This window comes from Cyanistes caeruleus, chromosome 2 (assembly GCF_971803275.1).
Source record: "Cyanistes caeruleus chromosome 2, bCyaCae1.hap1.1, whole genome shotgun sequence".
NCBI lineage: Eukaryota > Metazoa > Chordata > Aves > Passeriformes > Paridae > Cyanistes > Cyanistes caeruleus.
The window spans coordinates 33,501,732-33,645,910 of record NC_141702.1 but is presented as its reverse complement, the minus strand read 5'-3'; the positions used below and the strand labels follow the sequence as shown (position 1 = coordinate 33,645,910).

General features: G+C 39.9%; 1 protein-coding gene and 2 long non-coding RNA genes across 5 annotated transcripts; 2 read left to right on the top strand and 1 right to left on the bottom strand.

The window, feature by feature from the left end:
• Window positions 1-62,934: 62,934 nt before the first annotated feature.
• On the top strand, window positions 62,935-67,127 carry TENT5A (terminal nucleotidyltransferase 5A). 2 transcript variants are annotated; one of them, XM_086876376.1, is made up of 3 exons: window positions 62,935-63,020; window positions 63,848-64,355; window positions 65,352-67,127. In XM_086876376.1, the coding sequence occupies exons 2-3, from the start codon at window positions 63,933-63,935 to the stop codon at window positions 66,129-66,131; spliced, it is 1,203 nt and encodes a 400-aa protein (XP_086732502.1). In that variant the 5' UTR covers window positions 62,935-63,020; window positions 63,848-63,932; the 3' UTR covers window positions 66,132-67,127. The 2 variants fall into 2 exon arrangements, with proteins under 2 accessions (XP_086732502.1, XP_086732504.1); XM_086876378.1 differs by lacking the exon at window positions 62,935-63,020 and adding an exon at window positions 63,469-63,632.
• Window positions 67,128-78,231: 11,104 nt separating this feature from the next.
• Window positions 78,232-85,547, bottom strand: LOC147654721 (uncharacterized). Its single transcript, XR_015282987.1, has 4 exons — window positions 85,303-85,547; window positions 81,476-83,852; window positions 79,646-79,822; window positions 78,232-78,334 (listed from the first exon to the last, which is right to left on the bottom strand). It is a non-coding gene; the product is annotated as an uncharacterized LOC147654721 (long non-coding RNA).
• A 7,281-nt stretch (window positions 85,548-92,828) lies between these two features.
• LOC147654720 (uncharacterized) lies at window positions 92,829-126,475 on the top strand. Of its 2 annotated transcripts, none has more exons than XR_015282985.1 (3): window positions 92,829-92,958; window positions 124,221-124,368; window positions 124,585-126,475. It is a non-coding gene; the product is annotated as an uncharacterized LOC147654720 (long non-coding RNA). The 2 variants fall into 2 exon arrangements; XR_015282986.1 differs by lacking the exon at window positions 92,829-92,958 and adding an exon at window positions 123,234-123,382 and having other exon boundaries at window positions 124,585-125,697.
• The last annotated feature ends 17,704 nt before the right edge of the window (window positions 126,476-144,179 follow it).

Genomic DNA, 144,179 nt, shown 5'->3' with positions numbered 1-144,179 from the left:
AGTGGCAATCTAATACGGTACTGGGAGGACCATGAAGGTAGCTGAGAAAAAGTTACATTGTAAGATGTAGTGTTTCTGCATGTGTTCTCTTAACTTATTTGATAAAGAAAATTATTTCAAAATCCATGTATATAGTATATAGGATACAAAAAGAAACCTAGGTCCTCATTTCCACATTGTTGGAAGGAACTACTTAAAAGAAAAACCAATTTTGCAATATTTATGGACAGAGTTGACATAAGAAATACCTTAAATCAATGAGTGAGGGTTTTCCCCTTAATATTTCAACCTTTTATTGAACTAGTCAAATTATTTCCAGAAAAGCTTATTCAAGAATGATCTGACTGATTTTGAAATATGTTTTATTTTAAATGCTATGACTAGATCTTACTTAGATGCTCATAAATTACATTACTTTGAAAAGGGGACATAAAGAGGCAAAAGGTGCTTAATAAAAAGATTATGGTGTCTTGCAAATGAATAGTTGGGTACTTAATGTCAGGATGTAGAATGTAGAAAGTATGATGTAGAAAGTATTGACTATTCATTGAAATTAATGCTCATGGCCAAGTGGGTATTATTAAACTTCAGAAAACCATCTTTATAGTTTTTGGAACGGTTTCATCCTGAAAGATCATAGCATCTTGGTGATTAAATGAAAATGAGATAATAGCTATATAATGGCAAGCACTATTGAATTAACTTCTAAAAGAAATTCACTAAATGCTTAATATTAACACTGGGCTGAGAGAAACACAGCTGCAAAGAATTTCATTGAAATGGCAACCCTTAAACTCTAATTTGATTTTAATGGAAAATTTATGAAAGACTGCTATTAAGACTAGATGGGGAGATGATCACCATCAATCTTTTATTGGTATAACCAAGGGGTTTCATTTTCCTTAGCTCTTTAATTGATCTTTTCATCTTCTCCAGTTCCATGCTCTGCTTCCTAAGAACATATGTTTATCTAAATATGTTTACATGTAAGATACAGGATTTTCAAACCAACAATTTTGTTTTCAAATTAAAGCAGTCCTCATTTTTACATGAAAGGAACAAATCTACTTCTCAGTGGTCATGGTCAAATGTTATTACCCCACTAGAAGTATGTATGCCAATTCTACCAAGAGGGTTATTTGCATTTTGAAGTTATGTCTGTTGTCTAGGATGTGGGGAATTGGCCACTGGCAACCAGTCAGAGCCATTTAAGGGAAGTATTTGCTCATCAGTTTTGAACTTGGAAATTGTGGGTTTTGAACATTTCATTCATTAATTTTATTACTGATGACTCAAGACTCACTAAAACTTTTTATTCCCACACTTACTGAATTGTGCATTGTACCCTTTTTTAATGCCTGTGTCAGGTTTCAGGGAGATGTCTGCATGAAGTGTTCTAGACACTCTTTTTCCATGCTTAAAAATGGTAAAAATTAAAAAAGGCACTTTTGTTCACTGACAAAAAAAAAAAAAAAAAGGTTACAAGAAAAAACATCTATTTGGCATGAGAAATCTGTGGAAAGGTGAAGAACAATATAAGATACAGAGCTGTGTTGACTTTAGTTAAAGAGTAAATCTTAGCCAGCTCGAAGGTGAATTGCAGCCTGGGACTGCAGAACGTCAGGCATAGCATGGAATTGCTGTGAAGTGGATGTGTTTGCCTGAACTGGGGAATGTGGAAAGGACTTTCTGTTAATGTAATTAAGAAGCTTTAAAGAATACAACTGGGACATTTTATAGCACATAATTAACTGAAGCATAGGTGTTCCTCTCTCCATTAATAACAGCTGACATAGCAGGTGTTCCCCACTTCACAGGCTTTGAATGTGCAGAAGTCCTCCTTACTGAAAGAGTTTGAATTCTCTCATGCTCCTCCAGAGCTCACCATAGTCCTTGCTTATTTAAAATAAACCCAGCTAGGCAGGGTTGATGAGTGCTTTTTGACTAGCCTGCATCTTTATGAGAGGGAGAGATGTACTCTTTTGTAGTGACTTGAATTTATACACCTCATAAATTATTGTAACGCTTTGCTTTCTTCTTGTACCTTTGTATTTCTTCTGACACTTCTGCCTTCAACAGTCTGCCTTTTCTAGAAGACCAACCACACTCATGTCACAAAATGCTTCCTCACCGCATAGAGTAGATTTCTACTGCAGAAAAAATGCTCAAAGAACAAATAATGTCTCAAATCAGATAACAATTTATGAGTTTCAGTAGTGTAGACAGGGGAAGTTTTAAGAAAAAAGTTTTAGAAAAATATTTTTCTTTTAGGAAAAATATCTGTTGAAAAGTCCTCTGAAATTACTGTTTAATGCAGTTCTATGCTTAGATACATTTTGTCTGTAAAGTGGCAGACATAACTATGCTAATGAAAAAGGAGAATGACTGCTATAATATGTGTTTCCCTGGCAACTAAACTGTAATTATTCATAGAAATAAATTTAAAGGTCTTAGATAAGCAATATTCAGAGTATTTGCTACAGTTCTACCATAGCCTAAATATAGATAATGAAGTAAAATGGGATTTAGCTGGATGTTGTTCACACCCCTTAAGTATGAACAAAAATGGGTGCAGTTGCATTTATTTGTAAAAATCCTTGCTCTGAATGTAGTTATCTGTGTCAGAAAAAGTGTCAGCTGATATCCTAAAAGAAAGCAGGAGAGCTGAGTGTGTTATTTGGGGCAGACAACAGAACTTCGACTTCTAGAAATTACTCACAACTCACAAAATTCAGACCCTTTAGCTGTAGTTATAAAATCTGCCATTTGAACTTTTGTGTGAAATTTACACTCCAGCTACCAATAAATCAGTCTGCATTTCCATCTTCTTCCAAATAACCTTCGATGAGGTCATCCAAAAAGAGATAAACAACAATGTTTCATGGAAGTATGTGCCTCTGTTGTTGCAATGGGAATTACAAAATGAGGCATCTTTGAGAGATAACTTGAACATGGTATTTCTTTTTTATTTTCCAATAAATGATGACTTGGAAGAAGATTTCTCAGCAGAAGCCAAAAGTGAAGAGTAAATGATATTTTTTCTTTATGTAATGTACATGCTGATTATGAGTTTGGGGAGGACTTGGAGTGTTTAAAAGAACATTTGCAATATCATACTGCAAAGTTTGAGAGACCATTAAGCAAATTGGAAATCTTATACATGGAGGAAATATTATGTTCAAGGCTTCAGTGCTTGCTATGATTAGAGTGCTCTTTGTGGGAGATTTGTTAATATTTCTTCATCCTGGACACCTGCCAACTTAAGACTTTAGTGTTCTGAGTCACGAAAGTGGGGACTGACTGCTCAGAGCTTGTTGACTTGCCAGGAGGTGGGTGTGGGAGGTAGTATGCAAGTAAGAAAGAAGAGGGGCATGAAAAATAATCTTGACATTCTGTGATAATCTTTTGTTTAGAAGAAATAAGCCCATGGCTTCAGGTTTTTTATCTATTTTCTGAACTTTCCAACAAAACTGAGATTTTAGAGATGTGATTTCTTTTCTTGTTTCAGAAAGAAACTCTGGTGAAAAAAACAAAGGGGCTAGAAAAACAAGGATTAACGCATCACTGAATATAGATAACTAAATACAGCATCTGTCCATGATAATTATCAAGTGAAATGAATAATTTTGACATGGATAATAAATTGTTTTGCCTTCTTTCATTTGTTAACCACTAGAAATCTCTAGCGGATCTCTGCAAAAACTGATTTAAGCTTGCTGAAAATAGACTAGATTTTCTAGATCATGTTTTATGGATCTGGACAGTACAACCCCTGAGTGTCTTTGAAGCATATGTTCAAAATCATTAGACAAACAGAAATTGTACAGATAAAAAGAAATAAGAGCATATGTGAGGTTCTTTAGCCAAATTAGAACAGTGTAATTAAGTATTCAACCTTCGTTAGAATATAGGAGGGGGCCAATATGCAGAGCTCAAACACTTTTGAAGGGACAAATAGTAACTTGTGAGTTTGGAAAAAGCTGCTGAAAATGGATATGGCTGCAGGGTTACACACAGAGTACTGGATCCTGAAGTCATTCAAGACAAGAAAAATGTCTGGAATACACCCATCTTTTGTATGTTAACATTCACAAAGCCTGACTAGTGCAGGCTTCACAAATACTGATTTTTCAGCTGGGAAATGAGGACTGAAGCCTGGGGTGGTACTTCATCAGTCTCTCATAATAGAACTTAACACATCTGTGCTTCAAGTGGATTGAGGACAAAGAAGCAGAAGTTATTCTAAATTGCTCTCAGTTCTGGGCTTGCCTTTGCCCTGGTTTACACTGCCTGTGTTTATTCTTCAGCTGTTTTGTCTTGCTCTGAAATTACAGTGGAGAGCACAATCCCTTAGTGAAAGCTCACTGATCTTTGTGTCCTATGCATGTCTGTGTCTGGTGTACCACAGCTAGAGGAGGTTCAAACATAGGTCTGGGAAGCTTGATCAGATTCAACTGTCTATCAGGATTGCATGAAAATTGACTTGCATATGACTTTTTTTGTGTGTTTAGTTCCATGTTCACATTCAGACCTGTGAAGGATGGTTTGATTTATGGCTGCTACTTCTCCTGAGAAAAGCCAGGTAGTGACCCAGGCAAAAGAGATTATGTGTGTAAATTATTATGTGTGTAAATGGATGCAAAAGACTCCCCGTGATCTCTCATGGAGCAAATAATAAACTTTGAGAAGAAATATGACCATTAATATTATAAATTTTTTATAAAACATCCAGAAAGCAGACTGTAGATCTTGTTCATGACCACATCTACTCCATAAATGAATTTTGGTCTGTAAATAAATACCTGGAATATAAAGGCATGAAAATTAATAGCAATAAGGAAAAGAGCTTTTCCCTTCAGCAGAGAGAGGGAACATAATTTTGTATGTCCAAGAAGAGCCAAGTGACAAGCTCAAGAACTAGATCCTAGATCATCAGTTAGCTGTTAATTTGCTTTCTGACAGCACCAACCACTTCTCTCCTAGACAGCACCTAAACATGGTTGATGTCACGTTCCACAGCAGATACTGATCCCAGTCACTGATATGAGTGAAATCGCAACGAAGTTAGCTTCCCTTATCCTATTCAGTGTTCCACTTTTACCCCCAGACCTTGTCACCATCAAACATGTCCTCTTGCTGGAGCCGGGGCATGCAGAACATTGACCACATCCCTCTCATTTCAGAGACTTCAGATGGAAAAAAAAGCAAAAATTATAATTGTCTCTTAATAAGTCACAGTCCCAGCAGAGCCATGAGTACAATGCTGTAACACAACATGTCTGTAAAGCCACACTACAAGACCTCAGCAGCCACAGCAGTCTCTCCCTATCAGCTTTTGCATCTGCCAGCCACCTTCTGGAAATGATTTTGTGCTTCTTTAGTTCCAGATGACACATGGCACAGGACAGATGGAATACTGGGCTAGCTCTTGGACTGCTGTGGCAATTATCTCTCCAGTCACCGAGGGTACAAAAGTGGCTTTGCCACTGATGAAACTCGCAGGTGCTGACATCAGTCACAGCTGCTCTTCTTGACTTCATATTATCCACAGACCACTTGCATGGGAAGTAAACCCCTGGGTTTTTTAACAGAGGATGTGGCAGGGTAGATTGGTGCTCTTCTCTGATGATCTGAAGTTTCTAGAGCCTGTCTCTGCTGGCTGTCTGCCTTCCCAGGTGTTTTGCACTTGAAGGAGAAAAAAAACTCCAAAGAAACCCCTCAAAGTCCAACAGTTATAATCCTTTTAATACTCCTGAATTTGAGTGTTGTGTCCTCTCCCTGCCTGCCTGCCACTATAAAAAACCCCCAAGTGTTTGTAATCCAGACATTATTTCCTGTTGGGCTAGGAGTTTCAAGATAGCCTGACATGAGCCACAATAGCAATAAAGAAAGTTATGGAAGGTTATGGGGTATTTCAGAGGAGCGGAAGGGCAGTGATGTTCACAGATGTTATTCATTGAATTTTATTTATGGATTGTGGAGAATCAAAAAATAATAGAGCAGAAACAACTTTCTAGTAAAGAGAAAATTGTATTTACCTACACATCTGTTTCTATACTGCCCTAACTTACAGTGAATCTGAGGGAATCTCTTCTTCTGTAAAGCAATGCAAGAATTCAGTCTTTTCCATCAGAGACAGGAGAATTGGGGACATGCTGTTTCTGTCCCTTCCGGTGTTAGTCTGCCAGCCTTTACCCCAAGGTAAAGTCTCATTTTTCTCATTTAATATTTGGAGACTTTGCAGTTGAAATGCTGCATTGCCCCTGTCTGAGTCACATGTGATTGCAGCTGCTCATCATATATATGCATGAATTCATTCAATTTCAGTAGGGAATTTTTAGGCTGAACCCTGCATATTATATATTAAAAATCAAACCAAAATGAAAAAAGAAAAAATATGGAAGGAGATAAAGGAGGGAAAAGGAATGGGGAGAGAAGACCTAAAATGTCCCCTGAATGCCATTATAAGATGAAGGTCTGTTTGAAGGTTCTATAGACAATAATGAGGATGTTTATTTCCACTTCACCTTTTATATTTTAATCTAAATAAACACTGCCCTAAAGCAGGAAAGGAAATGATTCTTCCTTTTGATGGTCTCTGAGGTAAATCTTTCACTATGTTGCTCAACTTTCTTTCTTCTCTTGTTGTGAGTTTTTTGTATATATATTTCCAAGGCAAATATTTCTACTTCTCAGGTTAAGGCTTTTGATTTGTTTATTGTGTGACAGTTTCCTGGGTTGGAGAGCATCAATCAGCACTGGGACAAGGGCATTTAAAAGGATTTTTTTTTTTCACTGTAAAATGTGTGGACTCAAATGCTGCATTTTGAACTTAATTTTATGAATGGGATAAACCCTTTAATTTTAGGAATATGAAGAGCAGAAAATATGCTAATATATGTATGTAAATATGTGTGCATATGTATATAAACAGGCACATTATATGTATGTATCTGTACTAATGTAAAGGCTTATTTCCCCCTTTCATAGGAACAAAGGAATTCTCACATGGATTTTATTTTATATAACAGGGACAATGTTATACCAGCCTAAAATAAACATTGAGACCTTGACTGAAGTGTTTAAGCATCTGAGAAGCATATTGAATTCATGGGGCTTCTTCACATACTTAAGGTCTGGAATGTGTGTAAACACTGTAGTAGGGTCACAAGACCTCAATTCAGCTCTTATAAAAATCTCTGCAAAACTTCCTTTTGATGTTACAAGCTGTTGGATGTGTCTGCAGCGTGTGTTTTTGATGCTAATGTGGAATGAGCCAGCCATATTGCAGGAATGAGAAAATTTGATAAAAAGTCTTAGGGTTTGTGAGCAGTAGCAACCTTACACCAAAAATGTTTTACTAGATTGATTAAAAAATGTGAATCAAAAGACATCCCCAGACTGGCAGAAGGCAGTGAGTGCCTTTCAGAAAAGGCAGTGTGGAATGAGCTGTGGCTGGGGAGCCATTGGTGGTGGCCCACAAAGATGACTGAAGATGATAAGCTCATTCCTCCTTCAAGTTGTCACACTCCATGTACACCTGGAAAAGGGGGGATAAGCCCTGCTATAAGGAGCTGACCCCAGTTGGGGAGGAAGAACAACATCCAAGAGACTGGAGCTTGGCACCCAGGCAGGTCCAAATTTCTGGAGAAGAAACCACATGCTGTGAATTGTGCAGCATAACAACAAATGTAAAACTGTTGCTGCTTTGATACCAATCCTGCTACAAAAGGCTTTGTCTATAATTGTGTTAAATTATCCCAAGCACACCAGTTTATCCCAATTTAGACCAATTTATGGTCTAAGTTTCCCTTGCATCAGAGTTGAAGGGGACTGGCTGTGAAGATCCCATGGAGGAGAGTGCAGAGAGGCACCCCTGGGAGATCCACTGCGTGTGCCTTTTCGATAGGAGCTTGGGGAGCTGAGTGGAACCTGGAAAAGTGAGGGGCTGCTGTGCCAGCTCACACTCAGTTGTTCCTGGAATGCTGCTTCTAGGCATTTCTTTAGCAAGAATATTTGCAGAAAACCTGGAGAGGGCAATGCAGTTGTAATGGATATGGTTTGGTAAAAAAATGACAAAAAAACACAGGTAAATAACTCCATAGAGACAACTAATTACATGTGGCATTTGAAGGAAATGGATTGCACAGAGTACCAGATGAGTAATCTAAGGAGATAAAAGGAGGTAATTAGGAATTGGAACTGTCTGAATATTTTCAGAATTTCAATATGGGGAAAGGAAGGGATGAAAAATCATTCTATTTTGACCTGTTCTGTTAGCAAGGACAAATGTAACAGAGAGGAATATTTAAGCTGGCTGACGTAGAAAAAGTATGTTATAATCACAAGACATTTAATAGAAGTAAATGGCAAGCCCTCCACTCTATGGCTTTCAAAGACTCAGAAAAACTGAAAAATAGAATGTAGAGGTAGGCAAAGAATGAGAAATAAACCAAACAATTTTAGAGGTGTTTGAGATATGCATTTGATCAAGGAATCAATTAGGTTTCTGTGCATTAATTTATGTAAATTCTAGATATCTTTCCCTTTATATATGCTAGTTAGTACAGTCAGACTATTTTTGTTTGTTTTCATAGGTTGAAATTCAGACTTATTTAATACTTGACTCTCAGGTGTGTACAGCACTTGTTTGGGCTGAGTATTTCCATCTTATCATATATGACCCCTATTCCTGTTAAGAGGACATCTGCCTAACTCTTCACCTAATAAATAAAGCACCTTTTTCTACTGTCTTTTCATATGTGAAAGTGTTCTTTGTCTTTCATTCTGCCTTTTCTGTAACCTCTGTTGTACTCCAGTTTTTTCTCAGTGCTTTATGACAACCTAGCTCTGGCTGACATAAAACTGAGAGTTAGTTTCCTCAACAATCTTCCTAAACATTTTGCTTCAAAAGATAGAATAACATACAATTTGATTCCTTTTTTGCTCAAGGCTCAAAATTTTTTGCCTGCATAAGGGTGGAACATAGAAAGGTCAAAAGACAAATGGATATTGCTTGCTGGGCAATTTTTTAAACCAGAAAACCTAACCCCAAGGTAGCTCTTGCCAAAATCACAGGAAGATTTGGCAGCAATGATGTGTTCTCTGCCTGTGTGACATCCTCTCCCAGCCTCTCCCACCTATCATTGACATGGACCCACAACATCCACACACACCATCCATCTTTTGTGCCCATCTAGTGCTGCTTCTTACTGGTTCCTTTCTACAGCTCAGCAGTCACTTTCATTCTCTTTCCTAATTATTTCAAATTTCAGTTAGGTTAGCTGGGACAGTATGAGGTATCTGGTAGACTGAAAGCCTCAGGTGGTGATATTGTGCAATGTTTGCTTAATTGCCTTCATATAATTATGCTGTTTATTCTGTTACTCAACTAGAAAGGATATGCTGTTTGAAGTTTAGATATTCGGTTGATAAGTGGAAAGATAAATGTAATAATGTTGCCAACTAGAGAGGGCAATCTAAAACTGCATTGACTAAAGGACAGCTATGTTACATAATCGTGCTGACTGAGAGCAGATGTGTTGAGGTAAGGAGGGCTGGTTTCACTTTGAGAGAGGCTGAGCTGGTTTTGCCATCCTTTCTCTCCTGGGTGCATATGTTACAGGTTCATATAAAGGTCTGTCCTGGTTCCAGCCAGGATAAGGTTAGTTTTTGCAGTTGCCAGGAGCGGACATGGGCAGGACCTGGAAGTTATTCTGTACCACCTCATGACATTTTCTGGGGATGGGGTCCCTTGGCATGAAGAGCCAGTGGGGTAGTGCCAGTTCCCTCTGTTATTGATATTATTGCTGTTTGTTTGTCTTATTCCATTGCTCTTTCCAGTAAATTGTTCTTATCTCAATCTGTGATCTTTACCCTTTGTGCCTCCAATTCTCTTCTCCATCCTGCCGCAGGGGGACTGAAAAGGGGGAGTGAGTGAGCCAGGGGTGTGTGGTTTGGAGTGCTTCAGTGGGAACACTAAAATGGGGAATACTATTCCTAAATCACAGCAGCCTTTTTAAAATCTCTTTCTTGGCTCTTATGCCAGCACACAAAACACTTCTACAGAGATAAATAAATTATTCCCCTTAACTCTGTGAATCTTGGGATAGATTTTGCCTATATCAAACAAAAGAAACAAGTGAGTGGACATGGGATTTTCTCAAGATGAGGCACAGAGGCCATTGTGAAGGTGGGGCTGGAAACCATGAATCTTTAATCCCAGGCATCTGCCTGTGTTTGGCAAGCGGAGATTTTTTGCAGGATGTTGGAAGATTTCTTGTTGGAGGTTGGATGCACGCTCAACAATTCCCAAGTTCTAAACATATTTTCAGGTATTAGTATTTAAGTGATTAACATTTAAGTTTTGTGAACATAAGCTGTTTTGGCAAGGAAAATGCTATACAGCTTCATGGTATCTAAGGGAGTTTTATTCTTCTAGCATGAGGTACTAGTAAATTGGCTGTTGGCCTATCTAGCTTTTTGATAATGACATCATGATTGGTAAATCTGACTACCTTGATAAGAGCAACAAACCTGAGCTCAGAGTTTCTTGTGATATTTCTGAAATCCCCAGGTGGATTAATTTATGCTTAGGATGTTCAGTTCTTTCAAGGGTGTGCCATCAAGTATGCTGTTGCTAACATAATGTCAGAAGCCTTAGAGCCAAGCTGCAACTTTTCAGCAGGCTTAGAACTCCTGCAGCTTTGCTCTGTAGGCAGGTGGAAGGACAGTGCTCAGAGCAGAGAGCCCCAGCCTGCTGCTCCTGTCTTCTCACATCTAGGCAAAATTTCATAGGGGAAATTAAGGAAAAAAAATATTTATATTTAGATATTTTCTATTAGAAATGACAGAAGTCAGAGAGGGAAATTCTTTATGTTGCTTTGTACAGAGCCATCATCCTCTTGGCTAATGCCCTCCCAGCCTGCCCTCAGAACAGCAGTGTAGCTATATACTGGCTGGTGAACTAGTGAAGGCAAACTAATTTACCCTTGCCTGAGAGAACAGACAGCAGAGACCCACAGGAGCCACACGGTGCTTTGTTAAGTGCTGGGTTAACTGGACCTTTTTGGTTTCCTTGCTCTGCAGTTGACTTATTTTAGAATGGGAGATCAGCTTTGTAGGCACTGAGCAAGAAAAGGCAGTACCCAGGAATCAGTAAGACTCCTGGGTGGGGAGGAAGGGGGAAACTAGCAAACAGGGAGGGGAGAAAGTCCATTTCCAGATAAGCATGTTGAAAGGTTGAAAACAGGGAGAAGTGTGCTTTTCTGCTCAAAGTTTGCTTATTGATAGGGACTTGGTTCTTGGCTGCTTCTGCTTCTTGGTGCATATGTTTAGAATTTGCAGAGCTTTATGTTATGCTTTAGCAAATTATGGTGTCAAGGGAGGAAAATGGTAAACTGTCAGGGTATTCACAGGGGATGACATCTGTTACCAGTATTTTCTATGGGCTTTTATTTCATTTTTCATGATTTCATGATTGCTTCAGTGTTGCCAGTATGTGAGTGCATGCACACACACACACACACACACACACACACACACTGTACTTGATTACAGATTTAGCTATCTGTCTTTATATACTAATTTCCTGCATTGGTAGGATCATGGAACTGATGTGACTTCTTATAAATAACTAAAATGAAATCTCAATTTACAAGAAGAAGCTCCATGCTGAAGACCCTCCTGATCTGCAGTATTGGAATTTTTTATCTTGTGCTTGTGAGATACTTTCCTTTTCAAAATATTCTTCATTTCTGTCAAAAAGTTTTCCTTCCTCTGTTGCAATTAACTACACACACTTACAAAACAGCAGTGAATACATATTTCCACTTTTTTTTTCTCTCTCTTGTTTTTGCTTCATGATGCTGTAGTGCCTTGTACAGTTAGTTTATTGTTTTTCCTGGATATTGAATTCCTTGTTTGTACTGCTTTTTATTATAGTAGCAAGAAGAAAGTATGTTTTATAATAATGAGATGAGAATATGATTACTAAGTCACAAAAACTATATAATACAGAGAGAGGTGTTGTATATGAAATTGTTTAATTTCTAAATGTTTTAATTACTAAACTAGGGTTTAGTAACACCTTGATTCCTATAGATTGTGATTTCAGTTCTTGTTATTAGAGAAAAAGAATATGCAAAATAATGTCAATGGAAAATAGTAACCTTTCTTTCTCAGACTTACATTTTCCTAGATGAAAAGTACTGAATTTTAAGTTGTATATCATTGTACACCATGATGCTTGTGCCTTCCTGGATCAACAATTTTGGTCATAAATTCAGTAAATATTAAGATGACTAGCAAAAACCATATACATTAAAAAAAAAAAGTCTTTGAACATAGCAGGTTTGACTGATTATACTTTAACAAACATCACTGTGAGAGTATTGTTTAGCTTTAATCAGGTTAACCTTCCTTTTAGAATTAAGTAGTATTTGTCAGGAAATTCATACAAGTTTCTCTTATAGAAATTTCCTAAGGTTAATAAGATGATCATAATTCTTGTTTTATCTCTCCTCCTCTGTAAGGCTTCAAAGCACTAGAAGTATCCTTTTGCTGATAAACTGCATAAGATAATCTTGCAGAACCAAGGCTAAAGTCACATCCCAGAATGGCATTAGCAAAACATCCAAGACTGGTGTTCATACTTCTCTACCTGTTTGATAACAGATAAGTTTTAATTATGCTGTGACAGAGTTTTGGATCACACTTTCAGCTACATTTTCAGACATGATGAATTAATTATGAATTATGAATTAACCAGTGAAGCTGTATGTCCTGGGGGCCAGATTAAGTCACCCACATACATTTGGAGCCATATGAGGTACCCCTCAAGGAGCCTGCCTGGCCTCTGACTGCCCTTGCAGATGGGTGTCTGCTTTCCTCCCATGGATCCTGTGTTATATCTACCAGCTCAAATGGCACCTCAGAGGACACTCGACTCCTATGATCAGCCAACATACCAGTCCTGCCTCCCATGAGCTTTCTTCTTAACTTTTTGAGATTGGAGAGAAGGAATGAATAGATTAAAATTCATATCTTCTTGGAGGGCTGTTCTTGCAGAGATTTTTATTTAAAGCTAGCCGTCTCTCCAATTTATATCCCTGTTGACCTGACAGCCATTTCTTACTTTTCTTACTCTTCTGAAATGCATTTAGTAGGTAAGTGCTGGTAAAAAAACCTGACCTACTATCACAAAGTACTGCCATCAATTACATCACTGATGTATTAACTGTCTTGGTAAACCTGCAAGGTTAATAGGGAGATGCTCGCAGCTGTGTGTGTCATATCCTCATTAATCCATAATGCTGGAACACAGAAAAGGCTTGAAAATATTTCTCAGTAGAGTGCATAGTAAGAATTTTCTTGCTTTCAGTGGAGCAAGAAAAATTAGTAAGCTTTAAAAATACTACTCATCTTCTCTTCCTCTAACATATTTCCGTGTCACCTCCTCCTACTCTCTGTGAAAGTTTTAATGTTGAAATTGCCAATGTAAGAGAATAGCTTTCTGTGCCTTTTCTGAAGATGGGTAGAATCAGATAATGAAAAGAAAGTATTAATAATTAAAAGATGTAATAACCTCATTTGATTGATGGGAGTTCCTTTCTTCCCTAGGAAATGTGGATGATGGGAATAAACTATGAAGAATTACTTCATACCCCTTTGTATACTTTTGTAATACTAACATTGATTGCTACAACACCGGATATTTTTCCCCTTTCTGAAAATATATTTACTATTTCAGTTTACCTAGATATTTGTCATCACTGACATCCTGGAGCAATAAATTCCAAGATCAAATTGCATAACAAGATTTATATCTGCTACTTCCTGATACAGGTAAATCTCTTGTTGCTCTTATTCTTCTGGCAAGGAATAGAAACATAACTTCTCCGAAGCTTTGCAAAGACATATGGTCCCATGCTTTGTAGGTCTTCCAGGTTTAACAGTTTTGATATTCCAGTGACTATTTTCTGTCATCTTTCTCCAAGTCTCCTCTAACTGCAGAATCCATACTGTAAGACCCATTAATGCTAAATATTTCACTGTTAGATATTTCACTGTTATTTTTTTCTGGATTTCACTCCACTATGGTTTTTCATTCACTAGTAGCATGGTTTATACATTACTATGTAACCTGGGCTTTGTATTTGAACTAATCAGGATCTTGGCAGGGGTGTAAAAACAGCTTATTGAATAATTGTTGGAAAGTTGTCACTAGAAGTTCCCATATGTTTTCTGAGTCCTCCAGTTGATTTAGTAAGATCCTTGAACGTGTTCTGACAACTATTTATCTGGTTATGTTTCAGAATTATAACTCTGGAATGTGTATTAATAATTTAGCATTAGTCAAAGAAAATTGATTATGAAAGAGTTAATAGATGGTGCACGGGTAAAATTCTGGTTTTTACTTACAATATTTGAAATTCAGTGGTCCTAAATGGCTTTAAGCACTTAAAGTCATGCAGCCTTGCAGAGTTCTGCCATCTCTGCTAACAAAATGAACATGGGTATCTTTGCCAACTTGATTACGAACACTTTCTTCTCAACCATAAATCAATATTAACAAATCCCTGCATTCATCCACAGTTTAAAGAGTCAGGCACCCAGTGGTTGCAGGAGGGTGCCTGCTCCTGCTGGGAAGCAGCCTAAGGTCATGTGGCTGGTGGAAGGGGCTGAAGGTGGAAGAATGGTGGCTGTGTGTGACCACCAGACACATCTCTGGGTTACCCCGCTTAGCAGAACCAGCAGGCATCCACGAACAACAAAGAGCTATTTCAGAATCACACAACTCTGAGAGCAACCCTGGCTTCCAGTATGGGTCCAACTGGCTGTATTTAAACACTTGTCTAAGTCACAGGAACTGCACTAGAATGATTCCTTTATTTTCACTGTATCCCGCTGACATTCTTTACAGGTTTGCAACAGATATTAAATAAGACAACTATGGGAGAACTTCTGAATTTTCAAGGTCTGTTTTCTACTATCACAATAAACACATTTTTACCTCACTGATTAATGGCTCAAGACTGAAACCAAATTGTTTTTCTGCTATTATTAATTCTATAGAGTATCAGCCTTTAGGTAAAAACTTTTATCTGATTCCTTACAATGCTTCCTTCATGGCTAGTTTTGAGGAGGTGAGATTACTTCTGTGACTCCCCTGTTTACCTCCTGGCACTGTCAGGCAGCAGTCCCTATCTTGCTAGTCAACCTCCTGCAAACAGGTACAATAATTTCTATGGCCTTCCCTCTTTGGATTGACTCTTCACTTTTCAGACAACTCAGCAGCCTTCTCTGCATCTACCCCAGCTGGTATCCTTCTTTTCATAATCAAGGTATTTCAGATGAGAGCCGAATGAATTTTATTAGATATTCAGTAATGGAAATGGCTCTTTTGTTGCATTCTGGGGTTTTATTTGATAGGGTCTTGGTTTTTTTTATTTGTTTTGCTTTGTGGTTTTCTGTTGGTTTGTTTTGTTGGTGTGTTTTTTTTAATGTTGTTCACACAACTACCTTAAATCGACAACATAAATCTGGCCTGAGATCAAGCAATGTATTCTTTCTCACCATTCATTTCAGGGTATAATTTGTTCTTTTTTTCTTTCTGCTTAAATTATTTTCCCTTTCAAAACAAGAGATCTAATTGCTTCTGTAGGGAATCTGTTCAGATCCTTTCCTGACAATGTATCCCCAGTTTGTGTAATTTATCTTAGAATCATTTAGCATGGAAAAGATATTTAAGGTCCAACATTTAGCCCAGCACTGCCAAAACCTGAATGTCATATCTGCACATCTTTTAAATACACCCAAGGATGGTCTCCACCACTTTTGTGGGCAGACTGTTCCAATGCTTCAGCCTTTCGGTGAAGATTTTTTTCCTAAAATCTTCATGCCTGCTATCAGTAAAAAAGGCCTATGCAGAAGGGCCTATGCAGTCTGTGAACATGAAGCCATAAATATTCAAGGAATTATCTAGAGAGCTTCTAAAGAACATATTCTGCTCCTCCATCAAACCACCCACGCATCTAATAGTCAAGGATAAACTGTTTATTGTGAATATTTGTTAGTCTTAGCTATTTCCCCCTTCTTTGCAAATTATCCAGAAAAGAATGATGATTCTTATGACATAAGGTGCATACATTTTACTTAGAATGAAGGTTAGGATGTGGCTGGATGCATGGCTTCTTTCTAACTATATTCCACTAGCCCTGATTTCTAAGGAAAGAGTGAATTAAGAAAATGAGAATTTGGTTGCTTGCTGTGGTGGCAATTCCTTGGAAGGTGAAAGCACAAAGAACAATGAAAAATTATTATTTTCAGAAAAAAAAATGGGATCCTAGAAGATACAGGAATGGACTCATAAGACTGAAGGGAGTAGCTGAAGTGCTAGGAAGGATAAGAGAGATGTTGTTAAGGAAAAAAATAACTTTGGAAATCCCAGGGATCTTGTGATGGAGAGTTTAAGAGACAATATTGGAAGTAAGGGGAAAAAATCTGACTTTGACGCCTAACTGCCCCAGTATATTACTAGACTTGGTCTCAAAAATGTCATGGTGTATGTATAGAGAATAGCTGGTTAATGGATATTCTAGGATGTCCAATAGGTTTGTAGGCAAACAATTCCTCTTCACAGCAGTAGCAAGCTGTGTTTATTTCTGCTTCCTTTGCTGCACTCACAGTTGTCCTTGCAAGCCACTGGAACCCTGCATGTGTTCCCAGTCATGATGGGGAGCCCTGCACAGCCTCATTTTCACTAGTCCAAGGGCTCAGCAATGTCTTGATGCCTTTTCTCTTGAAATGAACTGCTTTCTCTCCTCACCCTGTGTGTGTCAGGATGTGTAAGTGTACATTCTGACGACACCCACGCAGCTGCATGCTCGGATAGTAAATGCGAGACTCTTATTTAAATGTTGCGAACCCTTCAGGAGTGTGGCTTTTGCTTTGTTTGCTGGGCCATATTTAAGAACACTTTCCAAGACCTTGAGGAACAAGTGAAATTGGCAACCCTTTCTGCAAGTTCTCCTTGCCTGTGGCATGCCTCGGTTGCCACAGCTTTGCAGACTTGCAGGGTGCCCAGGGAGCCCAGCAGCAGTGAGGTAGAGGGGTGGACAAAGGCCAGTGCAGCTTTTGATTTTCTGTGCTCAGCACTATAGTCACAGGTTCAACAGCACGGCATTACAAATGGAAAAATTGAATATAGCTTTTCTGTCTCTAAATGTCTTTTTTTATATGTTTAAAATAACTTTCTGCCTGGCTACGACTTTGCGACAGGCAGGTGATACGTCAGAGCACCAGAAGCTATTGTCCTGTAGTGAACTCTCTCTATCGCTTACTCGAGCTAACAGTACATACTGCATGACATCAGCAGCCCAATGACTCATGCACCAAGATTCCATAGGTGTGTTCCTATATCCTGGAGATCAGAAAAATCCCACGCAGAAGACATGGCTTGTTTTTCCTATCTTGTTATGGAAACTGCGTGCATAGGCTCTAATAGCATTAAACAACTGCGAATGAAGTCCTTCTGTTTCTTATCAGAAGATAAACTGCCTGTTTAAAAAAGGTGTTGCCAAGCCCAGGAGAGCCTCTTAGAAGGCTACAGGCTGCTGATTGTGGCTCTGTAGGGGGAAATGTTGTAGGTAAAATATTTAATATTTCCACAATGAACACTTGTAATCCTGTTTTGGGGGACAGTCCAACTAGTCTGAAGCACTGGACACATCTGAACATTGAACAAGATCAGAAGTTTGATATATAGAAAAAAATGTATAAAAAAAGGATACAAATTGCCTGCTTGCAGGGTGACACTACAGCTCCTCCTCCTTCTGCAAAAATAAAAATATAGATAAAGAGAATTTATAGGCAGTTTAGAACTTTTGTCTCTAAAAAACAGGTGCAGGTAGTTTCACTGAAGGCATTTAACAAAGCACTGTTTTCCTCATTTTTCATTTACTTTAACAACTTCTTACACATCCCATTCCAATTAATTTGTAGGGTAATGATTTTTACCTGCTTGTCTCTTTGATCTCACTAATAACTTTTCCATGGAATATTTAGTTCAGTTCCTCTTCATGGAATATAGATATGAAGGAGGCTTAAGGGTGCCTGCTGAAACAGGCTGGAATGATTCCACAAAACTTCAGAAGAAAAAACAGGGTGAAGAAAACGTGAAGATTGAGTGTTCTGGATCACTGACCACCCTTCAAAAGACTTGGTGGCTTAATGAAGGAAAGACTTACTTTGTTATCCAAGAAACAGGCTAAGAACCTTATAAAAACAGGCTCACTCAAGAAGTTTCTGGAATTTTCTATTTCTCATAAAAAAAAAAAGGGGGAAACAGCACATAGACTTTTATATGGCATTTCAGTATTCCTGCTTCTATTCCCAGCTGAAACAGAGAAGGGTAGAGTCACAAACAAATTCAAAATAAAGACAGCCATGCAGTGAGAGTATGCTGAATCTCACATAAATGATCCACACTTCAGGAAAAGTTTCAGAAAGGGAGCAGCAACAGAATTCTGCTGCTACCTGGGTCTGCTACGTCTCGTGCTCTGTGGTGCTTTTGAGCTGTGAATGACTGGAGCCTGTGGAAGCAGGAGGTGTTCTGTTTGTATTTCCATGGCAATGAAACAAAGGAGTTGTTTGGTCTCCTTTCCTCAAGAGACCTGCAAAATCGCTTTTCTTTATAGAGCAAGCTGGAAGAAGGATTATAGCCAGTATTCTTGTGGAAAATGTAACCTTGTTTCAGCTTCATGCAAGTTGTAGATATCGTTCAAGTTTTTTCATGAATATTTTTAATTACCAAGAATTTAGGATAACTTTGTACTGATGCTTTAAATAACTTTGTACTGATGCTGTCTGAGCTGATTCTTGCTTCCTTATGCACTTTCTCATTTTTGTGATATAGAAAAGATTGTGTTGGAAGGGACATTAAAAATCTTTTAATTCCATCACCTTGTCACGAGCAGGGACACTTTTCATTAGACTAGATTGCTCAGAACTCAATCTAGTCTTACTTTGAACATTTCCAGGGATGTGTTTGAGTATAATTCTGAAGGTTTATTAATTTGATATTTTCTAACACTGAGATTTCTGGATGTGAAAGCCCTCTATTAGCCCTGCTATAAACTTAGATAGGACTTAGACTGGGAAACTGAAGCACCAGAGAGGTAAAGAAGATGTTTGCAAGTCTCTAATATTCTGAAGCCTGCTAATGATAACTGTGTTGGGAGAGGTTTTACTGGGCCCCACAGACCTGTACACTTCCTGCCCCCTAAAAGCAGATCTGAGGGATGAAGAGGGGTAGTGTTATCCATAGATTTGACCTTATCTCTCAATAACAGAATTCTGAAGAGCTAAAGAAAGCCAGGGAAAAAAAAATCTACTGGCTTCCTCTCTCATCCCCCAGCTGCAGAATATGTTCCATAAGTATGGTGATCATATAGGGAGCACAGTGAACTTGCAGAAAGGGAGGTCACACCAGGGTGTGGATAAATGCCTGGATAAAGCACACCATTTGTGCTTTATCCAGGCATTGAACCAGCACAGCCAACTGAGCAAGGCTGCATCCTCAGCTGGCTCAGTGCAGCTACACTCTCCTTGTGACCTGTCCTGTTTTCCTTCCTGGGCTGCTGCTGAGGTTTTCTAGGATCCTGAGTCAGGTGTGTGTCTGCTCTGACACTTCAGCTCTCGTACAGTAATTGCTGTCTGCATATGCCAAAGACAGAATTGCAGCATGATGAATAGCTGTGATTAATTTGGCATATTAACGTAGGAGCACACTGGCTTTGGAGCTGGCTTATTTAACTGAGAATCTCCTGGTGTAATTCTGGTTTGATATTGAAAGTGATTTGGGCTTGACTGAAAGCCTAGTGAAACAAGCTGAAGTATTTTTCTGGGTTTCCATGTATGTGAAGGTCTATATGAGAATGAAAGAAATGAATTTAAAATAATGTATGGTATTTATCTGAGAGAGTTTAAGTGCCTGAAACTCAGAAGTTGAGGGTGTGAGTCATTTAAGGGATAATAAGCAACTCCTCCTTGTGCCTTGAATGATGGTGTTACACTTTATGATGGCAGGAACAACATGAGAAATGAGAAAAGCAAAATTTTATCTGATGTGTGAAATGTCATGAGGGCGAACATCACATACATGTGATATGTGTATGAGCAATAAAATGGATTGGCTAACAGAAACTCTCCATTTCTAGAATAAAAAGGCTCACATTTTTGTACAAAACAAATATGAAGTAACTTTTGCTTTAGAAATATCCATGACTGGTCTAATCTCAGGGGAAGTGTTGTATCCTTTATTTTCCTGCAATCCAAGTTTAAATAAAAAATTATGAAAATTTATTCCTCTTTGTCTGACACTAAATAATTCAACAAAATACTGTGGCTGCCATGAGAGCAGTTCTTGTGAACTATTCACTTATAAAACCAGACTGATTAGCTAGCAACTAACTGCTTACAGGAAAACATTGTTTTTTCAGCATTCTGATGCATGTTGTGGGTGCTCACTGAGACAACACATAATTATCAGTATTTTTCCCCATGACATGCTTTTTAGTAGAATTTTTTAAAATTGTAACACAAAATTCCCCATGAAAGCTGTGAGAGCACAGTTACAGAGAAAGATTAGTCAGGGTCATGGCTATTACATTTAGATGATTACATCTAATTTTTAATGGTGTTTTTATACCACCATTATCTTGCATTTTTGTTCACCTCAATCACATTTCCACACTTGAATTCTTAATAATTAAGGTGAGAGGGAATCCTAAGTAATTTGAGTGTGATTTTTGCTAGACTTTCCTTCAGACTTTCTGCCTTGTGCCATTATGCATAATATTACTGCTATGGAATAGCATTTCTGTGTGGAAATGGAATATGGAAGAAACTTCATAGCCTCAGCAAGTGATCAGGGACTGTGTAGCAAAATTGCCATCCCACTCCTGAGTGGATTTCAGCTAAAGGTAACAAACACTTGCACAAGCTGTAACTTTCCTACAGCACATAGCCCTGATGACATCATTGGGTCACTGGTGTGATGTCCACATGTAAAGTTATGTAAATGTCTAGAACCTGCAGGCTCACAACAGGGCTTGTTCTAAACCACTGCCAGTATTAAGTGGAGCATGCTGAGTTTGGCTGAGTTTGTCCAAAGGTGATGTTGATTATCCATTTGCTTTTTTCCTCTGGAGATCCAAAGAGATGAACCAGTTTTTTTCCTGTTGGGATCTCATCCCTGAATTTTCAAAACTCTGGTGCTTGCTCATACCAGGCTTCAGCCTGGCCAGTTGTGAGATTCACTTAATGAATTACCAGCTTTTTATCAGCCTGGATCAGCATAAGAACAAATTGCATTAGTCTTCCAAGGATCCTAGAGAGAAGTTAAGTTGGGCCTTATGCACCAATATTGGTGGTAATATAAGATAGCCAAGAAAGTAAAAGTACAAAATTAGATGCCTATAAAGGCAAAATTAATAACATATCTTGCAAGCAGAAGTTTCTTCTTACTAGAGAAATGACATAGCTCTGCCTAAAGATTTTTCTCAAAACAGAATTTTTCTATTTAATTTAATAGCAGGTATTACATACATACACAATAGTTATTGTGGATATGTTCATGCATAGTATATATTTCAAAGCCTAAAATAATATCTCATATCTTGCCCTAGAGTTGATTCAGAAACAGCAGATTTATTTGATCAAATTATGTTAAATTATATTGTTCATTTTGGTGAAAATATTTCATGCTTATTTTGGGGAAATATTATCATATAATTTCCTGGATGTATTTAGTTCATACATAGCAGATATTTCAAAAATAAATTTTGAAGTTGTTTGTTTTGCTTGTAAGCAGTTCCCACTAAATCAGATCCAAACCAAATCTACTCTTTCCCAAGAAATGGTTCTCTGGATAACAATATATTTTGAATTTGGAGCTTAGGCTTAAGATTTGATTGCAGGAGTTGAAATATTGCTGTTAATGCAATTTGGCATTTTAGACTATTTTTTAAGTCGTGAAAAATTGAATTATTGGAATCAACTAGGATACAATATAACAAATAGCATCACATGGACTTACAGAAAATAAATGGATGAATTTCATTAAATATAATAGGAGGAAAATCTGTATTTTTAAAATGGTCTTTGAACAGAGATCTGAGCTAGCTTTTAATGCATTCAAGTTAAGAAAGATAACTAGGAAAAAAAAGAATATTTTTCCTCTCTCTTAATAACCTTGCTTCTATTGATGCCCATGCGTGACATCCTATTTTTAGCTGTCAGGGGAGCAGTGAAGCATATGCAGCAGAGTGGAATGCCCTGTTCCCATCCCTGACACTCCATATATAGCTACTGCACTGCACTGTTCTTCCCTGACACCCTCTTTGAGGGCTTAACTTGAATTTTCTTGTCAGAATTGCCTCATCTGAGAGCTGTCCTCATAATAAACACTCAGGCAGCTGCTCCTTCGTGGCATCCACCTTCCCATGAGAACCCACAAAGGCTGAACATTGACTAAACACAGTACCAGTGAAAAGATGTACAAAAATCATGTGCAATTGATCTTCAGCCATCTTTCCTCTTCCCCCTGCCCTGTTTCATCTTGGTGTTGGTACTAAGTATGTCTAATTTTCTTTTCTTTTCTTGTTATTTTTGGAACCAAGTTTCAGACTTGAGAGACTGCCATGCACAGGGGATGTGTTTTTGCTCTTCTGCCAGTTGTGTTCTGTGGATGATTAGATCAAATCCAGGGGCTGCCAGATGACTAATCAACTTATTACAGAATAACAGGGCTCACTGGAGAATTAACAATGTCTTTACAGTCTCCCCTCAATGAATTGTCTGGAATTTTCTTAGCTTACAGGACAGATCAGTTTAAAATTTTCCAATGTTACTTGGAAATGGTTATTAAGAGAGTTTTAAAACCAACCCACAACAAAAAACAGCCTCCCCCAACCTCCAGCATTTAGATCTTTTAATTTTACTTCACAGATAAATGCCATCATTTAAAGAACATTTTGCCCTGCATTATGTGGTATTTTATGCTTCTCTGTATTAGTGGAACAGGGAGTGCCAATAAAGAAAGACTTTGAACCATAAGCAGCAGTGGAAGCATGATTCAGATGGTTAGAACTGTACTACCTAGAGCACTGTGGCAGTACAGTCTGAGACCTGTAGAAGTCTGTATTTTTCTCTCCTGAGCAGGCCCAAAACTTATGTAACACTATGTATGTTAATGCAAAAGAAGGACTTTGATGCAGAGGTCACATGTTGAAACCAGTGGCTCGGTTGGCTGCTCCCAGCGAGTTATTGCAGCTACGCCCTTACCTTACTCCAGCCCAAAACTGGGTGATGCAGTTTGCATTTTTATTTTTTTTTTCCCCCTGTGCTGACTTCAGACTGGCTTCATCACACCTAACTTCAGAAGTTAAAAATTAACTGTCTAAATCCAACCTAGTCATGCAGGTTTCCCCTGCACAGATAACGCAGAGAAACAAGAGGTTACTGGTTTCGATTCCGGATGCAGGCACAGGCACAAGTTTCACTGCCCTGAATGGTCTCATTTTCAGAAGCACCTGGTTTTACAGGATTTTTGTGCTGCAGTGGGGCAGCTGGTTAGACATGATTAACCTTATCATGCCACTCCAAGTGTCCTCCTGTGCATGAGCCAATCTTTCCCCTGTACCAGGGCTGGAGCTACTGTTTCTAGTGACAATTTATGCTCCCTGCATGCTTTGTCTGCAAAAAGGGAGGCTAGGCAAGTAAAGGAAGTATGGAAAGACCCTTGAATGTTAGGAACATATAAAAGGCAAAGGCTGACTTGTTCACTCACAAATCCAGAAAATAGCTGCATGGCTTTAGCTGCACTTGTTTTCATATTTGGATCAGTTCCAGTCATCGTCTTGGCCAGGAACTGTGTCTGATTTAGATATATTTGTCGCACCTCTGGAGTGTAAAATAAATATTTAAAATAATATTTATCTCCGTGTTACAGCTCTATGACCAGAATGATACCCACAAAATACTACTTTCTGAAAACATAGCTTAGTAGCAATTAGATTTAAGCACTTTCAACAGCTACACTAATGACCTATTTTAAATAAAGCCCATTATTGCACACAGCAGATATCAATCTCTAGCTATGCCAAATGCAAGTCACTTTGCATGCACAATTTTTCTCTGTTTGTTTATTTTTTTTTTTTTAATCTGAGAAGGCTGTGAGAGCAAATAAATGTATTTTGAGGTTTTCTTATTAATAACTGTTATTGTCATCTACAGGGCACTGTCTGTTAGCAATTTCTTCCTGATCACTTAGTGTATTTATATAATATCAATATTAGCATGAGATCATGTTGAAAACAATTGTTGTGGAGTGACTGTCAGTACAAATTGAATTGTTTATATTAGAACAGCATGAATAGTGTATTTGGTGCATTGTTAAATTGGACTGAGATTAGTTAAATTGCTGAGCTTAGAGGGATCTGCATGAGAAATTACACCAGAGTCTCCATTTGCAAAGGTCTTTAACTCATGCTGAGCACAAACTTGACTGTGCTTTCCACGTGAGTGTTAGAAAAGCTCCAGACATTACTGCATGGCAGTAATATTACAAATTTAGATCCTAAAAATATATTTAAGCATGCTCATCAAACCAAATCAAACCATGCAATGTAGCAGACCCCATACTCTGGACCTCAGTAATGAGGATGTGTTTCACATCAGAACCCACACCCTGACTTTAGAACCCACAGAGATGCTGACTGCCACTTAAGAGTTTGCTTATCCTTTTTCAACCTAAAGCTGCACTGTTGTGGCTTTGTCATGTACTTTGTCATGTTTTTCATTTAATCGGGCGTTAGTGAATGTGAAATTGAATCGGTGGTTTGTTTTTTTTAACTCAGTTACTAGATCCAGATAATCTTTTCACCACAAAAGAAACGCTAACACCAATAGGCTACACAGCAGGGGTTCAAGGCATTCTAGGAAGAGCAGCTAATTATCACTTTCTGGGTATTATCTGAAACAATGCCCTGTGTATTGGATGCTGTCTGGATTCTGGTTGGTTGGCTGGTTTGGGCTTCAATTTCAATAACTGAGAGCCCAGTTCTCATTTCATGCTACCATTCACTTTCAGGTGAGTTGCTTTGCAGAGTAATGAAGCTGTGATTTATAGTTAATGAGAGTCAGAGTCACCATAGCATATGCCTTGTATTCATCCTACTTTAAAACACCTGATTACAAAAGACACCTTCCCTTTCAGCTGGTGTCATGGGTAGTAACTACAGGCTTCCTCAGCTTATGGTTCTGCTGATATTCAGTGTAATTCTATCATTTTGCATGTCTCCCAAAAGAAAAAGGAAAGAAAACAAAATAGGGAGATTGTAATTTTCAAGTAGTCCACTTGATTTGATGCTACAAATGTTGAATTGAACTATAAGACATGGCAACAGCTTGTTCTGTAATATTTTAAGTGAGTGGGATTTTTTTTTCAGTATTTTCAGGGTCAAGTGATAAAACCTAATATTTTAATGCTGATTTTGAATGTTTGACAGGAAATTAAGTGTTTGTTGGAAGCAAGGGAACAAGGGCTTTGAAGAATTTCTGTAAAAAATACAAGGGTAAATAAAAGTGGTGGTCAAGTCAATACTCCCTTTTATTTTTCTAATTAATTCAGTCTATAAACATAATCCATTAAAAGCAGACAAAAAAATTGTTTTCTTCTCACACAAGAGTTGCAGTTCATAGTTGTGATTGTTTTGTATCATCAGGAAGTTAGGATGAGAGAGCTGAAGCTAATCACACAGATAAAATTTGATCCTCTCCTTGCTAGTGTATCATTAAATAGGAGGCAGGCGGAGATGATGAGATCTTAAATTCCTTTGAAAATAATTCATTTCTAGTGACAAAGAAGCAGAGTTGCAGTACATGTGCTCACACTTAGTTTCCTAATTTGCAATAATATTCTGGAAGAATTCTGTGGCATTACTGAAATCTTCATTTTGCATATCTTTTGCATTTCCTAGTTTCTAATAAAATTTGTTTGGTTGTTTCTCTCACTTTTGAACTCTAATATTTGTGAGGGAAAATTTTCCTCAATGTTTCTAGAGCCATACACCAAAGCCTTCCATGGCAGCGTCCTTGGACAGTACCTTCACCTGTTGATGACACTACTTATTGAGGAATATGTATTTACAGCCTCAGATATAACAAGGAAAATTGCCTATTATGCATATCCTCTGCACAGAGAAGAGAGGGAGTGAAAAATGATCTGCCTAAAAACCTTAAGGTGCAAGTACAAGGACTAAGAATGAGGACTAGATGGAGTGTGTACATCTGGCCAGAAAAGGCAAAGAATACATTGCTCCAAACTGACTGTATGGCTCAAGGAGCTTGGATTTAAGGTGCAGCTGGGTTTTGAAAGAACTGTCTAAAAAACCCATGGGCTGTACAAGGAGGAAGGACAAGCTTTTCTCCGTCCTCTCCAACCGAGTTAGGTGACATGCCCTGGTCAAAAATCACTCTACAGAAGCTGGTCTGGACCACTGTCTTCCAGGCAACCAGGATTTCTCTTCCTGAGCTTCTGTTTCTCTGCTCACATTTCTTTTCTTTTCTTGCCTGTGGTTTTCAGCCTGACCAGGGAACCTACATGAGGTGGTGCTGCACAGTGGGGACAGCATTTTCTGGCTCTTTCTTTCCTTGTGCTCTGGGGTGTGCTGGCTGCCTACCAAGTGCTTGCAGTGAAATGATCTAACACAACAAGGACCTCTAAACAGAGCCCTGAGGTTTTCCTGTGAAATGGATCCTAAAACCAGTTCATATGTGGATAAACTTTAAAAACACACAAACAAACAAAAAAGCCATTTCCTTGGTTCGGCATAAATCCTACTCCCCAAAGGTGACAGAACACGTAAAAGAGCCAGCAACACATGAGAAAAATGTCCTGAGGAGGAAAAGAAATCTTCTGTAAAAGCTTCACATTCAGCAAGTTGCTGTTTAGTTCCTGTGTGAACAATTAATCTTAAAACAAATATTTGGGCAAGGGGGGGAATTGAGCTCTGGGAGGTTTCATAGCTAACTAAGGTTGAATGAAAACACACGCTGCCTGACTTCTTCAGGCCAGTATCTCTTTCTCCCCCCTTTCCATAAAAATAACTAAGAAAAAGTATCTGTTGCAATGTCCCAGGTTTTGCCATTCAAACCTCCCTAAATTACAGGCTTTTCCTCTGAGACCATTTACAATGGGGTATATAATGCATGGCTGTGTTACACCCTACTGCTCTTTGAGTCCAGTGTAACTGGTTATTACTACGTTAAAATGTAGTGGTCTGGTTCAAAGGCTTTTCTATAAATAAAGATCTTCCTTGCTGAGCAGATGACAGTCCCTACCAGTAGCTCCTGTGTTAAGAGATCCCTAGTTTTTAGCTCCTCAGCTGAGCATGGCTTGGAGCTGCTTTGAGAAGTCTGTGAATGGCTGGCAGCTGCAAGGTCTTGCAAAACCTGACTAGGATCAGGCTAGAAATTAATAACTTTATTACACTGCTGGTTCTTATTCTGGTTAGTATTTCAGTGGGGGTATTTTTTAATTTCCTGTTATCTAAACTTCCTGAGTTATATTTAGTTTTAGAGAGGGGAAGAGAGAGGGCACAACTGTTCTGCTTGGGACTCAAGTGCTGCATGCTGTGTTTGTTCTGTCATGAGTGCCCCTATCCAAACCAACAGAGAAGCCCTCTGGCTGTAGGAAGCCCAAGGAACTGCCTCAAAAGCAGGTAGATGCCATTGTACCTTGGTTCTGTTCTGGGTTATGCTGTATGTATGTGTATCTAGTCTCTGGAGGATGCTATTAAGCATAACCAGGGAGTACATAAAGCACCTGTACATGCTGCTGTGCTTTGCTGTGTCCCAGCAGTCAGCAGAGCCCACTGCTTTTCCCTGCTTGTTGGTGGCTCCACCTGGAATAAGAACTCAGCCACTTCTGAGAACCTCTTCCAGTGAGGGACGAGTGCTGCCTCTCTTTACCTGCTTGAAGTCATGCCCCCTCTCAGCCTCCTGGGCCATTTTTGAACAAAACGAAATTGGCATCCCTACACTATCAAAAATAGGTGAAATAAAAATCCCCCTATTTGAACAAGTTGACTGTGACATTCTATTGTAAATGTGGTCTTTAGGGAAGAGGCTTGCACGTGCTGTGTAGTAACTAATGGACTTCTGATTGCTGCAGGCTTTCTGACTCTACAGTAACACAAAAAATAAAGGGATATAAAAGTATAAACAATATGTGGCACTGTTTTAAAACAGTGCTCTCCATTTTCAAGCACTGCAAAAGAAAAAAATACAATGTAATTCCTCTTTTGGGTGCTAACTTGCAGTAGTACTCACCTCATGTGTCAAAAAAACATAATCTGGATTTTCACAAGGCTAAATTACAAGCATTGAGAAATTATTTAAAAAGAAAAAGGCAGCAAATTATTTGGTGTTGGTATGGGATTTTTTCTGTTCATACCTTAATTTTTAGGCTTTATACTTTCAAGATTTTGTCTGCAGTGTTGGGGAGAGGGAAGAGGGATCCAACATTTTTTCTTATAATTGCGTAACTCAAAAGGCTGGCTCTTTATTGAAGCATGAAATATTTCATTTAAATAAGGATAAAAGAAGCCACAGCATAGTTAGGGAAAGAGCACTGTACTGCGAGCTGTGTGAGAACAAAACTCATGAAGCATATCCTAAGAAATCACAGGATTGCTTTAACATTTCATGAGAATCAAAACATTTTTTTTCTTTTTTAATTGCTTAAAGGTTTCTGAAGTCACTTCACACTCTCAAGTGCTCTTTCAAAACTGTGAAAGCTGGCAATTTACCTCATTTTAATGAAAGGCACTTTCAGCAGAGGGTGATTCTTGAAAACATTGCAAATCAGAAAAATTAATGATAAGGAGATCACTATGATCTTGTTGCTTCAAGCTGCTCAGTCCAGACCTTTTTTTTTGCCATAAATCATACCATCTTTCAAATTGTTATGAAAGAATATCATAGCAAAGAACCTTAAAAAAACAAGTTATAGCTTCAAAGGGTACTAAGAAATATCATGTATCACAAGTCTTCAGTGGGCTAAACACAAGCTGTTGAATTGACACGAGAGTTCAATGAGAGAGAGAAAACCAGTGGTTTGTTTGTTTTTTTCTTCTAATTGTACTTTGAGTACAGTCCTGCATATTACTTTTTTGAATTTTAACAGGGTTTTTTTCAATGCCAGCTAGGAGCTTCTAACTAGTGACATCAACTTCTAACATAGTAGCTACTGTACTTCTCTCCAGTTTGTACTGCTCCGCATATGCTGTGTGAATTACTACAGGGAAAGCAGCTTCCAAGGAACAGGAGATTTTAGCTGCCTCTAAATTACTGGAAATGTTCTGCTTATATGCCATAATGAAAGGGTACACATACAGGAGATGCTTCAGCAACTACAATCTGCTGCAATTATAGCAGATACAGCTACACCAGGAGACCAATTTAAGTGAACAGCTTTCAAAACACAAAGCCAGACAGTCCTTGGGGAATTTCAGCTCTTTTCTTCTTTAAGGACTAGTTTTCCCAGACATCCATGGCCCTCTCCCTCCTCTTTCTTTTTGATCTTAGTGAACCTGTCCCAACTTATAGATGAAATTTAAAACTAAGATCTTCATCACTTGCGGTCACTGAAAATCACAGGGCATTTACAGTAAGAGCAGGGTTCCAGCTCCAGCATCACAGACACATTTCAATGGGAATAAAAGCATTTTGGGGCTCTTTTGGGACACCCCTTGTGCCAGGGCTCTCCAGGCTGCCTCTGCCCCACACTACAGCCTCACAGACACAGCAAGCAGGGAACGAGTCTCAGCCACCCATCCACCAGCCTGGGGATGCTCCACTGAGCATGGGCCTTGTGAATTTGACACAATTAGTGAAAAAAAGGTTATTTCTATGTAGATGTACATTGTGTACTCATAGCCACTAAAATTTATGGTTCTGAAGGAAGGAAAATATTTCCAGTGTTCCCAAGCTCCTTAAAGAAACTTTAATTTCAATTAAAAAATTATTTCACTGTGTCCCCTCTGAACTGGTGAATATCTAGAAAAGTGGACTTTGACACAGAAGACTTCTACAACTTCTAACTTCATAGGGCAATCACAGCCATCTTTAGTTTTTGGCATTTTTAATATACTGTTCTGCTACATATAAACAAAAATTATTTTCAAATCACTCACAAAGAGATGTTTTTTTGTCCATGAAAATACATAGGCATAGATGAGAAATTTCATGCTAAAAATTGCCTTGTTATAAATTATAAATGAGGGCAAAAGGAAAGAAAGAAATATATATTTAAGTAATATATGTTTTGACAAGCAATTACACATAATTCAGAAACAACTGACAACATCTTGATTGATATTTTAGAAGTGTCTCTGGGCTGGGACCAGATTTAAAGCATTTTTAGTCCCCAAAGTGAGTTGTTTTCCAGAATGTTAGGAGGATGTGAACAAAGGAGTTATTATAACAGTCACTGTTATAAAAAAACTAAAATATATTTAGTCCCTTCAGGGGAAGAAAGTCATATACTACAATATTTTTCTACTGCATTTAACAGGTGCAAGAAAGGTGTTTCAATTCTACATAATTCTCCTTCCTTCCTCAGAACTGAAAATATGCTTTTCTTATTTTGTCTGTCTGTTCTTTTATTGCAGGATTATATTTTCATTACTGGTATTTCCTGCTTATATGGTGACGTGCAAGCCAGGATTTTCTTGGCTGTTACCAAACTATTTCATTTCTTGTTGAAGAAGTGCAGAACAAATAGTGGTTAGAGGTTGGTGTTGGGCTGCTCATTCCTTCACATTACTTCTCTTGTGAATTTGTCTCACTTCAATACCACAATGTCTGAAGAATGTCAGGCGTTTCCCACTTTGAATTATATGGTTGTCTTCTTATGAGATGCAGAGTTTCTAGGTAAACTTGGACATATTGCTCTGCATTTGAGTCTTCTTTTTGTCTTCTGAATGAAGATAAGCTCCAGTAAGATCAAAGGCAACTTTGGCAGCTCAGGAAAAAAAACAGCACTGCCTTTTTATTCTTTTCCATTTTTATTTTGCTGCCAGTTCTCTTTGAAAATGGCCCTTTTTGCCAAGGCTACAATTTTGCTAAATGAATTAGTATTAATACTATGCCTTATTTGCACGAGTGGAAAATGAAAGATTGGAAACACAGAAGTGAAAAGACAGTGAGAGATAAAAAAAAATATGAGAGTATCAAGAGAAACGTGAAGTGTAGCCAAAACATGTACCACACATGATTATTCAGCATTTTGGCAGCAGGTTGGCCCTTGAAAATCCCACCAGACAGAACCACTGAGGTGCAAAACTTTTGGGGTCCCTGAAAGAGAGCTGACCCTTGCAGTCCTGCAGCTTGATGTGGGGTATCTTGAGGAATGAGTTTCACTGACTGCAGTGTTGAAAAGGTGTTGTGTCAGGCTGGACAGGGGGGAGTGGGGCCTTGCAAGTGCCACCCAGAGCTCTGTGAGACCAGAACAGGGACCAAGTGGCACAGTTGTTCCTGACTGTTCCTGAGCAGGATACTGAAACAGCTGAATTTGCTTCTGAGGGGCTTGTTGCCAACTCCCACTTCATGTGCCTCAGTTAGATTCTGAGAACTACAAAAGTCTGGACCACTTCGGTCAGGTCCTCATCCTTCAGCACGCTGCTAGCCAGGAAATAATAAATTAGAGATGGCTCAATATGGGATTCTCTGACAACTGAGGGTAGGAATCTGTCAGGATGCTTTGCAAGCTTAACAATATGCTAGTCACTACTGAGGGCTGCAGAAAGAGCTCTTCAGTTTTTAAAACCCAAAAGCCTACCATATGGCCAGCATAAATTGCATGCTTCCTCCGTGTGGTAACTAGCTGAAAATCACAGACTTGTACAAAAAATGCAAGGTGGGGTAGTCCAGCCTCCTGCTCCAGGCAGGAAATTATTCAGGGCCATGCTGAGTCCAGTTTTGAAAACTCTTGGGGATGGAGACAGCCTATCTGGGCAGCCTGCCACATTCTTTGACCACCCTCGTGGTGAGGAGTATGTTGTCAGGATTGCTTAATAACTGAAAAATGTATCTCTTAACTAGATAATTTTCTGTAAAATGCCTTCTTCAGAGTGAGATATTTTCTGAGACAATGACAGTTTCGGAAAGCAATGGTATTTAAAGAGTTTTAACCTGTGGAAGTTTCCTAAACATGAATGTTAAATGGCTTTACACTTCCATTTTCTTCTAGGCATCAAGTTTTCTGGTCATGTCACGTCACCTAAGATGCAATTCTTATTATACATACATTTCCTTTATTTTAGGGGAAGAAAACAGTTTATGACACCAGAGGAGTGGTCTGTAGATGGAAATAGGACTGCAAAAACCACGTTGTAACAAATCTTGTAAGAATTTCTGGCACCACTGTGAATTCAAGTACTTTGGTAATTGACATCTATGTGAATGCATGTGTGTGTATAAATGCACACACACACATCCATATATATATATGGATGTACATATCTACATCCACATCCAAATATCTGTGGATTCACATGCTCATATTCATTTACACGCATATAAACATACACACACACACATATATAGATATATGTATATTCAATGCTTGTAGAGATATATATATGTACACACACACACACCAGGTTTGCCAGCACACATTACAGCTTTTTCTGTGCAGTAAAGGCACCATGGGAAGACTCAAAGACTATCAAGGTTGCAGCCAGTGTCACCTGCCTGCAAAGACAGGGCAGGAAGGGATGCCAGGCAAGGGATGAAGCAGTGCCTGGACAGCTCTGTGCTCCATAAATGGAAGTAGGCAGCTTCCTTCTTATCTTGCATGAGAGCTGTGGGAGATGCTTTAGAGATCAATCACCTTGGCAGGAAAATTGTCAGCCAAATGGGATGTACTCATAGATACTCTAGGTGACCCAAAAGGCCAATGAGTCAGAAATACCTGTATCAGAAATAATGCCACCAGCAGGGCCAGGACAATGATCTTCCCTCCACACTTGGCACTGGTGAGCCCACACCTCAAATCCTGTATTCAGTTTTAGGCCCCTGGCTTCAAGAAGGACATTGAGGTGCTGGAGCATGTCCAGAGAAGGAAAACAGAGCTGGTAGAGGGTCTAGAGTGTAAGTCCTGTGGGGAGCAGCTGAGGGAGATGAGAAGACTCAGGGCAGATTTATTGCTCTCTACAACAGCCTGAAAGGAGCCAGCTGAGGGTCAGCCTTTCCCCCCAGGCAACTAATGACAGGACAAGAGGAAATGGCCTCAAGATGTGTTAGGGGAAATTCAGCTTGGACATCAGGAAAAATTTCTTCACTGGTTAAGCAATAGAATGGTCTGCCCAGGGTAGTGGTGTCACCATCACTGAAAATGTTCACAAAATGACTGGATGAGGCATTTAATGCTGTGGTTTAGTTGATGTAATAATGTTCAACCAAAGGCTGGACTTGATGATCTCAGAAGTTTTTTCCAATGCTAATGATTCTATGATAGACGAGCCACATGATAACTACAGGTGTGAGTGTGATGACTTTCTGCAAATTCATATGGCCAATAAATCCATCTCTGGTGTCATGCCAAGCTTGGAACTTAGTGGTGGCATAAGGGATTATAAATAGGAGCACTGAGATGCAAACAGAATGACAATGGGCTGAAAAGTCTCCTCCTATGCAGCTGCCATCAACTTCTGCCACCTCTCCTCCTCTCTCTTCCATTGGCCCACAGTGCCAGTAGCATGGGTTCAGATTTTTCTACTGCAGACTGAGGAACAGACTGGCCTGAGAAATAAAACACTCTATTTTTTTTTGGCTGATTTGTCCTTATTGGTTTGCCCACCTGGCCCATGTGGGTGCTGCACAAGCTGTTGTGCTGGCAGTGGTGGGGGCAAAGTCTATGTGAGCCACTCCTGCAGGCACAAACATGCACATTTGGATCTCCATCTGGCCCATCAGGAAAGGAGAAAGGTATCCTGCACAGTGGTCTGGGAGAGCAGTTCTGTGCTGGAAGGATTGAGATGAGCATGTAGGTGCTTCTTCCATGCTTTCTCTTCTCTTGGTTGTGCATGAGCTCTTTTGAGCTCTCTGATCACCATCCTGAAACTACAATATATTCTGGACCGAAGAGCAATCAAAACAACATCACCATTTCCCAAGAAGACTCACGGCAATTGTATGTACATCAGATAAGCAAATGTGTATACGTAATTTCTCTCCTTCTCTTTTCATTGTTTCAGCCAGAAAGCATGCAGCTAAAAAGTGGATCTAAAGCACTGTCTGCCTATAACTTGATCTCAAACACTGTCTCTCTCTTTAAGCTTTGCAGAAGGCAAACAAGTTTGTATTTATCATCAGTTGAAAGCTCAGCTGGAAGTGAAACAAATTAAATTTAATGAGGACTGCTTTAACTCTCATCATTACTGTCTGCTCACTGTTGTAAAAAAGTTTTACTAGGCCACTTAAAATGCTTAGATTAACTGTCTTTATTCTTTTCATCCAGGCAAATCCTTTTATAAGGCTAATGAAACTGCATCCCTTGGTATAAATGTAGTCATGACTTTATTTCATATGATATCTAGCCCTACAATATTGCAGTATCCACAGCAGATAGTTGATATTTATTTTCATGCAGTTATTACATAATTCTGATATACTAGAATGTTAAAAAAGTTCCTCAACTCTGCCTAAAAGGATAAACAGTAACTTTCTATAAAACTTGTCTTTGATGACATGAAATAGAATTGCTGCTTGTCAGAAAAGCGGCCGTAGTTCAATTTCTGCAGTTGAACATTGCAATCCAGAAAAAAATTCTGTTTCTAATGGGAATTAAAGCTGTGTGACTAAGGGGACCAGGTGGTCCTTCAAAATAGAATCTGGACTATTGTTTTTTGGATTTATGTAGGTTTCATGCCTATCCCAAATGTTGCCTGATAGTGATTTCTTCTGCTATTGTTGCTTAAGGTCATCTATAAATGCAAAATGTTTCTCAGCGGGTACTTAACAGCAGTAACCTAGATAAATATTTTCATTTACATAAACATTGTCTGAACAATTCAGAAAGTGTAGTAAACAGTCTCAAATCCCAGAAGCAATCTAGACATTGCAAGAATTACATTGTTTTTTGAAAAAAGATTGATGTTCTACGTTATTTCATTGGTCATAGTCCAACACAAGAGGGTGGACTGATGAAAGAGATGCTTAACACGTCCAGGGTTTGTGTTGCTTTCTTTTTTCTAACTGTGCTAATAGCTGAATTTCCATTTGTTTTTCAAATTTTTATGTGCCCTTATGCAATAAAAGATAATCTAACTGGACAGGCGCAAACAGTGCAGGACCAAATGGCTTTTAAAAGCAAATCCTGAACCAAAAAGCCTCTCTAGAATTGTAACAAAGCACTAAAAAGGAATGGAATTAGTTTCTGCCTACTGAGAGCACAAACACTGTTATTTGATTGGGAATAGATGCCCCTTCAGACCTCGGTAAGTTTGCACGTGAGTAGCTGCAATCTTCTCTATTTTGTTGTATATGCTCTTGGTGGAGGAAATTTACTCCTCTGAGACCTATTGGACTCAGGCCCCTCACCCGTGCAATGCTGCACCACAGGTCTGTGCCAAACACAGCCGGGCTCCAGGCATTTCAGACAGGCTAAAGCTAACAAAAAATACACTAAATATTGGGTGTGGGTTGTTTGCATTTGTTAACAGTAACATCTTGTAACATCAAACAAGAAAGGAACCCTTTCTGTACATAGACACTTTGTCTCCAGGGATTTAGCTTTGTTTGAAAAAAGCACATGTACGTGAATAGATCCAGAGAGGCCTTAGCTCACCTCCGAGGCAATCCCTGCTTGCTGAGTGCTCCTCTTTGCAGCTGGACATGGCTGCCTCCCCATCACTGTCCAGCCTGAAGCCTTGCTATAAGGATAATGAGAATTAAGTGGCGAAGGTATGACTGAATATATCTCTGGCACAGGTTCACTGACGCGCTGTCTTCTAGGGCTGCCATACCAGCCTGAGAATAAATGAAATAAACGTGAAGAGGTGAATATCCATTACTCAGAATACTGCTGTTCTGTTAGAAGAGAAATCCAGCTCTTGATTGCCATTGTCTCTGCTTGTGTATTCCATGCCTTATGCTCTGTGTATGTCTTACAGCCACGGCATGTGTGTTGAAGCAAAGCCCTCTGAGCAATTGCACTGTTTGCTGTGATCTGTTTATACTGAATCTCAACAACTAATCCTTCTAATCCTCCAACAATTATTTTAGCCAATACTGTAGCTGTTCAGAATTAGTTGACAGAGTTTGTGTAGCTCGCACTTGATTTAAATAATAATTGTCTTATTTTAACTCTCCCATATGAATGCATTGCAAATTCACTCCAAGGATGGGACTGCTAGCACATGCCCAAATACATGTAGCCATTTGTGTGCATGTGTGTTTTACATGTTTGCCTTATAATTTAGGACTGACTTATGGTGTTTGGTGTTCATCTCGGGGCATTTGAAAGATACTTCGATTTCAAGAAGCACTGATCACCCTACAAGAACCAAGTCCCTCAAAAAGAGGCTCAGATTTTGCACCTGCTTCCACTAGTACTTTCTAAAAGATGATGGCAGATGATCTTCCTTACAACTGGGGGTTCTTCTGTGCTCTGTCACAGGACACAAAGGGGGATTAATCAGGAACCTTCAGAAGTTGGGGTTGTCTTGGCTTTACATACTGGGTGGTTGGTCATTAGCTGGTGTCTATCAGTTGTGGTGATATATATATATATATATATCATATATATATGATATATATATCTCATATATATCATATATATATATATATATAAACCCACAAAACTATAGGTACATATTTTGTCAACTCAAAGAAGAAACACATTTCCTCCTTTTTTGCTTGCTTATTCTATAAGATTAAGTGGATGATTACTGACCTGAATATCCTCTAGTCCTTCTAGGAGGAAATGTTTTTTTTTTTCCTCTCCCCCTGAGTGGCAATTCCTCCTGCTGAATGCAGTAACTCTTGCCTCCCAATCATTATTTCACTGGTTTGAAACTGCAGCTTGCGAGTTAGCTCCCAGGTTTGTACCCAGGCATGAGCATTTACCTTTCCTCAAAGCTACCTCAAATACTTTCAGATTCCTCAGCTTTAACTGGGTTTTGCCCCCTGACTAAAGAATTCAGGCAGTGTAATTGTGACTTTTTTCAAGTATTCAGTGATTGCTGTAGGTTTTCCAGAGACTGACTGTCCAGATACTGTAAACTTATATCTATACTAAATGCTAGGAAATAGATTAGATGCCATGATGATCTTTAAGTCTGTTTTTGACACTGTCTCCAGCTAGTGAAAGAGCTCAGGCCCAGCTGCAAAATTATGCTAGTACAACTTTCTGATAACAACACTACCAAGTCAACTTCAAGGGGTATAATATATCTTTCCCAGAGTAATTTCTGCTAAATTCAATTTCCTGCATCATCATATTGTAAAGAGACAGGAATCTACTTATTCACAAATTGCTTTGAAGACTCTTAATGCAAAGGCAGTGAATTACACTCATCTTATTGCTCAGGTTCAGCAGAAAGAGAAGGTCTTTAAACACTCTTAAAAAATCTTTTACTGGGTTTAATTGTGTGTATTACTACTTCCAGGTCTCTGACATACTGTTCAATGTCAATCAATAAAATACTTGATGAAATAAATATTTAAACAGAATTAGCGTAGGTGTGGCAAGAAAAACTCCAATTAAATAGAGAGAAAGAACAAAGAGAGGATGAGTTGTTTCAAAAACAGGGGCAAGGATTAAGGCCTAGGAAGTTCCTGCACTGAGTTTTTCAAGTGTAATAATATTCTGCTGCTGTGTTGGGATCTGAGCCTCCATGCTTAGTAAGCAGCAGGGACAATGTGATCAGTTCTGTGTATCTGAAAGGGAACCTAAGCAAAGAACAAAATTTTCTTGCCCATCATATATTTGCACATTGGCAGCTCTACTGAAGGCATCCTCTGTCCATGTCTCTGTGCAGGATGAGACAACAGTCTCCAGTCCTTCTGGCTTTTCCACAGGCAAACTGGGGAGGGGGAAAATAAACTGGCTAGGGCTGCCCCATGCCAGAGCAGAGGAGACTGCTACTCTCTGATTTCATTTCTTGAGGAACTCCCTGAGTGCCACTGGACATGTGCACAAGAAAAGGCAGCTGGTCATTTTCAGATTATTTTCTCTGGCCTGATTCTGTGGCACACTTTAAGTGTCTAACCTGATGAAGGGCAACAAGGCAGGTTTACAGGACACCATACTGAACTCAAGAAATTCATTTGGAAATGGTAAAATACTTTCAAGCTTGAGGCTGTTGTCTTGTGTTATTTCAGAGATGAATTGCTGCCATATATTCCCAGCATTTGTTATCTATCAATGTTGAAAAAGTATTCAGGAAGGCCTTTTGGGTCTGCTGTCTTGCTAGCAACCCCACCCCCCCCAGCTCTAGCAATCAGTAGACTGCTGGAACTTCTTATTTTGGACATTTATGGCACATCTCCTGACCAAAACATTTAAATACTAATTCAGAAATGTCCCAGCTAAACTGTCATGTCACTCAATATGGCTACATTGCCACAGCTTTGTCAGGACTTCTTAGAATTGTTTGTCAAGTGGAATTAACTGTTGGGATTTTAGAATCACACAGATAATATTGTAGTGGAGAAAGGAAAAGAGGAGTTAATTTATGGCAGCAAAGAATCACTTCTGGCAGGTCACTGCTGTTCTGCACACTGGTACGGTTTCAATTTTCTCCAAAAGAAATTATGCCAACTAAAGTCAAAATATTTATGCTCTTACTGAAATGTGTGACTTTTTATTAAGACTGAATTATCTCACAGTTGTCATTTTTACACTGTCAGTATACTTCTGCAATTAAAACAATTTCAGGCACCCAGCCCCTCTGATACTGATTCTAAACTGCCCTGTTATGCCAAGAAGAAAATGCTGGACAAATGCTGCCTTTAATGCACCAAAAAGGCCATTGCAAAAGAAGTTGTTGATCCACCTCAAAATTTTCTTTGCTGCTTTGCTTACACAAGAGGTGACTAAACCATGGACTGAATACATGCTGCCTCCAGTGCATAGCAACACCAGAGGCCCTTTCTACATTAGGATGAAAGTTATATAATCAACTTGTCAAGAAAAAAAACATCAATAGCCAGAGTTTTTGGCTTGCACAAAGTCACACTGAAGTGTGATTGGTGAGCAACAGAAACCAGTTGTCTCTATTAATGAAATCCAGGGTTCCTGTGTCAGTCTAATATCCTGGTCCAGGTGGCTTTGACTCACTTTTCTGATCATAAGTGCCACCCTGGATTTTCCTTTTGTTTTGAAACTCGGGCATTTAGATGATGATGAGACACCCTTCAGTGAGTTCTTTCTCAGCAGGCTCTGTTGGTGACCACCACATATCCTATGAGGACTGATCAGCCCTGTGCCTTGAGGAGATTCTTACACTCTGTTCTCGATCCCTGTTTGGCAAAACTTCCCGTGGAACAGTAGGAGTTTTAACTGAATGAGGTTTCTGGGATCAAACCACAGATAAATTATATTTGTTGCCTTGAAGTCATATGGTGCTTGTCAGATAATTTTAAAATTAAGAGTTGAGACTCAATCTGATAAAGGAGACTAAATTATCAGTGTAGTATATAGAAAAAAGACCAAGTGTTCAGATTTCCAGTGCAAAACTGCACTTATGCTAATGTTTTCAAATGAATCAGCCTGAAACTTGGCTCCAAGTAGTAAAATATGCCACTTTGAGCTAATGAGCTTCTGGTCTTTATGCTTGTTTGCTAAACCTGGCAAGCAGGGCAGCCTAAAGCCTTAATTAATGTCCTTGTGATATTAAGAGGCAAATAATAAGACAGCAAATCAATTTGCAGAAGTGATGAAAAAAGGCGGTGGGGAGCATTGGAACAGTTTTGTACGTTTCTATGGATTTCTGTAAAAGTCACAAGCAATGCTTTGAAAAAGCAGGGAAAGGAGAAAGCAATATTGGCCTTCTTTTAATTTTGTTTGCAGTTTCAGACTAATTGTCCCATGTAAGCAGTTCATTTAATAGAGGAGGAAGTTAGGTCTATTAAGTTGCCCAACTACTTCAGTGTTGAATTTATTGCAATGTTTGTTTTAAAACAGATCTGCATGTTTCATATAAAATACTTCCAGATTTGAGTTTGTTACTTTCCAAACAACCCAAAACTCAGCTGGTTTGTTACATATTTAAAATTTAGTTGGGTTTTGTTGAAAAGTTTATAAGAACTTCTTCTGTACTCTTAATAAAGCTGAGCACACAAGTGAGAACTGTGAGTTTCTGATCTGGCCAGAAGTTACATCTATCTGAGACAACAGAGAACTATGAACTCTGCAATAAAAAACCGATGAGGTTCTCAGGGCACAAGGTGTTTCCTCGTTTCTGACCTTTCTCTCATTGAGTCAGCTACAGTACTTGCCAAACAGGGCTTAATTCAGGTCAAACACAGCCACCATTAACTTTGAGAGAACAGTCATAGTCCAGATTTCCAATATAAAGGCTATTCTCTACCTGATGACCCATATTCCCTAAAAATCCATATGATTTTTCCCCTCTTCCCAAATTGAAAAATGACCACAGGTATAAACATTCTGGCTCTTTGACTATCTGGGAATTTAGATCTTTGGGGAAGTTAATGGAATTACCCAAGGGATGAAGGACTTACCCACGTGATAAGAGGTTTAGGGGAGCTATCTTTTAACTCGGCAGTGATGATCTGCATATGCGTCAGGAACAATTCAGTTTGCATTACCCCTCAGCCACTCTAGACTTTAACAGGCTATTCTGGGAGGAGTGCCTAAAATGGCAGTGGTTTTACTCTCGTTGTTCATGTTTTTTTCGGAGTGCTGGCGTAGCAGAAGGAGTTGTCCTCTTTTTCGTCCCTAGATATCTGGCTGTGCTGTGGCTACAGCTGTAGTTTTGCCACCCACAGCAACTTCTCAGGATAAATGTTTTACTGTCTCTTTTAACATTTCAAAAAGTAAACCTTTCTCTGATAGAACTCTAAAAACAGAAAAATGTGGAGTTTTCTTTGAAAGGCAGTATGAAATGTCTCAGGAAAGAAAGGATGAAAACTCTGTTTCTGTTAATTATATTTTGTGACAACAGAGTAAGAATGAATCAGAATTTTAGCCAGGTCTGAGTATTCCTATATCACGTGAACTCCTTATGCACTGATGTTAAAAAGCAAAACAGAAGACTATCTCTGATTTGGTGTCTGAAAATAGAGGTATTATTTTCTGTAGTACAAGCAGGGCCCTACCATTTTTTTCTCAAACATGTTTTTTTTTCTCAAATCTCCAAGTGTTAGAGTACTATGATGTAAAAGCAAATATTAGTGTTTTCAATAGATAGATCTATCTATTTAATAATCTTCTGCTGTGCAAATATTTGTGTTACATAGGATTTTAATATTTTTGTAAGTTTTATTTTCTTTTCAAAGTAATTTTACAGAACCGACTGATTTGGTAGTCCTAGATAAATGTAAACTAGTGGAAAGACCAAGTGACAAGGTAGAAATGCCAGATACTTGGCTTTTGCCTGGGGAGTACGTGTTTCTGTGCATCTCAGGGTGATGACAGCCAGATGCTGAAGGCAGAGTGCAACCCATTCCATGGAAAAGGTGTGGCCATATGAACATATGAACAACCACGTGAACATGGTTGACCATAGTTCAGAGCCAAGCTGGAAACTCCACTCTGCTCTAAATACCACTCCAGCTCATCTTCCTAGATACAGAGGAGAGAATTCACTGCTTGAGGACTAGACAAAGTCAAGCTCCACACAGGGAGGCTGAGACTTCATTCTCTGAGAGTTTACTCAAATTACCAGTGGATAGCCGTTATGACACAAAAAGCATAATAAATGCTGAAGTCTATGGGGATGCAAGCAGGTCTTTGACCCTACTGTAGGGGTAGAGGATTTTAAACTTCTAACATCCTCCAAATTTGAATCTTGGCTACAATTCAGCCTGAGACAAAGAGATGAATTATCCGTGTGTCAATCCTGTCCCCCTTTGTTACACCATTAGATACCACTGCTGTTGGCTGTGCAGGCAACCTCAGCACAGACAAAGGCAGTAAACAAGGGAAAGAGGTGTGGAGAATGACTAAATACAGCAGTTGTTGCATCAAATGATCCAGCTGCTATGGTTTCCCATGAAGGACAAGGCTGCACCATACCAGGAAGAGGCAAGGGAAAAGAAATAAGGCAGGTTTGGCAAGAACATCCTCTTAAAGCAGTGCTTTTTGCAGAGTTTTTGTAGTAGTTTTTGTTTCTTTAAAGAGTAATGTCCCTTTGGTAGCACTCTGGGAGAGGATGAGGGTACTGAGATGGGCTACCTGAGCTGCGAGTGAAGCCCTGCAGGTGGCCACCCATCCTCAGCTGGGGACTTTCACCTTTAGCCAGGTCCCAAACAGGCATCTGGTTCCAGCACCACACAGTGTGATCCTCACCTCATCTGAAGCCATTTCTGAAGTACTTTGTTTAATCATCTTCCAGCAGCTGCTTTAAAATTGTTTCAGAAAATCAAAGTAAATACCTCTTGGAGTGAGTGGGCTCATTCTCCTGGATCCCAGGGAACACAGGCAGGAAGGAGCTGGCTGCAGCGATGCTGGCAAGGCACTGGACTCGTGTCAGCCCAGCCCTGCTGTGCAGCACCCCTGCACTGCTTTGCAACAGCTTGCCATTCTAAAAGCCAGTCTAAAATGTCCAGTTTTACTGACAAAATTTTGCAGAATTTTAGCTTTTATTTGGTCAAGGACCGAGCATGTTGATTTCTACTTCATATTTCCATTTATATGGAAGGTATAATGCAGACGTGTGATTGTACAGCTTTCATTATGACTGTCCCTGTTTTGGCACACAATTTGATTTATATGTTATCTTTTCCCATCTGTAAACTATGTATTTTTCCTTATATACACACATTCATATTAGAGAAAACACAAGAATGAAGTATGGTTTAATGAGGCAGGATGGGATGTCAAGACACAGTAAAGAAAAAAAGAGAAAACAAAAATGAAAAGACTTGGTAGAATAAAGGCAAGTTTTTCTTTTTCCTTTGGTGACAATAAAGGGTTCTGACATATGGCTTCTATCCATGGGAACAAATATACTTAGCCTGAAAAATCCCAGGGAAGTCTGTGTGACCAATTTCAATTCAGATGAAAAAAAATCTTCCAGAAAATAAGCAAATGTGCTGTTTGCAGTGCAACAAATGCCTACAGTACTAACATGAATTGTGAAATCACTGGCTGTGACTGATCAGAGTTCATTAAAAATAAATCTTGGCCCAGCAGTTTTAATAAACAGAATGAGCAATAAAGGCAGCAATGATTCACTTATTTCCCGTGCAGAAAAACTGCCGGATTTTGCATATTTCACTCAGTCAAAGGATTTCTGCTGAAAAAACCTGATTCTGGCATCCAATGTAAAAATTCAAGTCTCACCTGTCTGAAGGCAAGGAAAAGATGTGAGGCAGCAATTTTCTCAGTCCTTCTGAGCCTTTCAAATTTAACTTTTTCTAGAATTTATATTGTCATTTAAGACTTCGTGGGGAAAACAAACAAAAAACAAAACCCAAAACAAAACAAAAAAAAAATCAAAGTTGCATTTTCTGTTCTGCCTGACGAGGAAAGTTTGAGAACACAGATTCTGTGTTCTTCAAATAAAAAGGCTTTGCTCACTCCCACTGAAGACACTCCCACTGAGGGCAGCTCTGCCTGGTGGCTGAAGGGCTGTTCCAAGGGAACCAAATGCTACCTTGGCCAGAGAGCTCACCAGAGAGAGGAAAGGCAAAGCAGTTTGGGAAATACAGATAGTATTTACAGATGTAATGGAACAGAATTGTACATCCATCTCATTGGGCTAAAGAAGGAATGAATTAACGACCTGTCCTGGAAATCGAGTCTGCGCTTGAATGCTGCATCACACATGTAAACTAAGAAAAATCAATGGAAGAGGCATTAAAGTTAACAGCGCTGTGTTGCTCAGAGGACTGAGCACCAAGGTGCTAATGCTGCCCCAGAAGTTGGCTGGTGAAGTGCTGAAACCTTCACCCAGGATGGAGTGGAACTTATCAATGCTGAGCTCAGCCTGGACACCTGCAGTAGTGCCACAGATCTGATTTGGCACAAACCCCAGAAATCTAGCTTGCTGCTTCCTGGTTCAGGAAAAGGGGAGCAGGTAGCACATAGGAACAGTACCTAGGTGAAAAGGGCACATGATTCTTCTGCATTTTACACTGTTATTTTAACTTTTTACCTCATACAACCGGAACAGCAACTGGACAAAATCAGTTCCAGAGCATGGTAAGGTCTCTGTGTTATTTATGGCACACACGACGCAAAACAGGTACGTCATCTACTAATGCTAGCTTTTATCTGGCACTGGGACACAGAGAAGAGTGCAAGTGGGAGGACCTTGCTGGTATTATGGAAGTCCAGTTACAGTAAAACTATCCAGAAAAACATGAGAAGAGGACATAATACGCTCAGGGATATTCTGTACCTCCCTGCCATGTCTCCTTCCTTCCCTGCCACCTTCCTTCCCCATTGCTGTCTCCACATAGTCCCAAACCTGGTTGCACTCTTGAGGAGCAATAATCCCCACTAGAGCTCCTCTGTGCTGGCATTTCATAGCTCAGGAACCCAGTTCATGAAAATTATGGCGGCAAATGTCTATCAGTAAATACACTATCAACAGCCAGCTCCTCTGTTAAGCTATGCCCACAGAAAAAGCTGAATATTAGCATGGCAAAGACAGCTGCTCTAAGCCAAGAACATGCAATTTCCAGTCAGCCTTTATCAGGCAATTTCCACATTTGGGTAGGGCCAGTGCCAAATTCACTGGGGAGCCAAAGAGACAAAGGTGTAGTCATCCTGGTCTGAAGGCCAGTGAAGTGGGTGGAAAATCACACACTGGTTTCAATGTCCTTTGTAACATACCTATAAGCGGGGAGGAGCAGAGTCCTCTGTGAAGTACTCTGGAGACCTACCACAGTGGCTCTGGATTTGGGGGAAATATATTTTCTAAATCAAAACACTTGCTGTGCAAGTGTGAACTCAGAGTGTGTGCACAAGAAGCAATGCCTGGAGGTTATTGGTCATTTATACCCTAAGACAAATGGTTTTAATAAAGTAACAATGTTTACTTTGCTGCAGCAGAACACAGAGCACCCTCATGAAAGGTCACTGAGGTTAAATAAACTACACTTAGTCACATACCTTAGAGTTAAAACCCAGGGCTGCTCCTGTGCACAAGATGGGGTCGTTGTTATTCTCCTGGGTATAATAACTTGTGCAGCTTATTGCTTTGCACCTTGTATCTCTAATTAAAAAAGGCAAGTAAACAAAAGGCTCATGTAAGACTGATACAGGTCAACAGATATGTTGAGGGGTTTGTATATTCTGGTGACCTTTCACCACTGGGATTTCTCACACACAAGGCTTTGGGCCAGAACAGATCCTACAAGCCAGCATGTGCCCAGGGGGATACCTCACTCACCTGTTTTGAGGACGTCTCTTTTGAAACCTGATTTTGCTTGCTATTTTCATTCATTTTCTCTTAACTGGCAACATGGTGAGTAATAAATGAGGTTATGTCTCGTAGATTTGATTGTAGCAGCATGCCACAATGATTTCTGTCCTTTAAGCTATCCAGAACAGGGTATTTATAGCCTGTAGTCTCTTTAGCTGTATGGCCTACTGCTTACACCCCTCATTCTGATTTGATAAAGAGCTCTGTTTACCCACTTTGTAGGGCTTAGATGAATGGCAGTCCCCATTTATCAAATCCGAGGAAGACTGTGGGGAGATGAGAGAGACATGGTTGTGTTTTTCCACACAACCTGTTATGGTAACAAGCACTTCCCTGTAATGTTTGCTGACAGATGTTCAAGGCTTGGGAAAAAAAATCTGCTTTCAGCTGATGGCTTCACCACCACTTTTGAAATAAGTGTTAGTTCCAGGCTCCTGAGTTCATGAGGGCAGAGAAACAGCAGGAGGAAAACAGATGAACGGGTAACAAGGGGGAAGAACAAAATGGGAAAATAAAACCTTGGTGCTGACAGAGCTGACAAATGTAATATCTCCTGGACAGCAAGGAAGAAAAAAAAAAAAAAAGAGAGTTGGATGTGAAAGAGCTGGAGCAGTGACTCTCTAACAGCTGTGTGTATCTCTGAAGCTAAACCTCTGTGGAAGTCCAAACTCCCCACCAGGCCTTGGACCGAGTATTTAGTTGCTATATATGTGCCCCAACAGTGCCCAGGAGGAGCCTGGAGTGGATATCTCTGAAGCATGGGCCATCCTGGGGGAAGATGGGGACCTGTGCTTTTGTGGAGCCTGTACAACAGATCAAGCACAAAGGGAAGTGTCTGGGGAGTTGCTGACACCAGCAAAAGGTTTCCCATTAGTTGAACCAATTTACCAGTCCTGGCTGTAGCTTGGGGCATGATGCTGCCCTGGATAAGAAGTTCAGTGTGCAAGGCCTGGATAATCATGGATGGCCTTGCTGGGATGAACAAATCCACCAAGCTGTCTGAGTCCTGCTCATAAAAGTGGGAATGAGGCAAATAATCATTTTGAATGTGAAATGCTGCATGAACCAGGCAGACTTTAGTCACTTCTGAATTCCTGGCCCTACCTAGGATTGGTCTTGCATCTGACATAGCCAGGATTTTCTCAAAGGCTACTAAACTTTTCCCAGCTATGGCCTGAGCAACTGGAGCATGGAGGGGAGGACTAATCTCAAGCAATGAGACTTCATGTCATTGACAGTTTGTTTGGGTTGTTTGGTGTTTTTTTTTGTAATTAGGATGATAGAGATATGTGTGTAGGAACTGGAAATCCTGTGAGTGTATCCAATTCAAAACACTTTTGGAAAGGTTTTCTCAGCTCATGGACAGACTGTACAACATGAGGATGATCCCTTTCTGTCTTCACTTCCTTCTTCCCCTATCCCAAGCTGGCAGAGTGACTAGAAAGACTACTCAGAGTCTTTCTCAAAATTTCCATACATGACTTTGTCTTTCCTTCTTCCTTCTCATTTTTCCATCTCAAATACTTAAAAAAGGTAAAATATTTAATCTGAAGTTCAAAGTAAACTAGCTGTGCTATCACCTTGAACATATCCCTATTTTCTCTGGCAGCATGGGAGTATCTGTTTACTCACTGTGAATGTTGCAGTGATTTGTATGTCTACTTTAAAAAAAAAAATCAAATCAAAGGATTAATAATATACCATCAAGTAGCATTCGTTTTTATAAAGTTGCATCCATACCCCAAAACGTTACATGAGTAGCAGATTCTGAAGATATGAACTTCAATATGAGACCAAAAAAAGATGTCAGTTTTCAGCTCTAACAACCCTTGACATTACCTGTTTAAAGGTGTATATATGTTGTTTCTGCACTATTATTCTGAAAGACAGATTAATTCCATAAAAGATAACAGCATATATTTGGTTTTGTTTTTTTCCTGTGTGCAACACTTTTTACAAATAATGTCCAAGACAAGCAAAATTTAAAAGTTTTACTTTTCTGTGGATGAATCATTTGGCCATTTGAACAGACTGAACTAATAGGAATTCCAGTAGCTTGAGCCCTGTATACCAGAGAGAATGACAGCAGTGCATAACGAGAGGGAGTGTATCGTGTGTGTGCATCCCTCCTTTCACAAATCCAGTTCTGGCATATTAATACTAGACAGGAGGGGAAAACTCTACATGAGGAACTATTCATCCCATTGTCTCTGTGGCTGTGGAGGTGACTGTGATGAATTGTGCTAGAATATTTTTTGAGTTTTCCATAAGCACTTTGGCCCTACATTTATTTAATTGAATCTTTAGCATTTTATTAAAGGGTACAATGTTTTCCCAGGGTGTACTGGAAGAAAAATGTCTCAAAATGGAAAAAATAAGTACATTTTCCATGATTTATGCCATTGACTGTGCAAATATAATATGTAGAGCAGAACTTTGGCAGGTGTTAATCAGTATGTTTTCCTTCACACCAGTAGAGCTGCTTCAGTTTACACCAGCTGAGAATCTGGCTCTGTATATTAAATAAAAAAGTGGGTCTGGCTTCCTGATCTTTTGTAGTAGACTCACAAAACTGTTCGTTATTGAGCTGTGGGCTTGAAAAGCAATCTCACTTTTCAGTATTGGCATCAGGCTGAAGAAATGGGAACATGGTGTGCTGAGCTCCTGGGTAGAAGAAATGTTTTCTTCCAAACCATAACAACCTTTTTGGCTATCTGAAGAAATATGTTCAAACTTCCTTGCCAAGGAAAGGTGGGACACTAGCCAGTTACTACATGAAGGCTTTGAAGATGCAGGGAATAATAAAAGGGGGAAAAAAATTGAAGAGGAAAATCTTCTTGTTCCCATATGGGTAGCTAAGGTGTAACCATTCTTCTCTCTGTTTTGGGATCAGAAGCACAAATTGGCCTGATACATGAAAATCAAGATCATTTTTCTTTAGCTCCTTGTCTCAGATGTTGTGTCTGGTTTTCACATGACTGCAAGGCTTTAAAATAGGTCCAGTTAGTTTCCAAGAGTGCCTTCAGGTGGTATTTCTGATCTGTACATGGTTCTGGATGGACCAAGCTCTTTGAAAGTTCATGCACACTACAATTTGCTATATTTGCAAACTACAGTTTGCACACTGTAATATGATTTACTGTAGGTAAATCTATCAGAACCATGCCTGATATTCCTGACTTAATGAGGAGAAGAGGCACAACATAATTTTGGGGAAGAAATCAGGGATTCAGGGGGAAAACAGGAACATTATTTTGGAAGAAATTATACAAATGCACATGTGTATTAGTAATAGAAATTATCATTTGCAAACAATTGCTTTCAGAAAAAAAATAGTGAAAACTTAGGTGGAAGTTGGAGGAAAACTGGGGAGCTGTAGAAATATATGCACACTGTTTATTTTTTTTAATCCTTAGACAAGCTTCTTTTAGTCAAGACAGTAACTCAGGATAAGTTCAGAGGAGCACTGGTTCTTACGCTTTGAAACATGAAACAAGGTTCTCATAATGTGAAGCTCCTTCAAGATCTTAAGGTCACAAAAAATGATCTTTATATAACAAATCTGGGGGGAAAGGATATAAAAGCTTGATGGGTTTGAATGTCAAAGTCTGGTGTCCACTGACTGCACTTAGATGTTACAATTGCTTGTTTTGGAAGGAATGTACTTTTGAGTATACTGAGCACACTATTTTAAAAACTAGATCTCTCTTTAATAAACAGTATTTTGTTACCCCAGAATTTTATTATATCAGACTGATATTTAAATTATGTTTTCTGCTATTAGAGTTTGACCTAAACTCCTAAATAGCTCTATTATGTCCAGTGACCTCATTCTTATCTGGTTTACAGGTCAGTGGTGAATTAAGCAGCTGGCTTCCTGCTAATTAATCCTATTTAGTTAAAGAACTGGTAGACTGAATTATCTTATCTCTGTTAAAAGGAAGTTTTTACACGATTGGCATCAGATTACCGTTATGAATGACAGCCCCTTGCAGCTTTGACATATAATACATAAGCAGAAAGGTAGAAGAACGAAAAAAGAGGAGAGTATACAAATGCCATCTTGTTCTTCAGGATTTCTCTATGACATGAATGATCAGAATTATTAAAGCACTCAGATAGCACTTTGGAATTACACAGTCCCTTCCAGGTGAGTCCAGGTGTCTTGTCAGAAGCCCAAGTCTCCAGCTGGTGTGACTGTAGATGGGAGAGGCAGACAAAGCCAATGGTGTATTTCTGTACACAGTCTTTGTACCACTCCAGAATAGCAGCAGCCGGCAGAATTGAAACCCACTGTTTGTCAGAAAGCCTCTATCAAAATGTCTGATACTGAGACTGCATAGCTTGCTATAACTTTGAAGCCGCAGCAGAGCCTTTTTATGTCGTGTTTTGAAATCAATGGGCTACTATTGAACTAAAATGGAAGGTTCTCACCTTCCATTCCCTTGTGGAAAACACGTGTGTAAACAAAAAGTGTAGGGCATTCAATATCCATACATCAGACAGCAGAAATATATTTGTGGTTCTAGGCCATGTTGGGTGAGCTGTAAATGCACCAGCACGTTTACAGCTGCTTCTCTTTTATTGCTTTTTCCCATTTCTTTTTGCCTTTAACTTTTCACCACCACTATGCCTTTCATGCCTTATTGTTTAGTCTAGAGTGAAGTGGATGAAGTTTGGGACAGGCAGGGTCCATCCTGCCCACAGGCATATCTTAGGAGGGGGACAGAGAGGGAGAGGAAGAAGGAGAAGGCAGTGTTTATAAATGACCTCATTTTTACTGATCTTGATGTATCACACGGAATTTGCAGAATTACGTCTATGAAAACTGCACATTTAATAGGACAGCTGTTGGCACAGGGGAGCAAGATTAGCTGTTGTGGGTACTGCTGAACAATGGATGTATTTTTGCCTGAGCTGCTCAGAATAACCCACCTGTGCAGATCCTGTGTCACCCATCCAGCAGGCTTTACTGCCCCGAGCTGCCAGTGCCCTGGCATCGGCAGCATCTGCACACCCCAGCTGTGGTACACAGCTTTGAACAAAGGCTGGGCAGGTGCCACTGCCAGGATGCTGGCAGGAACAAGCAGGGGCTGTAAAGATGTGTGTTCACTCTGATCAGGATGAGGAGCTGGGGGAAGCCCATAAAAACTAAATAATTAGAAGTCAAATAATCCATGCAGAAAGATTATTAAATCCTGGGTCCTCTCCTAGGACCACTGAGGTGTTTTCCTCTGTTGGACACTAACAACAAACCCAAACACTTGTGGTCTGTGCCACTCCTCTAGGATTAGAATCAGAATAATAAATCCTTGTTGGATATTTCAGATGGAACAGGGCAGAAACTGACAGATGTTTAATGGTGACTGCTGCATTTGTATTATTCAGGGTGAGTAGGAAGTTTAGTTTTAATATTTTGGACATCTTAGACACCAAAAGAAGATGTGTATGAGCTAGCAAGAGGAAAAGAAGGCACAATTATTAAGTAAAAAGGATGAATTTAGGACTTCAGCTCCACTAAAAACTGTTTTAAGAAGCTAAATATCCCTCATTTCTCCTCTAAAGGACCACTGCTGGCTAAAGAGTGACCACAGTGTCCAAGCACATGAGGCCCAGGCCTTAGGGAGACATAAAAACAACAGGTGATGCTCTTTACCTGGGTTGCCAGCAGGCTGACCATAATGTACCAAGTCTTTTAATGTTAAGAAAAGGTATTGATATCTGAATGCAAAATGATTTATTAAATTACACATTTTGTGATGAATTGCTAATGTGTTCTAGTGTCCAAAACTAAAGAACCTCTACTCAACAGCACAAGAGATATGTGAAGTAAATCTCTTCTGCACTAAATTTGCATTGAAAGACCAGAGAAAGTTCCATTTCTTTATATAGGAATACAAACACATACACCAGAAGAAGAGATGATGAATAAGAGTGACTTAGAATACGTGAAAAGCTTTGGCTGCAGGGTGACTGCTCTTTGTCTGGGCTGTGTCTGAGGGCTACAAACATTTTCCTTATTAGTGAGTACAGAAGGTTTATGAACTGCACTTAAATGTAGGGCATTTGTGCAGCAGTAAAAAGCAGGAATTAAAAAATGCTCTCATTTAAAAAAAATAATTTTTGTAAAAGATAAATAAACCAACGGGAAATCAAGATTCTTGAAATTTCATCAGCATCTTTTCTACGTGGCTGGAGTCAGTCACTTCTGCCTTTGAGGACCACACATTCACTGTGTTACACTGTATGATACAGCCTAACACGTGCACAATACAATTAGTTTGAGCTAAGCTGAGCTAAGTATACCCAAGTACACTTCTGGCTTTCATCATGTGTGGTTAAAGCACTGACCTATTCAGTTCTAAAATGAGTGCCTGGGTGTTTTTTCCATGCTTCTATATCCTAAGGTAATCCGTGAAAATCAAAGGAGTCAGTTCTGTACTGCGTGCCTCCCTATCACACAGGCTTACTGAACAATCTATTCCGAAACTCATGTACTTCCAAATGACACATAAACCTCTAAGCCTTAAACCGACTGACTGCACATTTACTGGCACGGTTATTTTTAATTCTCCACCTCATTTTGCACACCAGCAATAATCTCATGCCTCCAAATTGGGATGATCTGGCTTAAAAGTTCAGCTGCAGCCATGTTAAAAAGACCAGAGGAAATGGATAGCTCATCTCTGGAAAATGCAGCCCTTTGGAGTAACGCCAGAACTCCTTAAAAACAAATCAGCTCAGGATCACAGTTTATGAGAGGCAAAATGGCGAAATCATTTCCAGGCTGTTTTTTTGTCCCACTACTCCCATGCTGTCATTAGCAGAGAGCTAGAGTTTTGCCCATCCCTAGTTCTGTGCATTCTCCAGGTGTGCTGGTTTGAAGGGCACATGATAATTTTGTGCCTTTAGTACATAAACCCATAAACAATCAGAGACAGCCACCACTAAGTAGAGTAGCTGCTGGAAGTGCTGCGAGAAGCCTCCTGGCACTTCCATCCCAGTCCCCGGCACACCGCCCATGGGAGAGAAAACGGAGGAGGAGGCAGCCAGAGATGAAAGCTGGCGGAGCAGTTGCAGCTGCTGTCAAAGCAGAAATGGCATCGGTATTTTCCTCAGCTAGATCTGGGTTTCCTCTGTTCCTGGCGACCACCTCTCTGATCAGCCCCCTCTCCTAAGCCTCAGGGCTTCTTCCTCCGTCTACCCACTCACCTGACCTACTTTGGGCTTCTCTTTGACTTGCCACGAGGTCAGTGGAGATGCAATGGGGGATGCCAGTGCCCCTGCCTCTTACAGGACTGGCACAGAATAAAATGGGGCTTCTTTGGCCTCTGGGCACAACCAGGGCAAGTGTGGTTAGTGATTAAGCACTGTAAACTTCTGTAAGACTCAAATTTAGGTGTGGAAGGTGGTGAGTGATGAGAAGCTGCATGCTTTGATTAACAGGAGCACCAAGTCACTTTGCCTGCAGGGCACTGGCTGCTTTTAAGAGGTTGCTGGTTTACATATAAAGATGATGTGATTCAAGACAGATGTTGGAAGGATGTGTGCAACACCAGCTTTTATTGGACATCTGCTGTTTAACAGCAATCAAGGTGTGATTGTTCAGAGCAACAGAGCTGTAAATTATGCTGTAGATATTAACATCATAGACATATAAAAATGTATTATCTGCCTCAATTGGGCACACAATGCGATGTAAGCAGCAGAAAAGGAATAATGCACCTCTGCTTCCTTGCTGTGGATTAAGATGTGGATGGCTGGCAGAGCAACATCTATCACAGCAAGCTTTTTTGTATGAAGCTGCCTCATCAGTGGGCGCACCGGAGACACAAGACTCCTACCAAAAAAATGTCCTGGGATTGTTGGGAAGAGACTGATGGGGAATCAAGCTTCTCACATTGAGAAATTCTGTGCACCACCTCAAGAAATAATCCAGGGTTGTTTGTGAGGCCTTCTGTGTGAAAGCACAGATTGTCTCTTCATAAAATTCTCTGTATGTAGAGCCAAAATCCTTCCCCTATTATTCTAGTAGGAATCATAGCAACATTTGGCATGTGGAATAGAAATCTTTCTCTGAAGCTCTGCATTAGTACAACAGGTCTCCAGGGCAAAGCAATATTTGGAATTCAGTGGCCAGTGAAACAAATGTTATGCTGATAAATAAGAACCTCTGGGGGTTAATTTTGAAAACAAAGACTATTCTTCAGCAGAGGAACAAGAAATAGACTTATAATATTCCCACGCCACTCACTCTGGTTTAATTTACCAGGTCCCTTTGCAGGACTGTAACACTTGACAGCACTTTCAGATGCACAGTGGTACAATCACCAGAAATTCCTTAATGCTGGGGAAAAAGACTTGAAGCAGAGTCTAGACTGCAAGGGAGCTGAGGCTGTTGCTCAGGATAAGTTTAGGTTTGGATATGAGTAGGAGGCAAGCTCAGGGCTCTATTTCAAAAGACCAAAATTTCACAAACTGTTCTCTGTATTTTGGCTCAGATGAGCTTAGAGGATTTTCACTGTGATGGGGAACATTTAAACATCATGGCTGAAAATGAAGATTCCATTCCCAGTTCAGCACCTTTTTACAATCCTAGTAATGGGTTGAGGTTACACACTGTGATGGCTCCTCCTAACTCCTTAGCAGAGCCCACCTGAAAGTTTGCATGTCCAAGGAACCTGTCTAGAAAAAAAGAAGAGATAAAAGGACCATGCAGTGCTGCAACTACGAGAGTTTTTACACTTGGACTTGTAGTTTCTGCCCTTTCATCCTTGTGAGGGCTTCACATTAAAAAAAAAAAGATCATAAATGTGAGAGTTGCCCTTATTTTGGTGTTAATGTTATTTGTGCTGAACTATTTTTATCTGCGCACAAAGCCAGCTTATGGTTCAGAGCTCAGCTGGGCTATTGCTGATCTCAGCACTGCTGAGGAGCTGGAGCTGCTGCTCTGAAGAAGAGGCTGCTCCTGCCTCTTGGGAAGGGGGCAGCAGCGGATCTCCAAATTCAGCAGGAGCTGGAGGTGGGAGGTGGTCTGGTCATTTCCCAGTCAGGGAAATCCTCCTGGGTTCTAAGACTTGCTGATTTCTGAGATCTTCAGAGGCAGTGAGACCCATGTCCCAGTGGCACAGCCCAAGACTTCTGTGCTCTGGCAACTGCTCCACAGGGAAGCAACAACTCTTCCGTCTGCACAGCAAGAATTTGTAGCTCTCTCAGAGCTAAAACTGGGTTGCAGCTGCTGCTGTGCAGCTGCCCATCCCTCCCAGCAGTAAACAGTGCTGGCAATGCTCTGGTGGTGCTCAGGAAGGGCTGGAGCCCCAGGGTCCTTGGCTTGCATTGCACAAAGACTGGTGGTAACTTGCAGCTGTGGTAGGCGAAGGCCCTTGATGAAGCTCATTCCATTTGGGATCCTGCAGGGTCTCAGCAAGAGAGCTGGCAGCACAGATTGGAACCTTCTCTTCATCAGAGGTGGCTCTCTTCCCTTCTACTGAGGTGGTGGTGGGGCATAGAGCTACAAAATAAGCTGCCTAAGTTACTGATCTGTATAATTTTCACATTCCTGGAGGAAAATTCTTTCATGGGAAAAAAGCATCCTTTGTTTTTGGCATCCATGACATGTTTTCTTTTCTAATTAGGAAAAAAAAAATGATTGTTTTGTTTGTTTTTGTTTGGTTGGTTTTTTTTCAATACCCTGCTTTTGCTTTGAAATGTACTTGATAAATTGCCTAGTTCATTTTTTCTCTGCACTCTGACTAAACACTCATCTCTGTCATCATTTTGCTCTTTGAACCTAGCATACCGAAACAGTGCACGGTATGGAGAAGCAGGTTTTCCTGTGAAAGGAAAGGAGACCCATGGAAGAAAAAGGAAGTGTTGTAGTTGGTGCTGTGGCAAAGAACAACAATGTATTCTTGTTTGTGAGGGCAGTACAATTCCAAATCAGCTTGCATTCCTTGCTCCGGCTGCCACCATTAGCATGTAGAGAGCTGAGTATCATCGGTGGTGGAGAAAGAAGAAAGGATGAAGAAAAAAAAAAAAAGAAAAGGGACAAATCTGCATGTTTATTAAGGTTAAGAAAGGATGCCTACTGACATATTGCAATCCTGGAAAAGCCAAGGCAGCACCAGGATTCAGGTACAATGGCAGTGCTCACTGGCCCAGCATGGTGGCACTCCATGGGCTCCAGCAAAGTTATTGCTTGCTAAGGTGTCTGAAACAAGCTGTGATTTTCCAGTGGTAGCAGAGGGGGCCATCAGCTCCCCTCTTTTAAGATGCAGAAACAGACTTGTGGTACTCTTCAGCTCTTTACTTCTTTGGATGAGTGTTCTCACACCCTTTCGGTCCTTTGCTGCACAGAGTTTTGGTTGTGTTCCCACTTGCACAGTCCTAACATGTTGAGTTTCATTCTTTCATCTTCATGGCATTTTGATTCTTTGCCTTTAGGCCAAAGATCCATCCATAGAACTCTAGATAACCAAAATCTGCTCTCTGCTCTAGAGTAATGGTTGGCTCTAAACAAGCACATTTTGCCTCCCTGGGAACAGCTAGAGATCGGCAACCTGATTTAAGAGCAGCCTGCTACCTTACATCTCAGGTGAGATGTAAAGCCGTGTGGGATGATAGCTAAAGAATTCTTATTGTGCCTCCATGCAGGTATTTGCCAGTATTACTTCAACAGGCAGTTTTAACAGGAGGAGTAGCAAATCTGGAGATTATATGTCACTTTTTTATAGGTGCTAAGAATAGCATTCTGGGACTACACATGTCCTTTCAGTGTACAGCAAATTTCAATGCAAACACTCCCATTCTGTGCAAACTTGACTTCTGACTAGGAATATAATGCACATTTTTAGCAGTGAGGTTAATTGGATAATAAAACACGTTTTCAGTAGTAATCCAGTTAACTTCCAGCATTTATGGACTGTAATCTAGACTGAAAGATGCCCTGACTCCATCAGGAGTCATAGTCCTGGCAGTGAAAGCACTTGGTAAAATAGCATTTGTTTTGTAATAGGTGAAACTACATTATGGCTTTGACTCTGTGAAACTGATTCTGTCTGAATGAAAAGTAACCCAATTTCTGTTAGTTCACATCACGTGTTTTCACTCTACAGTTTACTGTTCCAAAAGCAGAACAGCTTGTTTAAATCGGAAATGACGAGTTTTTCCACCTCCCCTGAATAAAGGGTGGAATGCTGAAATCCACTGGAGTATTCCCACGTGAGCTTAATGCATTAATGTAGGGTAAACAAAACATGAAAAACTCAAATCAGCATAAAATCCTACAAATCAGAAGCAAATGGGGTTGCATGAATGCATGAGTCATGAAACATTGCAGGGGTGTTTTTTCCTATGGGGGTAGAAATACTGAAGCTTTAAACTCTCCTACATACCAGTGAAAAATGTGGCTTCTTGATAAAAAAACCACCAAAAACTAAACTAAACAAAACAAAACCTCCAAAAAGTAAAAAAAAGGTCTTATTTGTGACTAAGATCTTGTATAGTTAATTTTTATTGCACTTGGATCCCAAGGGCCAACATGGGCAAAATCACAACAATATTTGCGTGTAAAACATAACAGAACCTGAGAACATGGCTATTTTTTTTTGCAGTGACCTAGAGAAAAAGGGTTTGACAGGACCATACCATCCTGTGTTTTGCAGGCTGGGATGCCTGCCAGCCTGGCATGGAGGAGATGAGAGGTTTGCCATTTCCTGTTCTGTTTCATCACCAGCTCTGAAAAATCCTGCTCAAGAGCAAATGCTGGTGGGTTTGCCTAATGTAAGTTACTGCAATATAGTGGTGCATTCAGTCTGCGAATTTCCTAGATGAGGCAGGAATAGGTTTTTTGATAGATGAGTCTTTTGGTGCCTTGATCTCTTGGCTTGGCCAGTGGCTGTTGCAGCAATGCACAGTGTTGAATACTACTATTTCATTTAACACACTCTCAGCAGCAGTGCAAAAAGCCACTGGCAGGCCCATCAGAAAATTCTGATAATTTGGCCTTCTTCAAACTGCACCTTTTCAAAACATCACAGTATTTAGTCCAAACATTGAAATTTTTCCCAGGATGAGTAAAACATCTTTCCAGTAAAATTTGGCAGAAGGAAAATAAAACTAATAAAAGAGTAATACTTTGAAAGCACAAAGATTTCCTTTATTTATCTTTGAAATATCGTTTTCTAGTATCTCTGATTTTCATTTTAATCAAAGAACCTTAGTATTGACTACTCCAGCAGTTAATGATAATTCTAGTACTGATTCCTAGTATTGATTATTCCATCACAAAATGTCAAGCACGGAAATAAATTTTGTAAATAAATAATTGTGAACTACAGAATATCTAGGTATCAGAAGACTACCTTGTGCATGCAAGCAAGAGAAAGACAAAACCCGTGGAAAAAAATTTAAACCAGATTTGAATACTTTTGTGAGAAAACAAACAAACAAACAAAAACCAACAAGAAAACCCCTATACAAACAGATTTTGAGCTCTGCTTCCACACCCATGCTCAAAGTTTTCCCAGACTAGTTCTGAGAAAAGATATGAATCAAACAAAATTTGCAATGGATTGCAAGCGTGTCTGGTAGAAAGTACTTTATTCTGTGCTATTGTCAATAACAGTATTAGTCCTTTTGATACTCAAAAGTATTTCTACAAAGCCTCCATTTACTGTTTTCATGAAACTAATTTCCAGACTGTGTATGTGTGGTGCATGGGTGAGGCTGGGCTCTGTTCGAATCTGACGACTTTGTGTTAGTTCCCACTCAAGTCAAGCTCTCTGAACTTTTGTCCTGCTGGCTGGGGGCTCCTTGAGCTCTGCCCACTCTCTGGCCTGGGGCAGCAAGCAGCAGAGAAGAGCTGTAGCACACTCATCACTCCGGTGGGTTGCCCAGAAGAGCAGCAGGGGGAGTGGGATAGAGCCGGCAGCTGCCCGGGTCACCTGCCAACAGCTGCACATGGGGGTGATGAGGAGGGAGGGAATAGGGTACAACAGCCTGCATTCTCCATAAATTTGGTATGTGGAGCTGAGTTGATACATTCAGACGCTATCTGTGCGGAGAACAGCTATGAATATTCTTCAGTCCTATAGCTGCTGTTTCCCGCGAGATAATTGTGTAGCAACACAGTGAATAACATAAAGAAGTTTTCCGGTGACTGCTGCCCAGCAATGTCTTTCCATTTCAACAGAGAACAAAATTTAGGTCAAGATCTCATTTTTAGTGTTTTAGTTGCCCTTGGCCTCTGTGTGAGATAGGGCAAGCCAGCTGTGCTAAGGCACTTTTGAGCAGAGGCAGAAGGAGCTGCTGTGCCAGGTCTGGGTGGGAAAGCTGCTGTGTCCCTGTGCAGTCGCCGGCATTCCCACAGCGGCCAGGCTGTCGAGGGCCCCAGGGCTCCCCTTGCACAGCCTCTTCTTCCACACTTGGCACACTGAACATCCAGCAATTTGGAAATTGTGGCTCTCGATGTCCATCTTGATACAGACTTTTTTATTATTCTGAACATCTATTTGCATTTTTAACATTGTCAAAAGGACATAGGGAATATCATCATGATGGCACCTGCTGTTTATCTCTCCAATAGGAATAACTGTTCTTAATAGGATTAGAAAAAATATAAAAGAAAGCAGGAATGACATTACCAAACTTTTCATGACAAAATTGTGATAAAATTGTACTGTATCTTTTTTTCTGAGCTTCTTCTAAGGCTGTTTTTTTGACTTCCTAGACTTTGTTCCTGTCAAACTAATCCAGGCTTCTGCTTTTAATGTGTAACGACAGCAGTATTGATGTTTGTTAGGTTTTTAATAAAAACAAACACCTCTGTCTGAGTCGACACTAGTTTTTGGACTGAAGCAGTGTTCCTGCTCAGAAGTGAATCCCCTCCCTGTCTGTAGGTAACACATATTGGCAGTGCTGGCAGAGCAGCTCTGTCACACAAACTCAACTCCTCTTGGAAAAAACAAAACTAGAAGTTTTGCTCCTGCTGGGCACCAAATGGGAACCAATTCCTAGACTAGGCACAGACGAAGAGTCACAGTTTCTGGCTCTTTTTTTCTGCCAGAAAGAGCATGTTCCTGTTTTAGGCACCACGTCTTGGGTAGAAGGGAGGCAGAGCATTACAGTCACAGTTGATGTAATTCAGTCAATAAAATACTTAAATTCCTAAATTCAGCAGAGCTCACCTGGAGAGTGCACTCTCTGTTACGTGGCCAAGCTGAATGAAGAGCTCACACTGAGGACTTTATTAGGCAAATATACACAAATGCATACACGAGAAACACATTTATTGCTATTCATTTTCATTTGTTCTCGAGCAGGACTGAGAGTACGGCTGAGATGAAGGGACTAATTGAAAAATATTGTGCGAACATACAGAAAGACATGATTCACATCACACATCTTGTGTTCCTACTAATTGCTTGGGCAGCACAAACAACCTGAGTGAGTAATACAATCAAAATTCCGTCAAAGAATTACTGCTCACACTGACAATTTAAAAACCCCCGCCTTTTCCTTCCAAAAGTAAGTTTGTCATTTAAGGGACAGAGTGTGTTCATGAGCTGAATTAATGCTTTTATTAGCAGCAATGTTACCAGTATCAGTCATAATTAGAATAACCTCTGTAACTCATACAAATATTTCTAAATTTTTCATAACGTAATTCACTCTAATTCAATTTCTTGCGACAATTCTTAATGATTTCTACTGATTTAAAGTGATGTGGGCTTTCACACTCAAGTAAGACAGAGGAGCAAAAAATCCATAGTGTATTATACCCTAAGTAAAGTACTACACTGATAAGAGTTCTATTTCTCTTTTATTTACAGTTTACTTAAAATATATATATAAAATACCCTTTATCTGGTGTCCATTAATTAGGGGAAGAGAAGTGAAAAGAACTGCACATCAGTGCAAATAATTCCTAATCTTACAAGGAGTGTAATGATTAATATCCTTTGCACATTTCTGAACGGAAAAAACGTAAATGCAGTGGTTCTGACTGGAAACTATTTTGTCTCTTCTTTCAGGTGAGTGGGAGGAGATTTGCAGGTGCTTACACTGAGAAAGGGAGGGTGAGGCTAGGGCTTGGCTAGCCCCTTTCCTTTGGCAAAGCCTAGCAGTGTAAAGGTTTTCCTTTTGAGACGCATTCACCTTGCCTTTAGCAAATCAGTGTTCTCCACCATGAACTTCTGCCCATTTTTCTTTTTAAGTGGGCAAGCGATAGCAACTCAAGAGAGGTCGAAAGTCACACTTCATGGGGAAATGAAACAAAATCCACATAAAATATCATTAGGTCCTACTGAGCAGTGGAAATGAGCTGGTACATTCTGTAGTATTCAAAATACTGCTAGAATTTCATTGCAACATGCTGAGAAACACAAGTTAAATGAAATGCTGGTTGCCCCCAGACGGGAAGTTGTCTCAGTTTCTTGGATCTGGTCTTGCTTAATATGGGATGAGCCTCCAAGTCTGATCTTTGTCCTTGCTCTAGAAATCAGTAATCCGGCTGATTGCTGATAATGATAACTTGCTTATAAGTAAGGTAGTTACCCCTTTTGAAAGATTAAATTATGTGCCCTAGTGAACTGTGATGAACTGAGTGATGCCAGTCTGGGAACGGGGTTATGTTTTAACCTCTCCGAGCTCCCTAACCACACTGGGAGGGCAGTGATGCCTCAGTGCTGCATGCTGGGACCCCTGTGAGCCCCTGCCCTCGGCTGGGCCTGAGGAGCCCCTGGACGGCTCTCTGCCCTGCAGGGAGCTGGGCAGGGCTTGTCGCTCTCCCCTCGGGATGCATGGGCAGTGTGAGGAGATGCTGGTTCTGCACCCAGGGGAAGAGTGGGGGCTCCCTGTGCCCAGCAGCAGTAGTGAAGGGCCCAGGGTCCCAGCATACAGTCGCAGGCTCCCCTGCAAGCAGGCCGCTTAGTCTGAGTATTTATTATACATAAAGGAGAAAGCTGGCAAAACCTATTCAGTGTGCTGGCAGACGTACAACGTTCTGCTTCTGCTGTTGAGCTGCAGTCACTCGAACACATTCGGATTTTAAAAGCTTTCTATTTTCTTTTCTTTTTTTTTTTTTTTCCCCTCATAACATATTGACACAGAGCAATACAAACACTTTTATCGCGCCGAGAGCGGCACGGGGAGGGGGCGGCGGTGCCGCATGACGCGGTACAGGGTGGGGTCAGCCCCGCTCCTCCGTGTGTGCTCGGCAGCGGGGAGCGGACCGGTGCTGGCCAAGCCGCGGGCAATGCGGGCGATGTGGGCGATGCGGGCGATGGATCAAAGCCCGAGCCGCCCCCGCTCCCCCGCCCCGCCCCGCGGGAGCCGGCAGGGGGCGCCCTTGCCCCGCGCTGCGCGGCCGGGAGCGCCCCGACGGGGCGGGCGCGGGGCCGGGACCCCCGCCCGGTGTGTGGGGTGGGGTGCAGCGTGCCGGGCTCGGGGCTTCCCGAGAGGCCCCTCAGCCCTGACCCCATCCCGAGGCGGGAGAAAACTGGGGAGGGGGGGCGCTGAAGACAGGGGAGAGGACAGTAAACCCCGGCCGGGCTGTGTCGTTCCTCCCCCCCCCTTTCGGCGAAGCGCTCGGCTGAGGGAGCCGCGCGTCACGCCGCCTTTAGCCCCTCCTGCCGCGCGTCACAAAGCTGCGGGCGAGCTGCGAGCGGTGACGCAACACCGTCCATGACCCCCCCCTTCCCCGTGTCCCCCAGCACTGCATCCTTCATCCCTCCGCACAACCCGCTGTCTACAGCGCGCTGGGGCGGTGGCGGCCCCGGGTGCTGCTGTGTGCATCGGGTGCGTGCGCTTAGTCTGTTTTAAACAGTATGCATATGTTCTAAATAGTATCCGTCTTGAAATAGTATCGATATCCATATAGTATCTATGTGTATTTTAAATAAGAACTACGTCCATGTACGTAACAGGTGAAAAACAAGCAGAAGCATTCATCGTTATTTAAAAGAAAATTGAAATATAATATATGGGCATGTTTATATAATGTGCTTGTCTTCCACTTCATTTTTACGGCTCCGCGGTTACCCAAGTTGTATTCTATAGGCATATAGGATATAGGAAATAGGATGCTCCTCTGGAAGGCACCGGCTCCTCCGTGGTCTTCGGGATCTTTTTCCTCCTGTGGCCGGCGAGGAGGGCGGGCGGGCACGGGGGAAGGGGCCGGGCCGGGCCCGGGCAGGCACGGCGTGATGCCGCTGCGCTGCCGCAGGCGGCTCTGGAAATCTCGGTCAGGAGCCGAGCAGCGCAAAGCACACGGCTTGGGATCCTCGGCATCTGCTTGGACAGGGGCCCTTGCCAAATTCCGTCGCTCTGGTATGAAGTTTGGCTGAGCCTGGGATGACCGGGAATGTCGGGGGGGGGGGGGGGGGGGGGAACGACGACGGGCGGGGGCTAAAAAGGCAGAAAAAAAAAAATAAAAAAAAAAATCGGGAATGAATGGCAGCGCGGATCTGGGTGCCCCTGGGCGCGCATCTAGGCACGGCGGGAGCGGGAGGGGCCGCGGCCCGCTCGGGCAGGGAGCGCTGCTGCACTTGTTGCCTGTGCGGAGCCGTGCGGAGGCGGCCGCGCTGCGCTGCGCGGCTCTCCCGGCGCGGGGCGGTGCGGGGCGGCCGCGGCGGGGCCGAGGGGCGGGCGGGAGGGCGGCCCGCGGGTGCGCGGGGTGTGGGCGGGCCGGGGGCACCGCCGAGGCCGGCCATGCAGATAGAGGGGGCGGGACGCGGGCGCCGTGACTCGGAGCCCCGGAAGCACGGAGAAACCCCGTATAAAAACTACTGGGGACCTTTCCCGGCCAGAACTACGAAAGCTCCGGAGACGGCGGCAGCCTGCGGCGGCCTCTTGGGCGGTGCGGGGCGGCCTCTCCGTCGGCGCGGGGCGGCCTCTGCCCCGGCGGGAGCGCGGAGAGCGGCGCAAGCAGCGGCGCTGCAGGTCGGGCACCTTCCCTTATCCTGCAGCACCACCTGGCTCCGGGGGGCTTTTCCTCCCCCCACCCCCCCTATTTTATTTATTTATTTATTTATTAAATCTAATCAGTAGGTGCGTCCCCCCGCTTCCCCACTGAAAGGGACGGCCGCAGGGGAACGGAGCTCGGGCGCCGGGTGCACGCAGCTGCTGACCGCTGGCTTTTCCTCCTCTTTTGCCAGGCGCGGAGAGAGAGAGGCCCCGGGGGGCCGGCGGAGAGCCGGAGCGGTGCCTGGATCCAGCCCGGGCGGGCGGCGGCCGCTCACCATGGCAGACGATGAGAAGGCCGGCGGGAGTTCCGCGGACGGCGGCGAGAGCGCGCACTGCAACGTGCTGAGCTGGGAGCAAGTGCAGCGTCTGGACCGCATCCTCAGCGAAACCATCCCCATCCACGGCCGCGGCAACTTCCCCACGCTGGCCATGCAGCCTCGACAGATCGTCAAAGTGGTGCGGAGCCGGCTGGAAGAGAAGGGCATCGGCCTGCGGGACGTGCGGCTGAACGGCTCGGCCGCCAGCCACGTCCTCCACCAGGACAGCGGCCTGGGCTACAAGGACTTGGACCTCATCTTCTGCGCCGACCTCAAAGGAGAAGCCGAGTTTCAGACTGTGAAGGACGTGGTCTTGGACTGCCTCTTGGATTTCTTACCCGAGGGGGTGAATAAGGAGAAGATCACGCCTCTCACACTCAAGGTAAACCTGCCCGGACGCCCGGAGCGGGCAGGTGTGAGCGCCTGCCTGCGGGGAGCGGGCACCTTCCCCCTGGGGATGGAGCGGTGCGCTCAGGGACGCAGCTCCCCCAACACCCCCGCCACCCACGGGAACCCCCAGCGATTTAAAACCGAGGAGGAGTTTACAGTGAAGCTCCCTGACAGGGGCTCTCCAGGATTAATTAGCTTTTTCTCCCTCCCGGCCGGTTTGCTGGGAGCGTTGTTTTACCTGGGGCGTGTGCCAGAGGCTGCACATCTCTCTCCCTGCCCGGCGGCAGCTGGGCTTGCCGGACCCGGGTCCCGGCTGCACGGGGAGCGTAGATGGATTTAACATCTGCGAGAGGGAAACCCTGTCTGCAAGGCATGATTCCAGGTGTGCTGAGTGCCCCTGTGCGGAGGCATATTCCCTCCTCTAGAAGACACTTTGCTTGAGTTGATTAGGTTGAATCCAAATACTTTCAGATTTTCAGAGGGATATTATTTATTTATTTATTTATTTAATACGGGACTGATTTATGGAACGTGCACTCGTAGGATTGAGGGGAATGAACATTTGCTAACTTGTTTTTTGGGAAGCAGAGAAGGAACTGAAAACCAGTAAATAGGATTTCTTATCAGATTGTAGTAGTGACCTTCTGCGTATGGGTGCAGGCATATTTGGCAGGTGTGTCATGAACTTAGTCTGTAGATGTATTTAGAAGTGACTGAACAAAGTAATGTTGCTGTATGCTTCCCTTGCATGACACAGTCCCAGCAGATCACCCTTCCCTGTCATACCCTTGCAGTGACAGCATTTTGAGCTCTCACGTTAAGCTCTCATTCTCTGGTTTGTATCTGCAGGCTCCATGAAATCTTTTATGAAATGCAGGTATTGGGGGGGAGGGGGGGGGGGGGGCTTGGGAGGGGTGAGCAGACACAGTGAAGGAGAAATTTCTTGGATCTTTGTCTTGATTTGCTCATTTTGTCTTTCTGATTATAGGAGGCTTATGTGCAGAAAATGGTAAAAGTATGCAATGATTCAGACCGATGGAGTCTTATCTCCCTGTCCAACAACAGTGGCAAAAATGTGGAGCTGAAATTCGTGGACTCTCTGAGGCGGCAGTTTGAATTCAGTGTCGATTCCTTTCAAATCAAGCTGGACTCCCTGCTCCTTTTTTATGAGTGCTCAGAGAATCCGATGACTGAAACTTTTCACCCGACTATCATTGGCGAGAGCGTTTATGGGGATTTCCAGGAAGCCTTTGATCACCTCTGCAACAAGATAATTGCCACCAGAAACCCAGAAGAAATCAGAGGAGGTGGTCTGCTGAAGTACTGCAACCTTTTGGTAAGGGGCTTTAGGGCAGCCTCTGAATCTGAGATTAAATCCCTGCAGAGATACATGTGTTCGAGGTTTTTCATTGACTTCTCAGACATTGGCGAACAGCAGAGAAAGCTGGAGTCCTACTTGCAGAACCACTTTGTGGGATTAGAAGACCGCAAGTATGACTATCTCATGACCCTTCACGGTGTGGTGAATGAGAGCACAGTGTGCCTGATGGGACATGAGAGGAGACAGACTCTGAATCTGATCACCATGTTGGCTATCCGGGTCCTAGCCGAGCAGAATATCATTCCCAACGTGGCCAATGTCACCTGCTATTACCAGCCAGCCCCATACGTAGCAGATGCCAACTTCAGCAATTACTATATTGCCCAGGTTCAGACGGTGTTCCCTTGCCAGCAGCACACATACTCTACTTGGCTGCCCTGTAATTAAGAACCAAAATTAGTAGACCCCGTGGAGAGAACTTTCTCTAAGATGTAGGAAGGGGCGACGGGTCCCTCTGAAATGGGGTGTTTCGTGCAATGATGATCTGCTCTAGTTTTCAAGCTTGAGACAAGCTTGTGGTTCTTCTAATAATTAATGGGAGCATGATCAAGAAAGAACCCCAAAATAATTGGATCCTACCCCAGAGCACAAGAGGCCTGTCATTAAAAGCAACCAGCTTCTCCTGAAATAAGTGTGGGAGGAATGCTTGATGACAATATGGGTTGGCAATATCTGCTCCCATAGCTTTGGCATAGAGAAGGTGGGAAAGCCTTATTTTCTTTTATTTTTATTCTTACTCTAGAATGGGATCTGCAAAAGGGAGAATATGAAAGAAACAAAACAAAACAAAAAAAAACAACAAAAGAAAAAAACTTCACAAAAAACAGCTCTATATATATTCAGGAGTTAAAAGTTAGAGGCATAAAGCAGAGATAAGCTGAATAAAGTTGTATATTGGAATTACTGCATTTGGGGCTTGCAGCAAGTGCCGTCTATGGATTGACCGTGTAGAATGTATAGCTTGCTTGACTAGAATGCTTTACCAGAAACAGCTTGCTCCAAATGAACAGTAGTGGATTGGTACAGTTATAAAAACAGAAACACGTACGATGACAAAGTCCATTATTTCCAGCTGTGTGCATGCCTCACATTTTAAAAATGTGAGAATGCTGGAAAACCAGCTGTGGCAAGAAGTATATACTTAAGGACCAAAGATTTCACAAAAAAGTTATCCAAGCAAAGAAGATACAGTAGAGTATATATATATAAATATATATATATGTAAAAGGAGATGTTCCTATATTTGTACACACCAATAGTAATCAAAAGTGCCTGATGCCTTCATAAAATTTGAAGTGAGAAAAAAAAAAATATAGTTTTGTGGTTTAACCATGCATTTTCTTTTATCAGGGACACAAGGATTAAAAAAAAAAAAAACAAAAACAAACAAACCAACCCATAAGCTTGTGAATAAGTGGTGGAGGAAATGCCCTATTTTTTTTCTTGGCAAATACCTGTATAGAGTTAATGTTTTGTCGGTGTGCTATTATCCTAGGTACGTGTGTGTATGTGTGTATATATGTTTGTGTGTGTATATATGTACATGTTATTGGTGTATATCTATATATATACACACACAATATATATTAATGTGGTCTAGGAAAATGTAGCAATTAAGGAATGTTTAAATAAAGTACTACTTGTTTTCCAGTTTGCAACAGGATGTCATAGGACAGTGGGCACCTTGCAGTGAAATTTTAACCCACACCTGAGAAATTTGGAGTAAATGAACCAGTCAGGATTAAGGTGGGATTCAGATAATGTCTTTGGTTGCAAGAACAAGGATTACAGTAATTCAGTGGGTTGCTTGTGAGCCATAATAATTCCACAGACGGAGAAACATATGACTAGCTGATTTTTTTTAAACTGTTTTGTACTGTAATGCCATTTTGACATTTAACCCACTAATGTTGTGACTGCATACCTCCATGATGTGTAATTTCAGTGGAACGTGGATCAAAGATAGGTTTATTTAAACCCCCTGACAGCTAAAGAATATTGTATTAGTTGGTAATTTGAACACTAATTGTTAATATTTAAAGGAGTATTTTTAATAGAATGCATTGTGCATTCCAGGACCACTAGAATTTAGCAAATGTGAAATGAACCCTTTTTAAGAGTGTTGCACGATTGCTTAAAATTATATTTTATATATATATTATATATATATATATATATTTTTATGCAAATATTAAACATCTTTGATCTGGTTGTCACACTGCATTTACAATTTTAGTACTGTACTTTATTTAAATGGAATCACTTTACATTGGAACAATAGCTATTCACTTTCATTTCCTCTCCCGAAAGACCAGCAGGGGGGAAAAAACCAACCTCCGCTGCTGTTTTCACTTCAGTGCCATCTCTGAAGGTGTTAAATTCTTTGTTGTGCTTTGAAAACCTAATGACTAAGTGACACTTGACTCTGATATTTTGCTTATTCTTTCTGAGGGGGGGAAAGAAAAAGGGAATTCAGGCTTTTGAAGGAAATCTGTCTGTGCCCTGCCTGCCTGGTCACAGGCACGGTCTGGCACTGGAGTCAGGGGCAGAGAGAAGGAGAGGACTCGTGTCCTGGCAGTGTATTTTCCCTATGGAGCGAGTAAGGTACATCTATTTTTGTCGCGCTTTGTACTTCTTACTCTGCAGGCACTTTAATAGGAGCCCGATTTGTTTACTGAAGCACCTTCCCTGCGAGTCCTTCAGGAAACTTAAAAGCTGGTCCATTGCCATTCCTGGCGTTGACGTGCAGACCTTGTCCCCACCTTCCCTTCCTTTGGTGCTGGCTGCAGCCTCCCAGGGGCTTCTTGTCCCGGCGAGGTTCCCTCCAGCCCCCCGGAGGGTCCGGGCTGGCTGCTCCTGGCCCACTGGCTCCCCTTACCTCCTGCTCCTGGCTTGCTAGCGGAAGCAAGGGGAGGGCTGGGGAAATAGGATCAGCTGGTAATGTGGTATGTCTTCTCTCCCACAACTATTTACAGCAAATAAATGAGTCATCCTCTCTTTAAAAAAAGGGTTTGAGAATCTGTAGCTGTGCCACAACCACAGAATGCTGATAATACGTGATACAGTGCTGTTTTTCTTTGAAAGACCCTTTATTTTTACCATTGCTTGAAAGAAAATTTTGAATTACTTCTTCTCAGCTCGAATCCTACTGTGGGTTGGGTTTTTTTTTGGTTTTTTTTTTTTGATTGACAGCAGCTAGTTACCTTGTAGTGCGTACAGCAGGGCTCTGAGCTAAACTGCACCTTTTGGCACTTGCATTTTGATACATATATAATATGTTTTTATATATATTATATAGGTATTCCAGACCTGTTTTACATATGTTAATGATCAAGTGGTGGAACTGGTGGAGCTTTGTTTTATTTGTGACTGGTGGCTTAAAATGTGCCTGGTGTTAGAGGTGGGAAGAAGGCATGAGTTCAGGCCAAGAGTAAAATAAGAACCCCTTTTCAAAGCTGGTTTATTTCTGTGGTTTGCACACCTTTCCCTCCATAAAGTCTGACTTCTTTTTAACTGTTTTTTCCCCTACTCTTGGGCACACTGGTACTTCTAAAGTTAATAACCATGTTCTTGCTTTGTAGACCTGATCTATCCCATCCAATCAGCTGTAAGGTTAGAGCTTGTGCTACAGAAGACAGTGCCCCTTTTAAAGAGCTGAACTGATTAAAGACATTGACCTGATTACAGTAAAACTGTTTGTGCCACAGCTGAATTTCCTGCTAACCAGCAGGGCACTAAACTTGGTTAAATGTAACGATCATGAAATAACCAAGAGATTTTAAATGGGATTTTTTTCTTCTTCTTTTTTTTTCTTTCCTTAGATGTAGCTGTCCTATCAAGTACAAGATCATTTCTCCTAAAAATAGAAGGGCAATTAGAAGACAAAAAAAAGATGATATTTTTCTAGTTTCTCGTATTGCACTTAAAATATTTTTTATCTTGCACAAAGGCCTTCACACAAATCCTCTAAACAGCTCTTACTAAATGCTTGGTTTGCATCACATCAGAAGCTCCTACCGGTTCAAAAAAGGCGCTTTTTTCATTGATAAAATGAAGTGTGTTAGATAAAACTGCACAGAAAAGGAAAAATTGTATTTGCATATTCAGCTCCTATTTGAATATATTCTTTTGTATGGTTTTCTTTATGCAGAGAATTTCCCTTGCAAGAAAGAAAATCAGTGTACTGTTTTGCTGTTGTAATAGTGGTTTGCTAACAAAATAAATAGTAAAAAAAAAAAAAAAATAGCCTGCAAATTTCAAGACAGCTTGGCTAAAGGCACTGCAGGCTCCTGCAGTCTGTAGGAGTCTGTGCAGATTTGCTTTCCCTCAAATTTCCTTACAACTGTTGCCTTCTGCAAGGCATCCTGTTGAAGCAAACTGCTCCTTGGATTGCTCTTTTGGAACATTTTGACTATAGGCTTTGTCATAGACAGAAAAAGAGCTGATGGAAAACAGACTCTAGAGGGAACAGATTGTGAATTTTGTTTACAGCATCCAATATTTGGATTTTTTTTGTAAATAAAAAGAAGTTATTTTTTTCTATTGATTTGTGTCTGCTGTCTTCCGTGTCTGAAATAGCTTTGGCCTGCTCCTACTGAATACCAAGTTCGCTTTCATTAAAAGAGGACAAGGGCAGCACTTTTCTGAGAAGAGTAGCATTCGGCTGCTTTCCGATTGGAGCGCAGAACATTTTGAAAAGCCCTGCCTCTTGCCAGCTGAGTTTGGCTGGCTGTACTCGGCTGCAGAGGAACCTCCCCAGCCACTGCCAAAAATACACACTCCAGCACCAGTTGGGCTGTGCAAATGGTCCAAAACATGAAAATGAAACGGCGCCATGGCAACCCCGCGCCCTCGCTGCCCTCCCACTTTAGGTCGAGGGACCGGGGCTTTGTGACAGCTGTGATCAGTGCACCACCAAGCAGGAATCCTGCTGGCAGGAATGGGGGTCCTGGTGTCCTTGAGGTATATTTGGTAGGGCTGACGTCTCCACCTGACCATTTTGGTAGGCCCAGGGGGCAATGGTGTGCTGCTGCCTGGCTGTAAAGGTGGTGCCAGCTGTGGCCCAGGGGTGCTGCAGGTCCGGAAGCTTGGGGTGCTGCTGGAGAGAAGGGATGCACATGCCTGATTGATTCAGCTGCTGAATCAGTCCACTTCTTCCTGCAGATTCAATGTTTACTCTTCTTCCCTGCCCTACAATGCTGCCCTTGTCAGCAGAGGTATTTTCTGTTTTCTGTGTTTACAGGAGAGATGCCTCAGTAATGAAGGCTAATTTCCTCAAAAAGCACTTCAAGGGAAAATAAAATACTAATTTACAATGCTCATGGCAATACTTTTTCAACCACGGTGCCTCAGACTGACCCAAATTTGAAAAATGTTGGCTAAGAGTCTGCAGTACGTAGCTCTTACTAGGCTCATTCATACACCGTGCTGGCCTTGGAAGTCTCAAACTGGCTCAGTGGGAATGTGAATATGCTTATTGTAATGATGAGTGAACCTGTATTCCTCTGTAAAAAAAACCAAACAAACAAGCTGGTGGAATTGCTCTTTTTTTCCAGGCACAGGAGCAGCCCCCTTGCTGAATCCTGGGTGCCTTCTGCACAGTGCCTCTTTCGAAATCGGCCTGGCCAGGAGAGGGGGATGCACTCAGCATCCCTGCCTGTACAGCATCATCTTTCCTCCCATCTTACTGCCAAAAAAGGGAGGGGCACGTGGCCTAACCTTTCCTCCTGCTAACTTGCTCAGTTAGGAAATATTTCAGGCAGTTTGACAAAGGCAACTACCCAAAGACACAGATGGAAACTGGGGGATTTGAAATCATCTAAATCTAAATGCCTTTGCTTGTATCTCAAAATCAAAGCCCAGATGGATGCTCTTATGCTTTGGAGTGAGTTAATTCCCATTTCTCTGCTTAAATTTGGGGGGACTTTTTTGAGAGCCGGTTGAGTGTCTGGAGCATTGCGAGTCCTCTTTCCCAAACTGGGGAGGAGTGTGATGTGGACACTTTAGAATGCTCATTTCAGAATGGTGTGATTCTCAGGAGGGAGGAAGCAGACAAATACTGAAGAGGAGGGACTGAAAAAGCAAAGTGGGACAGTGTAAATCACCTGAACAACAGCACTGTGGAAAGCTGGAGGACACACTGATAGATTACAGTAGGAGAGGAGAAATAGCTCAAGTCTTTAACTTCTGTTCACCCTGCTAAAATAAGTCAGATCAGACAAGCTGTCACTTATCAAGATAAGTTACAGTCTGTGGTTTTCCTTGGCTGCAGCAGCACATATTTATTATATTGCCATAAAAAAAATTACGCAGGAACCCCTTTACTCAGGAATGAAACTGAGGTTCTTGTTTTTATAGAATTATTTAGGTTGGAAAGACTTTTAAGATCATCAAGTCCAACCATTTACCCATCACCACTAAATCATGTCCCTAAGTACTATATCTACTTATCATTAAATACCTCCAGAGATGGTGACTATATCACACTTCCTAGGGCAGCGTGTTCCAATGCTTGACAACTTTTTTGGTGAAGGAATTTCTTCCTAATATCCAACCTAAACCTCCCCTGGTGCAACTTGAGGCCATTTGCTCTTGTCTGTGAAACCTCTTCAGTGAGTTTTGTTGAAGCTGCACACACTTTCTTCCCAGGTGTTTGTGTGGATCTAGTCATGCCTTCCTGAGGCTGCCACCAAGCAGCCTCCTCCCTTTTATTGATGTGTTTTTAGTAGAATTCAGTGCATGTGGCTGTATGTCCTTAGGTAAAGCACAGCTATATGCTGTTGCATTGGAGCTGATGTAGTTTTGCAGCAATGCCCTGAATATCTATAGGTGTGTGTCAGAAGTACCTCTGCAGTGGGGCTCTAGTGTGCATGCAAGGAACAAGAGCACAAAATCAAAATCTGTACATTAGAGAAGAAATATTCACCCTTCAAAAGCCTAATAAGCTATCACAAACAGACTCATCTCCTACATACTTACATAGCCTTAGGCTGTCTAGAGAGTGTGTTTTGTGGATGCAAAATTTCGCTATTTCATGTGGCTGCTGTGACAGAATGTGCAATGACAGTACTTTCCAGAAAACTTTCTTTTTTTCACTGTTTGGGAAAAAAAACCCTATGTCCTAAATACACACCTAAATATTGTGTGCATAACATGGATATTCCCCATGGTGAGAACATTCCTTAGATTTCCATAATGGCTTTGACGGCATAAATTGCTGTTTTTCAAGAGGACATTGTTCTTAAACATACTTTTTCTTCTGTGGGACTTAGGGGTGAAAAAGTTTTATGAGTGAATAACTCTCCTGAGTTAAATTTTTCTTCTTGAAAATGGAGCAATCCAGAACAGGCAGCAGTTTTAAAAAATTAAACTCTCTTATATCAAACCTACCCAGGGTCTCTTCTCTGGAGTTCCTCCCTTGGGGGCTGTAGAACGGTGTCCCTTCTAAAGTCACAGCTAAAGACAGTAGACAATGAATGTGCTTTGGCGACATCCAGCTCATCCTCGCCTGTGTGTGTGTGTGTGGTTGCCTCTCTGCAGTTTGAAGGAAGGTGATGTGGGGTGCCTGGAGCAGGAAGACAGGCATTCCTGAGGGAGATGTACATGGCTCTGAGTTAGTGTTCTCTCAGGGAATGTGTTCCTTAGTGAATGTGTTCTTGAAGAGGATTCACGTCTCTGCAGTGACTGCATGGCCATTGTTTTAACCATGACTCCCTTTCTTGGCTTATTCCCTCAACCCAAGACATCTGTGGAATTCCTGCAGCACATTCTGATGTGGAAGAGTAATTGCAAGGAAACCTTTCTGTAATCACAACCAATCTTAATTTGACAAACGCTATGAGGAAAAGATAAAGCCATAATCCTCTTGTTTTTTTAATATTTTGTCCTTGAGTAATTTCTCAGTTTCACTTCTTCATTACTGTTCTCTGCTTGCTTCTCTGCTGCCTTCTCATCCTGATTCTTGCAGAAGAAGAAGGAGGGACCAGCACCACATGCTTCTCTTCACACTGTCAGTAATTCTGCTGGTCTCTAGTGTTTGAGAGCCATTGATGTAAGTTTGATGCTAGATGGGTCATTAGGTGAGGTTCAGCAAGAGGAGTGGAGCATCTCTGTGCATCCATGTGTCCTGGGTGTCCTGTGAAATGCTCTTCAGAAATATTTCAAACCAGGCTGTCCACTAGCAGTTCTTCAAGACATGGAGTTATTCATACAGCCTTATACAGTTACTTGAACATCTCAGGAAGTGCAGAATAACAGTTAAATTAATTCAAAGTTTATCAAATCAACAATTATGATTAAATCAGGGAGAAAAAGCACTACAAGGCACTTATTAAAATGTCAGCGTGCAAACTAGTAGGAGAAGCTCTTCCTCAGCTTGAAGTATTTTATTTGGGTTTCAGCAAGCTGTTTATACACTTTGCAAACCAGGCACTAGGATCTGGGTTAAATTACCCACTGAAGAAGGATTTGCATTTCTTGTTCCTCACCTCAGTCTTTGTTGTTTAGGAAGCAGCACATGATTGTGGTCTGCTTTGCAATAGTGGTGTAAACTATGACTTGACTGATTTATGTAAGTGTTGCTTATAAGTAAAACCCTATAAATGTCAGCCAGTGGAGGAAGCAAAACCAAGAATTTGGGCTTCCTTCTTACCAGCTGTGAATGGTTCTTTTGCATTTTTTTATGGAACTATGAAACTGAATAGTGCATCTTCTGTAGATTAAGCTTTCTGACATGCTTTTCATTTCTTCCCAACCCTCTGTCACCAGTAATGTTAGCATTTAAGGCAAATAGTCTGGCAAAACCATTCTTGCCTGTTTTTGCTGAAGTCATGGACCCCTGTGGGGTCACACAGAGGCATTTGTGCTGTGTACTAGATGCTTTGGAAGTAGCATCTCCTTTGCTGCAGCCATCATAGCTTTTTACATATGCCACACTTCATAAAGTTATTAAAGTCACAAAAGTTCCAAGAACTTGAAGCTAGTCAGTTTTCCTCCAACCTAAGCCCAGACAGCTGCAGGTTTGTCAGCAGGGTCATACAGACACAGCTTGCCACGTGCCATTCTCTGCCCCCAGGAAGAATATCTGTATCTGATGAGTGCAGCATCTACCTTGGATCAGGCTATTGCTGTTGCTCTTATGAAGACAATGTGTTTGGCAGCAGAGGCTGCAGGGCTGCACTGATGGCCATCCCAAAGGTAATCTACTAAGAGGAGAGAGAAAACAGCTTCTGCTTCTGGTAGGAGCTACTGTCAGTCTTTCTGACAAATGCACACACAGTGTTAGCTCAACGTTGAATAAGATACATTTGTTTTGTGGAGTTTTTTTGGGCAGACATATTTGCCATAGATCACCTGTTTCATCACTTGCATTTTAGTTGTCATGGGTGCACATGACTGACCAATGCACGTGGAAGTGCTCTTTAAACTCTGGTCTTTGACTGCTCAGAGGGTATAGCAGAAAGGAGCCCAGCAGATACTGTTCACTGCTAAAAGTTCCACCTTTGGTGTCAAAATATTTTCATCATAATCTTCCCTGTGAGATACAGATTTTTCATCATCACAGAAATGCCCTCCCACTGCAGTGGGAACATCCATGTTGATGTGACATCACATCATCAGTGACAATAAGCAGCTGATGAAATTGAATTGCATCAGACACTTAAGCAGAAGCTGTGGGGTCAGTATTTTTCTTTTGTTTTTAGCCAGTCTTTGTGTGCAGCAGTAGCAGCTGTCTCAGTGCTTGAGTAGGCATGTGGGGAACATACAATGCAGATTTGGTAGCTGAGCTTGACCTGAGCATTACTTGCTACTTCTTTGTTGTCGAATGTTTGTTCTGCAGCAGCAATCAAAGGGCATGACCAGGTTAGGACCCATTGTACCAGGCACTGTGCAAACACCCCTGTGCAAGTTCTGTCCCTTAGAGGTTCTCCATGTGGAGATTTCAATGAGCTTATTTTTAGTTTTAGCTGTCTCACATCAAGGCAACTCATTTGCTTAAGGCAGGCTCTCGCTTTTATAAGAAATGGAATATAACCTGCAAAAATTGGTCTCAAAGAGGCAATTTGCATGTAATATTATGGAATTCTGTAAATTTGTTTGCCTGCTAAGTCTGTCATGTCATAATCTCAGCTTGCCTTCATGAATAACTGAACCCAGTTGCTCTCTTAAAAAGCTGGGTACTTGATGTGATATTTTTTTGTCAGAGACCTGAAATCAGTTCTATAGTCAATGCAGACACAGGTGCATTTCTCTTCCCTCCATCTTGAATTTCAATCACTTCAGGAGGTGAAATGAAAAAAACCATGGAGTAGTGCGCAGCGACATTAAATGACTGCTGAGCCACAACCAGCAAACCTGTTGAAGAAATTGAGCTTCCCACAAATGAGTGGGTGTCCTGACTGGACTTATTGCTTTTTATTTCTATAAAGGTGATATAATTTTTATTTCTTCTTAGGCTGGCCACCAGAAAAATGCTTTAGGTACAGGAATTTCCTTAACAAGCAAAGACTGATGACTTTGCAAGGCTGCCTGCACCAGTCAACCGGTGAATCCACCTCCCCATAATACTCACTGTCATAAATGTACAATGTCCCAGCCTTAAACTGATAGAAGAAAATCATTATCCTGGGATACACAGTCTCACTGAATGAATATTGCTTCCTGAATATATCAAATTGCAGTGTTTGGAAAATTTTGAAGTGCTAAGCCATTTATAGACAAAAGTTGTTAGAAAGAAGGTTGAATTATGGAAAACCATTGTAAATAATGAGCTGAAGGAAGGGGAGCCTAATAACAGTCCTTTCTGGAATACAATAAAATATTTGTAACTCATCTGTAAGTCTGTGACTGTGGTAGTTCCCACAAGAGCCATGGACTGTGGTTGTGACATAGTCTGTGTTTTCACCATCATTCCCTGTTTTCAGCATTTATATTTGAGCTGTAAAACATCCATCACAAATTAGGTGAGTCCACATATGGCTTAAACCCACAGAAGGCAAGAGATTCAGACTTAGGGCTGGAACTCCCTGTCCTGCCCCCCTGCCAGGCTACTAGTGCAGTGTGTCATGCTGCCAGCTGGGAGAAGTGGTAGCCTGTGGACAATCTCCTCCACTCAGCTCTTCACAGTAACACTGCTGCCTAATAGGAGCTATTTCTAAATACATGATTCCACCCCTTCTGCCCCAAAGTATAATGCTGTGCATTACTAGAAGTTTGGCTCACGCCTCTGATGTTGTGATAAACATTAGTGGGCATTTTCCCTGAAAGCTTGGCATCAAATATAGGAACTTATTCAAATATGAACTGTATTTACTTTCTGAAAGGCATATGGATTTCTAAATGAATCAATTTGTTCATGCCAAGAAAGACCAGAAGATAAACTTTTTTTGAAAAAGTATTTCAAATATTGCTCATTTTGGTTGTGCAATAGTCAGAAACATTCCTCTTTGGAAAGGTTTTTTCAGACCTATTTATTTTGAATAAATTTGTATCCAGCTTTTCCTAAACTTAGTTTAGGAGCAAAAATTGGCAAATCTAAACAAAACCCCACTGATTTTTTGGGAAGCAGCTGCTTCACTAGTCAGAGGTGTGACCAGTTTACTTTAGAGAATGTCCTTCTCATACTGGCCCAAGCTGACTTTCCCAAGGACCAGTGACAGCTTGTGGCTCAGACTGCCTACATTGTAGGAGGCCAATTTCATTTCTACATCCTTCTTTGGACACATGAGGGTACAAATCACATGGGCTGGCAAAGGCCTTCTGCCCTGTTCCCTTGAATTTGAAGGAAGCTTGCAATAGAAAGTACAGCTTGCTACTTTGTTCTTTACTTCTCATCACCCCAAAGCTTTGTGGGCAGAATCCATCTTCAGTTTCTAAAGCTATTGCAGGATTCTGGGAAGAAGGGCTCGGAATGAGTGTGGTCAGTAAAGGGTCACCACTCAGCTGGCCTTGACCTGTGCATTAGCTGTGGTGTGCACCTAATTTGTTGGATGTGAACCAGGGGAAAAGTGACTTATGAAATCCTTTTTCTTTAGATCTGGGTTATGCCAATTTTCCTCTTACAAAGATGAGCTGGATGTTGATGGAGCTGTAGGAAGAAACCATGTGTTACTTGAGGGGAATCCAGGATATGGGATTTCCTTCACTGCTTATAATGGGACCTTGGTTTTCAAGGAGGCCTGCCTGGGCTCTTTTCTTATACTGAATGTACAAGAGGCTCCAGTCCCATTTGTGGCCCACACAGCACTCCAGCACTACCCCCACGTCAGGTCGTGCTGTAAGGCAGAGCTGAGGGTGTCAGACACCATGGGGAGCACCCCTGCTTGTGGCTGACCTGTGTCAGGGGTGGACATGGTGAGTATGTCGACAACTCAATCAGGAAAGCACTTTTTGGCTCTGGGACAAAACCTCAGAAGGCAGATGGGGACAGAAAATGGCTTAGGTTAGCATTGAAATGAAAATGAATAGAAGGGATAGAAGATACAGAAGATGCAGAAGATTCAGTACCAGAAACTGGTACTGAAATGGGATTTAATGATAATTAAGCAATTCATTTTGTCTGTCTTAGCTTCATTCAAGACATTTTATTCCATCTGAAACAGAACAGATAATTTTATTACAATTTATTTTATTATTTTAAAATATGCTTTTAATTCTATTTTTAAAAAACAAAGTCATTGTAAAAATAAAAAAAAAGAAAAAATAAATTCCAAACTATAATTATATTAATTTTTATGACATTTTGTATTCTATATATTTTCGTCAAGTTGTGGGCAAAATTTATTTTGAAATAGCAAATTTTTCTGACAGCAAGTGTATTTGTATGTGCGTGCACACATGTGGCAGTGAGAATATAAAGATTGGATAATGACTTTTATGATTTTTGTTTCTGCTTTTAATTAAGTGATTTAAAAAGCAACTTAACTAAGGCCTATTCAGCTGCAGTTCAGTGACTTCTGTGCAAAACCAAGGCCTTTTCACTGGTTGTCTCGTGCTCAGAAGAAGGAAGCACGTGCTAACAAAGCTTTCTGTAGAGAGACTTCCTCTGCTCATCACCAAAAACTGCAGAGTTAGCATATATAGCCTTTCCCACCTCCAAGGGGAAAAGGTCCCAGGAGGACTGTGAGTGAAAACTCTCTGTAAAGTTCAGTCACTTCCAATTTACCTTGAAAGCCATAAAATACAATTCAGTTCATACATCTGGTGGCAAAGCTAGAGCAAGTGTATGTTCCTCATTAATCTCTTATGGTCTAAACTTCCTCCTTATTTAGTCCTCATATATTATTCCCATTTTCTCCCTCATTAGTCTCCAGTGGCTTTCATTTTTGCAGCAGGATGCCTGCATGAAATACTTTTCTTCCTTCTCTGCTAAATCCCAGGGTTTTGACACTGAAATTTAATTTTATGTGTCAAACTGATGTTTTCCCAATGTGTCTTTCATTCGTGAAGCTTTGGTTATCTATTTTTAAGGGAAAAACCCTCAAACAAACCTCAAAGAGGAAAAATATACTTCCAATAAATAATCTGTCACTGCTGATGTAAGAGAAAGTTAATCCTCACGGTCATTATTATGTCTTCAGAATTTTTCTCTGACATTTATTAACTTCTCATGAAAGGCAGGGGGGATTTCTTTTCCCAGTGGACCCTTCCCAGCTTGCTTTACAGGCCTCTGAGTTTTGGCAATAATCCACAAAAGGATGTCTGCTGTCACAGAAACCACATCAGGATTTTTAGCTTCCTAGTAAGTAATCACTGGGTCTGTGAAAGTGTTACCAAAGAAGTGGCAAAGATTTTGGCCCCCTCCCTCATGATGCTATAGATCTGCCGTGGACCAAGTTTTTTTCCCACTGATGACCCATGTGGTTTGGGGATTGTGCAGAAACCACATTAAACCCTGAAAGTACCTGGAATGACTGTTGGATAGCTCAGCTCCTCCCAGGAGCCACAGCCAGCTGTTGGGAATCTGCTGGAGTGCAGCAGGGTGGTGGGGAAGTAAAGCAGCAAAGGGCCTTTATATAATCTGTTTCTACTCCTGGGGGTGCTCGCTGTGCAACTCTAAAACTGTCAGTCCGTGTGATCCCCTTAGCAGAGAAAATCATAGAGTCAAAGAGTCATGGAATGGCCTGTGTTGGAAAGATCATCTCATTACAACCCCCCTGCCACAGGTGGGGACATTTTTCACTTGACCAGGTGGCTCAATGCTCCATCCAACCTGGTCCTGAACACTTCCAGGGATGGGGCATACACAGCTTCTCTGTGCAACCTGTTCCAGTGCCTCACCAGCCTCAGAATAAAGAATTTCTTCCCAATATACTCTAAACCTACCCTTAGTTTGAAGCTATTCCCCCTTGTCCTATCACTACATGCCGTTGTAAAATATTTGTCTCCATCTTTCTTGTAGACTCCTTTCAGGAACTGGAAGGCTGCAATTAGGTCACTCTAAAGCCTTCTCTTCTCCAGATAAATAACCCAAATTTTCTCAGCCTTTTGTAATAGGAGAAGTGCCCTCTAATCACCTTGGTGGCCCTCCTCTGAACCTTCTCCAGCAGGTCAATGTTCTTCCTGTGCTGGGAACCCCAGAGGCTCCAGGTGGGATCTCACCAGAGCAGGGCAGAGTGGAATGAGGGACAGAATATCCTCCCTCACCCTGCTGCCCATGCTGCTTTTGATGCAGCCCAGGATAAAATTGGCTTTCTGGGCTGCAAGTGCACATTGCTGGCTCATGCCTAGCTTCTCATCCACCAGCTCTCCCAAGTCTTTCTTGGCAGGGCTGCTCTTGATCTGTCCATCCTCCAGCTTGTATTGATACTGGGGATTGCCCTGACCCAGGTGCTGCACCTTGCACTTGTTGAAGAACATGAGATTCTTGTGGGGTGGGAAGAGCCAGCAAGGATGTTCTGCAATGTCTTGCCCAAAGGCAGGATCAGCTGTCCTTAAACCTTTCCTTACTGTGCACTCACAGCCAGAGCAAACAAATATCTAACATATTTCCTCGTAGCAAACCCTTCAAGCTGGATGGTAGAAAATTGGTTCATGTTAGCTCCTTTGCCCTTAGAATCCTCTGCCTTCCCTGGCTGGCAGTTGTAATCAAATGTCACCCACTGCCTTGCCAGGGCTTGGCAGGAGATTGCGCTGGCTTTGGCTGAGATGGAGTTAATTTTCTTCAGAGTAGCCAACATAGGCTATGTTTTGGGCTTGACCTGAAAACAGTATTGATAACTCAGGGATGTTTTTGTTATTGCTGAGCACTGCTTGCACAGAAAGGCCTTTTCTGCTTCTCACCCCACACCATCAGAGAGGATGCTGGGGGTATACAAGAAGTTTGGGTGGCAACACAGCCAGGACAGCTCAAGTGACCAAGGAACATTCATATGGAGTCATGCTCAGCATATAAAGCTGGGGAAAGAAGGAAGGGGGGAAATGTTCAGAATGACAACTTTAGTCTGCCCAAGTCCCTGTTTTGTGTGATGCAGCCCTTGGGATGGCTGAACACCTGCATTCCAATGGGAATGAATTCCTGGGTTTGTTTTTCTTACATGCATGTTTTTTGCTTTCCCTATTAAACTGTCTTCATCTCAACTCATGAGTTTTCTCATTTTTACCCTTTGGATTTTCTCCCTAATCCAGCTAAGGAAAATGAGCGAGCAGCTATGTGGGGCTGAGTTGCTGACCAGGGTTAAACCATGACAGAAATCCACCATGTCCCAAACTCTCAGATAATTAGCATTTCATACCTCAAGTGTTTCCTGCTGGCCCTGCCATGTGGCCCTCGGTCACAGCTGTGTCCCCAGCGTGGCTGTGGCAGTCACTGTCCGGCTGCTGTGGGAGAATGAGCACCTCTGCAGGGCTGCAGCACCTACCACCCTGGGCTCACTCTTCTCCAGGAGAAGACAAAAGAGATGATGTAAAATCTAAAAGGAGACGACTGAGCAAGAGAGATGAGTTCTGGGGAAGACTGCAGGTGTGTGACTTGGACTGATAGCACCAAGGTGAGTCCTTCTCTGGGTTTTTGTTCTTTTGAGCTATGCCAGTTTGAGAATTGGCATATCAGAGGTTAATCCTGCTGAACTGCTTCATGCATACAGTTATTGGAGATGGATACAGAGGATTTGCTGCCTGCATCATATCCTGCAATTGAAATTGCTTTGCAATGGGCTCTACATTGCTTCCCATGTATAATTCTTCTTAAAAGAGTAGCTCCTTAGATACATTCCAGATCCACATTAGCTCCTCCAAAATGGTGCAATAAATTCCCATTCCCCCTCTCCTTTCCAATTATTTGCACTTTTAGTTGCTTTTCTGCCTGAAATAATTTTTTATTGTTTTCCAGCAATAGCTGAATAAGTTCTTTGTCATGTGATGCATAGTGTGTCCTAATGGTTTTGGTGTGCCTGGCAGCTAAATGTTCTTCTCCCATTTATGTTGTGTGGCTACTGTTACCCCAAACAGAATTTGAGGGATTTTTTTGTTTGTTTGGTTTTTTTCTTCCCCTGTTCTGCAGTGTTGTTCTGTGCTTAGGGGTTCTCTTGCAGAAAAAAGACGGTGATGAAAAAAATTATTACTAGCTCATGAACAACAAAGTCCACTGAAGAGTGGGTGCAGTTTATGAGGAGTCACAGACGCTCATCTGTGACATGCTTTTCACATTGCTTTTTAATTTCCGGCTATATTGGCAGCCCCAGACACACAATGGATTTTGTTTGCCTTCTCCTTAGATGCTTGAGTGGAGTTTGGAAGCATTTCTTGGAACAGAATTAGTTCATTTCTGATATGCAAAGTGCACATTTGACCTGTCGTTCCACACACAGACTCTGACCCCAAGAACCAAATAACCAACTGCCTATTGAAAGATAACAGGTCTGTAGAGTCCCATGACCTCACAGAGCAGGACTAAAGGATGGAAGCCGTTGGAAGGACATCTCAGTCTCATAAAATCTCTGTTCTAGATCTGGGTATTTTCTGCAGATGATGCCCTGTCTTTAGCAGGGAGAGTAGAAGACAGGATGAAAGATTAGACAGGTTTTTATTGATACAGATCTAATTTTGAGAGTGTGTTCTGCTCACATGGCATCTGTAGTCTTGTTCCTTTTTAAAAAAGGCTTGAGGGAGACTGTTTCCAGTGTCCCCATTTCTTTTGCATGGTTAATGGGTGACAGTGCAGATTTTACCTGAACCAGCCCTGTTCCCAGTCACTCTTCTCCTGTTTACCTCTGGGATCAGATTACCTTCTTGCTACTTTTAACTCCTCAGAGATTTGTTCTCATCTTTAGACCTTGGCTGCAAACAGTGCAGGTTATACATAAATTGTAATGAGAACCACAGAAGCTCAGGTTAATACAAATGCAAAATTCAATAGGTCATGAGACACCAAAAACCTTCACAAAAAACCTTTGAGAGTTGCCCACTTGTCTGGAGTTTCTACCAATAAAGAATGTCTTAAATCCTCTATTCCTTTTCAAGCTGACTACACAGTAAAAACTATTAACACTTTGCTGTACTTCACATCAGGGAGCTGGAGAGCCAGGCTTTGTCACATCTGGAACTTCGTGTGCTGTCCAGCAAATTCTTTTCTTCACAGTGAAAACTGAGATGAAAATTTCCTTTAGACAGCTGAGTGTACTGGAGACTATGATATAATACTGAGGTCTTTGTGGAAAACTGATAATGGCAGCAGGTGGTATAACATAGGAAAATGTGAAAAACTGAGCATCACTAAAATCTGTAAATAAAAGTAGTGAGAAATCTGAAAGATAATAAGCACAAAACTGATTGCAGTTGCAGAAAAGTTGCAGAGGGGCCTGTATTTGATTCTGTAAATTGAATCATGCATGGTTATAGGATTGCCTAGAAATAACAAGAGTAGCATGTTGATGATAAAATATAATATCACTAAAAGCAATCTCTAATCTTCATAAAAGCAAGAGAAATTAAAAATAAGAAAATATGACCAGTGATTTGCCATTGGTTTGAATGGGACCTAGAGCAGTTTCTTGTTCTGTAATTGAAGCAGCTTCTGCTTCCTCACCACCAGTGATGGGTGTCCAGCATTGCAGGGCAGAGATACTTGCAGTAATCCTGGTAATCTCAGCTCCTCCAAGATGTCCACAGTTTCTTTTGAGATTAAAAAAAAAAAAAATAAAAAAAAAAATGACATCTATGAGCAGCCCTGTATTCCAGATCTCAGTGTGTTTGGTGAACAATTGTTTCTCTTTAGTTGTCACAATAGCTTTGTGTTCCTCTAGCCCCCTGAGAAAACTGCATATAATTCCTACACTCTTGCTAACCAGGAGTTTGAAAAATCGTCAGGATTTGACTATTTCACCCAAAAACCTACTGAACTCAATTGATTTTGACTGTCAGTTACTCTGGGTAGGATTGCTGGTTGAACTTCTGCTCTTACAGTGCTCATGCAATATAAAGAATGTACTCCCTTACATAAGATCAGAACACCTGGCATTTCTTCTGAGACTGCAGGGAAATAAAATCAAGGTACCACATGATTCTGTGGACCTTCTCCTGGGGATTTATTCAGTGAGATACTGACCATCACCTGCCTCATGGATGGACATGAGAGCATTTGGACTAACTTGCCATCTCAAAATCTGGATCTTTATCTAGGGCTTATCTAAATATCCGAATCTTAACCATGTCAAAAAAAGCTCTGTGTTATTTCTCTTTCCTTGAGATCTCAATGAACTTAAAATCCTGCTATGAAGAAAGGAAAAAAATGCAATCAGATTTTATATGTTTCCTTAGGCTAGTGTCTTTAAACAGTAGCATTTCTAGGCTGAATTTTCCAGCCATGTGCTCCACTGCAGTACCTTAAGTTCCACATTCTGAGAAACTGAAATAAAAAGCTGAAGACTGCTCATATAGACATTATTTTTACCCATTAAGTCACTGATTTTTCCACATTAATGACAGGATAAAAGATATCGGGCTTCAATTCAGATTATGACAGTATTTAATATCTTTTCCACATACAACTTCCAAATAGGAGACTTTCTCCCTTGATTTCATGGGAATTTTGTGAATTCCAGTATGTACATTTTTCCAGCTGTAGTATTTTATTTGAAATTGGAAATTGCCAATTGAAATATCACCTTTCCCATGGAAAAGTTGCTCATACGAAATCTTAGCAACATAAATTTATTTGAATTACTCAGGTTAGATGGTCTCTATGCATAAAGCAGTGTCCTGAAATCTGAAATCATTCTCCACGGGAGTGAACACCTGGATCTTGGCTTGTTTCCCCATAGAGAAATCCACCACTACAAAATTGAAGGACCGAGAGGAGTGTGTTACATCTTTAGTCTAAGGTTACTTGAGGTAAACCTTTCCTTTGTAAATCTATCTTATGACAAAAAACCAACTCTGTTGAAGCATCCACCTGGTTTTCTTGGGAAGGACTGAATAAAAGCAGCTACTGCTGTATTCATGGGCTTGACTTTTTACTCTCAGTCTGGAAATTGCATCTGGGGGAAGCAGCTGACCAGGGAAAATCATGGCCTATATGATAACACTATCTACCTTTGCTATTTAAGAAAAAGTTTGTTATTACCTACAGAAAATAACCTAGCATTTTCCTACTCCAGTCAATCTGTAAATGTGAGATTCTGGATATATTCTGGCCTCTCCTGTGCTTCTGTCATGGGGTTGTGTCCTTCTCCAGCTTCTCTTGTCCCACAAAAGTAGCTCAGCCTTGCCTTCTCTTGTTTCCTGGAGCCTCTGGCTAGGCTGGCAAAGAAGTGATGCTTCTTCTCACTTGCCAGGCTGTCTGGTCCAGCCTTGGCTCCCTGCAGCTTTGAGGTCTGTCAGGTTTCAGGGGTTAGTTGGTGCAGCCTACTGTGACATGGGGTATTGTCCCTAGCAGCAGGAGTCTCAGACCAAAAGCTGTTCAGCTTCTAAGTGCCTTGCTGCAGGGATCCAGCCTGTCACAAGCATGAAACTGTAGTGTGTGCACTGCCCCACCACCGTGGGAACTGTACTTCTGAAAAAAAAGTGGCAGCCAGGCTGAGTGGAGCCATTTGTCTTCTCCTAAGCTAAGCAGTGAAGGATGCAGTGCAGAGGTGCTGCTGTATAAAACTTACTGCATGGTTTTAAGCACTGGTATGATCCTGGTAAATGTTAAAAGACAATTTGTGCAGTGAAGTTGAAGAACAATCTTGGTTTAACCAGAACTGCTCTGAGAGTTTGGTGACTGCTCAGGAACAGTGCTGCTTTCCTTCATGTTCAGGCTGAGATATTTGGTTGCGTTCAGCACAGCAGATGCTCTCAGATGGACTCTGCCTTCATCTGAGAGTCAATAACTTCAAGAAATTGAGGGCTTTGAAGGTTGGGTGTCTTGACACTAAATTGCATAGCCAAAGAAGAATTCACTGAGAAACTCTAGTGACAAAGGTAGGAAAAATAATGTCAGATTTACTGTTTTATGGCAGTTCCTGCACACAGTTTTGATCTATGACTTCTCCAGATGGCAAATATTTCTTGCTTATTCAGTGCAGCATGTCTGTGCATATGTTGCATATACATGTATGCATACATACATATCTATATATATCCTTTAATTCAGCTTTAATTCTCACTGAACACATCTCTAATTGTTCAAGCTTCACATTTTGTAAGAAGGCACAGCACAGACTCTCCAAATGTTCTTTTGCTTGTTCCTGCAATTCTGCTTATTGTGCATACAGAGCAGAGAAATCTGTCAGAATTTTGTCACCACCATCTGTAGCTGCTGTATGCAACATTAAATTGAGTTAGTAATCTGCACCTGTCAGTTTTCATTCTGATTGCTACATGCACACACAAAATCCCTGAACAGACAGGTATAGATAAATCTCTGAAGACTGTACATTACCTGTCTTTCTCCCATCCTGTTTCATTGCAAAAGAGCTATTTACCGTCTAAGTTAAAATGTCACCAGTTGCCCTCTGCAAGGATGATTGACTTTTCTTTCCCCTTCTCCTTGTGCCCACATATAAAAAAGAAATGAACACTTCATTTTGCCCATAAATCTGACTAGTTATATTTTGTTTAATAATCTTTGTGCTGTTGCTGGTCTCTGTTTAAATATTTTGGAATTTTACATGATCAGCAACTTGGACAAGATCTAATGGACTCTAAAAGGATTATATGAAATGCTAAGAATAAGATAATGTGCCATTTAAATAAACAAATACCATTTTGAGGGCCTTTTGCTATGACATAAAGCATCTTTGACTATTTTGGAAAGAAAAAGTAATCCCTAAATGTAAGACTTTAAAAACAGATAATATAAAACTCCAAAATAAACTCACCCCTCCTTTTGGAAACAGTATCTCTCTTTACTCAAGCTAGACAATTTCATAAGTCATCTTCATTTTTTGAAAAAGACATCCTAGAACGGCTGGCAAATCCAGTGATCCAATGGAAAGAATTTCTGGATGTTCAGCCAGTCTGATCCACATTTTGACATTTTATGTAAGGGAATAAAAACTGGTTTTCCCCCCATTACTACAGGCTGCTATTACAATAATTTCATGCAGATCTGGTTACACGCTCGCAGAAAAGTCATCAATGTATTGGAAGAAATGAAGAAGAAAAACTATTTCTGTTTATGTAAAACTTCTGGAGGCACATTGCAGGCTATTTGCTGTTTCATGGTGCAGCTTGCCATAGATCCAAGTTAGCAACAGCAGTGTGCAGCACAACCCTCAGTGACGGCTGTTAATGCTAGCCTGGAAGGCCAAATAATAAGATAATAATAAGACCAGTTGTACCTGGTCCCTAGAAGATCAGAGAAGTACATCCCCACACTAGACAGCTCAGGGAATGGCAGATGTGTTGAATGGTCTAACTAAAAAGTAGAAAGATACCACATGCCCTCCTAGAGACATTTCAGAAACTCCTTTTTTTAGGTGAGATTTTAAGAGGTGTGTTGGGTGCGAGACGTAGTGGGAAGTGGATTTCATTCAAGCAGTGTTTCACTGTGTTCTCACCTCTGGAAATAGACACATTTTGGGCTTCTTTTTAGAAGCCTTCCTATCAGCAAGACCTATGATTCAACATGTTAAACTGCAGTTTCTGGCACCATTGTGGTTAATGACTCTCTTTCTGATATCTTCTCTGCTAGTTTCTGACTTACCTTTCTGAAACATCTATGAGCTGTCTGCAGCATAGTGTGAAAAAATCCAATCATGCACTTTATAAACTACACGGTGTCTTGGGGAAAATAACCATATTCTCCTGACTTATCTCTTCCAACCTTTTGTATGAGTTGGTGGTAGCTGTCAGACTCAAGACAGACTCAGTCACAGCTTGGGTGTTGCATCCAGGCCACAAAAAACAGCTTGACCATTTTGGCAGACAAAGGTGATGAGGAAAAATAGATGAAGAAACCTAAGATATTCCTTGATCCCAACCCCTGGCTCCTTCTGGTAGCTGTTGGAAAATCCATGATTCTGAGAACATTGGCAGGCTGGATGCCTTGGATGTGCTATCCCTCAGTCCCATGGTCATGGTCCAATGAGTGTAGTGGATGGATGTAAACCTTTGCATGTTCAGTCTCTGTTACACTGTGTGGTCTTCCTGCTTTGTGCCTGCAGCTTTCTCCTCCTCAAGATTGAAATGCTGACTCTCTGCTTCTGACTTATTTTCCACTTGGCCTCCTAAAAACTCTAGTTAAAGATCTTTCCTCCAGGTCATGCACTTTGGATTATATTTTAGAAAACAATGATGACAGGGTAATGGCCAACCCCAAATCTCAATGGGTCCTCTTACTACTGAGCATAGTTCTTGCTCCAGCACTCCAGCCAAGGTCTCAGCTTTTAAGTCAGTCTAGCAGACTGCAGCCACTCCTTGGGTATGTTATCCTTCCTCCCCCTACACTGCTTGTATCAGCCCCTGGCAGGCTCCTCTGGAAGGCTTCAGGTGTATCTGTGCTGGGGGAAAGAAGCTGTGCCTGCCTGCCCAAGCTCTGGGAGAAGAGGCCCAGGAGAGATGGACATTGTGAGAGTGGGCATGTGGTCATGCTGTGGGGTACAGCTGAACAGCTCCAGGAGCTGTGCTCTGCACCCCCATCTGCAGCTTGTATGTGCAGACACCACTCTGCATTGTGTTGATTTTGTAATGACAACGAGCATTTAAAAAAGGTTTTTTTTATTTTTTAGTGTATCTGGTGCAATTCCCAGCTGAGTAATGGGCTCATTGAGCATGGTAAAAAAAAACCATCCTCTTAGGGTGCCAGAACAGCCAGTGCCTGTCAGTTACTGCTGCTCACTAGGTTGGCATGCTTAAAAATAGAAATGACAGTCATGTCATACTTGCATGCAGTGGCCTTGGATTTCCTCCACCAGCCCACAGATTCAGGAAGTTCTTAGGTTATGGTAATATAATTATTCTAATATTGATTTTATTTGGCATAGATATATTAGAAACACAAGTAGCTCCAATTTCTTCCTTAGTTAGAAGTCCATTTAGTGTCTGATCAACAAACATAAGTGAAAACTACAGTTTGATACGGACTTCAGTTAAAATTAAGGATCGAGGCAATCTAGGAAATGCAAATTGTGTGAGGACCCTGGAAGCAGGACCTTGTATTCAGCCAAACTGAAATGAAAACAGAGCAGAAGTGAGGCTTAGCAAGTAAGTCAGTAAGGGGAGATGAGTAAAGGAAGATGTTTTAAAAGACTTGTGGAATACAAACAGTATAGTAGGGAAACAGCAGAACAGTGAACGCCACAATAAATGAGACAAATCTGTATGTCTGTGGATGTGTCAAACAGGGAAAGCATCATTGGTCTTTTACTTACAGGAAATAGCAACTTGCTACAGTAGAAGGGTTGAATGAAATTGAAAAGGCAGGACATAATAAAAACAGATTTCTTGTTCCAGCCCATTCAAATTCAGGTATGGTCCACTGGCTTTTGTTGAAAGTTCCAGTTTTTTATAAAGAAACACAAGAAGATGTACTTCTCCAGCAGTAGTTCCTTCCTTGAAGAGTGAGATGCTTAGTCAGAGCACAAGTGTTTTTGTTCCTCTTGGCCTCCATAGACATTGATGGGATGGTGCCATCAGTGACTCAGAAAGCTCAATGATACGTTAGGAGTTAATGTCTCTGTTCTTCAATGTTTGTAATACATTGGCTCAATTTTTTAAAAAAAGTTTCTTACACTTTCTGTAGTCTCTGTGGTGTGACTAAGATAACTAAATATATTGAAAGGGAGTTTGTACATCTATGTTGGGATGTGTTGCAATATCCTGAAAAAGTCCCCTTCTTCTGCAGGGCACAGCCTGCCTCATGAGCCCACAGAAGAACACTGCTCAGAAGAGATGATTGCCTAAGGGTAGGACAGGGCCTGTGCCAAAGAGGAAGAAGCTGGTCCAGAGAGCTCTTGCATGGTGCACTGTGGCTGGTCCCACAGCAGCAGACAGCAGTGGGAAAGCAAGCTGGAGTGCAGGATCCTGAGAACATGGCCAGCAAATCCTGCCCAGGGGACCAACAGCAGGCCCTCCACAGCCAAACCCAACAGACCCTGGGACTGCAGATTGTCTTGACAACAGATGGATATACATGTTTGCTCTCAGTCTGAAGTCTGGTCACAGTCCTTGTCAAATCCCCAAAAATGTTGCCTTCTGCCAGCAAGCATTACTACTGTTTTATCTGGATGGAACCAAGAGTATCAGACTTTCATCCAGACACTGGGGGCCACTCTGGATTTACACTGGAATAACACCAATGTTACTGAGGTCAGAGTCTGGCAGTGGGTGAGCAGAAACAGAAATAGCTCCATATCATGCAAAGGAGACAAAGAAATTTGTCATGAAATGTGATGTGACAGAAAATCTAAGTAGGTTCATGAGAATAGACAGACTCAAAATATATTTTGTCTTTTTTTAAAAGACTTTCATGACCTATATAATTTAATACATAAAATATGTATTTATTTGTGTTCATAATTTGAGTTTTATATACAATGAAAAGACATAGCCCAAGCCTTCCAGATTAAAAACCTGTGTAAATCAAACATGCACACAAGATGTTTTTGGAAAAATGTTTCAACACCAATGTCTTTCTTCTACTTCCCTGAAGGTCTACGTAGTAAAAGGATGGTATGGCCCAGCTAATAAAAAATATGTTTATCAGAGTAGAACCCATAGACTGAATATCTCAGGGCCTGTGTAATTCAAGTCAGGACAAGAAATACATTATTTATATTTCTGGGAGGGAAATGCAAATAAAACTACATGTTGGCAAGGATTTCTAATTTAACTCTAGGCCTTTCAGAGTAAGAATCTTCCCCCACCCCAAGCAGAAACTAGAAATGAAGGTAAAAATAGGGCTTAAAGTTTATTTTAAGAAAGAAAAATAACACATAGAAGGATAAGTGAAATCTCTCAAATGCAGAGAGACAGTTTTTGAAATTAACCCAAAAATAAGAACAGATTGGATTGTATTACTCTGGCAAAGAGACAAGTTCATCTGTTGTTGGACAAAAGACTCAATTCATTAAAAATTACTTAGGTGGACACAGATATTTTTGATATTTCACCCTCTGTGCTGGAGTCAAGATGGTGATTTTCTACCTGATTTAAAATTGAAAAAGGCACTTTTGTGCCATAGAAGATACATGAGAAAGCTAAAATAAAACATAAAGCAAATAACCCTTTATATTAAATTAGAAGGCTTCAGCTAGATATCTGGAGGATGTCAGTAACAATGTTTGAGTGGGAATGGATCTAGGCCAGAAGTAGCTTTTTCTTCTGTCCTCTTGTAATTGCAAATCACTGTTCTTTGAATCATAAGCAAAAGTAAGAGAATCATGAGAGGCCCATGCCTTGCTTTGAAAAAAACTGTCTTCCAGAGAAGCCCTCATGATAGAGTTGATCAGCATGGATAGGATGGGAAGCTATTGCATACAGGAGCAGTATGAAGTACATCCTGACTGTACCACCCCTGCAGGCTTCATCTCCACTCACTCGTGGGCTGCTATGCTTGCTCTGCCACTGAAGCTGTCTGCAAGGCTGAGTTCATCTGTGGGGTGCAGGTGGGAGCAGAATGGAGGTCAGTGCACAACAAGTAGTGCAAGGTGCTGCTCTGGGGACACTGCTGTAGGTTGTGGCCACTCATGCAGAATATAAAGCTCTTTGTAAATGCACACTTCTGATATCTCCCATCTTTTCTGATGGTCAACAATTGTGTCAGGTGTGCCAAACCATGTATTCCTTCTTTTTTTTTTGCATTCATGTCATCAGCTGGAAGGAATATCAGAAGTTTTTCCACCTAACACCTTTATGAGTTACCTGGAGGAGAATGGCACATAGCAAAACCCATGATTCATAGAGATAGATTTGGTTAGTACACAGACTGCAAACTCCCTGTATACCAGCCACTCCTCTGCCTTTGTCTTTGAGTTTCTCAGGACCCAGTGTGGTTTTTAATCAAGATCCTCAATAGGAATGCCATAATGAGTCCAAATTGAAGTTAATGAAAAGTAGCACTCAGTTGTGACCTCAGAGTAGATTCACAAATTTTTCAAAGGACTGTATTTTCACCATTTTCTTTACATGTTGGAACTAGTTGGTGATATGAAGCCTAAAGAGTTATACTAATCAGGCTTGGAAGTCCCTTTCCCAACTACACATGATTAGTTCCCTGTCTTAAACAGAGATTTTCAAAACACACCTGGAGAAAAAGTCTTCTCATAAAAAGCAGGAGGGAGAGAAGTGCACCACAGAGAAGCGCCACACATGCTTCCCTGAAGTGTAAGTCATATTCATTTGTCTAAACATAACTGTAATATAAATAATAGAAAAGAAATAAGATCATAATGAAGGTAAGCTTAACCAAATCAACACACAGAATATACTGTTGTGTCTCCTCTTCATTTTTGTAAACCCTGAGAATCAGTACTACCACTTTTTTGAGATGTGTAATGATAATCAGAAATAGTTTTCCACTTTTCTTTCCTCTGACTGCCATTTTTTCCTTTTTTAGTTCATACTTATCTATTAATATAAAACTGCTCTTATTTCAGAAGTATTCCTACAACATGGCGTGTCTTGTGCTAGCCCTTTAAATTTAGTGATAATGCCCTCAAATCAACTAATTACAGTCTACTCCCTTCACCTTTTACAGCTGGCTGCTCCCTTACTCTTATGTCCTCCCCACCTGCTTCCTGGATCTCTGGGATTGAAGCTTGTTCTTATAAGCCTTTCTACAACAGCAGCCTGTAATGTATGTTTTGGTTGCTAGTGCTGTGTCCATTTAGGGAGCTTTATATGTGTGTGTGTGTGTATGTATATATAGTTTATATAACTACAGGTTCAAAGGTATGTGCATTAAAAAATACTTTCCTCAGCTTGTCATGGTGTGAGGTGAATTAACTACTGAGCTCTGTATACTGACCATGTCATTCACAGGCAGACAGAGAAATGTAGTCTAAGAAAGGGGAAGATGTAAGTTGAAGTGGATCTGCCTTTGTGTAGACATGGAGGTAAGGGAGAGGTTTTTCTTCCTTCAGAGGTGTGTGGGGGACAGCAGCTCAAGATTAATGCAGGAGATCTACAGGTCTTTAAGATTTTGAGGTGTGTGCTCTTGAAGTCTATGGTAAAATAGAACCTGTCTCTGCAGCTGAACAACTTGAGGAAGGTGGTGAAGGATAAGAAATAATTACATGAAGAAAATTATTTTGTCAGCAATTGAAATTCTGCTGAAGTGACTGTTTCAAGGAAAAAAAAAAAGAAATAAAAAAGCTTTTCTAAATGTATTGAACAGATCAGTTATTGGAAATCTACCAGTATGGTGAAAAGAACACCTCTGGTGGGCAAGAAGCTAAGGAATGAGGAAAAAATCTGTCTTCTTTTCCAGTCAGTGTTCTTAAATTTCTCTAATGAGGAATATATATATTTGCTGATCCAGATTGTCTATGAAATAATAAGGATAGCTTTTGGTTGCTAGAAGAAATTCCTGATGGGGCTTTGGCTGCAGGATCTGGGGCTCAATGAGAATCCCTGCTCAGTGATGCAAAGAGGTTTATGCAGTACAGCCATCAAAATGGATGATCTGGCTGGTAAAAGACATGCACAATCACGAGTAAAACTTCAAGCCCTAATATGCCAGGCAGAGATCTTTCTTGGTTTCCCCAGGTTTAGTCTCTCACCTTGCAGAAATCCATCACCACTTCACAGGATCAGACTTTAAGTGTTCTGGTGGCAGGTAAAACTATAACTGAAAATGCGGTTCCTGTTTGATGAAAAATAAATGCCATCCTGCTGAGAGCAGCTACAGCCTTGGAGTCAGCAGCACTTAGAAAGGATAAATTACCCTTATAGCTTTCTTGAAATATCAAGCAATTTAGGAGCTCCTGGGGATTAATTTAGAACGGAAGCTGCCCGGAGGCGCTGACGCTTTTTGTCTCGGCTCTACCTGTTACACCAAAACTCAACCAGTGCCATTAGTTTTATGTCTGGAAAATATTTTTTTGGCTGTTCATGTTGTCTGCAAGGTTGTTTTGTGCCTAAGCAGATGAAAGAGCTGGACTGAGGTATTCAGAAGAAAAAATGGATTGCATTAAGTAAACTGTGCCCAAAATTTTTGTGTTCTATCCATTAATTGCTAAGTAATAATAACATCTGTGGTAAGGATGTATTATTTTACCCAGTTTCCAGTTGCAGAGCTCAAACTTTTTCCTAATTCTCAGTGCTAACTTCTGCCATTTGGATTATTAGATAGTGCTCTGAAAAATGAATTCTCAAGTATTATGGACCTGCATTTCATAGCATGGCAATAAAAGTCAAAAATGGTTTTATTGTAGGTGCCAACAGAAAGATGTCTCCATGAAAGCTTTTGCCTCTCAACTTCATAGTCTATGGGGGTGAGGAATATTCCTTAAGACCAGCCCAAGTCTCCAGAGTATTCATTGTGTTGCAACAATTACTTTGGTTGCTGCTTTATTTTTTTCCCTTTTCTTTTCCTTTTTTTTCTTTCTTCTCTCCCCTCTCTCCTTCTTTTATGTATTTCTTCTATGTAGTTATGGAATAATACATTTTTATGTATTTCTCCTTCTATTATGTATTTCTCCTTCTTTTATGTATTTATACATACATATTTATGCATGTATAAATAATTATGTATTTTTATTATTATGTATCTCCTTATTTTATGTATTTATGTATTATGCATTGTATTATTTTATGTATATAAATACATATTTATGTATTTATGTATTTCTCCTTCTTTTTATGCATTTCTGTGAAAACATGGGTTTTTAGTCTGTTGTATCATAGGTGGTGCTGCTTCCAGAGGTTTTGATAATTCAGGGGTATTAGAAAGATAAAGCAAGTTTTTAACTTTCTATCTGGTCTTTCAAGAGCGATCAGTAACAGTATCAGATGAAATCTGTGGAGTGCAGGTTGCAAAACAACAGTGTACAATCCAGAGATGCTTTAGTAAATGGGGGAATAGTAGGCTTTTGGAAGATTTGTCCCAGTAAAGAATTCAGGGCATGCAGCTCAGTTCCCATGTGAGCTGCTATGTGGGCATGTCTAACCCAGGAGATTGGAACAGACAATTAGAATACTCTCTCCTGGCTGAGGGGTATATCAAGACATATCTTAATGGGATGGCTGAAAAGCTGAGAGGAAATGAGCCTGCTGGGACATCCGAGTCTAAAATGGTGATCAGCTGTTAAATTTCAGCTTCATGAATATTTCGAGGCAGAGATAAGTTTTAGATACCTGGAAGCTGTGCAGTGGTCCAGCTGGGTATCACTTCAAGATTTTCATGCAGTTGTAATTATGTGGGGCTGGGTTTATTCTAGATAAAGTGAGATTAATAATACTCAGTAATGAATGCTGTCCCATAGTATTTTCTTTGACACCTCTTCTCTGCCCAGGTATGATTTAAACATGTGAATTTCACTTACATGTGTGTTTTCCTGCTGACTGGATTTCTCTAAATTGATCTTGTTGCTGGTTGCAGTAAAGTCAAAGATTTTCACTACTCTTTCCTCTGTGTATGACCTAGTGCTGTTTAGGTATTTCCATTTTGTGATTCAGTTTAGTTATCAAGCCGCACAGTTCCTTTCTCAGGCTTTCTTCAGTCTTTCAAAAATAACATTATTTATTTATATTTGCCAAGCAAGTGAGGTGTGGTGAGGACTTTGTGAGGCAGGGAAGACTGAGTCAGTCTTACTCTCTTAAAAACAACATTTAAAATTGTTTTGTAAAGTGGATTCTTTCAAAACAGGCCTCTGGCTCTACGTTCAGAGACAGCAGATAGTGAAAGAAATTTTTTGTTCCATTTTACATCAAAATAATTTTGATGAAACAACTACAGAATACTATTTATTACTTTGTTGCCTTTTTATCTCATGTGAAATCAGTAGTGGTTAGATGGTTCTGTGCATGGAGTAGATTCCCATCTCTCACTAGATTGGTATGTATGAACTGGTGAGAAAGCTGGGAAATTCTCATTTTCTTTGTGTATGGTGATACTATTTTACATATAGTATTTTTTCCTCTGGGAAAAGCTTTTCTCATCTCTGTGCATTTTAATTCCTTGATCTTAAGCTGATGCTATTGGCAGTCAAATGCAGAGAAGAAAAACTGAACATCTAGAGGTGGGAGTATGAACTTAGCTTGATGCAAGTGACTTTCCTTTTCCTGGCTTCCATATTGAATCCAGGATAAAGGCTAAAGGAATAGCTAAAGGAAGCTATTATGAGAAAAGTAGGGAAGGGGAGGGGTGTCTTAAAAATATTTATTAGATATAAAACCTACATAATACAATTCTGAGATCTTTTAGTGCTCCTTCCCTTGATTTCTGTAACATTAAATGAAAATTTTGACAGTATTTGTGAATGAGTGATTACTAACACAGCACTGGCTAAAAGGCAGCAGACCAAGTATGGACAGAGGCTACATTAGTTTTCACTGCCAGTGAACTTCTTTCCTAAGTTTGACATGTCTATTATTCCAGATCTGAGACATTCCTTACAGCAAAAGCTAGGATTCTATAAGCAGTACTATTTAAATCAAGATTATTTTTGCTTTTTTGTATTTGCTCCAAGATTGGAGAACAGGGCGGGGAGGGGGGGAACAGCTTCTAGAAACTCAAATGCCAAGCTGGTGATTATTCTATTTCTCCTTAAAAAGGATGCCAAATTTTTCCATCACACAACATTTCTGTACCGCTTTTTCTGCACCACTGCTTACAGTTCATATATGTTCTGGCAGAGATCCAAGTGACTTCAGTAAAAGCAGGACCAAGAGGGAGAGGGTGGAGTGAAAGGTTATAAGTTCATCAAGAAACAATTCAAATCAAATTGAATCATACCATCTTAAAGAAGTTATTTAATATAACCATGTGGTCTTAAATTAATCACCCTAATAATCCACTGATTGCTAGGTTGCCTTTATTCCCTGCTTAAAATTTGTTATGTAAATCCCATGAGAAGTTTCATCCAATAGTGTCACTGCAAGAGCTTGGTGGAAAATGAGAGGGAAGAATGTGTTCAAGCCATAGAGGATCTTGAGGTAGGTCCTGGAAGAGGGGACAAAATACAGTTTATCTCCCTCGAGTATTTTCTGCACCATCTCCCTGGCTGATATCTAGGCACATGGTGTGATTCCTGGGGCTGTCCTGTGCAAAGCTAGGACCTGGACTTTGTTGATCCTTGTGAGTCCCTTCCAAATCAGGATATTCTATGATATAGCTTTCACAGAGGTCAGTTTGTTGTCTATCTATGCCTTTCACAAGAGGCAAGGTTCACATAGGGTTCCTGTATCTACCATCTGCTGCCTTCCTCCATCCTCCATGGATAGATTGAGTGCCTTTGCAAAAATAACCCAAGCAGAATTTTAAACATAAGACAAATAAGAAGTTGCATCACAGAAAAAAAAGATAAGAGAAAAATTTGGACTTGTAAATCTCATACATGGGTTGGATAGCATTAAACATTATATCTGTTTCTGAAAGCATATGAACTAGCCTCTTTTTTTAGTAGTATTTTAAATAATAAGTGTTATGACTTTCCTATTTTATCCCTTGTTAAAATGCAAAGAACTCTGACTTGGAAGAAAGCATTTTCAATGAGCAAGCTGGCCCTGCCAAGCTCTTGATGTTCACAGCCTTCGTTGTGGGTCAGTGGGTTGTACTGTAGCAGCACCTCTTGCCATGGGCTGTGTCCACTGCTCACTGGAGTGGAGTGTTTTCCCTCAGGGGCAAATTGCTTCACTTGTCTTTTGTTCATTTGCACAGCAACTTTCTCCCCCCCAGCCCACTCCCTCCTCCCCCAGGGAAGCTGCAGGGAAAACTTGAAAGAATATCTCTGTGTGTTTCGTAATGCTCTCTTGTTTTGCTGGCTGGGATAACATCCAGATACCATGTAATAGGTACAATTTAGACCTTCTGATACAGCAGTGTGCCCAGGTGGCCAAGAAGAAGGCCAAAGACACTCTGGCTTGCATCAGAAACAGTGTGGTCAGCAGGACCAGGGAAGGGATTGTCCCTGTACGTTCACCGGTGCTGAGGATGTGCCACGAGTGCCGTGTCTGGTTCTGGGCACCACACCACAGGAAAGACAAGAAAGAGGGGTTGGAACCTGCCCAGAGAAGGGCAGCTCCAGAGAGGAATCTGGAGCACAAGTCTGAGGAGAAGGGTCTGATGGAACTGGGCTTGCTTAACCTGGAGAAAAGGAGCCCAGGGGGAGCTTATCACTGTACAGCTCCCTGAAAGGAGGGTGTAGACAGGTGGAGGTTCGTCTCTTCTCCCAGGCAGCAAGAGATAGAACAAGAGGAAATGGTCTCAAGTTGCATCAGGGGAGATTTAGATTGGATATTAGGAAAAATCCCACTGAAAGGGTTGTGAAGCATTGGAACAGACTGCCCAGGGAAGTGAATTAGAAGACACATAGGTGCAGCACCCCGGAACACGTTTTGGTGGTGGACTTGGAAATGCTGGGTTAATGGTTGGACTTGATCTTAGAGGTCCTGCCCAACTAATAATTCTGTGAAGTGTCTTTATGACTGTTGAGAAAGTCAATCATTGACATGTTCAATAGGGGATCTGAGCTGCTAATTGCTGTTTTTAACTTTGAAAGGATGGCAGGAAAGCTGAATGTGCCTTCTGAACCTGTGTTCCTACTGGTGTTGCTGACTCTCACACTTGGCCATAGTGCACTGTCTGCCTAAAGAAAGCTGTTTTGTTTTTAACCTGACAACTTTGGCCAGCTAAAACTGTAATGTTGATTTTGTGCTTATTCCTGGAAGCAGTACAGCAAGTGCAAGGTGCAAACCTTTGGGGACAGACTGATTTGGAGGTGGATAAATCTATACATCTGTATGGCTCTTAGTGCTGGAACACTGTGGCCTGTTCAAACATTGTCAGTGTGACTGTAATGTTCTTGGACAATGACATTGCAGAAAGCAAAAGTTGTGGCCAAATCCCATGGACATGATTTAGAGCAGGTTTTAGGTAGGGGTAGAAAGCTCAAGAAATTTGTCCCAGTCAGTTATTGCCAGGATCAGTTACAGGATGATTACAGCTGGGATGATGGGAGTAGGAGGGAGAAGAATAGGAGGGCTGATCAGTCTTGTGTGGTTTTGTTTCATAAACAGGTGTTAAACATGTGCTATTACGATGTGAAAGGTCTGATATTAACACTGGGACAGAGACAGGCAGTGAAAAATTAATTATGATTTGGAGGGAAACTGGGATCCTGCCCAATCTGACTTGCTGTAGGCTGAAACCAGGAGTTTTTCTCCAAGCCCTATCCTTCCTGAAGGGAAGCCCTACCCTCCCCTGAGGGTCCCCCTGAGGTACACTCCCCTGAAGTGTTATGCAAGAGCCAAACTTTAGTACCAGAAGTAAGGAATCTACCTCTGGCAGTGTCAGGTGTGAGCAGATGTCAACGTCTGCTGCCTGTGTGACTTGATGATGGAGCTTTCCATGGAAATGTTTATTCTGAAGGATATCATAGTAAAAGGACAACATTTGTTCAAGTTAGAATGTGCAGGAATTTCTGCCAAGAAGAAATCAAACCTAGAAAACTGCGAAGATACTCAATCATCTTTTTCTTTATTTCCCCCCCCAATATTCTTGCCTAGAGCTTGTTTTAGTCTCCTCATGTTTGCACAAATGTGTAGGTCAGTATCTTAAAATGCACTGTTAATTTGAGTTCTGCTTGCAGCTCTTGGTATAGAGGGTCTTTGAGTTGAAACAGACAGGTAATACACACCATTTCTTATGCTCTTGTAATTGGCCTTTCATCAAAATGTAATTAAGAGCCTACTAGGAGTAATTTAGTAAAACTGTTTCTGCTTTGAAGGAAATACAAATCATATTGGGACTGTCAGTCTTTACCATTAAAGAGCTTCAAACCTTATTAAAATCTCAGTCAAATTCTACTGAGGTTAACTTAGAGGGTCTGATAGATGGGAATGTTTATTATCAGTTTACTTCTTATTAATTAATTCCATACAAAATTCTAAATATTATATGTTTAAAATATTATATATGTCAACAGAAGTTTGTACAAAAGTCAGTAGATTTTAGAGGTATTCTTCTAACAGAAATATCTGGATGCATTTCTTAATCATAAATTGGAGACAAAGGAGAGCCATTTTTTCAATTTTCAAAAACATAATAATGTCCCTGATATAATAAACATGTACATAAAATGGATTCTGATACTATATTTGAAGACAGTTTTTTAATGACTTGACCTCGTCTGTTGCTTCATTTTAATTTCTAGGCCTAACCATTTCTTGGCATCTGAACATGCAGTAACTTGTTAGATCCTATTTCCATACCAGTCTACAGAATATTTATTTTGTCAAGAAGGTTGGTCTAAGATGATTGACCTTATGTAATTTAAATATCAAATTGATTAACATGCTAGGATTATCATTGGTAATGCTAACCCCAAACAAACAGATATTTTTTATTTCTTTTTCAAATTTTTTTTTTTTTTTTAATATTTTCCGGTGTTATTATTTCTGTTGTTTTGACTCTTCATGAGGAAAAATTAAATTAATCTCCTTTTCTCAAGTAAGCATTTAGGGATTCACATAGTATATTTGTATATATATATGTATTATATTTCCCATAGTAGATTTTAGGGGATTTGTTTATATCCATGGATTTCTTGATCTCTTCACTTATAAACTCACTAGATTTGAGGTCTTAAATCCTTGGAAAGGAGTTTTGCTAGAAAATGTCAGTATTAATAAAGACTGAAACAGGCTGCGGAGCAAATTTATGAATTCTGCTGGTACCAGCAACTATTATCTGTGCTGTTGGAAATGAGAAAATTAGGAGCATATCCTTCCTAGAGAAACACTCTGGGAACAATGATATACTTGACTTCTGCCAGATTCCAGTAATGCCAAATATCTGATTAGGTGAAGCCAGTTTCAGATTTTGATACCTACCGCGGGATTTGTTTTTTTTTCAGAGGTTAAACGCTTTGTGGTTTCTGGTGGCTTTGCACTGCTAACAAGGAGTTGTGTCTTTGTGCTCATAAAATACTTCATTAAAGCTGGGATGTAATAGTGAATGCTAACATGTGATGATATTTTCCTGAACTGTCTTTCATGCTGGTTACATGTCTAGACACACACTTTGTAGATGGCAGCAGGGGCTGGAGTTCAGCGCATATTCACTTGTCAAAGCTTGTATCTGGGGAGACATCTTTTCTTTTACAAGAAGGAAGGTTTTGCAGTTTGAATCTAGTTTCATCTGCCAGAAGATTTCTTCTCAGCAGTTGTAACTTTAACAGTATAGGTACACAAAAAACCTCAGAGTGAACCCCACAGTGGATGTGCTCAATGGAGGTCTTTGGAGAAGGTTCAGGCTTCCTGTTTAAGGTGTTGGAGGCAGATGGATAAGGAATGTGGCAGTGTGGTCTGGAGATTCGCTCAGGACTGCAGGCTCCTTGATCCTCACTAATTCTGTTGACTGGAGTTCACAGGCAGTTATGTCTCATGCATTTTGCTTCTCTAGAAGTCCCCTCAACTCCCTTGGTTAGGCAGCTCAGCCAGGACATAAAGTTTTTGAAAGGTTTGGTTTCTAGGACTACATATACATTTTCCATAAGACAAGTAAAACTGAAGCCAAAAACCTTGAAAGTGTAAGGAAGCAGAGCTTGGGTTTACCCTTTTCCAGTGGGCATTGTAATCTCTGTGAAGCAGAGCCTACCACAGGAACTGCATTGCAGCCTTCTGGTGGAGTGACCCTCAAGTCCAGGGCTGAGCTCTGGCTGATTGCTTAAAAAAGGATCAGAAAATGCATCAGCCATCAAAAGCGTAGACCCTAGGAAGCTCATATGAGAAGCAGGTGTTATGGGCCTGAATTTTTTCAGGCTAGCAGAACTTGAAGCCAGTGTTTCCATTTCAAGCCTGGATGAAGGCTCTTATTACTTGCTTGTCATCTCTACCTCCCCTGATCATGGTTTAGTATCAACTGTGATACTCCAAGTTGCAGGTGGATGAAAATTTATATGGACCTGATTTTGGCCCCAGGGAGTTCAGATGCTGTTGAAATATCCACAGTTTTCCTCCTGGATGTATAGGTAGTGCTCCCCACGTCAAAGCCTTTGTGAGTATCCTTCAGACAGCACAGAGATCTGGTGTGCTTTTGCACAGACTAGGGAACATGTTTTAAGTACTGCAATAAGCACTTTGTTTTTAAGCTTGTCTGAATATTACCCCTTGGGACATATTTAGCTTTCCAAAAGTGGTCAGAGAAGATCCCTTCTGTACAAGATGACAACTTTAATGTGATCCCTCTGGTATTCATTGCTTCCAGTAACATGCAGGTGCTGTTTCAGGCACATCTAATTCTGTCAGTATTTGTCAGTAATGAAAGTTTGCCTTACTAAGGCTGGGAAAAAAAAAGAGGTAAAATAAATATATATAAAAAAATATATATAAAATATATATATTGGTATATTTAACACCAGGAGCTTTGGTAATGTTGGAGATGGGGTTTGTGTTTGTGTTTTGTTTTGTTTGAGAATTTTTTTTGCCAAGCAGGATGAATTTCTGTGCTCTCTGAGGTTGATGTTTTGTTCAAGGACTTTACAGGCTTTTCTGGAACTGAGCTGGAAGGTGCTGGTAGCAAAGCTGTTTATTCCTTAGGAAACTTGCAGTTTTATCTTTGTTTTTGTTTGCTGAGACAATAAAAATTCTGTGTAGGTGCCCTAGGCCATGCAGGCATAACCCATGACATACAAGCTGACTTGCGTATTCCCTGGAATCCACACTGGTTTGTCAGCAATGTGCACAGATCACTTAGTTTCTAAGCTGTAGCAACATTTAGGTATGGAGTATGAAAGCAGAAGCCCAGGGATGTGATGCAAGCAGTGAATCTATGGGTAGGAAAGATTAAATTAATTACTGTACTGCCTGAGTGTTCTGCTATCCAGGATACAACAAGCCTTTGTGATATTTGTGGTACCTACATAAATCCTGGCACAGGCAGGCAAAACATACAGGCAGTTTAAAAATAGTATGTGGCAATTTATGGTGAGAGCATCTTTTTGTTATTTAAAAGGGACTTGTTGTGATTTGAAAAATAACCATTCTTCAAATACTTATGTTACTTCAGTTGCTCTGACTTATTTCTTTCTTCTTGCAATGTTTCCAGGAGTTTCCACCAATGTACTTTCACGTCTAAAGATGAAATAGAACACTGTCATGCCTATGCAGGTTTTACTGAGGAACACAAATAAAATTTTGGAAGCAAGAACTGGAGTAAAAAAATGTAACTGAATAATATTCCTTTATTATAAATAACAACCTTGAAAAACAGAAAAAAATGTTGTTGTGCAGGGATATATCTTTGCAGCCTGTTGGAAATACAGCAAAGCTATGAAATCTTTGTGAACTTTCTTGAGAAAAGCTTTCAGGAACAGGTTAATTCTTTTCCAATTCATGCCTGAATTACTTGATGCAATGGGATTGTTTTATATACAACTTGACAAATATGAGGAGTTTTTAGCCCCTTCTATGAGAGGCTAACAATGTGACTTGACATCTGCCAATGTCAGAATGATATGCCAATTCAGAAGAATTTAAATTACCAACAAGTTACACATGTTGTGCCAGCAAAGAATTAGCTTTAAGAGAAGCAGAATGACCAAGCATAGTACTCTTTATTGCCCAGTTTTATAGTTGGGTTGTTGCTTGGGTTTTTTTTTGTTTTTTTTTTGTTTTTTGTTTGGTTTTTTTTTTAACATTATGTGAATCCCAACTTTCTTATTTGACATAATTTTCCTCATTGCTTTCTCTGTCTGTCTCTGTCTGACAATGAATGGAGTAGTCTTACTTCATAGCATGAAATTGGAGGATGGCAACAGTGGATCCATTTACCAAGATAATTAAACAATGGGACAACTTCCTTTCAAGAAGAGAATTTTCACAAATACTGATGGTCAGATTAGCATATCTGCCCCCAAGCTGGGGGCAAGCTCTCCTGGTAGTGTGTGCCACAGGAGCATTAGTTTACACTCAGACTCTGCTGGGGTGTGAACAGAGCGACTGCACTGATGGTGAAATGGTCTCAAGGCATAGAATGTAACAGAGCCAGAACCTCCATATAGGATCTTTAAGACAGCACAGTCAGAAGCAGAAATGTTCCCTTGCTTTAAGTGGATATAGATGTTGGAAGAGAGCTGTATCATTCACCATTATTTTTACATCCCCTTTGCATAATTTCTTCTTTATTTTCTTCTGTAAATTGTGTTACAGGCTTTAGCAGTACATGTTGTTCCATGCAGTAATTTATGAGGGCAGTGGTGAAAGCAAGAGCTGAGACATATCCTTTACTCATTATAGACTTCTGCACTGGTAGGATAGAGCTCAAAACAACAGGGAGAACTCAGAAGGAAGAACTGTGAGCTATGGACCACAAAACTGCAGACAATTACTACCTATGTAGCTGACCTCATGCTGTTAATAAGGACACCTATAAGACTTTGGGTTGTGTTGTAGCTTGCTGTTATAATTTCTTTTTGCTCTTTGAGACTTTAGCATCAATTTTCCTTAGTAACAGAGTTTATGTAGCTGGGCGAGCCTAGGCTGTGCTGTGGCCCCATATAGTTCTGAGGTAATTCCATAAATCAGACGTGGAGGAAAAAAATTAAGTTTAGTTAGTGCAGATATGAAAATCAGAGTTTTTTTTCCACAACTTTTGAATGCTTAAGAATGAACATGAGAATGCAGAGGCAGAGAAGCTTTCTGCATCTGCCCCTCTTTCCACTGACATTAGGAAAGATTTGTCCTTGAGAGGCTATCCTGTTGTGGAACAAATACCACTACTTCAGAATCAGGTTGGTGCCAACTCACTGTTCAACTTAGCTGAACAGGATACTTTTTTTTTTTAACGTGTGTCTGTGTAGGGCATTTATCATACAGCCTTTGTGGCTTCCTTCCTTGAAACTTATTTTAGCCCATGACTCAGGTGCTATAAACACTGGTACTTGTTGCACAGCTCCTGCATTGTCTGCTGCACCAGCCTGTATTTAAATTGCCTTAATGAATAGCTTGCTGATGTTGTGGGAAACCAATTGCCCCATCCAGTTCACAAGTGCAAAAGCAGGGGAAACAAGCAACAAAGATTAAATTTTTGCTGTGCTCCTCTGATAGTACACTGTGATTTGGGAATGGTACTGCAGCTTCCTTCCTTGAAGGAAGAACGGTGCTTGGTTGGCCTAACAGACACTGTGTTTCACCTCTATGGTAGGAAGCAGGTCCCCTGAGAGCATCCTTGCCCACCCATGGGCAAGAAAATGTGTGCAAATACAAAGATCTAGGAGCTTAGATGATATTTGTTTATTTCCATTTATTTATTCTCTATAGGTGATTGCTGCTGTTTATGAAACAAAAATCTCAGAGGCCCAGGAGGACAATTTTGCTGACACCATAGCTTTATCACAGATTGATGTCGAATTGGGACTTTACAGTATCCTGCTGCTCTGTCTTCTCTGTCACTTTCAAAGACAGTGACCTGGAGGATAAACCTCATCTGGCTGATGAGAGAAGGTGTAGAGCTTTGGTAGCTTACGTACCGTGCCCCTGGAGGAGAAACCATCAGAGGTCTTCCAGAGCTCTGAGCCCTGTGTGCTGACATGGGGAGTTCCCTCATATTTGAACACTAATGTGTTCTCTCGGGGTAAAAAACAGGGTGTGAAATAAGGAATTGTATTACTCTTGAAGAGTTAATGGAGCTAAACCTTGTGTTCCAGGCTTTCTCCTCTTGAGACATGACAAGCAGCACGTTTTATTTGTGGTTCACCTTGCAGAGATGATCAGGGCACTGAGGGCTCATGGCAGCTGCAGGAGGAAGTGGGGACTGTGGTCATGTGTGACCTCTGAGTAAGCTAGGTTTAGTAGCCATAACCCAAGCACAGGAGTCATGCTCTTTATAACACAGTTTAGAGATGTACTGGAGGTGGCATTTTGCCCCTGAATATCTTATAAAATGACATCACTGGAGTGACTTTGTGCTGCCTGCTGATGTACTGCTGCTATGATTTTACCTAAGAATTTTACCTCACAGGGCTGTTGCTTGCTACAGATGTCTATTTTTCTTTATGCCTAGACTTTTGAATTATTTCTCTATTTTAAAGCTGGATGAGAGCTTTTTTTTTTTTTCTGTACATGTGTTTGTTTCTTTGCCTTTTAGTTTGGTAGTCATCTCGTTGCCAAGGGGATGTTTTAACATTATGCTGCTTTGCTAGTGCATGATTCTCTGATTGATTCTTTGGGAAACTGCTAGCTCAACTTGCCATATAATTTGCACAGCTAACAATCACAGTCTAAAAATAAGCCGGTTTCCTGATAGATTGAGGTCACCCTTTACAGTGGTTGCCTCTTTCCACCTGGATCAAAAGTGCTGGCAGGAATGTTCCAAGTAAAAATTAACAGTAATTGAGAAACAAAATTTCCATTTCAGCACAGCAGCTAAAGTTACTAAAACAGACATACAGAACTCATTAGCAAAATAAAAGGCTTTGACATAATTTGTCACAAGACGGTGAAATTGCTCTGCATTGATCTGTGCCAACGTGGGCTCAGTGGTGAGGGAGCACTGCCAGTGCATCTGAAGGAGTTTGCTTCTTGCTGTTGTGCTCCTGGAAGGATTCTTGCTGGCAGATGCTCTTGCAGAGGTGTGCTGAATTTGTGCACCCTGCAGTCCCCAGCTCTTTTACCTCTCAGGCTGTTTAACCCCTTGTTTTTTGTGGTTATGCTAAATCTGCAGGGCAAGATATTGTCTGCCACTGTTCTCTAGCAGCGGCTGCGAAGATATTGGCAAAATCTAGTGGAAAAATGAATGAGTTTAGTACAATTAATGAATTTACACAAATAAGACCTTTTCTTCCTCCCCTCCTCCCCGTTTTTAAAATTCTGCATGGTGCCCTGTTAACAGCTTTGTTAAATGACTCGGGCTGGAATAACTTTGGATAAACCCTAAATGAAATATGGTGCAAGTTTATCTTAACCACCAATAGAAAGCATTTCTCTCTTACAGTGTATATTTTCCATTTACTCAGACTCCATAGTAGTATCAACAAGCTCTTTTGCTACCCTTCTACTGCTTATTTTCCCTTTCCTTGATAAGAACAATAATTGTATAATGCAATGAGCTCCTGATGGTAAGCTGAGGGGTGAATGTTGTCCTTTCTCTTTAAATAGTGCCTTCTGTTTCACATCTAACAATTAGAAGCTATGGAAATCAGTATTATTAAATAGTCTTCAGCACGAAGGAATGAAGTGCAGAGGAGACTGAACTTGAATAAAATCAAGGCAGGCAGAAATGCAACAGCAGCAGTAGCGAGGAACCTTGAATTCTGTATTGCCTGATGCCAAACGTGTCTTCTGTGCAAGCAGTGATAACGTCTGAGGCTTGTCAGTGACTGCCACTCGTCACATCTCTCCACAAATGAGATTTCCTTTATTTGATGCATAGTACTGGAAAAAAATTGTTTTTCTGCCTTCTTCAAAAGTTTCTGTTGATGAGACACTCCTTTGGTTTAAGTTAGGAAGCTTGACTGATTGATTGTGTTTTGGTCATGATTTCACATATTGAAGTTACTATTTTATTGATGTTAAAAATTTCACTCTGTATGTAGGGCTGGTTTATGTAGTTGTGCATGTATAAGAAATCTTATGGTTTTGGAACACAAAACTACAGTAACTCAATAAGCAAATGCAATAGAAAATGTTTAGGGCATATTTAGATGATAGACTATGCATTTATGACATTCTAATAAGAAAGTGCTTCCTCTGAGGTGTGTAGGGTATCAATCGTACAAAGATAAATAAATGTAGGTCATCATCACTTTTGAAAATAATTGTGCAGTAATTTCTGGCACACACAACTTAACTTTTGTATCCCAGCAACATTTATTGGAAACTGAACATTTCTACCCATCGTGGGAACTTTAAAGTGTACATAGTCCTTGCAACCTATAAGCAATTTCTTAAAAAGTATAAATTATCATTTCCCAGAACTACTGCAGAATTTCTCTTGAATGCCTTATAGAATTAAACACTGAGCAGAAACTGTTTATTTGAGTATTAATTGCTTTTTTTGATCTTGGTCAGATTTTTATAATCTGAATCTGGACTATGGCAGATTGGTATTTTGGTATTTGACAGATGCAAAAAAAAAAAAAAAAAAAGAAGAGCTAAAAGAACACAAATTTTAATTTTAATGGTTTTTTTTGGGTGGGTTCCCCCTTTAATTTCAAAGCAATTTCATATCTATAGTTGCTTATCATTTCAGCTGATTTCCAGTAAAATAATTTTGAATGATATATAAAAATGAATTTAACTACTGATGGATATGTGAGATCTTCATGGAAGTCATGGAAGACTTTCGTGTCTTCCATGGGCAGCTTACAATTTCTGCATCATTAATTTTTACTGGAATTTAACACTGGTAAAACTGCTATTCTATGCAGACTCTTGCAGGTGTAGTTTTCATTTCATCCATACTCCTGGAAAGCCACTATTCATGGTTGCTTTCAGTCCCTCTAACAGCAACATGTAATTTGAAGAAAAACTTTTATTTTTCAGACATCTACACAAACCCTATGTACCCTCCTTGACGAATACATACTCTTCTGTCATTTGAATTCAGTAGGCAGACTGGTTGTGTAAATTTTCTCTGTTCAAAAATACTGCATTAATTTATTTACTGCCAGATGTTTCATTTCTTCTTCATATAGCGAGCAGTTAACACATAACTAACAACATCTACGGTCAGCAGATGGAAAAGGAAGAAGATAGAAAGTGAAAAAATGATTATAATTTCTTTCAATGTTATTATATTGAGTTTTGACCTTGTTAGAGCTTTTATAACCTGTAATGTATGTGAAGGGGAGCAGAAAAAACCAGGACTGGGATGGGCAGAACCTGTGTAGGCTTGAACTACTAAAATCCAAACTTTGTAATCACTGAGAGTAAAGCCATCTAAAAACTCCTTAGCTGAGCCAAGGCAGCAGAGAAGATCTGTGAGACCTTGAGGGGATGAAGAATAGGATTTAGGGTGTAGGAAGAAACTCAGGAAGGTGGGATGAAAGCCAGCCCTCTTACAAACATCACAACCTCACCATGTTTCAGCAGAGCGTGGCAGTCAGGCTGATCTGGTCTCTGTGAACCATCCTTCCCTTGAGCTGACAACAGAGGTGCTGCAGTCAGCATAGGTGACAGGGATTTAATGTGGCTGAGAAAGCTGAATAACACCCCTTGCTGTGGTCATCTCCAAAAGCTGAGAGTATCCTGAGTTTAGATCAGCACTGGGGAATATTTTCCATTTGGGGTAGAAGTGAAATGTTGGGAATCATAAAGTTATTTGAATTTTCAGCTTTGAAACTTTGGATTTTCTTTCTGCTAAAATAGTGCTGAAGGGAATTGAAGGAGTTATTCCAGGAATCCTTTTAGAATTTCTTCTCTCTGGGAGATACAGCCAAAGAGGCAAGTTACACTGCTTGTACGTCTGAAGGAAATAAAGGCAACTAGTGATGCGGGGTGAGGAAGAAGAGTGCCAAATTCTCTGCTGCAGAATGCAAGTAGCAGAAGTGTTCTGAGGAAGCAGACTAATTATTGTGCCGGTGATTTGTATTTAATATATTTCTCTGGCTTTTACTAGGAATAAAGAAGGCTACTAAGGAACACATTCCAGGATGAGTAACTTCTCAAAAGTAGGTCAGCCAAGTTTACATTTTGTGATTTGACTGGTGCAGAAAACAACTGGTGTGATGCTCTCTTAGTAGAGACACAAACTCCTCATTCTGGGACATAAACCCACATCAGTCTTCTTTTTGGGGACTTACATAGAACTGTGACCACTTTTTTGAAAGTGCATTCTTCTTATTTATATGTAAATAATCTTTTTCTCACAAAAGAAATTCCAGTTGAGACCTTTCAAAAAAAAATCAGAGCAGCAAAATATTATGGATTGCATATGGGATGAATAGCTTATTCAGGCCTATTCAGGCTTCCAGTCACGCAATGAGGGGGATTCTTACATCTTACATGATTGTTTTTCAGTCTCTGATTCCCACTTTGCTTGTATTCACCTTTTATTTTGATTGAGTTTTTGTTTCCAAACTATAACTTTGTTAGCATCCTGATGACTATTTAAATGCCATTGTCATCAAGGAAGCCAAGAAAAACTGATTTCTATTTATTCTTCTTTCTTGAAAAATTCTCTCAGTGGTGCCTTGTCTTTTGTTTGTCATTATGTCAATCACATACACATTTTACATCTTTGAGACTTTATTTATAAGAAGCCATCAGAAGCAATCAAAGGTGTGAATGAGGTTTTGTATCTTTGTATTGACATGGGGCTGTAAACACAAAATGAAGACCAAATGAAAATGACTGCATCATGAGAGCTGCTCATTCTGTCAAATACCCTACATGGACCTGCTGCCAACATCTTGTCACTTTTATTATATTCACACCAATTAAACTGCTCTTTTCTTACAACTCTGACTAAACTGATGAAGTCAAAAGACATTTAACTTTTGGCAAAGAAAGGTCTGGGTTCAATTTGTATTGCTAAAAGTTCTCTCTTTCTGTGAGCAGGCTATTGGTAAAAGGCAAAAATGGTATCTGTAAACAGAACATTCAGATGCTTGGGCTTCTTTAAAGAATTTATAGCAGGTCATGAACATACAAAGGAGACTTAGATAATACAACTTATGTGGTTTTCTTAATGCTGTTGACAAAATACTGAAAGAGTCTAAGTTCCTCCAAAACAAGAAATAATGCCCTTACAAGGGAAAAGTGTTTTAAAAACTAGAAAGCTATGACAAATTCAGAGTTTTATTGGAATATTTCAGGACTTTGTGCTGGGATCTACAGTGCTCAACATCTTAGTAACTGGTTTGAGTAATAGTGGAGCAACAAAATTTGCTGATGACACCCAAGGATTTAGAATACTAAAGGCTAGGTGAGGAGAGTCACAGAAGTACTTGCTGATACCCAGGAATAAAATAGAAGCTCAAGTTTGATCCAGTCAAATTTAAAACAAAGGGGATAAAGAAACTATCTAAATCCTGAGTGCTCTCTGCTTGCCTCTAGGCCGATCTGTTTTCGTGCCTGGGAATAGGATTTGGGCCAAAAATAGGCTACAAAAGCATTACTTCACTGCTTCTCAGGGAGGCCTGGGGAAAAGCAAATAAAGGCTAGTAGACTTAAAGTGAAAGTACAAAACGTTCTATAAATCAGTGTTTTTTCTAATTAGGAATTTTTTTCTTTTTTTTTTTTTTTTTTTTTTTTCAGTATACATCTCCTATTGTTTAGTTCAAAACTATTTCTTATGTCTGGAAAAGGAAGACAGAAACAAAGGTGGCCCAGGACTACATCCTGGAGAGAAATGACTGAAGGCCATAGAGGTGTTTGCACTATGAGGAGGATGATCTGGGAACAAGAGTTCAGGGACTTGCTCACTAGAGGAGTTAGGGAGCACTGAATGAGCTTTACAGGTGAGATAATTATTCAGCAAGTGAGCACCAAACTCCTTTCCATGGGACATTGTAGACATCATTTTATGTCACAAATTTGATCAAGGTAATTTGAATGGAAGAAAATCCATCTTAGTACTTAAATTCAAAGAAGGCAGTACGATTTCAGGAAGCTTTTGTGCCTGAAAGCACCAATGACTGGAAGGCAGTTTTGGGAGTGTAATGTATTGCTTGCCCCATCAGGGTCTTCCTCAGCTATCTGCAGTTTGTCTTAGTCAATCGTAGAGCCCTTAGGCCTGACCTGGTATATTTGTAAGCAAAGGTGATGAGCAACAGTTTGGTTTTATTTTGTTTAAAGATTTGCATTTTTCTAGCTTTCATTGTTTGTTTTTGATATAGCAGGACAACAAGATATTTGTCAATATGCTTTAATCTTACAATCAAAAGCATATGTATTTCTCTTGTCTGTCAAGCATAATGTACTTCACCAGATCCAGATGTCTCAGAAAAAGTGAAGCAGCTGAAGGGTTTTTTTAGTGGTGTTTATATCTTCATAAAATAAGGTTTCCTTCTAAAAGGAAAAAAATTAAAATGGAGTAAGGTAATTGTTTTCCTATTATTTTACAGATGTTTCCCAAACGATTCTTTTAAATTATTTACTCTTAAAGTACTCTGATCATTCATTCCTTTTGGGCCTGAGAAATATGATTTTGTTTTATTCTTAAGGATCTTGGGAAGTGGGGGAGAGAAGAGTGGCAAGTTAATGTGACGAACCTGGTGTTCTGGCTCCTAAATCTCTCTTTCTGCTTCACTAGTCTGAAAAGCTGTTGATAGCAAAGGGAGCTGAAGGAGAACAGAAGGAAATGCTCTGTGAAACAACATGAAACCACTGTATAAAGAACAACCTCTTCCTTCTTCTGGAGATTGCTCACATGAATAATCTGCATTAGAAGTGTGACCTATTGACTGAAAAAGTAGTGAGCTTGTTTGAAAGTGCAAACATCCCAAGTAATTCTCATCAAAACAGCTGGGTTGAGGCTAATTTCACTTCCTCCTCTCCTGCTCGTGGGCTGTCATATGGAAGGGGAATAACAGATGACTGTGAATGAAGTGGTGCCTTGGACCTTTCTTTGAACTGGAAAAAATGGGAATATATGGAATTTTGGGTATATAACACTGATTATCCATGCACAAAGGAGCAATGAATGAATAGCCTACCCTAATAATAACTCACAGGAGTGAGTAGCTTTTCAGACAGCATGTGTTTTTATTCCACTGAGGAAATCCAGAAAGCCTTTATGCCTAAAAAAAAAAAAAAAGGAAAAAGGGGTTGTTCTGTCGGGTTTTTTTCTACAATTCTTGGGCTTTTTTTTGCCATCAGATATGTTTTAAAAGTGAAATCTTTAGTGTTTAAATTAGCGTAAAATTAGTATTTCTATAGAAAAATCTGTTTTAAGGCTGCTTGTTGACACAGGTTATGTAAAAATGAAAACTACTGAAGAGGTGGGAACACCAGTTTACGTTCAAGTAAGGGTCTGTCAGATTAGTTGCTCTTCACAAGATCCATGGTCTGATATGATTTTCTGGAATATTACTATGAGAGAGAAGATAAAAGGCAAAGGGCCAGAATTTCAGGTCAACATCAGCAAGCAGGGAGGTCAATGTAATAACTATTCCGTGTGATCCCACAGTAGAGAATCATAGGTCCCACACAGAGAATCAAGTTCAGACTTGGAGAGAGATGATGTTAACTCCCACCAAAGCTGTAACCTGGCCGATAAATCATTTGTTTGAAGCCTCTGCTTCTGCTGGGGAGCAGTGATTTTGTCTTTCAGAAGCTTACATAAAATGGCCAGGCTTGTGGTGAACACTGACAATAAAACCTTCTCAATTTAATGTATACCTCCTATTGGAATGTATTGTACTTCTTTTACTGCTCTTGAACAAGCATGAAGCAGGATGTTTAAATCACTTAAGTCAGTTCAAATTAATTACTAACAAACTATCACGTTTCCATATGACTCAAGGAGAAAAATATAATCTTCAGAAAACACATTATTTAACATAAAGTGCACTATACTAACATGCTTGGGATACATTTGTAAGATAGCTTTCATGAATACAAGGGATATATGTTTTAGAGTTATTCTTATGAATAAGAATCCAGGAATGCATTTCTGTGTTAGAACTACATGGTGATAATTAAAAGGTGTATGTTGCCTGCTCATGAGTTCACAAGCCCAAAAGTATATCTCCCATCTCCCTGACTTTAAACTGGTCCTTTCTGCATTCCTTTGGTCTTCTACCTGGTAGTTGCCCCTGCTGCTGGCCTGCTGAAATATCCAGTTTTTGTGTTTCTGGGGATCATTGATTAGATTCATGCTGATGATTTCCAGTCATCAAAAAAAATCACGAACGTGCACCTCAGTGACAGATTTGCTAAAACAGATTTTCAGTTGATTATGAGATGTGTATCCAGATGTTTAGATAATGGGTGACTTGGGAGCATTTATCTGCAGCTTAAAATTTCACCACATTAGTCTTTGTGTGTTGCTTCATGAACGTTACAAATGAACAGCTCATTAATGCTGATATGTTTTGCTCTAGAGCTCAATTTCAAATCCACTTCAGTCGGAAAAACCAAGGCAAACTCCGTGTTTTGTATTCAATTCATGAACCTGGTAGACGTTTGGCAATTTTTTTCTGTCAAAAGTTCAGTATCTAACTGTTGTCAGATACAAATTATTTAAGAGAGGATAATATCCCCCACCAAACTCTAGCAAAGTTCCTATTATACACCCAATTCCTTCAATCCAGGATGAATCTTTAAATGTTTTTTTCAGTTTCTTAAAATTTTTTTGATTTGATGGATTTGAGTGTTATTGATAACATGTGTGAACAACCAGTGCAATTGCCTAAGGTGTTTCTGTAAAAAAAGTTTCCCTATCCTACCCTCAAAATTTGTGAGCTGAATGAAAAGACATTTATAACATAAAAAACCATTTCCATAGTTCAGTGTAACTTTTTAAGCTCTAAAATTAGAAGATGACATTTTTTAATGTGAGAACTGAATTTTAATATTCTGGAAGTTTCTTAAAAATTTTTTCCTTAGTATTTCAAAAAGTATAGAATTTTCTAATAACTTTTTTACCCTGTTCTTTTGCACAGTAGATTTATTATCCTAATTTTTAGAGTTTATATCCTGATGAAAATGGAATGTTAAAAGACCTGAAAAAATAAAATTATTTGTAAAATATTAATTTTATAGCTCTTAGTCTTCTGGAGAAAAATAAGACTATGTCTTTACTGATTCCTTGGAGTCATAGATGTTCAGCACCAACTAATGTAATATGTGTTAGGTGTCTTTCTGTGTAAAAAATCAGTATCATTACTGATCATTATTTTGTAAGAAATATTTTTTTTGGATAATGTGAATAAACAAAATATATCATACGTCCAGTTTTAAGGGAGAGGAATTAATGACTTTTTGAGATACCTTAAAATCATTCAAAAGAATATTGACTTTCTAGACCAACGCCACTTTCCAGGATTATCTCAAGTTGCCTTTGGCAGAATACTTCAATGTGATGAAAAATGTCTTTTATGCTTATGTTCTTATCCAAAAAGGTTGAGCAGAGGGAAGTGTAGGCATTAGGAGTGTGCACAGTTGTCAGTTGCAGAGGCCAGAGGGGGAAAGAGACTTTGCTGAACACACAAATATTTAAAATGCTTTCTGTGTTATTCTGAAGCCAAAGCAATGCATGGTAGCAGCATACCTGTTGTGCTGCACCAGTGCAGCTCCAAAGTGAGCTACATTTAAACTCAAGAGAAGATGCTTGAGGTGAAGAGTGCTTTCATGTTCCTGTACCACAGGAATTTTTTACAGTGAGACAACCTCTGGTAAAACCTACCCAGCGATGTGGTAGAGCCCCCTTTGTATATTATTTTTTCAGTACACTATTGAACAGGTACTAGATAATTTCATCTAGGCACACTTTCCCACAGAAGGTTGACGATGCAATCTTTCAAGGGCCTTTTCACCAACCTGGGCTGTTCTAAGGTTCTGCAATTCCACAGCACTACTTTTTCTCTGCTAAATGCAGAGGTAAGAACAGATGTTAATTTGCTAGTACTGGTGACTGTGTCAAAAGTGGGGGAAGTATTTTTGGAAAAGTCAAGGAGTGTTATTTGCTATTGTTGGTTGGATGTATTCCTTCTGTATCTTTATCAAAGCCTGGTCAGATCCCCCAGACTTAGTCATAGGCAGGAAAAGGAAAGGGTAACACTCTAACTAGAATAATGTTCTTCTGAAACAACAATATTTAAATGAACTTATGTAAATAACATATGAACATAGAGGAAATATAGATTTATCCTGAATTAACTGGCTGTCAACTGAGGAAGAGTAATTAATCACATACATGGTTTTAACCCCTGGCGAATGGAAATTAAAAGCTTAATTTCACATTTTATTTCACTGCACATTTATGATAGGTGGTGTGTGTATTTGACTCATAACTATCTGTCAGCTGATGCAAAATAATTTGTTAAGAGATGATATATGTTCACATGATTGAAAGTAATCATCATGGCTTAATACATTGTTTTTTATCACTTTGGTGTCTGATTGTAAATGTTCCTACTTTGCTATGGCTGTGTAATATTGTGCTGTGTAGATTAGCTAAAATCTCATAGTAAGGGGATTGCCTAAAGATGTTATAAACTCTCCATTCTTGGTGGTCTTTTAAAAAGAGGATGGATAAACATCTGTCAGGGATGATGAGAGATGGATGAACTGATCCTGCCTGTGGACAGGGAATGAACTGGGCCTCTTGAGACCTCTTCCAGTCCAAGGAGTCTATGATTTTAGTTTAACTCAGTGAAATGCCACAGAGGGATTTGTGCTAATTTAATTAAGTTGGCTTTTAAACAAGTTAACAGATGTTTACACTTATAGATGTAACCTTTTAAGATCTAGAGTGTGCATTCTATTCCATTACTTCAATGTGTTTTTATTTAGAAAACTTTTCCCTAAATGTAACTTCAACATGTGTAAGTCCATTATACGATTGTGTCTCATCCATGCAACTTTTATTCTGTCCATCATAAGCATATTTGTAGGGCTTTTTTATTTACTTGGAGTCATGTGCTGCTTTTCCCACTTCATTTATGCTCTTTGGTCTTTTCTTTATAGGTTTAGCAGCCTGCATTTTAGAAGCAGAGGAGTTTTAGCCTTCTGAATATTTTTCTCCTTTTCCCCTCCAGAAATGTTCCAGCTAACTTTGGGGTGTGGTTTTTTGTTGGTTTTGTTTTTTTTTTGATTGATTCTGGTTTTTTGTTTTTGTTTTTTTAAACTGTCACTTTCCAAACTGTATCACTTATTAGGCTGAATCATTATCAGTGCTGATAAAGAAAAAATATATTTTCATGGGCAACATTCTTGGTTGTACATACCAGAAATTTTAAACGGTTTTCAGATGCATCTGAAGGATCTGGATGCAGACTGCTTGCAAATAATTAAGAGTTTGAAATGATATTCTTCATCTCCTATGGGTTTGTTGTAGATAAAAGGATATGTATCCTGATTTTTACTTTTTTGTTAGACCAAGGACACTGTGAGGCCTAGACTCTATGTTGATATTCAAGGTTGCAGGGTTTTTTGTTTCTTTGGGTTTGTTTTTTTCTTAATTAAAATGAAGCTTCTGCAAATTGTAAGAGGAATTTCTCAAATGTTTGTGTTTTGGCCTAAATTACAGATTAAAGCAGTGTTTCTCACTTCTCAGGAATTATTTAGATTCAGAGGGGGGGATCACTGAATCTAGAGAATGGTAAGATTGATTGAATTACTGCCCCACCAACCATATGTCCATTTATTTGGCCTTTAAAATATGAATAACAGTCATATAGCACCAGTAGCATTAGGTGTTTTACTCTTGATATGGAGGGAGTTCTATGAACAGTTAATGCAATTTTCCATAATCAACTCCATAACACATAAAAGACTTTGAGTGTTTGGATTTATTCATGCCCTCAGGGGAGGCATGGAAGTAGATTTAATATTAGCTCATGTTATTTTCCAACAAACACTGACACTTGTTATCCAGTAACTATCTACAAGGGCCATCTTTCCTGCTCTGTTTTGCTTATTCCTTATGTTGACTTCTGGATATTTTCTTTGCTTCATTTTCAGTCTCAGATGAGTCATTGATATGTCTTTCTCATGTACCCAGTGTTAAACTAATGGTTACATCTTTTTTCTATCAAATTGATGAGACTTGTTGCTTGGGGTTGCTTTGCTTTATTTTGTTTTGTTTTGTTCTGGTTTTGAGCCCTTTCTGGTGCTTGCAGTTACTTGGGTGTCTGGTTCAGCTGGTGCTCTCCCTGCCAGCCCACCATCTTTTCCTGGTAGAAGCAGTCTGAAAACATCAGCCCAAGTGCTGCAGCTGTAATGATACAGCTCTAGGCACCCTCTTGATCTCTAGACATCTCCACCAAAGTAATTGCCTGCTATTGTAGGAATCTTTCTCCTTTCTGTGACATAATTGCTTTTCTTGAGGTTTCTTATTTTGTATGTCAAAGGCTTTAAGCTTATTATAGGGTGGATGGTGTTTGTTTTTAGTGAAGTTGTGGGATGGTCTAAATTCTGCTGTATGGTTACATTCTGTGCTGGGGAACTAGGTTTGATAGCCCTGATCAGATTAGTGGGAGTCATGATCTCATTATTGTTATTTGTAGTGCTGCAGCACCTTCCCTAATGGCACTGCAAAAGAAACAAATGGTCCCAGTCATGAAGTAAAGAATTATAAAACATAGAAATGAAAAGTTCATGTAATCCTGATTAAGCAGAACCAACTGTTCCCTAATTCCTCTGTGTTGTATGGTGCTAGGCAATACAGTGTTTTCCAAACGCTGAAAGTTTAAATAAGCCATAGTGTTAATTCAATTTTAGTACTCCTCCTTTTCAATCTGTTCCCTAAACACTTTGGTCTTTGATTCTGCTCTGTTGTCCTCTTTTGTGAGCGAATAAAGCAAAGACTTCTGTGATTAGGCTTTTTCTTGTGAAATTTCCTCTTTTGTCAGCCTTTTACCCCTGACCTCACAGGGCAGCCTCTAAGAGATCTCTGAGCCCCAGCAGAACTCAACTTATTTAATGGCCAGCTGGAAACAGGGACATGCAAGAGCAGTATTTAGATGAACGTTTTGATTTGATACTGCTTGTGCATCCCTGTTTATTTATTTATTTACCATAATCCTGCCCTGGCCATTCATTTCTGCCTCAGGCTTGACTGTTCTGTTGTGCTGGAATTGTTATTTAATCTCTTTCATTCCAAAGAGAATTCAGCTCATTAAAGCAGCAAGAAAGATTTTCAGCAGAGGATTACAGGCTCAGGAGCCGTCTGGGGGTGGATGTATACTGTGGATATGTGTGTGTCTGTTGGTGAGAAAGAGGGAAGAGGAAGTGACCAAAATAAGGAAGCTCCCTTATGTCTTCTCACATAGAAAGTGGTATGGTTTTGTGTTTTGTTTTATTTCTTCAGTTACCACTTCTCAGAGTCTCTCTCTGTCTGTCTCTCTTAGAGAATGGCAAACCCAGGCTTAATATTCTGACTTAAAAAGTCAAAATGTTTTAAAGTTTCACTCCAATTTCAGCCGCCAGTTGAACCTTTTTGAACTTCTAGTCATGACATCAACAAAAATAAACAACTGGAACAGCTTCACAATCATGATGGCTAACCAGGTCCTTGATTTCTACTTCTTTCCACAGAACCACTGAAAGAGATTTGCAAATTGATAGTTTTAAACACTGAAGTTTGTATCAGTAATTTTTTTTAAAAATAGTTTATTTATTTAAAACATTTCCTTTTTAATGAAAGTTGCCTTCTGCCATCACATGCCTTTTTTATTTTAGCCAGTTAGGTTAGTTGAAGGGAAGTAGAGAATAGATTAGTGTTTTCAATTAACTATAATTGATTAAGCTTGCTGTAGGAGGTCTGTACTGAAATTAAGGTTGGAATGATTTCTCCTTCCATTTTTGCCATTGCTTCTATACAAAAATGGTATAGCTATAAATCTGAGGTTGTCAAGAATCTATCTTGCCTTGTGTTTGCTTGCAACACCTTCTGATGGGTCCTTTTGAAAACTCAAGCAGGCTGTGATGACTTTGTATGGAATTTGGATATCCCTGCACAGAGAAGCATGAAACTTTATGTTAGTTGAAGGACTAGGCAAAGAATGCTGAGAAGATTTGATACAGGTCACTCTGCCATACTGAGGCCAGTATATTGTTGTGCCTGTAGACTGACAGATGTGTCCAAGCTGTGATGGAGGCTCTCAATGTCCCTAGGCAATCCTAATCCTGGTAATTGGGTAGACACGTGTAACTCACGGCTAGAGCCATGGATAAGTCATCTCCCAGGACATGCTGCTGCAAATCCAAAGCAGAGAGCTGAGGTTATGTACAAAACATCTACTGCAATGACTGCAAAATGGATATATGCACGCACAGCAAATAATTATTTCTTTTAACTAGCATATGGAAAGAAACCTGAGGGGATTTTTCTTTTTTTTTTTTTTAATTTGGTTGGCTTTTTAATTGTTACTGTTTATTTCTGGGATCATCTTAAAGGAATATTTGTCTGAGAATGCTCCCCTTCTGAAGCAGTGATACACAGAGCATGAATGTATTGCATGTGGGACACTCTCTTTGTCACAAGTTTACAGCATTGAAAGGAAACATGGAAACAGCTAGTCTGGTGACAGCACTTAAAATTATTCTTTTCATGGATTGTTTTACGTATGTTCTATCTTGCTGAGAAGAAAATGGAAATCCCAAGAGGATGCATTAATAGGCGCATAAGAAGAGGGAGAAAATCCCTCTGAGGATATAACTAGAGTGATAGACCTAAGGGAGGAAGCAAGGGCAGGGGGTTAGGAAGAGGTGCTGCAAGGAGACAGGAAAAAAAAAAAATACTGCAAAAGCTCTGTAAAATCTCAAGGACTCTGAAGAGAAACACGTGAGAAGGTCATGACAGTGAGGGCACCAGAGAGCAGCCCTAAGTGCTCAGTCATGCTAGGAGGGTCCATCTGGGGGTCTTCCCTCTCTCCAGAGTTTACTGGTGTGTTGGGAAGCCCTGGCTGGACTATCCGCCCGTGCTCTCACGCTGCTTCTGCATCCGCATCTGCTTGTGGCGGCCCTTCCCCAGCTCCTTCCACAGAAAGGAAAGCTCCTTGCTTTCTCTCTTGTTTCTACCTTTCCACCAGAGATATGGACAGCACAGTGCCAATTGTTCTTGCAACACAAGTCGTATGAGGAGCAGCTGGGGGAGCGATGCTGTTTTTGTGGAGAAAAAAGGAGGCTCAGGGATGACCTTACCACTACAAGTGCCTGAAAGGACGCAGCTGCAAGGAGGGGGTGAGCCTCTACTTCCAGGTAACAAGTGACAGAATGAGATGAAATGGCCTCAACTTGCACCAAGGGAGGCTTAGATTAAATTTTAGGAAATCTAAATGAATGTCTTCATCAAAAAAATTCTAAAGCATTGGAAAAGGCTGCCCAGGGAAATGGTGGACTCACCACTGGGTCCCATCAGCCTTTTCTACTCTGATGGATATGTATTATGGCTTAATATTTAATCAAATCTTTTCTCAGTTATGCCTTGTAATTTTTAGAAGATCCATCACAAAAAGACCCATACATATGACTCATGGCACCATAGTTTCCTCCAAGCTGCTTGGCCAAGACAGGCTTTTGAAATGCTGAAATTAGTTACTTGCACTGAAGGTGATCTTACTGAACTAAAACATTTAGTTAGGTATCATCAGGCTGTGTTTTAGAGCAACCATCCCTGGAACTGGTTAGAAGGAAAAGACATGAGAGTATTCCTGAATCTTTGGAGATGTTGAGAGAAATAGATGGCTGAGGTATACTCAAACTAACTTTAAAAAAAAACCTGAAACAAAGAAACACCAAAGTCCAACTATTTCCTCATCCTTCAGTTAGAACCTGGATTTATTTGGAATACAAAAATGCTGGAAATCTTTACATAAAATCTTGCCTTTAGTTTCATCCTACCCAAAATAGGACAATGGAAGTATATATATAGTCACACAAAGTTTTATCTGTAATTTACAGAATACATTTCAGAATGACTCAAAAGGTTGATAGTATCCACTGACTAAATGTAGAGTACTTAGTGCTTTAGGCAAGTATCTGAAATTAAAGAGGATGAATCCAGACCTTGAGACATCAAAAGGCATTTCAGAGGAAATCTTTCAATCACTGTTTTCTACGAGAAAAAAAAAAAAAGAGTTGGTTAAAAATAATAACAAAATAATTAAAAAGTGATATTTAAAGCTTTTAACCTATAACAATCCAATAAAGACTGCAATTTGGCCTTTAGTTATCTCAAATTTGAAGAGAGACTTGGAAACAAAGCCAAACCCACAGTTTCTGACATAGGCCTCTGGCTTCCAGACTCTGCTTCTTTGCTGCCATGTAGAGAACAAAAACAAGCCTGCTCCTATGCAACTCATGTAAATGAAAGATTTCTGGTTTGTAGCTGGCAAGCAGATGCTGGTTTTATTGAAAAAAAAATAGCATGTCTTTTTCTTTTGATTTCCATTTGCCACTTAAAAGAGTTTTCAGCTGAAAATAAGAAATTTCTTGCAGCTTGAGGTACCCTCACCCTGAATTCAATGGGTAACATGTCTCTGAAACATCAGTGCCAGGACTCTGAATTCTGATTAGCCATCTGACTATACTCTGCTTTTCTTTATTTTATATTTGTTTTGGTGTTGCCATATTTTGGGTGTTTGTGTTCTTGATGTTTTTTTCTGCAGTTCAAAATGTGTTAATAAATTTTTTATCCACTGTCTGGCTATTGAAAACATTATTCTGGAATTATTGAGTAAAACATTATCAATTGGTTGCTCACAAATTTTAACTAGAAGCCTTCCTGAAATAAAAATGTTTTAATCCTCTCAGAAGGAAGTTCTTTTTTAGTGTATTGATAAAGATATTTGCTTATCTTGCAAATATCTTTATTTTGCAAATATCTTATCTTTAGTAATTATTTCCAAAAATAGTGTTTTATAAATACTGTAATGCTGGAATTAGTTCAGGTACAAGAACTTGATTTTAAGCTTAATTTTTAGGTATATCATGATACTGCATAAGACATGTGATAATGTATCCAAAATTAAAGTTGTTACTTAAATCTTTACTATATAGGTATATCCATAGAAATTTATGCATGAATGTGTAGATATATATGTGTTTTAAAAATATTAATATATTAATATAGATATTTTATATTCAGTTTCTCTGTATGCATGTATGTAGATATTTCAGGAATTTTTTGACTTGGGCAATGTCAAGCTTCTATGTGCCTGTAGTTGGGTTCATACAGCTGCTTTGCACTGATGGCTATTTTCTCTTCCTGTTTTCCTTTTCTGACCATCCCTGGCGGATATGTTTCAAAGAGGAAGATCACAGGTTCTCCTTCTCATCCTCCATGTTTTGAAACAAAATGGTCTGAATGCAGAGAGGCTCTCTGTAACTTGGAGTACCAGTCCATAATTGAATATTATTTGTAGAGAGACTGCAGAATGTCCTGAAAAGACTGTGCTGTAAATGAGAGCAAATAATTTCATCCTGGTTTGAGAAGTCCTAAATTTGTGGTGAGTTTGTGCATAGTTGTCTGAGATAGCCTGAGGCGTTACTGCTTCTTTGTTTTTCTGCCCCCCTTGTCTCAGCTCTGTACAGTTCCCTTCAGTGCGTGGATATGGATGAGATCATAGCTAGTTCTGCTTTTTTGTTTCCCTTTCTCTCTTGTCTATGTTTACAATAAAGAGCCTGTATTGAAACTGCAATGAATATGCAGAGTAAAGGAGGAACTTCTTTTGGTCCAATTCTTTTTCTTGGAGAAGTTTTGCAGATAAAGTTGAGCAAGACCCTGAAAGAATTTTTTTTTAGTTGCAATTGAGAAAGATAGAAGGGGGTTTCTCAATGTGTGTTGTCCTGGTTTCAGCTGGGATATAATTTATTCTCCATTGGTTCAGTACTGTGGATTTAGTAAGATAATAATGTTAACAACACCCTGATGTGGAGGACTCCCACAGAAATCAGTAAGGCCTAGGGATCACAGGGAATGACTGCTGTTTCCCTACTGATGCAGTAAAAAACTGGCTGCAAGACTGGGGAGAAGCAGGATGGAGGAAAGGTTTCCTCTTCTATAAATATTCTACAAATCCCAGGGAATTTCATGGTCCAGCAGGGCTCCCCATCACTTCATAGCATAGATTGCATCCTGTGAGTTTGTCTTGCAGACATGCTTCTCTTCCACTGGTGAAGACTCCAGCTTTTCCTTTCCCCAAAGCTTTATACTAATATGTCTTTCTGTGGTGGCTGATGTACTTTGAGACAAATATTAGGAAACCTGATCTGTCTTTAGTGAAATTCAGCAGTTGGAGATGAGGAGGTTCAGCATCACGTAACCAAGAAGTTCTTTGTGGACAGGCAGGCGCTCCACAGACCACATGGCTGGAACTTCCTGATTAATACCTTTCCCAAAGGCTGTGCAGTCCATCCTAACTGCTCCTGGAACCCCAGGGTCTGAATGCCTACTCCAGTTCATCACAGGCAGCTGAAGCAGAAATGGCTCTAGGTAAAATTACCTGGCAATTTCCATTATAAAATACTGTTTTAAATGACTTACAGTTTCTCCAAAGTTTAATTTGTTTTTAACTTTCCACAGTAAATACTTTATTCTCATGGGAAGAGGGGCAGGAAGGGGCAAGAGAGGAAGGAATGATAGTGGGTAAGGAGAATAAATGGATAGGCTTAAAAACCCTGAGGGATCTTTCCTATTTTTCTCTTCTAGAAATACGTGAATTTTTAACCTGCCCATTTGGGAGCAAGGACACTAGAGAGTGTTGTGGCACAGAAGGTGGTTCCTGTGGTTGCTCTGAAGCTGTCCCTTCCTGAGTGGCACGGGTCACATCGGCTGTCAGCATGGCTGGGAGCTGCCAGGGTGCTGGGCCTGGGACTCTGGACTCCAAGGAGCAAGAAGGACGGAGAAGATGGAGATCAGACTGATGGGGGAAGGAGCCTTGTGCAGATGGCAGGATGGGTGTTGGCACTGTGAAGGAAGACAGAGGCACTGGGACAGGAGGAGAGAAGCAGGATGTTGGAAACAAGACGGATGAAAGGCTCATGCTGAGCTGTGCCATTACACAGCTGCTCATACTGGAGTTACACATGCACTAGTGTGCACTGTCACACAGCTCTGAACTGCAGGAGTGCCAATCCTGTCTGCCATTTATTTCCAAGGGTGTCCAGAGGGTGAATCTGGGCTGTGAAATAAAGGCAGCTACTCCTTTGAATCCCTTCCTTCTTTGTGGCCAATAATGTTGAAGGACAGACGATTGCTGAAGAAGAGATGATGGCTTTCATGATTTTGTGACTTGGTTTTGAGTTGTAACCCACACATCTATCTTTCTAATTTTCTAGTTTTCAATTTCTTCCTTTTTTATTTTTTTTTAAATTTAACTAATTATTATAATATTTTTATGATATTTTTACCATCAAATGAATATTATGCTGATGAACTCCACAGAATTAAGATCTTATGGAGCTTACTCTGCCTACAGAACACATTTTTGATAACACTGTGGAAATAAACCATGAGATTATATTTTTAGATGTTCAAATATTTTGATCTGTTTTCATTAAGTGCTTTTTTTTTTTTTTTCATTGAGAACAATCCATCCTGTGCACTAAATGGTCAGAGGTTCTCTGGGGGGTAATAAATGCATGATATTTGAATTCAACTTTGTCTTGGCATGTAGCAGAAAGAAGAAAAATGTAAGGTTTTCTGTAGAAACTCATGTGGAAACTACGTAGATTTTGGAAGCTTAACTGTGCTACCCTAGTGCTGTAGTCAATTTTTCAAATTTGTTATTTAAGCTAATACAGAATTTTTTTCTCTCTTTTCACATGTATGTGCTCAAATGTATATGTGTTTATGTAAAGTGTAGTTGTTTAGTATGCATAGAGATGTGTGAGAGATGTGTGTTGGGCCAGAACTCTCTCATTCCTTAGCTTCCCTGTGAGACTTTAAAAAAATTATGGTTTCCTGTTTACTTGTTAATTCATCATTATAAAATCCAAATGCTATTAGTATTCTCAGTGTTCCTGGTGAGTATCTGGTGTTTTAAAAAAAAATCATCTATTTTCATAAAATGAGAACAAGACTTTATTTATATTAATATGTTTTTTAAACACAGAGAATGCAGAAGGATTTTTAAAAAAATCTCCCATCATCTGAATGGTAGTTACTGGGGGCATTTTGAAAACACAATGCTTAAGCTGTTCTTGTATTCCTGCTATTTTCAAATCCTATGTTTAAGAGTAGATTCACGTGTCACTTAGGTGTTACCACTGATTAATTCTGCAAGGTGACAGGACAGGCAGTGAGCTATGCTGACCAAAGGAGAAAGAGAAAGGGTTGCCTTGGTGTAGTAAAGCTTAAAAATAATGTTATCTCTCCACCACCCGATGCAATTTCCCAGCTGATTCTGAGTGCAGCTGTCGGACCTGCCAAGTCAGTTTCATCCTAAGTTCACTGAGCATATACTGAGACGATAATAATGATGAAATTATATGTGGGCATTTCAATTGTGTTCTCTTGGGATCCTCAGAAAAGTGCAGGTTTGGACGGCTTGACCTTGTTGTAATTCACACAGAACTTGTTCTGGAAATTCCAGTTTTCTGCCATTGGAACACGCACAGCTCCTATCCTGGAGGGGCCTCTGGCCATTCCCAGACATTGTTTATGGCAAGAGTTCAGGAGGATGTGAGCCAACTCTCTTAGCTATTTGTACCATTTATCTCCCTGTCCCTCACCCGATCTTGGCTTTTTCCATGGTTATGAGAAGAAAAGATTTTATAGACATCTTTACAGCACAGTCTCTCCACTGATGTCACGAGCAGGCATAATCTTTTCAATACAATGTGATAACTGAGTCCTAAAGGGGATTTCAAGTATGTGGTGGGTGACCTGCTTGGCATGTTTCCTCTCTACCTCTTTGATTTCCTCTCTCGGTGCTGTACTCAGACTGTAATGTGTATTCAGCTGAAGCCTGTGCATTGGAGTGGGTATTGATCCCTGCTCCACTTGCAGAGTTTGGCTGGCTATCCCTCCTCTGAAGCTCTCTTGCCATTAAAAAGATTGTGTTTGACTAAGGCTTAGACACTCAACCAGTTGTTCCGAGTTACAAAGCCCCTGTCTTTTTCCAAAGCTTCCCAGGTAGGGGATGGTTACTCTTCAAAATGCTTTTTTACCTTTGGACAGCTGAAGACTTGCCATTTTAACTGCATTTTGCATTTTGGGAAATTTTTAACTGATTGGCCAGTGATAATGTGTGTAAACATTTGACAATGTAATTTTTCCCCACCTATAAAGCTTGTTCATTGTCATGACACTTTACCACTCCCTTTGCCTTCAGGTTTTATGCCCCAAATTTAGTACCTAGAGATGTTACTGGGCAGCAAGGTATTGCTGTTCACTAAATGCTCTCCATTTGTTTGTTGCAAGAGGAAGTTGGATCTCTGCTAATCCATTTGAATGCTTCCTTTGACATTAACCACACTGTGTTTCTTGATGAAAGCAAGAATTTCAGGGATCCAGCTGGAAATCCTCTTTTCTCCTTGGTGAATGCCAAGTTCTCAGCTGCACATCATGTTCCTGTGTATGAGCTGAAAGATAAGAGGTAACTTTGAGAATGTGAGTCTCTCCTATTGTGGTACCTGGAGGCCAATGATTGCTTCAGGTGGCGATGCAATCTACCATTTACAGATTTACAGACTGTGCATTCCTGTCTTTGGCTGATGCTGCTGCTTTTGTGGTGGTTGCCCAAATTGGATCAGGCATGAAGCGTCTTGATTCCTCCTTAGGAATCACACCACAATTTGTACTAATGCTTTTCCTGTGGGCCAGCTGCCCACAGACAGATAATGGATAGATTCATAAAGTTTTGTTAATACTGTGATAAAATCCTTCAATACTGGGAAATAGTACTCAAAGAACTACTTCTTGAAACATTTTAAGAAACTCTTCCATGGAATGTTTTAAATTTATGCATAGATCAAAAATAGAAAATAAGATGAAGAGTTTAAGTAGACTGACCAGGAATACCAGGCTAATAAGGGCATAGTAAATAAAATAATTAAAAATAAATCCCTGAAACTGCTTTTAAAATTCCACACAAAACAATAAAACTATAAAATAACCCACATCCTTTATATTTTTCTATGAAATTGAAATCCAGAGATTATGATGGTTAAAAAAGTGAGAATCCTTTTAAACTGGGTACCAAAATTTTGTATTGAAAATACAAATAGGAATAGTTTTTAGGTCAGAGTGCATGCAATAACCAGACAGGTTTTGAGTCTGTTCTTCATCTTGGATCCCAGAACTAATAGTATTTCAGTTTAAATAGCTCTGCATCCTGTTCAGCAGGACTATTTTTAAAGCAGTAGATGGATTTGAGTATGAAGACTGAACAAAGCTAATTGATGGTTTATTTTTCTTAAGCCCTGACGCATGTTTTTGAAGTACATTTTGTACATTTAATCAGCCAACTGTTGCCATTACATATGTTCAGAGAACTTCTTTTTTTTCATTCCTCTTTTCAGAAATGCTGTATTTTTTCTCATATTTTTAACAAAATTGTATAGCTACAGGTTTCTGGAAGAATGGGGAGGTTCTGATGGTTCAAAGCCTACCCATGTGAAGTCAGTGGGTATTTTATACAAGAGCATTCACTAACAGGAATGTTTATATTACATTTTGCCAGGAGGGATGTCCTTAGCATTTAAAACTGCAATTTAAAACTGCAAAACAAACCTCAAGCCCACAGTTTTAAGAGAGTCTGAGGCTGTTTAATTAGAACTTAAAAGCATGCCAGTGCTTTCTCTTGCTTGAGAATTCGTAGAAAGCAAAGTATACTAGTGGCTAGACTGAGCAATATTGGTAAAACCAAGTTGCAAGTTTTAGATATATGGTGAATGTTTATATTTAGAAGTCTTTCTCAAAAGACTTGTGCTCTTAGGCTAACAAACAAAAATTCCCTCAAAAAAAAGCAAATATATGCTTTTTTTCTTTTCCTTTTGTGCAAAGAAAATAAAGACTGGCTTATGAAAATATAGATAATACAAATATTATCTATATAATATTGATATATTATCAAATATAATACAAATATTCTGCTAGTTTACTACTGTTATTATTTTTAAATTATAATTTCAAATATAAATGAATACGGAATATTTTGCCTAAAAGAGCAAGTTTTGGGTTTTAATCCAGCCTATCTTTTCAAGCTGCATATCCTGACTTATGGGAGATTTTCTTGTTGTTTTTGTGCTTAAATCAAAGGGACTCTGTTTAGTGCAGAAAATAATGAGGTTTCCTCTGAAATTTTGTAAACTCTGAATTAATCTGTAAGCTATAGTTTAGAAAATAGTCCCTCAGCTTCGTGCCTTTTTGCATATCTGAGGAGAAAGCCATTTCCCTTTCCCATTGTTTAATTTGAATCCATGCTTCCAACAAACAGATGACAGAAAGTATAAACTATAGAAAGAATTTGCAGGTAATTAGAAGTAGAAAGAAAGAGCTGAAGCAAGAAATGGTAAGATAAATTTGGTAAACAAAATCTTTCAGTTTGCAGAAGATGCTGTTGTACAAGGCAAAAAACTTTCTACATCTGATTCAAAACCAAGGGAGAATTTTACAAACTGTGCATGTGTTTTGAGTGAATTAGCTTATTTTTCTCTGTATATCTTCCACAAACAGAATTTTTCAGTAATCTGTGCAAATCTATTGTAATACTTACTCAGGTTGCCAGCAAGTATTTGATATTAAAAAAAAATACCAAGCTTGAAAAGGAGTACTCTATCTTATTGCAAACTTCATAAAATATTTGTATATAAGTAGAAAAGAATTCTTTACAAAAAGAATTGAAGTATCATCTCAATATGGTGTAGGTGGGACATACTACAGTGTTATCAGAGATCTGAGTTACTCAGGCCTGTATGACTGTGGCTCTGTGTGCAAAGGGGAATAATTAGAAGGACAAAAAATACTTGAGCAGAAAAAGTGAAACAAAGCAGAAATGCATAATTGTTGTGGCCATAGCAGTATATTTGAAATTATTGATGAATGTTGAAGGTGTTATGGCTACTCCTCTGGAAACAGATAATGGTGCCCTGGAAGAATGCATGGGAACAAATCCCTTACTGAGCTCTGGTCTCAAATCTTGAGGACAAAAACATCTTGGCTGTGGTGCTGTCTACTTGTAATGCTACCTGAAATTTGAAATCATGAATGTCTAACAGTGCAAAGGTTTATTTAGAAACATCTTTGGAACTATTTTACAACTCCTTGAAAAGTATAGCAAGAGTTAATGCCAAAGCCAATTTCATGAGTGAAGGATCAGGGGCAGGTTAGAATGCTCTTGGGGACGGGGAAGGCACTAAAGGAAATTTCATACACAGGATCTGGTCACTGCCTAGTCCTGAGTGCAATGACTGGGGGTTGAGCTAAAATATATCAGTTTAAGCAGGCTCTGGGGCTACTTATTATCTGAGAGAGCAAGAACTTCAGGAGGGAAGAGAGAAGGGATTGTAGAAAATCATAGGCTTCTTTAAGGTGAAGCTTCTCTTATATGTGAGAAAAGGTGTGAGCTGTGAAACAGTGACAGATATAGTTTCCTGTAATGGGGAGAAATTCCAGCCCATTATTGTATGCATTTAATTGTTATAATGCAAATATATATTAAGGGGTATTCAGAAACCAGATATTGCATGGCAAGAGATGACATAAAAACACAAGCATATTTAAATATAGAAAATTTTTGCATGGATAGAATGCAGAGACTTTTGGATAGTGGAGAGTGGAATTCAGCAGAAGACAAGGTCAGGAAATTCAGATCTTTATTTTACCCTTAATAGAAAAATCTCTGCAGTCATGTGAGTTTTAATGAAGGAAGATAGCCTTTCTGTCTTCTGCTGAATGTTCATTGTCACATTTGGTTCTTGGTACTGCACTCCCTGTGTCAAGGCTGACTACCCTTATCCTGTTTTCAAGATGTTTACAGACACCACTTCTCTAAGTTACTAAAGACTTATATGTGTTTACTGTTTTACTTACCATCTTTTTTCTTTTTTCCTCCTTTTAATTATGTTCACTATTCTTTAGTCCGGAGATGTTAGAATATAATTTTCAACACCTTTTTAATTTTTTCTGTGAAAATATTTGCTTTTGGTTTTGGATTTTCCATCCAATTTGGCAATATATTTGATAATGCATTGAAATAATATATTAAGAAAATGAATGTGAAGTATTTTGCTGATAAAATGCTTTTCCTTATTTGATTAAGAAAATCACACGACTCTCTGTTTTGTGTCAGTCCCAATCCAGAACTTCCTTCACCAATATGGTTATTTAGGGAGGTCCCCTACACACTGGGTATCTCATTGTGCACTGGGTGCCACAGGTACCTGAGATATCTGCATAACAGGGAAAAGAGTGGAAACTACAGGAGGCTGGGTTATTTCTTGATTGTCAGCTGCCATTTGGGGGTCAGAGAGGATCCTTTAGGCACTGGACATTTGTGTTTTGCTGACAGAGTCCAGTGACACCCTTCACTTACCCAAACTCTGCTCTAGTGCAGTCATGGCTGTGTTAAATCTGCTAGAGGGCTTGCCATCCACAGCAGTGGTATTCATGCACCACTCATGGTATTGAAAGTTTTTGTTTGTTTCTAATTTACTAAATGTTTAAGTCACAAGAAACAAAGTAGTATATTGTAGTGGAGCAACGCTGATTTTCCCCACCTGGAAATGTGGTTGTAATATTAGGTAAAGCCAGGTAAATAATACACCAGGAAAATGAATACTGAGGGTTGCACTTACTGACTCTTCTCACAGAATTCCATTACAAAATTTTCTATCAATCCTTGTTCCATTAGGGAATTGATTCTCAATTGTGTCATCTTTCTAGTAAAGTATTCTAGTAAAACTGTCATTGTATTTTCTTGTTCCTTCCACTGAGCTCTCTGGGGTAAAAAGAAGGGTTTAATTTGAGGTCAATCAGATGCTAATTTTTAAGACTCTTCTTGTTTATCTATGGTAATTTACTGCAAGGGAAATTTCAGTGGTACAAGGCAAGCACGAAAACAAAGCGGTTTGGCTCAAGTTTCACTTGCACTCTCTGAATGGGGACTGTGCTGTGTATGTAAATCAGATCAGTAGTCTAAAAAAGCTTGAGGGCTTTAAAAGGTTCTATATGTATGGGTGTCTTAGATACTGCATCGCTCCCACAGCCCCACTGACTAACAGGACACAACCTGGCCCCTACCACTGTTCTCTATCTACAGTCTTGCTCTATTTCTTTGTGTGTGTGAGGGGACAGAGACATGCCTGTCCTTCTGTTCAGGTCTTCCCCCTTTATCCCTGTCTGGCAGCTATGCCAAGCAAGAAGAGGGCCATTTGAGACTTACAATATAAAAACTAACCTGACATTGGGGTGACAGTGGGCACAGCTACTCTTGAGAAAAACAAGGAGCCCTTTGAAAAGCAAAGTTAGAGAAACCGTGTTTCTAACAGCTTTACATGTCTTGATTTAACCTCAATGCCTTCAGCTCCTACTTCTCCTGACCTTTTTCTATTACTCTTTCCACCCCTCTCCCCAGGAATCGCATTCAAACAGTGCTCTACACTTTTTGCCCCCCTGTTTGGCATTCTATCCAAAAAACTACATAAGCACTGTCTAGCCAGCTGAGCACAGTCTGGTATAAGGAATAAGTATTTTTGGCAATCTTTGCCAGTATTTCTTTTACAGACAGCTTCTGGGGAGCTTGCATCAGTCTCCTTTGAGACCTCATTAGCACCTTGAAAATCCGAGGTCACTTGAAAAGAGCAGGAAAAACCTGAAATGTTAAACTTCTCTACATATTTTTTGACTTGGATTGATATTATAAGATTGTTTTACTAGTAATTGCTGTCCTGGGAAAGATCTCAAGAGTTATCAAGAAGTTTAGGCAGCAGAGGGTTAGTGCTCCACAGAAACCTGCTTAGTTACCTATTGCTAACAAAACAATTTATTCTGTTTTTTTTTAAAAAAAAAAGGTTAGAGTGGTATCTGTTGTTCAAATAGGGATTAATTAATATTTTAAGAGCTTTCTGTACTTTGATGTGGGTTGGTATCTCCTTGACCACTGGGATATATTGATACCCATTCCTAACCCTTATAACATAGACAAATTAGTGATTTTCTAAATAATTTTTACTTCCCTAATGCAACAAAGCCCCTTTTATACAGATACAGCTGCTGCTCATTGACATGAAGGCATAAGATCTATTTTTAAAAGCTGTGTATGACATTAAACTCCTGAGTGCTTTGGTCATAGTGCTAGTGCCTTACCATGTGAAAAACTGAGCTTCTATTTTATTATGGGAAGAGATCCTCTCTTACTTTTCATTTACCTTTCTGTTCTGTAGATCAGATATTCTGAAAGAAGTATCAGAAGATTTATATTTGATAGTCTGATATAGATTTACTGGCTGTATTATGTTTAACATCCTCAGAATAATTTTAGTATCATCATAAAATTCAAGATTCATACAGAAAAAGAGCAAAAAGAGCCATTCTGTCATCTTCCCTTATCTGTGGATGCCTTATATTTAACCCAGTTACTAATATTTTGAGCCAGGTGCTGTGGACTTGATTAATACAATGCAGTAGCTCTTTTTATACCTTTCATAAAAATTTAGAGAAGTTAAGAAGAGAAATTTATCACCCCAATTCTCCCTTCATAAAGCCCATGGGTACTGTTTTTACAGAGCATACAACTCTCAACATCATCTTTGAAATGAACTAAAAAAGAAAAACTCTGACTGAAAGGTATTTTCTCATTTTCCCAGTAATTTTTATCGTTCTCTATTGCATTATGCAGTATTCAAAAATCCTCATTACAGCAGGGGTATCAGAAACACCTAGCATAATCTAACATACTTTAAAAAAATATCCCATATACAGATAGCATCATATTTTCTTTCTTCTTTCTCACTGTTGTCTTTCTAGCTTTAGCAGAAAAAATTGCATTTCATTAGTTTTTCTCCAAGTTCTGACAACAGCTGTATCCTTTGTGGTCTATGACACAGTTCACTCATGGGTTTACCACTTGCTTCTGTGACTGCAAGGTGGTTTCCTGTTCTCTACAAAAATTAATGCAACTAGGGGAGTTCTGTGATGACTGGAAAAACAATGAAATATAACAATGTGTGTCCTCCTGGAATTAATTTCCGAGCATACAAAGGAAGAAAAAGACAATCAGAATTATCTACCTATTTTACCAAGGGAAAAATATGCTTGACCAGTGTGGCCATCTCGTATGATTGAATGATTTTCAATGTGGATGATCAGTGAGCAATAGATGAAACTCGACTTCAGTAACGGTTTTGATATCACCTCCCTCAACATTCTCATTTAGAAGACAGCTTACGGACAGTATGATTTGACTCTGATGACTTGATGCCTAGTAATGAGTGGATAAATATTGTGTATCAAGCATAAATAGAGAGGCCTCTATTACTGAATAACTCTACCAGCAGTCTGGAGGATAAAATTCCTCAGAAAATGTAAAGAGAACATGAAAGCTTAAACACAGCATTAAATGTGGAAGGTTGACTAGTGAGTGGCAAAACTTTGGTCAAGAAAATCCTAAGGACTGTGTCAACAGGAAGGTTACAAATTTCAAAGAAAAGCACACATTTCTATACTGGAAGCAATATAATTATAAACTTCAGTCTGGGCAGGGACACCTGTGATTCATAGTGCTCTCATGGGCCTGATGAGTAGAAGTAAAGCCAATTGATTGAGACAAGTCATCTTTTTCCTTTGCTCTGCACCAGTGGTACTGGAAGTTTGCTTCCAGTTTTGGGGTTCCTGTTCAAAAAAGTTGTTCAGAGATTGGCTGGCATCAGCAGAAGATTACCAAATGGTGAGGGGCATCAGGCCTGGGACCTGCCTGGAGAAGCTGATGGAGTTGGGAATCCTTAACCTGGCAGGAGGTAGCTAAGGTGAGGCCAAACAGCTGCCTGGAGATGACTGAACCCAGCTACAAAGATGGTGGAGCCAAGTCCTTTTCATTGATGGCAAAAGGTATGAAGAGGTCAAAATCTGCATTTGGGGATTTTGCTAGTTATGACAATAGGAAGGAGACTTTCCTTAGGAGGATTATGCAGCACTGGAGCAGGTTCTGTTTTTGCAGGGTATGGATTAACCAGACAAAACTACTGCTGACTTGACCTCCTGCAGGAGATTGCTGTGCTTTGGATAGAAAGCTAAAGTAGATAATGTCCAGATATGCCTCCAATCAGAGTTCAATGATTCTGTGATGTATAGATGGTTTTCTCTGTATCAAATATTATATATATTATCAAATATTATATATATAACCTATATATATATATATATTTTTTTTTATATATATATATTTTCAGACCTTGCTGTCATTAAATGTTTTCTCAGCCATCCCATTAGTAGATTTCATGAACAGTATGTAGTCTGCAGTGTCAAATTTTTGTTGATAATGTTGAATGCTAGACCTCCTTGAGAAATGCCACTACTGTGTTTCATTTTCTAATTGATGATTTTTAAAAAACGAATATTTAACTTCTTTCTTAATTCATATCCCTGATGAGGTGTTTCTGTTTGATAAGGCAAATGGTTTATATTTCCAAAAGTCTAAATATAAAAAAGTACAGATGCCTTAATTAATCAAGCATGTAATTTTCACTCAAAAAGTGAAATATGATCATTTTTCCATTAAATTATAATGATTGGTACTAATTAGCTTTCAAATCTGGTAGTTTTGCTTTGTTCATTGTTAATACAATTTTATGTAATCTGTTCCACCACAATGCCTGGGGCTGATGCCATGTGATCTTTTTGAAAAGATTTATAATTTATATTCTTCCTGAATTTTTATTGTTACACTGGAATATCAGTAACTCTGACATCATTTATCCAGCCAAAATTTATTTTCTTGCCTGTTTTGACCAATAGCCTTGTATCACTAGCCTATTTTGATGAGCAGCATTTTCTTAGTACAGGGATCTGTATTTTTCTGAATTCCTTCAGGTCTGAGAGTTATGTTATGTTTATTCATAAGTGTTTATTCAAATGTTTATTCATTGGCATGCACGTACATTCATCCATATATATATATATATGGATTAATGCATATATATAATGTGTTTGTGCATCCCATTTTTCTAAAATAAATTATAGCCAGAGATATTTAAAAATTAATTTTTTGACAAAAAAGAGCTTCTTCCAAAGTTTAGAAAAAAACAGTGGTGTTTTTTGATGAGATGAAATACACGGCTTAAGTCAAATTATTCATATTATTGCCATTAGCACAGGATCTCAGTATCATCTATACTTAGTGTTTCCTACTTGAACCTCTTAGTGACCCTCTTTGCATAAAAGTAAACTCTACTAAGATTTTTTAAGTGATAAAATAAACCTCTTGCCTTTTTCAGCATCCAGGTAGCCAGAGTTGTTTGGGAGGAGGGACGCGCTTGCCTACATTCTTATCCTTCTCTTTTCTCTCTAGGAATGAGGATGCATGAGAGAAATTAATCACCTTGGCTTTTCTTTGTGCTCTGCAGCATGTCCTCTTCCCTCAACATCAATTCTGCCTTTGGGACTTACATAAAAACAAACCACATCCCCCTGCACTCTGCTCTGCCCTTGGTGCTGCCATCAAGTTTTTTGAAGGTGGGGCTCACTTTCCCCTTGATAAATATTTTAAAACATGTAAATATAGTTGCCTAAATAAGTTCTGTGCAAACAATTGCCATAGGGAAGAAAAACACAGAGAAAGACAAATGGAACAGAGTTAGCTGCAAACTGAGATTCAGAGGCTCCAAAAAAAGAGATTTCTTTGCTTCTCCTAATTGTGTAGTTATAAACCTGAAATGTTAAATTTTTTTTTTCCCCTCCAATCCAAGTTTTGACTTGATCCTGCTTAGTGGAACACTTAGAAGGGTGAATAACACCATTGCAATGAAATATGGAGAGTTAGCTCTATGTTTGCTTTGGTGTTAAAGTGAGAATCACTCATTGAATAAAGCAATGAAGGTTGTCAATGAGAGCTGCAGAATTACCTGTCAGGACCAAGTTAGGTAGAAAAAACTTACAGGAACAAGGTCAATCACTACTACTCTGAACAACCATTTCTGTGTTTTCTGGGAACACTCACCACTCAATGTTTTTCCTTTTTTTTTCCTTTCTTAGAAGTCACCTTGTATCTGCTGTAAATAGAGGATATTCAGCTCCCTTGGTGAATTTGGCAAGGATAAGTGAAGCCATCATTTTATTTACAATTTTTCAACTAATCACCCTCCTTTCTGACCTGATGGATTTTGAAGTTTCTGCCTAGAGAGTGAACAGAAATATTTTGAGGTGCTCTTCTTGATCTTCCTCTCATTTTATTTTTTCCACACATTTTACTGTCTTGAGAAATAGGCCAATGGTGGGCACCATGGCAAGCAAATCTCTGAAAACTGCTGAAAATATAGGTGCTGTTGATGAAGATGGACAACAAACTCAGATGGCTTGCTGTGTGGCTGCAACCTGTAGTTCTTCCAGTCAGTGAGTTCATTCATCTGGAGCTGGCTTGGACAGCTTCTCGTGCCACCTCACAGAGAGAGCCTGGAATTTAGCTCTGGTTAGAAGATGCCTTTGGTTGACTTAGCAGAAAGCTCCATATGGCAGCAACCTTGAGAGTTTTTAGAACATGCTTTTGCTTGTCACTCATGTTCCAGTAAATGTCAGCAAAATTGAAATCCCCATGATCAATGTGTGTGCTTTTTTACAACTCTCCCTTTTTCATGCATAAATGCTTCCTGTTCTGCCTTCTAATCCTGCCCTGGAGATGCACAACAGTTCCTTATTACTATTGTTTTTCACTATTTTCACTCTCATCTCAGTCCAAACTCTTTCAGCTGTGGTGAGCAGACTATTTTTGTAAACTTTTCCCTCTGAGATAATGTTCTTCCTCACACATGTTTGCATATAAATGTAGTGCATCCTGCTACTTGAATGCTAACACTGCCAGTTCCCTGTTTAGTGATACTGAAATGGGGTAATCATGATCCACTATTCCATTATTTATATAAATATTTAAGGATAAAGAGGGAAAAATATCCTGGATCTCCCTGTGGCTTTTGTGATTCTGTTTTATAAGCAGGGTGAAATCTTAAGTCAGCTAATAAAAGAACTCTCTTATTTACGCACAAACATTATTTAGCAGATCTGTGACACAACACATTGTCTTAGCAACTTAAGTAACTTCTAGTCCAGTCTCATGTTAAGATTGACCTTTTCCCTGACCTTAGGATGTTTCTTTGCAATAACTGATGATTCTATATTTTTGATATAATATGAGTCTTTTTCAAATATCACTTTTTATTATTTTTTTGGATATTCTTTCCTATTCCTCTCACCATTTATATGGACTGTCCTCTCATAATTCTTCCAGAGCTTCATATATCATCTTCTACTGATGTGAGCCATATTTTCTGTTAGATTCAACAGACTCACCATGTGAATTAATGGTCCATATTAAATAAAGGAATTTTATGACCTGTTTTACTTCTTTCCCTCTATCAGAAGCAGATACCAGGTTATTTAGAAGCACAGACACTGAGTCACCATAAAGCAACAATTTTCTTTTTTTTTTTTTTTACTCTACAATTTCTGCTAAAACTTTTCCCCTCCTTCTTTTTACTTAGTGGACAAAAACCCACCAAAAGCATAAAACCCTCACAATACACAAGCCTAAACATCAACTTCTCTCTTTCTTTAAAATGCTAGTTGATGTTGTGGTCATGTCCCACATGCTTCCTGGAGCCTCTAACTCTGATACCACTCTTCTTCAAGTGGCCCAAAGTAGGTTCAGCAGGGTAGTCAGCTGAACAACATCAAGCCTGGGTTTGGTTAAGCCCTACATATCCTTTCTATTAAGCTTCAACTGCCTCTTGCCATCTTCATGGACCCATGCTGTGAGATTTCACTCACCCTTTCAAATGTCATTTCTTAGGGCAGCTATTTCACTTCTTTCACATCGCTTGTGGTCCTTTTGATGAGAAATCTCTGTCTGATGCTTCTCTCTCTTGTGGTAATAAAGCAACCAGCACCTTCATGACATAGCAGGTAACTTCTGTGTGGCTGCAAGAATCTTTCTTGAACTCTTGTTGTCCTCTATTAGATCTAAACAATAACTTATATGCTTCCACCACGGTGGTACATAGGGGAAGAAAAGGCCAGATGTGCTCTAGGCTAAGAACTTGGCTATAACTTTCCCAAATGGCAGCCTAGTAGTGGTGGGGAATGTATTTACTGTTCTCTTATGGATAGAGTAATTGATTCTTTAATTGACTAAGGTTTGACTCTGGAGGGTGGAGTTTTTTTAAAAATTTTCCTTGTGAATTATAGGGCCACAGATATAAAAATTAAAGGAACAAAATAGGTAGAATGAGTTTATAGAAAACAGGGTATGATGCAGACCATGATTTTAGGCATATTTGATGCTGAGAAAATTTTAACTTCTCCATGACTGTTTTACTGATGTTATTCTGCCCACCCCTCAGCTCATATCTGGGCAACACTTACAAATCTTATTCAAGTAATTAAGATTTTCCTTCCTCTCTTAACTAAAATATAGAACTTCAGATACCTCCTTCAGTGTAATACTTGAATATGCTATACAAACAATGAGAAAACCATATATTCAATTTAATCTTGATAGTGCCTATAGTAAATAATGCAAGAGATTTACTTACTTAAATACAGCTCTAGTACTCCTAGGGGATAATGAACCTAATTTAAGTTTTAGTGTGAAGGGGGAATGTAGAAAACAGCATACCTCAAATAAATGAAGAAGCAGTAGAAAGTAATGCTCAAAATATGACTTTGCAGTGTAGTCCAGCTCCCAAGGGGCTTTGATGACATTGGCCTGCCCATACTCTGTTACTCAAGTGGGAAGTGGTGGGCCTGATGTGCTGACTTCAATTTCTTGTGTCCTGGAGATGAGGAACTGCATCACTGAACAAGAGAAGTAAGTGGCTTGGAGTGGTTGTGTTAAGGAGTACTTTTAAAGAAAGTTTGAAAATACCAATATATATAAGATTGGCATGCTTGACCCCAGGAAATAAAGAATGAGATGCTGGAGTGCTGAAAAAGAGAACAGAGTTGGTATATCTTTGCCCTTTACATACTTAAGAGCATCAGGCAGGGATTAAGAGAGGGTGATTTAGCTGAGTGATTAGGAGAAATCTTGGGTTGCTTTGTTCTGACCTGTAAAAGGCTGAAACAATTTGCTAAGTTAGGTGTGAAAGCCTTCATCTATTCAGACACACAGTGGAAAATATACTTTAAGAAGCAAATGTCTGACATATTCCCTGCCTGTATTTCTTGTTATTCTGCTTTTCTTGTGCCTTTTACGCCACAAAACATGTGTTATCATTATGATTAATAATCTGATTTCGGACTGTGGAAGTCCTATATACAGCACTCATGTTCCACTCAGGCTCATAATGCTATTCCTGAATCCAGAATCCAGAAGATAGAATTAGCTACAGGATCCAGGAGTAAAAGAAGAGAACCTGGGCATTGAAATTCTTCTCTCCATCTCTTAGCATAATGCAGACCTTCTTGGATATCCCATGCAAAAGATAATTTTTCTCTACTAAATTCTTATTGTAAAGGGTGTGGTTTTTAGTTCCTACAGAAGAGATGTGAGGTGTTGGAATAAAGTCTGACATATTTTTGGAATGGGTACTATCGGAGATTAAACAAGAGTCATTCTGACACTGAACTTATTCCCTTCACCTCACTTGGACTGAATTCTTCTGCTACATCCTGTGATAAAAACCAAAGTGAAGGAATTATCTAGAACAGAAGAACAATCTTTTTCTATTGAAGGGAAGAAAACAAGCATCTAAAAGCAAATTAGAGTTACATAAACAGCAGAGTTGGGGAGGGGTATGCTCAGTTAAATCATGAATGATGTGAAAAATGTGAACAAAGAGTGATCATTCATTGGTTTTGGGGGCAGAAAAACTAGTGGGCCTCAGTGAAACTTTCCTGCAGCAGGTTTAAAGGAAACAAAAGGAAAGCTTTATGATGCATATTAAATTCTAAGAATCCTCATGAGATGTTTTGGAGGCCAAAAACATAGACAGAGCTGGAAAGGATCTGGATAGATTAGTGAAGATTAAGTCCATTTGTGACTCTTCCATGCAGCCATTAGATGCAAGCTTTGTGTCAGACACTCCCACTGATAGCTGGAAACAGGGGATTACAACACAGGAAGAACCCTTTAATGTGGGCTCTGTTCTTGTTCTGTTCTGTACACATCTGCTGCCAGCAGCTCTTGGAGAAAGGATACTGAATATATGAACCCTCAGTGTCAGACACAGCAGAGCACTTTGTAGGAAACAGCTGGTAGCTTTCTGGAACCCAGAGGAATGAAACACATCTTCACTTGGCTGTATTTCAAGCAATGTTTAATGTGAGATCTGTAGTGAACTTTATAGCTGACAAATGCAAGGCCGTTTGGTTATAATGCTATTGTAGCTGTATTCCCTGGCTGAGCTGCAGTGTACCAGGTGATCTTTCAGTTTTCTAGTGATTAAAGTAATTAAGAAAATAATAGTATTAGTTATTTATTAATATCAGCTGCATAGTTTGTCTGTCATGCACGGCATAAACAAAAAAAAGCAGAGGAACCTATGGGTTTAGAAATATGTAGCAAAAGTAGTAAAAGATTGAGGAAATTGAAAAATATGATGAATTAAGATTTTTCAGGTGCTATTATAAAGAAACATAACACTAGGTTTCATATCAGAGACCTGTTTCTGTGTTATTTTCTCAATTCCCCTGAAACAGACAATACATATTTTCACAGTATGAGGAATTTGCTTTCTTCTCAACTCATTGATGAAAAGAACTAAACCAGCATTAAAATGAAATGTGATGAACAATGTCTCAGACTGGATAAGGGTAAATTAAAGAGTGTGCACCTACTCATACACAGCGGACCCTCCAGGACATATTTGATAATCCTAGAGATCCCAGACAATGCTGAGTCCTGTAGTGTTCTCTGAAAAGAACAACTCTTAGTTGGAGGCTTTTTTGTAGTGAGAAAATCAGACACATTTGAAGGCTTCCCAGTGCAAATGCTTTTCTCCAGTCAGGTCTGCCCTGGGGACTGGCTGCCAAAATACCTGTGCCATCTGCACCTGCTAGACATGAGTGAGGAGAGGGGTGACCTCTCTGTAGGAGAGCACACACTGCTTGAATTTAGCCTGTGTATGGGAAGAAAAACTGTTCTTCCCGAACCAAAGCAGCAGTGGTGTGGTGAGGGCACGGTACCAAGCAGGAACACCTAGCCTAGTACATGAAAAATGCGCAGCCAGATGTGCAAGGGAAAGAGACTCTGTATCAAGACATTAAAGGAATATATCTGCAGGAAATGCTACGTGAATATCTCTTCATGTTGTGAAATATATTCACTTTGGCAGTGCTTGTGCCACTCTTTATTTGTTTTAGAGCATTTGCTAAAAATAAAATTAACTGGCAAGAATTTTTACAGATCTAACAAAGGTCAAGCAAGCTTCGAAAGCAAAAGTTGTGTTTATGATGGTTGAGGGCTCATGTTGAAAAGGGCAGAGGCTTCAGGTATGTGACTCATGCAGTACCATGTGAACTCTTTTTCCAATGGAAAAAGGTCACATTTCAGAGTGTAAATATTTTCAGAAGCAAGAAAGAAAATAAGTTTGAAAATAATTTTTGCATATGGCTTTGAAGATTGTGGATTTTTCTAGAGAGAATAACTTCAGGAATAAATATTTTTAAGAAAAATTACTATCTTTTGACAATTTTTCCACTGAACTCAGTCTTAAACAAAAGAAATGGATATTTCAGCTGTCTGTTGGGACCTTCATTCTCTGAGACAATCAGTAAGATAAAAAGGTGAAACATTTTCTGTTGTTTTGGTATCAGAGCACATGAAACTTAGCTTCTTAAATCTTTTCCCTGGAGACCTTGAAAAAGAAATTTGTAAAGCAGAATAATTTGCCTGTATATTGTAGTCAGCACACTGACATTTGGCCTTTTTCCATGTGGAATTTAAGAATTCCAGAAGGATTAACTTCTTGAAGAGGTGAATATTTGATAATCCTGTATTTGGATGAAATTCATACAGTGAGAGAAAAATTCAGCAAGGAAATTTCTGGAAATTCTGAAACAAGGAAAAATTGTTTTAAGTGTAATGCTTCAAATACACAAAGAAAACAAAACTTATATTCCCGAAATAAAATATATTTTTGTCTCCCCTACTCAGAGTATCTGATTATATAGTAAATCCCTTAAGCAAATCAGCTTTTATTATTTGTTCTCTATGATTGTGTATTACAAAGAAATGAAAACCCAAAATAACCAAGAAACAAAAAAAAAGAGCAAAAAGACCTTGCAAAAAACCACCCCCTTACACTCTCACAAGAAACCATCATGCACTCATTTGTTTTTTAAAAATTCTTTTTAATTTGAAAGCATATTAAAAAAGTCTCCTCCTTACAGATGGCCTAGAATTTAAAATTGATAAACTTTTCTCTACAATATGGAACAGTGAGGAAAGTCCACATACTAGCCAAAAGAATTGGAAATAGTATTCAGGTACACAAAAAACTCCATTAAATCCCACACTTTACATTCCTTCCAGAGTCTTTATGGATAAACTAGGAAGATCAGCCCTTGAGCTGCTAGTGGTTTCACCTAAGTGGTGGCTTTTATTTATTTATGTGAGGGACAGAAGTAGCCATTCCCAAATGAAAAGCAGAACTTAAAATAAAAATCCTGAAGGAACCACACTCAGCTGCACACTAGTTTGGCACTCAGTGTTCTGTATCTTGGCCTTGTTCTGCTTTGTGGTCTCAGGGCTAGAAAATATATTTTGTTCCAGCAATTTAAGTTTCATTTTACGTTTCTCAGGACCAAAATTTCTGGCTGTCATACTGCCAACAAAAGAAAGCTAAAAAGTTAATCCAAGGGTGGGGCACAGCATCCAATAAATTGTACATGTTCTCTCTGAGGTTTTTTCTTTGCTCCATCCTACATACGGCACTGAAATAATAAGATCTTTAACTAGGTTAAATGTATGTTGAACTTTTTGTCCATTCCTTGGGAGCACATGACTGCAATGTGACAAGCTTCACATTTGGTCCTGAAATGGTTTTCAATTTTCTGCTTTACAGACAAACTCAGCATTTTCACAGGCTCAATTACTATGAATTCTGAAAAAAATATAATGTGCAGCCCCATCAGTCATTGAGCTAATTCAAGTT

Coding starts and splice junctions, on each gene's coding strand:
- TENT5A (XM_086876376.1), top strand. CDS start 63,933: ATGGCAGACGATGAGAAGGCCGGCGGGAGTTCCGCGGACGGCGGCGAG. Junction 64,356..65,351: donor TCACGCCTCTCACACTCAAG/GTAAACCTGCCC, acceptor TTCTGATTATAG/GAGGCTTATGTGCAGAAAAT.